This window comes from Sturnira hondurensis, unplaced genomic scaffold (assembly GCF_014824575.4).
Source record: "Sturnira hondurensis isolate 20B ecotype Veracruz unplaced genomic scaffold, ASM1482457v3 Scaffold0022908, whole genome shotgun sequence".
Taxonomy (NCBI): Eukaryota; Metazoa; Chordata; class Mammalia; order Chiroptera; family Phyllostomidae; genus Sturnira; species Sturnira hondurensis.
Genome location: NW_028095539.1, coordinates 4,885,806 through 5,022,353, shown reverse-complemented (window position 1 = coordinate 5,022,353; position 136,548 = coordinate 4,885,806). Strand labels below are relative to the sequence as shown.

The following is a 136,548-nucleotide window of genomic DNA, read 5'->3' as shown; positions in this document are numbered from 1 at the left end:
TGCCCCTTCCCTCCACCCCAGCCCCCTTTCAAAGCTACCCCCTCAAATAACAGCACACTCCCTCAGCCCTTGCGTGGAATTTTTCGTCTTCAAAGCACTTTATAAACATTGGCTCATTAGCAGTGCAGCCCCTTGACACCAGCAGGCTGCTCCCTGGGTGTCTTCTGAGTCATAGCGCCAGAGTTTACCGACAAAAACAAGTTTTTCCCATAGAGCGAATGCAGCACCGCAGCCAAGATCACTGTGTCTCTGAAAAAGGAGGAAGGAAGGAGAGAACGCTGCCTCTAACACCGAGCAAGCGCTGGGCCGGTGTTGGCTCTGAGAACCAGGATCGCTGCGGGAAGGGGGGGTAGGGCCAGGCTCGGAGTGAGGGGATGCCACCAGCAGCTCTGTCCCCTGCCCAGGGCCTAATCCCTCCACAGGGGCTTAAGGTAGGAGCGTGGGGCAGGAGCGTGACCCCTAGCAGCCTGGCCCCTCTTCTTGCACCCCCTGCATCTCCCTCCTGACCCCCTGCCTTTCCTCTCTACCAAGAGGACATTCCCCCACCCCCCTCACCCTCCCTATCCACCCCTTCATAGCCACAGTCCAGGGATCGGGATGAAGGAGCGGTGCAGGGGGACTGGATGACCTGGTTCAAATCCCAGATCTGCCACCTACAAGTGCGGGGACATTGGGGGAGTGACTGAGACTCTGTTCCCCATCTGTAGATGGGGTCCTGCGGGCCTCGCCACCTCTTAGGGAAGGTTATGAGAGGTGTGCGAGACAGTGCTGGAGGAGCTCCTGGCACTTGGGAGCTGACATTGTTCTCAGCGAAAGGGGCGACTCCCAACCTCTCTGGCTCCTGATGCCAAGGCAGGGCAGAGGTCTCAACGTGGGGACTAAGTCCCGTGCTTCACTCAAGCTGCCCACAAATGGCAGGGGCGGCAGCCGAGTCCCTGAGGGAGGGCCTGACCTTAGCCGTCCCCACCTCCACGGCCCACGCCGTCTCACCTACAGAAGGAGCTTTTAATAAAGCCCCAAACGAAAAGGCCAGAGGTCAGCATGTGAACCACTGCAGAAGCCGGCCTGGCTCAGGGAACCCTGAAACACCGCTCCCCAGGAACTCCTCTCCTTCGCCCCAACAAGCCCTAATAAGGCCTCTCCTGTGCACCAGGCACCAAGCTAGGCACAGGACGCCGCCTTCAAGGACAGTAGAAGGGACCCGGGGTCTCCCCAGGGCCCCTCCCAGTTGCTTCCTACTTCGTACCCCACTAAAAAGGTCCAAGCCTACGTGGCCCCAAATGTGAGCTCCTCGAGGGCAGAGACCCTGTTAAGTGGGTGAGAACGCTGTTGGCCAGCTGGGTCTTCCTTCCTAACAGAGCCTTGGTTTGCTCACATAGGCAAATACGCTCAGGTAAAAATATGCGTCTCCCATGCTCTGGCTGGTGTGGCTCAGTGGACTGAGTGCTGGCCTGTGAACCAAAGGGTCACTGGTTCACTTCCCAGTCAGGGCTCGTGCCTGGGTTGCAGGCCAGGTCCCCAGTTGGGGGTGTGCAAGAGGCAACTAATTGATTGCTCTTTTCACACACCAATGTTTCTCTCCCTCTCTTTCTCCTTCCTTTCCCCTCTCTCTAAAAATAAATAAAAATTTTAATAAAAAATGTGCACTTGCTAGACTCCTTTGCAGCTAGCTGGGCCACATGACCCGGTTTGGGCCAATGAGATGGAACTGGGAGTCTCCTACTGGAAATGTCCAAGAAATCAGTTGTTTTCCTGGACAAAACAAGGAAAGCATCCTTCCCTTTTCCCCAATCTTCACATCAAGTTTCCTTCCTGGAATGCTGTCATGACACCTGGAGGTAAAGCAGCCACTTTATGCCATAAGGATGAAAGCCTCAAGCTAGGGATAGTGAAGCCGGAAGCCAAAAGGACCTCTCCAGAGGCTGCTGCAGCTCTGCCTGCCTTGTGCAGGACCACCTGTGTTCTGTGTTTAAGCCGCCATGGTCAGGTTACTGTGACTTGCAGAAATCAGCTCAGTACCTTGCCGTCTCAGAGACCACCAGGGGGCTCAGAACAGAGCACTGCTTAATAAACAAGAATGAAGGGCAGAGTGAATGGATGGGTGAGGCCAGCCAGACCTCTGAGGCACCCTATAGCCCTGAGACCAAGGGACCTGAACTGCAAACTTGACCCCAAAAGGAAAATATTAGACAATTCCATCCGAGTCAGTTCCTGGCCCAGCCCGCCCCTGCCCCCGCCCTGGGCCACACTGTGTGACCCTGAGCAAGGGCCTTTCTCTCTCTGGGCCTGTCTTCCTGTCTGAGAAAGGAGTCTGCAGGATTTGCTGGCCTTTGCGGTGGTCTGTGAGGGGGGCAGCCCGGTTCACCGGCAGTGGCCCCATGAATCTTTCTTTTCTTTCTGCTTGTGGAGGAAGGAGCTCCTCTCACCTCCAAATCCAAATCCCACAGAGGGGACAAGAAAGGAAGAAGCGCCCAGGCCGGGGATTGTCTGGGAAGGGCTGGCCTTGACGAGCTCACTGTCCATGCCAAGCGCTGTGTGTCGGCTCCCCAAATCCGCACATGCCCCGAACTGGCTTGTTCCTATTACCCCTGTGGAACAAATGAGGAAACCAAGGTTCAGGGTTACAGAGCTTGGCCTAATCTACAGGGAGAGCATGAGGCAGGGAGGGCAAGGAGCAGAGAGCTGAAAAGGGATGAAGCCAGGCATGACTGCAATCCCGAGGTATGGGGGGCCTAGTCAGCAGGCCAGACCTCAGTCTTACTGCCTTCAAAGCACTGAATCTCTGTTCCCGAAGGAGCTGGCTGCCGATAAGGGAGAAGCATAGGACAGGTGGCTACCTGTGTGAATCCAGCCCATGGGGTATTTGCTAAGTGGAGATGCTCAAAGACATGGGGACAAAGAGAAGTGAATGGTCCTGGTGGGGACATCAAGAAAGGCTTCCTGGAGGAAGCAGCATTGGAAGGAGACATCCTGAAGACACTGTAGATCACACCTGAAGAACCCACAGGAGGGCTGGGCGCTCGCCCCACTGTGTTCTCTGAGTGTGGGAGGAGGGCTGACGGTGGAGGCAGCGTGCCTGTAACTGTGTTTCCCCCATCAGATCATGTGCCCCTCCAGAGTCTTCCTCAGGACCTTGCACTGACCAGAGCTCAGGGGAGGCTGGAGTCTGGCCACTGCAGGTGTGACGGAAGAGGAGTGAGGTCAGAAGGCTGGATGAGACTCAGCTGGGCCCCAGGGCACCTTGGGTGGGCAGGGAATGAGGGCAGACGCTCTGCAAGTGCCCCGACAGGGCACACAAGGCGCTTCCCCCCGCATGGATGCTCCCCGGTCCTGCCTCTCCCACCTCCGGAACCCGTGACACTCCCACTGGCCCAGGGAATCCCCAGCTGCCCCAGGGAGGCAGGAAGCACTGGCTGACAGGGGAGGCCAGAGGGGAGTCTGGGAGGGCAGGGCGTGACTCACACTAGTCAGTATGACTCCCCCCTGCCAAGAACCTACATGATGAACAAGCCCCTGGGAAGTTCTGAGGTGCAGTCACGTTTGCAAACCCCTGGCTGAACCCATGCAGGCCTCAGTTTCTCTATCTGGAAAATGGGGGAGTAAAAGTCCCACCTCCCCAGAGCATAGCTCTGATGATGGTGAGTTTGTCACAGGGTAAGAGCCCTGCGAAGAAATGATGGTGACCGTTACGCCACACACTGGACCAGTTACCAGCCAGAGCAATGAGGCAACAGCCCAGACCTCATCACAGGCCAGGCGATGGCCTGGAGACAGTGCCAGAAGCTGGAGGGTCATTTTATTTGTGAAAAGTTTGTCGTAACCAAAGAGTCCTTCAGTATCTCCCAGGTCATTTTTTAATGCAAATGTCATCAACAAATTAGACAGCCCCGTGCAATAATTAGCAGTGGGGAAATCAGAAAAGTGAATAAACCAAAAATCAGCCTTCTCCCCCACCAAACACGCCCAGCAGGAGTCCAATATTAACCAAACACTCCTTCCGCCGGACCCCGTCTGCAGGATTCACGCACGTTTGCTATAACCAATGCTGCGGGAGCCAACAAACAGAACCCACCTCCTCAGAAGAGCCCCAAGTCCCTGATGGAGCAGACCCCTGGCTGGGTGGGACCGTGGGCAGTTTTCTCGTAGAACAAAAGCACCCCAGTTTCCAGTTATTTGTATATAATCCCAAGGAACAGAGGCGGGGGTGAGTGGTTCGTTTTGTCTGGACTGCAAGCAGCTGGAACTGTCTAAAACTTGCACTCTGGCGAATAATAAGCCCACGATGCATTTAAATAATGATCGTAGTGTTCAGGTACAAAGACAATTTCAACAAATTCCAAAGTAAAACCCATTCTCAACACTGTAAAATAAAACTTTTAAATGAATAGCTAGAGTTTTGTTTTCTTTTTTTACTCTAACTTGGTGGAAATTTTTAAAACTTCCAAATAACTCAAACTGAAGAGGAAATTCAAAGGAAATTACATACTACTTAGACATTTCATACCATTTGGACATTAAATAAAGTGAGAGCATTGGATACTAAAACTTAGAGGGTGCAACCAAAGCAACACTCAAAGGAAAATTCATATCCATAAATATACCTAAAATGTATTACATTCTTAAGAGATTCTTTTAACAGAAAATCAGCTTACCCATCAAACAGCCTTCAAATAAGGGCAGAAATTTTTGTCTAATTGTCTTACCAAGTTTCCTTATAGCTCATACAACAGAAAGATTGCTAATACATAGTTTTCTTCCTCCAACCTCTCCATCTCCAAGTGTGAGATGTAAAGTGATGAAATTCCAGCAGTAGCAGAGATGTGTGGATACACACTAAGTTTACTATCTCCATTAGACAGATAAAGAAAGCAAGCTAGAGAAAGTCTACAGTGCCTACAGAGAACCCTCCCCCCTGTTCTGTTCTCATTACTGGCTGCCTTTAGCTGAAGCCTTCAGATAAGCACTAGATAGGGTGTATACGGAGGCCAAAATTCTTGGCCCTGGTTCTTCCACTCATTAGCCGTGTGACCCTCCATCAAGTCGTTTAACACTTCTGTAGTAGTCAGCGTTTGCCATAGTGATGCTGTATAACAAACAGCCCCAAACTCTCAGAGACTTCCTATGCAAATATTTCGTCTCATGTCCACTGCTCTCTAAGTTGAGTGCACTTGGCTGGCCTAGACTGGACTCAACTAAGTAGCTCTGTTTCAGGCTGTGGGTCAATTGAACTTGGATCCAGGCTGTGGGTTGGGGTCAATGCACCCCATGTGTCTCCATATTTCTTTTGGATCAGAAGCTAAATGGAATACATTCTGCCACGACAGATCACAAATCTGCAAGAAATTGGACAGAAACATGCACTGTCTCCTAAGGCCTCCTCTTGAGAGGCATCCTGTCTCTTCTACCCACAGCCTATTGGCCAAAGCAAGTCATGTGGCCAAGGCCAAAGCCATGGGGCAGGCAAATTTATTCTGCCCCAAGGATCCGGGGGGGTGAATAATTGCTGAATAGTAATCCAATCTATCCTTTCTTTGCCTCCATTTTCTTGTCTGTAAAATGGGGTTGATGAAAATCCTATGTCATAAGAACAAAAGTAAGCTTTGCTCTAACCTGTCTATACCTGAACCCTGTGCTGGTTGGCTTTGGACTTGGGTTAGGCCCCACGCCTGCCTGGTGCGGGGACGGAGTAGCCAGGCTTACAGCTGGGGGTAGCGCCATGGCCACCCGAACCACAGTCTGCTCCAGGACGGAGAAGAGTTGGACCCTGTGCTGGGAACTTCCGCACGAAGCCCACTACCAGTATTAAACACATCCTTGTTAGCCATCAAATACCATTCCTGAGTTCCCACCAGCCAGGCTCTCCAGTGCTGTGAGCAAGGCTGGCATAACTAATTTCACCAGCTGCCTTTTCAGCTTCATCAGTACCTTGGGTCCCTCTGGGCCAAGACTAGCCCGGTGGCATCTGCATCCAGAACCCTAGGGGACAAGGGGCTCCAACAGACTCACTTTGAGGTTTGAGCTCAGAAAGTTTCCCCAATCAGTCGGCCTCATTTTCAAAACCACGAGGAAGCCCAAGGCAGCAGAGTAGAGTCATGAAACATTTGGGGTTCGGAGACGAAGAGCCAAATTCAAATTGTCGAATTCAAACCCCTGCTCTGCCACTGTCGGAGGCAGGCAAGCTCCGTGAACTGCAGTTCCCTCACCTGAGCAATGGAACTGATGCCTACATCGCAGGGGGGCATCTGCCGTAGGACTGCACCAGGTGGGAACCCCAGGGCTTCCTGTGAGTGCGTCTAGAAAAGCTTTCATCTCCTCATCTGTAAATTGGGGGGTATACAAGTGCCTGATGGGGTGCATAAAACACCGTGCAGTGGGCCACAGAGCGCAGCGCCTAGTTCTTACTCAGTGCTCAGGAATGGATCCTGCCTTTCTCTTCCCTGTGACCCTGAACATACCAGAGGGATTTCCTTCAGCAACACGGGAAGGAACCAGTCACTAATGTGGAAGGGCAGATTATGTTGTGTGATGTGCCTTATAAATGTTATAGTCCAACGGACAAAATACCCGACTTTGTCAAATCTAAGATGTTCTCAATGGCAAGACACAGCCCCACTTCAGAGATGGTAGAAATGGAGAGAGGGAGCGCCTTAGAGTAGATTAAATTCAGTATGTGGTATTACAGGTGGGAAATTCAGATGGGCTTTCGCTGGACTGAATGGTGTCAATTTCACTACCTTGGGATAGCCCTGTCTCCCTGGGCATATCACATGTCATTGGAGAGCGGACTGTCCTCCCCCTCCCTAATGTCCTGTTTAGGACATAGTAGGTGTTCAATGGATATCTGTTGAAAGAATGACCCAATCTATCCTTCCACTCATCAAAGAATCAATGAATGAATCAACAATGAATGTCACTTGTTGATTTAAAAATGGTGCTCACCAGTAGAGGAGGGGCAAGACTGGTTAAAACATATTTTTCTTTTCAAGAGGGACTTCCCTGCTAGATGTATGTTATTATATGTATTATTAATATGTTATAATAAATGTTATATTATATATGCTGTATATGTTGATGTTACAGGTGTAATATGTGTTGATATGTTAATAATGTTATATATCATATTTTGTGTTATAATAATATATATATTAACACCCACCTAGCATGTGTGAGAGAGGAGTGGGCATGACAATAACTGCACCTGAGTCAGCGTTCTATCACGAGGACTCCACCCGGTGATTCGTGTAAAGAACTTAGTGGCTAGTGCACAGTAATGTGTATGTGTATGTATTTAAAGATTTTGTTTATTTATTTTTAGAGAGAGGGGAAGAGAAGGAGACAAAGAGAAACATCAGTGTGAGAGAAACAGTTGCCTCTCTCATGCCCCCACCTGGGCACCTGGCCCACAACCCAGGCATGTACCCTGATTGGGAATCAAACCGGTGACTTTTCGGTTCACAGACTGGTGCTCAATCCACTGAGCCACACGAGCCAGGGCTGAAATATATTTTGTATGTATCAAATACATGCAAAGCTCCAGTCAGGGCACATGCCTGGGTTGCAGGCCAGTTCCCTGCAGGCCAACTCCCAGCAGGGGATGCACAAAAGGCAACCATACATTGATGTTTCTCTCCCTCTCTCCTTCCCCTCTAAAGATAAATAAATAAATAAAATCTTTAAAAAAAAAATACATGCAAAGCTAATTCAGTTGTCCATCAAGACCTTCTCACACACATTTGTTCAGTGAACAGACAGTAGTGGGCATCCATTATCTGCTGGGGTCAAAGAAACTGCCAAGCACAGAGGCTATGGCCCTGCCCTATAAAAACTGTATCTACTGAACCTAGCCATTTGCCTCCTGAGAGCACCTGAGGACTACATTTCCCAGCCTCCCTTGCAGCTAGGTGGTACCATGTGACTTTAGTCTGGCCAATGGAAGGGAAACATGCCTATTCTGGCTTCACCAGAAAACATCTTGCTGCATCATCCATGTACTAGCTCTACTTTCCACACCTGCAAAGCTGGAAGCAAAAAAATTTGGGATGGTGGAAGCAACAATGGGAGGAACCTGGAGGAAAGCTCTCTAACCCACACTGCACCGCTGTGTGAGAAAAAAGAGACTTTTATGGAGTCAAGTCTCTAAGATTTCAGGAATTATTTGTTATTGCAACAGAGCATCACCCAACTCACAGAGCTTTTTATAGAAATCACTGCCATTTTATTATGAATGAGACTGAAGGTGTCCTCACTGACAAGGAGGAAAACCAGGCACTGAGAAGGGACCCCGCCACGAGGAAGGCTGAAGGCCTACGAAGAGGAGAGGAGACTCCAGGCTGGGGCCAGGGCTAGAGGCCAAAGCACCCTCCCGACCCTGAGTGCCAACAGCAGGGCGGTCAGGCTGAAAAGGTAACCCGGAACGGCACTGAAGGTTCCCGGGTCCTCAATGATGGCAGAGGCCACCTGCTCCCCCCACCCCCTCGGCCGTCTGCCTCCACAGGCGCCGGCACTGAAAGCACAGGAAGGCAGAGAAGTCTACACGGCAGTCAGTATGAGGGTTGAGGCCCTCACCGCTCTGGGCCTCAGCCTCCTCGTCTGGGAAGTGGGTGTGACGAGAGCTGCACCCAAGTCAGAGGTCAATCACGAGGACCCAACCAGGCGGCTCATATAAAGAACTTAGTGGCTAGTGCACAGGCAGTGCCCAATGAATGGCTAAGGGGAGGGCACCGGGAGCCACCGCCAAGGACACGACGAGCTGGAGAGACCCACTTTGCTCCATCCTGGGGTCAGTCCCGGAGAAAGGCTCTGCCCACCCCTGCCCCGCCCCAGCACAAACCACTAGGTTGCCTCTCCCGTCAGCCCGACTCATGCCAGCCCCTTTGAGGTCACAGGCCAGGGTCCTGCCTTCCTTTCCATCCCTCCTGAGGCCAGAGCTGCAACTTCAGACAACTCACTTAGCGTGTGTGTGCGCGCGTGTGTGTGTGTGCGTGCGCGCGCGTGTGTGTGTGTGTGTGTGAGAGAGAGAGGGCGGGGGTCGGGCAGGCCATGTGCATAGCAGCGGAGAGAGCTGGCCAGAAAGTCCTAGGTGAACCTTGCCCCGCCCCCCACCCCCACTCGTCGCGGGCAGAGCCTGCGCAGAAGCTTCCTGTTCACATGCCTCAGTTGCTGTGTCTGAATGACAAAGGGGACAGCCCCTGGTCTCCCAAGGGCCTGGGTCAGGCCACTGAGGACAGGGCGTCGAGGGCCCTGCCAGGTGCCCTCCCACCAGCACGCGGTCCAGAACTGGAATTCTCTTTGGCCGCAGTGATTAAAAGATGAGTTGAGGACGATCAGTGCTCACTGGGCTGTCTCTAGCTCATTCTCTCTTCACACACGCACTTAAGACGACTTTTTACTTTTTTTTTTTTTTTTGAGAAATGCTCTCAAAACAAAAGCCAAAACCCTGCTTTGTTCCACGTCAGCAGTATCAAAACTCCGCCAGCGGTGGGAAGCAGGGGATGGCCTGTGAGCAGGACAGACCGCTGGAGAGGCCGGGTTCAGCGAAGCAGGAATGGTCCCCTCCCCCCAGTCCCCTGGTCACTTCCTTTATCGCCCTCCCTGCGGCCTTGTTTGTTTATCTGCTTACTTACTCCTGTTTGTTTCCCATCCAGTCTGGAATGTAAGGTCTGTGGCTCCCCAAGCTGAAGCAGAGCCTGGTACGCAGCGGCACCTGATACTTGCGAAAGCGCAGGAGGGCGAGGGAGTGAGTGAGCGGACAAAAGAGCAGGGACGGGCACAGCTGGTCAACGATGGAGCTTTCCCTCCATCAGACCGGAGGCCGTCCCTGTCCTGCGATCGGGAGATGCGTGACCCCAGAACTTGTCTCCTCGGGGCCTCAGTTTCCTGAACTGTAACGTAGGAATTATATTACTCCCCACCAGTTGGGTGGTTTTGAGCATTAGTGAAAAATCTCTGTGAAACATAATTCTGTGACTGGCACTATGGTCTGTAGTTTTATTCGCTGAGTGGGAAGGTGGGGGAGGCAGGCAGCACACGCATCAGCTACCACCACTCAAATGAGAGAAAAGAATTTCTAAGATTCAGTTCCTAAGATCCAAGGAGCTTCTCCTTAGAAACACCCAGCTGAGCCCAGTGTGAGGACAAAGGTCTGTACTAAGTGAGTTATAAAAACATCTCCCAGCCGGGAAGCACTGAGTTGCCCCCCAGCCACCGACCCACACGCGGGACCCAGGGCAGGCCCAGGGTTAACTCTGGCCTGACCAGCACACTCAGCTTCTGGCAGGATTTGGAGAAAGGAGGAACGAGGGAGGGGAAGTTCCCCATTTCACTTCCATACTAACCCCCTCCGCTCTTCAAAACACTTCAAGTCATACAATACTCACCTTGCCTCCTAAAGAAGGTGTCAAATGAGGAAACTGAGGCCCACAAGAAGGGATGGTTCTCAGCCAGGGAAAACAGGCTGGTAGAGCTAGGGCCCGTTTCTCCTGACGCCCAGACCCCACTCTGACTGCTCGGCCACCCCAGATGTCCAAAGCGCTCAACAGACGCTCCATCCTCATCCCATGGGCACCTACCCAGCAGGTTCGCAGGCTCCTAGGCTCCCAGCTGAGCCCTTGGCAGACATCACTAATCAATTGGGACATGTGCCAAACCCCTTCCAACCCTCGGCTCTAGGCAGACCCTACCAATCAATCAAAATTGGCCTTGGAGATATTTAAAGGGTCCTCAGTCCAACCCTTGGCAGTGCAAACTGCCCAGCGGTCTGCCCAGGGCTCAACATAGCTCCTGCACGTCGGCCAAGCGTTCAGTCGGGGGTGACTGGGTGAATGAGTGAGGGACCAAATGGACCCCAGCCTGGGCAGAGGCCCCTGGTTGAGAGGGCATCTGCCTCCAGGCACATTCCATCCATAAGTACAGGACACAAAAGGAGCCCTGAGGTGGGGGGGCAGGGGGGGCAGCGGGGGTCTCCGTCCCTCTCCTGCTGCTCCTGGTGCTCTGCCCCTACTACCCCCCCAGAGACCTGGGATTGGAGTCACTCTGCTTTCTGCCATGTGGCCCCGGGCAAGTCACCGAAGCTCTCTGTGCCTCAGCTGCCTCATCCCTCAAATGCGGATTACAGCTGAACGTGCCTCAAAGTCGGCATGGGGCTCACACAGACCGCCATGGGAAGGAAGCCTTTGGCCCAGTGGCCGGCACAGAGCAAGAGCTCCGAAAAGCCTCAGGGGCCTCAGTCTCTCTCCTTACGCTTAAGGCCCTTGGAGCCAGGCGCCAGGAGGACTTCCTTGACACTGAGCCTGTTGCCCGGAGCCATGCTGGGCTCACACAGACCCTGGTGGGTCAGTAGCCTCCGCCTGGGGTGGCGACAGGGTACAGGTTCTGTGGGGCAGGTGATGGGGGCTGCCATGGCTCCAGTACCCCAGACGAGCTCCCCTGTGCCCACCGGCCACAGAACAGCCTTGTTGGGTGCAGTGCCACGCTGCCAAGTACCCAAGGCCTCAGAGAAGACTCAATAGCGACCGCTCTGGTCAGCCACACCCCACCGTGTCCTTTTGCAGCCCATCCCCTTCTCTGCCACCTCCCACAGTCCATGTCCCCATGGAGCAACCCCAACTCCAAACCACAAAGACAGAGGCCGGGAACAGCCAAAGGTGGAACCGGGAGGTTCACCTGGGTTCCACCCCGGCTCCAGGCCAGCGCCCTCCGCGCATCCGTCTCTGGCTCTGGACCTCAGTTTAGCCGTCTGGAAATGGAGGGTCGGGGGCAGCCTGATCGCAAGGGCCCTCCCAGTTCTAACAGAATCTTCTGCATACTTACACACCGTGGACTGCTTTTTCCACGAGTACTGAACTCCTACAGCACAGCAGGCCCCGTGCTGGGTGCCTTGCTTTCCTCTCTGCTGGAAGGCAGCTCCTCTTCCTCGGCCTCCAAGGGGCAGCTTCCCAAGGAAGCCTTCCCAGGCCAGCTCTGGGCCCTCCCTGCCTCCCCCCAGCCCCCTCCTTCTTCCCCATGGAGTCATCTGGCTTGTTTATCTGTCTGTGTCCCTCTGAATGTAGTCTCCTGAGGGCAGGGTCATGTCTCATTCCTTCTCCCATTTGCAGGGATTACAGAGGAAGGTTCTGGAAATATCACTTGGGCAAATAGCCAAGTAAATGTGTGAATTTCAAATCTCTCCTCCATCCTCCTGCCCCAACACCACACCCTCGATTAAGCCTTTTGCCTCCCTATTTGCTTCCCCAAACCAATCCCTGGGAGCCCAGCGGGGCAAATCCCATCCGGATGCCCAGCCACGCCCAGCCACGCCTCCCTCTTCCAAGCTGTGTGACCGAAAGATGCCCACAAGGCACATGTGGCATTTTCGAGGTGTCGACGGCTCTGCTAACACTGCCTGGGGTTTGCCCCAGCAGACACTCGTCAGCGTTTGGCCATTAATTAACTTCCTGGGGGAAGCACCAGACGTGATCTCCCAGCTCCAGGAGAATGGTGAGCACCCCGACCACCCAGACAGTCGGGCCGGCGCCACAGGCCAGGAAGCCCTGTCTCCCCTGCAGGTCTGCAGGCCCCTCCTCCCCACACGTGTGCACACGGATCTCATCCACACTCGCACACCTGCTGCCCTACCCAGTCTACAGCACCCTGCTCCCAGCCGCTGTGTGTCCAGAGGCTTGCGTGTGACACACCCAGTCCATAAACACTTGTGAACTCCCCCTGTGCACCCCCCAAGCTTCACTGTTCCCAGGGGCACCGAAGACCTCAGGTGTTCCACTGCCTCCCTCAGCACGCACTCCTCACCACAGCCACGGCAACACCCCCCTCCCAGGCCACCCCCAAAAGGGATCGAGGGTTTGTATGAAGCTCAACAACCGCCCAGCCCTCCCCATTAGCCCACCTCTTGATTCTTCAGGAGGGGAGATCAAGTCAGCCCGGGCCCCAGAGAGAGGGCCCAGAGAATGGGGCCCTTCGCATCGGGCTGACCCTTGTCTGCTGACCCCGAGGAGGGAAGGAGCCTCAGCAGAGCTCAAATGCACCTTGGGGCGGAGGCGAAGCTGGTGGCCTGGGAAGTGCCTGGGGAACTATGCAGGGAGCCAGGGCCTGGCTCCCCTGAACCCAGCCCACAGCTAGAGGATACACTTCCCCCTCTGTCCTGATTCCCCGCCTGGGCCCCCAGAGGCATGGGGTGCAGCCCTGGGGATGGCTGTGAGTGATGAGCTGAGGCTGGGACAGATACTGGCTGCTTCCTGGACTCCCACAGGCCCTGGCCTCAGAGCAGTTGGCAGGAAAGAGGGGGGTATCAACCAAATCAAGGTCACGTTCACCTTGAGCTGAGCCCTGAGGACTGCACTCAAGATTCACCGATGGCAGAAGCAAGCGGCTGATTTTGAAGAACCTAGAAAGAGTTCCAGTCTTGGAGACAGACCTGGGTTCAAACCCTATCTCCACCCTTTCTTGTGTGTGTAACTTACGCAAGACACATAAACTCTTTAAGTCTGCGTTTCCCCCAACAAGTTCTGGGCAAGGACAGAATGAAGGCCAAAGTCAGCGTTACTAATACATTCTTGGACTCTCGCAATGAGCCAGACACCACGGGTCCCAGGCCGGACTGGCGCACAGAGTCCTCACAGCTGTAATGCCAGTAGAGCCTTCTGCTTCCCTCCACGTGCCAGCAATGTCTCCAAAGTGAGCTTCAAAATTAGTTAAATGAGGTCATTGTGTGTCTTTAAGACGGACTCTAGGGGAGTAAGGGGCAGCACTTTTTGTTCCTACAGGTATTGTCCCACGGACAAGTCCCACGCCTGTGTGTCCCTACCCCCAGATCACCAACAGAGTGGAGTTAAGATGCCCTTTGTCGGTAGTCCCCATAGAGCATCCATCCCGGCTTCGCTGGGTGCGGGTGGGAAGAGGCGCTGCTGGTCCGAGGGGCTCGGGCCAGTTTGAGATGGTCCAGACACGGCGTGGGAAGGGCAGCGTGTGGGACCCGCGGCTGCGGGGCCTTGGGCAAGTCCTGTCCACTGCCAGGCCCGTTTCCTCCTCTGAAAAGCAGAGTGCATGCTCTGAAGTTTGCCTAAACCCTGATGCCTGCCTGGCACTGAGTCGATGCTGCAAAAGCTACGAGGAAATAAATCTGGAGAATTCTTAGGGCTGAAGGGAGACCCAGAAACTGCAGGATGGGCTGGCGGGTCTCCACTCCCACCAGGGGACAAGGCTGGTGCAGAGGACAAGGGGCACAAGGAAGGAAGAGACTCAGAAGCAGCCAGAGGAGCAGGCGCACCAGCAGGGCATTTGCTCCCGAACCTCGCCCCCTGTCCCCCCACAGGGCCCACCGAGCTCCCAGGCTCTGTGAAGCACCAACTCAAGGCCTCCCTCCTGAAGCAAACCCCTTGACCACTTCAAGGAGACCCCACCCCGGCACCTTGGACCACCCCCCTCTCAGAACGGCAGCCACTCCCCTTCCAGACAGATCACAACCCTGTCCCTCTGATTGTCTCAGTCCCCATCTGGGGGGAGGTGGCCCATGAATGGTTCAGGACAAGGAAAGCGATCCACAAACGTGAAGTGGGCAAAGCGCCCCAGCCCGCGGTGCTGGCCTCCTGGTCTGGCGTTCACCGTCCAGGCATAAACCCTGCTCTGCCCCTTCAGAGCTGTGCCGTTCCCAAATGGCCCCACTCCTCTGAGACGCAGGTCCTGCTGTGCCAGCAGTCACAGTGAGGGATTCAGGGCAAGGGCCTGTCGCCTACTAGGAACACGGTAATGGGCCCTATTGTCATGATTAGTAGTTAGGAGGGAAAGGTTACAGAACCAGAGATTAGGATACTCGGTGACTTTGGACCTCAGCATGCACCCGTGCACTCACTGGGGCTCGCCTGGGAGCCTCCTCCATCCGGTTCGCGAGGTCTTGTTTTCCCGGTCAGGCAAATGGGTAGAATACTTCCCCGGGTATTCCCTGCGGCACCTGGGCCAGAAAGTCAAGGAATCAAGCCCGGCATTGCGGTTGAGGGTACCTCCAAAACTTTCTCCTATGAGGGCCCCTCAGGGTCAAGAAGCCTGCCCCCGTAGTCTCCTGCAAAGACCTTGGGGTCGCGCGGGGTTAGCCGGGGGCGACAGGGTGAGGAAGGAACTGTAGTTTGGCCAGGAGCCCTGCGCACCTGCCGCAGGTGGGCCCAGCCAGGCGGAAGGGGGAGGAGCCATCGCCGCCGCACGCAAGTGAGCTGACCCCCAGCTCCGAGGACCTAGACCGAGGGCGGCCGTGGGCTCCAACGTGGCTGCTGAGAGGCGAACCCCGTTACAGACAGCGGCCCCAGCGCCTCCGAGTCCCACGCTGCGCGGCGGCCCCAGGAGAACATTCGAGGCAGCTGCAGCGTTAGAAGCCCCGGGTCCATTCGGTATTTGAATAGCACAAAGGAACCGCCTTGGTCTGATTGGCCAACCGAGTAACCCCGGGGCGGGCAGCGTCTGTCACTCGGGAGGCTCTCGGCACCTCTATTGGCTTATCATGTGTGGGGCGGAGCCCCAACGCCCAGCTAAATAGCTGGGGCCGGGGCCGGCCGAAGCTCATTGCTTTGGCGCCGTCTGGGGAGCACGGTACTGCGGGTGGCGCGCAGCGCATGGTGGCGGCTCCTGTCGGAGCGCAGCCGACCCGCTGATCCGGGCTCCGTTTCCCCTGCCCAGCGCGCCCCGGTGGCCGGCTGGAGGCCGAAACAGCAGCAGCATTAACAGCAGCAGCAGCAGCAGCAGCCGCGGCTGCTCTGCCGCCGCCGTCTCTGCGGGAGCATGGAGTGCGCCCTGGACGCCCAGAGCCTGATCAGCATCTCCCTGCGCAAGATCCACAGCTCCCGGACCCAGCGCGGCGGCATCAAGCTGCACAAGAACCTCCTGGTATCCTACGTGCTCCGCAACGCGCGCCAGCTCTACCTGAGCGAGCGCTACGCTGAGCTCTACAGGCGCCAGCAGCAGCAGCAACACCAGCAGCAGCCCCACCAACAGCACCAGCACCAGCACCTCGCGTACGCTGCGCCCGGCATGCCGGCCAGCGCGGCCGACTTCGGCCCGCTCCAACTTGGTAGCTGCGGGGAAACGGAGGCGCGCGAGCCGGCCGCGCGGCACCAGCTGCACCAGCTCCACCAGCTCCACCAGCTGCACCTCCAACAGCAGCTGCACCAGCACCAGCACCCGGCGCCCAGGAGCTGCGCGGCAGCGACGGCCGGGGCGACAGCGGGCGGCACGGGGGCGCTCTCGGAGCTGCCCGGGTGCGCCGCGCTCCAGCCGCCGCACGGCGCGCCCCACCGCGGGCAGCCCTTGGAGCCGCTGCAGCCTGGTCCTGCGCCGCTGCCGCCGCCCGCGCCCGCCGCGCTCTGCCCGCGGGACCCTCGCGCCTCCGGTGCTTGCTCCGCGCCCTCCGTGCCCCCAGGGGTCACCCCTCAGGCCGCTGCCGCCGCCTCACCTCCCGCCTCCCCGGCCCCCGCCTCCTCCCCAGGCTTCTACCGGGTCGCGTACCCGGCCCCCTCGGACTTCGGCGTGCACTGCAGCAGCCAGACCACCGTGCTAGATCTGGACACTCACGTGGTAACCACGGTGGAGAACGGCTACTTGCACCAGGACTGCTGCGCCTCCGCCCACTGCCCCTGCTGTGGCCAGGGCGCCCCGGGACCGGGCCTGGCGTCCGCCGCCGGCTGCAAGCGCAAGTATTACCCTGGCCAAGAGGAGGAGGACGACGACGACGAGGACGGGGGCGACCTGGGAGCCGAGCCCCCCGGGGGTGCCCCGTTCGCTCCCTGCAAGCGCGCCCGCTTCGAGGACTTCTGCCCGGACTCGTCCCCGGACGCGTCCAACATCTCAAACTTGATCTCCATCTTTGGCTCAGGCTTCTCGGGGCTGGTGAGCCGACAGCCGGACTCCTCGGAGCAGCCGCCGCCGCTCAACGGGCAGCTGTGCGCCAAGCAGGCGCTCGCCAGCCTCGGCGCCTGGACTCGAGCCATTGTCGCCTTCTAGGGACCCCCGAGGGCACGGGGACCCGCGGGGCTGGGGCCAGACAAAGACTCGGCCAAGGGGCAAGAGGAGGGAAGGAACCGGCGCCCGGCCACTCGGGGCTGAGCTGGGGGCGAGCAGGGGAAGGCGGCTAATGTTTTATAAATTGTAAAATAAAAAAAAGAAATCTAAGATCTTGGACTTTATTTTTGCAGAGAGAAAAAGCGCCTATTTAAGTATGCTTTGTGTTTCTCCTACTCTTTTTTTTCTTTTTATTGTAGTGATCGCAGTGGTGTTTAGCGAGAAGCCAGCCACGTGAGGGAGGGCTGCTGCCCGGAGGAGGTGCCGGGCAGCCGGGGGCGAGCCCGGGCGCCCGGGCGCGCCGGGGGCGCAGCGCTGGAGGGCGCGGGGCCGGGGACGCCGATCCCAATCAGTTGTCAGACCCAGGAAGCTCGGCGCTCGGTTCTCCGGAGTCCCTCCTTGGGGTGAGGAATGGGTCTTGTGAAATCCTGAGCAAAAACAAAGGCAAACTCTATCTCCGAAAGGGATGTTTGGGTCACATTTCCTCTCTGGGGGCGGCCTCCAAAGTTCGCAAAATGAGAAGGCAGAAATGAAAACACTTCAACTTTTTTTTTTCTTTTCTTCCCGGGCGGGTGTCTCGAACCCCTCCTCTCCCCGCCCCTCTGGCTCCGCTCTCTTCCCCTCCTCCACCCGTCTCCCGGACTCAGGGGTGGTGCCGGACACCCCGACACTCTCGGACACTGTTTGGGGAAGGGGTGGGGGGCGGGCACCGAGGACTACATTTCCCATAATGCCCAGCACTGCGGTCCTCACTAAAAAGGAAGTCGGTTCCTTCACCTGGATCCCCCGCGGCCTGGAGCGCGGGAGGGAGGGGCTGGGGCCACCGCCTGCGCGGAGACTTTCCCCCGAGTTCCCGCTCAGGTGTGGTGTCCGTGCGTATGCTTCTGAGTCGCACTGTTCTGCGTCAGCCTTCGGCTGCGTTTCGTGAAGCCAGCATTGTTCGAGCCTGTGAGAACCCCATCCTGTGTCTTCAGCCCAGTAAATTTTGTTTAATTTAAAGCCTTTTGTTGTAAAAAGGTGGGGTTCCGCAGCCCCTCTGGTTCGCTGCCATCAGCACCGTGTGGACTCCGAAACAAGTTGCCAACCCTTCCTTGGCCCTTCTCCCTCGTTCTCCTGTATTTTTGTGCGCACTGAATTGTACATCACCGGGTAAAACTGTTCACATGATTTGTTTCCATTTATAATCTTAATAAAACGTCGATTACAGAGGATGGTGGTGCTTTATTTTCAGCTCGGCCTGGAGGTGGCGGGGAGGACAGAGGGGGTTGGGGAGAGACCCCTACCTTCCATGCAAATCCCAGTTCTCCTGGGCCTGGACGGACAGGGATCTGCCCACATCCGCAGGGCCGGGAGCTGGAGCAGAATGGGGGGGGGGGGGCGGTGCTGGTTGCTGGAGTAGAAGCCAGTGCCGCGCCCCTAGGGGGGCCCTCCTCTCCAAGCGAGGCCGCCCCCCATGGGCACCGGCCGCCCCAGGGGTCTCCCGCAGGAAGCCCAGCCAGCCTCCAGCACATTTCCTGCCCAGCCAGGAATGCAGGGCCTGCCTGGCCTCGAGTCCGAGCTCTCTGCGGCAGGGAAGAGCAGCCGGGGGACTCCGAGGGTCTTCGGGGCTACGCACCCTCCCTGCCCCGCGCCGCCGCTCGCACGCCTAGGTCTGCAACTTGGGGAAGTTTTTCCGTTTTCCTTTTTTTTTAAGTTGAGTTTGTTATCACTGCTCAGTGCCACTTGGTGGTGTGCTGGCGGCGTCTCCCTCCCTCCTCGTGCCCCTCCCCTCTCTCTCCCTCCTCCCTCCCGCCCGCCTCTCTTCCCTCCCCAGTGGACGGAGGCAGGAAGGCTCCAGGCGCGCTCTCCCCTCTGACCACCTACGGAATGACCTCAGAGTGGGAGAATGTGCCAAGGCCCCGAGGAAGCTCGCGTTCTCCCCACTGGAACCAAATTCACATCTGGAGCCGCTGCTCGGGCCCGGGGGCGCGCGGGGTGGTTCCAGCTTTGCAAACAGGGGAGAGGAAAGAAAGAATGGGGCGGGGGGAAGCAAGCAAGAAGGAAAAAAGCAAAGTGGCTGCTTGCTTTCTGTTCAATTCTCATTCTCCCTCTCTCTCTCCCCCTTCTCCCCCCGCCCCCAGTGCTCTCAGGCTGGCTTTCTCGCTCCTGAACTCCTCCCTGCCCCACCACCCCGCAGGACGACTCACACCCCCCCCCACCCCAGCCTTCACACCTCCCGCAGCGAGAGGCAGACACCGAGAGGCAGACCCAAGCCAGGGGTCGGCCGGCTCTGGATCCCGGTGTCGCGCAAGGCGAAGTTCTTGGGGACACTCCAGAGTGCGGGGGGGGGGGGGCATGAAGGTCTGCGGTGGGGGTGGGGGAAGAGGGAGACTATGTAGGCGCGAGTCACAGGAAAGAAAGGCACCTTCACCCCTCCACCCCCGAGGGCTGTTTTGCCGGCCTCCCGCGGGAAGAGTCGGGAGCTGCGGAGGAGGGGGAACGGCGTGTCTCCCCCCTCCCCATTTTTCCCCTGCTAGTCCTAGGGATCGCGGTTGGATGCAAGGTTTTGATTCAATCCGCCAAGCCAGTTGCCAGAGCTCCCCCTAGCGCCGCCTCCAGGGCGCTGCCGCTGCTGAGGCTGGGAGTGGGCGAGGCAAAGCCGGGGGGCGGCGGTACTGCGGGGGTGCTGCTTGGTGCCCACGTGGGGCGCAGCGCTGAGTCCGGCTCCTGCCGCGACTGGCCACGAGCCTGGGGCCGCGTGCGTTCCTGCTCCGGGGCCGCGTCGAGGAGGGGGGCATGTGGACGGCAGCCTTTGTTGGGTGTGCGGACCTGGGCACAGCAGGGACCAGCTAAGGGGCTTGGGGACTCCCCACCCTCTCCCGATCCCAACGGCAAAGGGCTGTGCGTGCGAAATAAGAGCTCTGAACTCAACCGGACCGCGGGCCGGTTCTCCTCCCCGGTTTTCTGAGCTTCGGCTGCGCCAAGAGACTCAAGCTCACTGGGATCTAGTGAAACGGAGGGATGGATGTGGAGGGATCTGGGAGCGCCCAGAAGAGAGGTGCCCTTCCCCCTTAATCTTTTCGGGGTCCCAGGGATCTTGGGCAGCCACACGATTATGCCCTGAGCATAATCCGCAGGGACCCAACACAACCCACCGCCCACCTGCGTCTCACACTGAGGCACCACATACACGAAACAGTAACCAAGCCCGGCCCAGACGTGGCAACGCGCACCACACGGCGGGCCACACCGGCCAAACGCTCTGTCCGCAACGCACGCTCCAAGTAGCAGCCTCGTTCCACTCAACGTCCCCTTCCTCCGGTCCTGGCACAGCACGCAGTGAGCCCGCCCAGAATACCCAGGGACACCAGTGCTCCTGGGCATAGCACCACTGAAAGGCTGGGTGAGCTGCAGCGGGTTGGGGCGGGGGGCGAAGAGGCAGTGTTAAATGACTGGGAAGAGGGGCACACACCCAGCCATGGAGGTTCTCCAAGAAAGGGGAGGGGTGGGCAGGCTGATGAGCCAGGAGTCCTCAGATCCAGGTCCACAGACAAGCCCCTCTCTAGTGGAAAGACCAAGCCGGACCCCACAAGAGCCCCTAGGTAGGACTCGGAGGTGCTGCTTGGGGAGGTAGGGAGATTGGAAGAGACTGGGGGACCCATGGAGTGATGAGGGGAAGCTTCCAGAAAACAGCAGCTCTGGAAGCCAGAGCTCCAGCAAGCCGCCGGTGCTCCTGTGTTAACCAGCACCCCAGCACCAGCCACACACACAAACCCTTGCTCCAGCTCGGGAACAGCCAACACCGCAGGTCCAGCTGCCCCTGACACAGCGTGTAGGGCTGAGCCAGGCTCCAAGCTGTGCTCCCAGGACAGAGCTGCTGGAACGACAGCCCAGAGATTGGGAAAGCGACAGGATGCCCTCCAGAGAAGTCATGGGCTGGGGGTGCTCTGGGCTCCCAGGGGGGCCACTGCCCGGGCGCTGACACACTGCGTTGTTCCGACGTCTGGTGTTGGCGGGTGCACACCGGAGTGCACACCGGAGCTCTGCCTCGCTGCATCTCCACGCACTGAGCACACACTGACAGGGCGCCCACTCGGTGCCTGGCCTTGCAGAGCACTGAGCGGACCCCCTTGGAAAATAACGGCAACTAAAAGAACAGCAAATCTCTCGGTATGGATTCACTCAATTTTCCCAGGTACCTTCTGAAATAGATGCTATTAGCATCCTTGTTCCGAAATGAGAAAACTCGCCCCAAGTCACACAGTGAGAAGGGGCTGGCCAGTCTTCCTGATGGGGTTCACAGTCTAGTGGGGAAGAAGTTAAAACATTAGAATGAGGGCTGGCAAATGACCTTGGTGTTGTCTAAATAGTAATATTGATCAGTTCCAGTGGAACCTGAACGGGCAGGCTGGGAGCACGCCCCACCCTGCCTAATGCTCTGGGTCCCAGGATCCAGGGATGAAGAGATACATAGGACAGTGGCATCTGTATCCCACCCCACCAGGACAGGGACTGACCATTTCCTGGCATTTGTCAGGACTTTATCGTAGGAGGCAGCAGGAAAACGGGAATCAGCTTGGGCGAAAGGTGAGATTTCTTAGCTCCTGGCTCTAAACTGTGCAGTGGGCAGGGATGTATCTGGCTTCAGGTACAAGTGGATCCAGGCACAAATCTCCAGATTTCTGTCTTTCTCTCTCTCTCTCCCTCCCTCTCTCCTGTGACTTCCTTCCCTGCACTTGAGCTTCCCACTCTGCTCTGTGGGCCCATTTTCACTATAGCTATAGGAGGCAGCTCCTGGCTTCCCATCTCACAGCTCTGCCACTCAAGAGGGACTGTCCTCTTCTCTTATTTTCAACTCAGAAAATCTCTGGGAGCCCTGGGCGGCAGCTCCGTTGGTTAGAGCATCGTCCCGATACACCAATGTTGCTAGTGTGAGCCCTGGTCAAGGCATATCCAACAATGAACCAATGAATGCATAAATAAGTGGGATAACAAATTAATGTTTCTCTCTCTCTCTCTCTATGCCCTTCCTCCCTCCCTTCTTCTTTCTCTAAAAACCAATAAATAAAATTCTTTAAAAAAAAAAAAAGAGCCCTGGCTGGTGTAGCTCAGTGGATTGAGCGCGGGCCTGCAAACCAAAGGATCGCAGTTCGATTCCCAGTCAGGGCACGTGCCTGGGTTGCAGGCCAGTTCCCAGCAGGGGACTCATGAGAGGCAACCATACGTTGATGTTTCTCTCCTTCTCTCCTTCTTTTCCTCTCTAAAGATAAATAAATAAAATCTTTTAAAAAAAAAGAAAAAAGAAAAAAACTCCAGGAAAGACTGCCACGTCCAAACCTGGCGGAGGGTGGCTGGTAGCTCCCAGTAGAAGTTCAAGGGCAGAGAGAGATGTTCTCAGGAAAATGCAGCCGTGGGTGACTGGCCAAAGATGTCCTCCAGAGAGGGGGCTGCTAAAGGAGGCCTTTTTGCGTTGGACTTGGGGAGACCACCATGCAGGCATGGCTGCTTCAGGGCCTGGGGGATTACATGCAACCCACGAAGCACCAAGCACCGGGGAAGGTACATCCCCCCTTGCTCCTCGCCAGGATGACGAGGCTTCAGGGCCATCTGGCGCCTCCCAGGTTTGGCACTCAGGGGTTACCAGGGGAGGGGCAACAGCAGCCCCCCAGGGCAGGGGGCAGGTTCTCCCAGCAGGGTCCCACAGCAGGAACAGTGACAAGGACCACCTTCAGGAGACTTAGGGCAATGCTTATTATCCACAGGAAGCCAAAGTGGAGGGACCCAGCTGGAGCTCACTCGTGGCTCCTCCCACAGACAATGCAAAGGCTTTGAGGAGAGGCAAGGTGCTGACGTGCAGGGTGGAGGGGGAGAGACCACACTGAGGCGGACACGTCCACCTTTACGCTCGCAGCTGGCGGGGCCCGGGGACATCCGGGGAACAGGTAGCATCACCAATTCACGGTGCGTGTGCCAGGCTGAACAGAAGCTCGAGAGTGTTGGATGGTTGAGGGGGTTACTTGTGGTTTATCATTCAAGCCTTCCTGTGTTTTCCAACTTTTCTACAATGAGCATGTATCACTTTTATATTTAGAAGAAAAAGTAACACATATATTTTTCAGGGAAAAACGGTGACGTGACAGGCGCTGTGATGGATGCACAGCCCGCTACAGAGCTGGTGGTGGGAGTGGCGGGGGAAGCAACTAGTCAACCTGTCTGGGGCAGGTTGCACCCCGAGAGACAGAACGCTCAGCCCTAAGCCTCGATCCACCGGAATTCGCCCTCCCGCACTCTGTCTTTGTTTAAAGAAGCGTAAGACAAATGACAAGCTCACCTTGGGTATGTTGTGGATTGGGCGTTCTGGAAGGAGCCATGTTCACTCTCACCTCTGACTCCCGTCCCCACTCCACCCCGTGCTACCCATCAGTCATCTCAGAGTGATTTGCTCAGAGTGTGCTGATCTCCTGGCGAGGAGGGCAGTAAGAGGCAAATGTGCCTGGGAGACGTTTTCGGCAAGTGGTCAAGCTGGGCGGAAAGAGCGCTGGGTCGGGAGTCTGGAAACCCGGGTGCGGGTCCTGGCTCACCTTGGGGCCTGAGACCAGTCCCTTTCCCAGCAGGCCGACGTCCCCTCCTCTGAACAGCTGGAGAAGGGAGGTCCTAGACCAGGGTTGACACGTGAAAAGTCAGAAAGCAGCTGTTGCTGCCAGCCTTCCGATGACAGAAGGCTGGTGTCCCATCGCCGTAAGGAAAGTGCAGGTGGCAATGTCACACTCCACATCTGCCTAGGAGCATGGTCATCTGCGTGTCTCACTCACACAACAAATGCACGCGCTCACTCATTCACTGAAATATACGCCAGGCACTGTGCTAGGTGTCAAGGGCACAGCCATGAACCAGGCCAATGAGGGCCCTGCCTTGTGGAGCTGGCGGTCTGGGTGGAGGACGAGAAGCAATCGAACCAACAAACAGATAAATCTTATGGGAAAATGAAAACAGGGCTAGACAGATTTGGTGATCAGAAAAGGTGGTATTTCATGCCTGAGTCGCGGGCCAGGTCCCCAGTAAGGGCACACACTGACACTTCTCTCCCTCTCTTTCTCCCTCCCTTCCCCTCTGTCTAAAAATAAATAAATAAATAAATATTTTTTAAAAAAATTGTTTAAAAAAAAAGAAAAGGTGATATTTAAGCCGAGATCGGAATGGATCAGCTATATTAGTCAGCACAGTATAGGCTATGCCGCAGTGACATGTTAACCCCCAAATCTCAGAAATTTAAAACAACAAAGATGAGGTTATTCGGTTGGTTCTCTTGACCACACAAAGTCTGACTAAACCGGACAGCTCTCCTGGGAGGCTGTGTTCTGAGTGGTGACTCAGCCATCTAGGAGCCAGAGAGCCCTGCAAGGGAGGTGATTCTCTTCACACTCACAGCCCTTTGGCCAAAAGTTGCCCTATGACCCACCCAACTGCAAGACCCCTGGGAGGGGCAGCATTCCTGGGGGCCTGGGGAAGGGAGCTGAAGCACAGATGGGTGAGCACTAGAAACCGCTGCCGTACCAGCCGGACAAACGGCGGTGGAGGAGCGCACCAGGCAGAAGGCACCAGGCAGAAGGCACCAGGCACAGCAGATGCAAAGGCTAACACAGTAACTACCCTGGTGAGTTCAAGAAATTGGAAGAAGGCTGACGCAGCTGAGAGCAAGGGGGTGAGTGGCAGGAGACAGGGCCCGAAAGGAAGACAGGGACTGTACGAGATGGTGCAGGGACTTCGAACAGTGCCTGTTCAGCGAGGGGAGGTGCCTTGGGGCCAGAAGGAGGGGACAAACCAGTGTAACCACCTTCTGGGACAGCTGCCCCAGCCAGTTCCCTGGTCCTGCTGGGCAGGCTGAGTCTCCTCCTCCAAACCAGGCTCCGTCTTTCTTCCCAACGGACTGATCCCCAGGGACGTGCCACCCAAGGCACCCTCAGGTCTGCTCCAGGGCAGACTTCCCTGTGTGACACCCCTCCCTGGAAGTCATTAGTATGAAATGAATGACTGCGGACTGACAGGCACCAGACCAAGCACCAGAGGGCTTCTGGTGGCCACCCCGACTCCGGGACCCCATCCAAAGCCCAGGCTCATGGCTCCAGGCTCGGCCTCCAGAACCACACAGGCCTGAGCTCACCCTGGGCTCTGCCCCTTTCTAGGTGACGGTGGGCTCTGCACTGCCCCCCTCGGGGTCTTCAGTCCCTTGTCTGTGAAATGAGGATGCGTGTGAGTGCCCACCTGGCATACAGTAGGCGCTCCATAAACGAGAGCGGCCATGTTGTCACCAGTCAGCTCTGCCCAGAGGATAACTTGTCACCGCAAAATGCAGAGCGGCTTTCCTTCTGCCTCCCTGCTGGCAAACAACTGGTGGCCGAAGGAGTAAGCACACGCACCTTTTTCCAGAGACCGATGGAGATTTTTTTACTCCGGGACTGGGGGAGAGCGGAGGACGTGCCCTGTGAACTTGCTTGGGTTTTTTGTCTTCCCACAAATTGGCACTTGTGTTTTCAAAAACGTTCGTCTTCAGGGCCTGGCTGTGCCTGACAGTCAACACTTACCAGTGCGTGTGTCAGAGTTTCTTGGAGCCCGCATGACAGGTGCTCAGTAACCGAGAGAGTGAGTGAGTGACTAGATGGGTGAGTGAATAGACTATTTGTCCATCCCAGGGACTGTTTTAAAGGAGAAACCGTTGGGGAGAGACCGTCTGCCCTCCCCCAAACGGGCCCTTCCCCACCCCCACTGCACCCCAGTCTCTAACTCCTCCTCCCCCTGCTCCCCAACCCAGTCATGTCCTGATGTTTCTGGAACATTCCATGCACCTTCTCACTTTCATTCCCCAGCTCTGTCCACACGCACACACAGCTGCACCCCGACCCCAGAGTGAAACTTGAGGGTCCCCTTTGAAACCACATCAGCCGGCCTGGGGACCGCTGGGAAGGCTAAGGAATAGAGCTTCCCTTTATCCAGAGAAAGCTCTGGAGGGCCCCAAAGACAAAGGGCCTGGCTGTGAACAGGTCAGGTCCACGTGGGGAGGGACAGTTAGAGCTCCAAGTGACCTGTGTGCATTCTGATTGGGGGGACGGTTCCCCGATGCTTTAAGTCAAGAAAGGAAGCGGCTGTCCAGACTCCCAGGCCTTGTTCCTCACTCTGTGGGTCCCGCACTGTCCTGGCCTCGGCTTAAGCAAAGCGGGGACTAACTCACTCAGGACCTGGGAAGTCCACAGGTGCTTTGGCACACCGGACCCAGAGGCTCACAGATGCCATCAGGGCTCACTCGCTGTCCCTTGGCACTTCCTGTTCCTCCTTGGTTTCTCAGGGTTTCTCTGGCCACTGGCCAGGGTCAGCTTCCCGGCCACGCGACCAGTGCAGCCACACAGAGCCCGCCTGCTACGGGGGTTGGTACCCTGCTGTCTTGATGGGGCTGAACCCTTAGGCTGTCTTGAAACCCATACTCATTTCAGCCTGGAATCTGTGTTTTGTAAGGAAAGCCTGGCAGGAGAGTAGAGTTCACACTGAGGGTTTAGGGTTTGATCCACATGCCGTCCTGCCTCCTGCCCCTGCCCGCCTCTCTGGGGCCGGATCTTCACCCCCACCACCCCTGCCCCTGTGCCCCCCGGCACCCCGGTCCTGCCCAGCCTCCCCTTCCCTGTGACTATTGCCCACCTCCACCCTGGGCACACACAGGGAGGGCTGGGGTCAGGCCTGCCCACTAGTGTCACAGGGCACGGTGGCCTGTGTTGGCAGCTCCGCGGCCTGTCTGGCCGCCAAGCAGAGACTGTCTCGGCAGGGGCGAGCGCCTCACCGACTCCTGATCTGAGGCCTGAGACCCTTGCGGATCACGCCTCCGCTGTAGGTTGGGTTGGGGGCTGGTGGGAAGGGGAGGTGCCTGGTCAGCTTCCCCAGGCTCTACCCTGGGCCAGGGCTTAGGACATCAGTCTCCTGCTTGGTGGCAGGAGTCGTTCAGCCACTGTCAAGCCCAAGGGAGAGAGGGAGCATGCACATGGGCATGCATGGCAGGGTCCGCAACACCCCCAAGCCTGCCAGCTTCCCTGGGCAGCTCCACACGTTGGGGTGCCCTGGCCTCTCACCCTCCGGATCCCGGCTGCGCTGGTCTTCTGCGGCCAGTTCAGTGCACCCCCCCAGGACAAGCCACAAAATGTGTCAGTTCTGTGACTACACACCAGTTAGACGCTCTGACATTTGCATTTAAAACTGGTATTGCATGATATAAAAATAAATGATAAAGTGTGTGCTAATCATTTAAAATTTTAATTTTTACTTAGAATGGCATTAAATAGCAAATTAAAAACATCCTAACAAGTTGAGAGCGAGCCTGTAGAAAGAAGGAAAGCGCTCCCTGTAACTTTCATGGCACTTTTTCCTGCTTCTGGAGTACGTGGCCCTGCATTTCCCTTTGCGCTGGGCCGGCCAGCCCCGCCACCAGCACCCCTGGGATAACATCTCACGCTTTAGCAGCCCTGGCCTAGGGGCATCGTCCCAACGGCTCCAACAGGAAGTACTGGGGCCCGCGCTCATTGGTACAGCCTGGTCACATGCTTATCCCTGAACCAATCACATCAGATGAGGAGGCAGGAGCCCTCTGACTGACCAGGTCTGGACATGTGTCCATCCCTAAAACGAGGGGGCTAGCCAGCCCACCACAGCCCCTTCCAGTGGGTTCTCCATAGGACAGAAGGGCTCTATTTCCAGAGCCACCAACCCTCACTGGCCTTCCTCTACAGTCCTCTCAGGCTTCGCCTAAAAAATAAAAGCCAAAGACACCAGCTGGGTAGAGGGCACTTTAGTTCCACTCTTAGGGCTCCTATTTCCCAGCGTCCTTTGCTGGGCCTTCCTCCCCTCCCTCAAACACTGGGTGGGGCCCGGGCTCAAGCCTCGGTCCCCTTCCCCCTTCCTGCCCCCTCTCCTGGAGAAGCCTGTGTGTCCCACCAACCGCTGGCAGCTCCGTCTGCAGCTGGGATTTATTTCTGTGCAGAATGAAGCTCAGGGGTCCTAGCCGCGCTTGGCCTCTTTTGTTGGGGTACCAGGCATCTCAGAGCTCATCTGTCTGAACCCAGATCCCTGAGAGCCACCCCAGCATCTGCCCCAGTCTTTGCCACCCAGCCAAAGGCACCGCCATCCAGCACGTTGCTCGGGCCAAAAACCTTCAGAACGTCCTCACTCTTCTTTTCATAGACCCGTGTCCAGTCCACTGGCAAATCCTGGCGGCTCCGGCCAAAGAGCTTCAAGACCCACCCTCGACTCACTGCCCATGCGCTCGGTCTCCGGCCCAGCCACACCACCTCTCCCCTGCACGATGGCACTGGTCTCCCCGCCCAGGGCCATGCCCTCCTGCCACCCGCGCTCCTGCTCGCGCTCTCCTACACTGGGGAATGCTGAAGTCAGGGCTCAGCCCCCACCAGTCAGGGGATGCCATCCTCCCAGCTTAGCAACTGGACTCACGCCCCGGAGGGCGAGGGCGGAACGTTGAACGAGGGTGAGAGCAGAGTTCAGTTGGAGCACCTGCCAATCTCCATGGTGTACATACTCCCACCGGGCCAGTCTCGGACGGCAGTGAACCTGGAGTGGGACAGAGACCTGCCGAACCGCCACCACAGCGCCAGCCAGAGGGACTCCGGCGCACCGCTGCCGCTGCCGTCCCTCCCAGAGCAAAAGACAGTCTCGATGTGGCCTGTGCAGCTCTGCTCAGCCAAGCCCGGCTGCCTCTCCGCCCTTGCCCTCACTCGCTGGCTCCCAGCGTCCTCCGCTTCGCGTCTGTCCTCCTCCCGTCAAGGCTGTCCCCACCTCAGGGCCTCCGCGTGTGTGGCTCCCTCCCTCCCTCCCTCCCTCAGGGCTCCGCTCAAACACTGCCCCGACGACCCCTTTAAAACAACACCCCTCTATCACATTTGCCCCCATTTCCTGCACCCCTGCCTGACGTCTTACCATGTATTTATTTGTTCATCTGTCCGTCTTCCTCGCTTGGATGCAAACTCCGCAGGGCTCGCTGCTCTGGCCCCCCGCACCCGGAGAAAACAGAGCTGCTCACAGTCGGCGCTCAATAAAACTCGTTGGCTTCGGGAACCCACTTTCTGTGGCCAGGCAGGCCCTGGGAAGATGGCCGTGAAGGAGCCCCGGTGCCTGTCGGTGACCCAGAAGAGGCCCAGGGGGAGGCTGGAGATGTGGAGAGGGCCTAACTGTCCCCAGGAGGGCCTGGAGTGCCAGGGACTCCTTGGACCTTCCCCTGCTCCAGCCGGCGGCATCTCTAACAGAAGCTCCTGCTTGGCCTCCCTCCTTGCTGCCCTGCCTCTCTGCCCAGCAGTGTCGGCAGCCCTCGGGGGGTCCCCGAAACTCAGCTCACTCAGCAACAAGTCCAGGAAGTCTGCCCTGCCGCCATCGAGGATACTGCCCAAGCTTGGGAGTGAATCACCAAACCTCAGAGCTGGGGGCACCGGGAAGGCACCCTGGCGGTGTGACTGACCCCCCAGGGGCCCCGGAGCTCCCGCACTGGAGCGGCGGGAGGAACTACTCGGCACCCAGGGCTCTGTCCACCTCCTGCTGCCCAGCTCCTGCCGGGATAACTCCTGGGACAGGAAGCTTTATTCATTCATCCATTCAGCATTTAGTTATTGGGGACCCATCTACCCTGGGGGCAGCCGCTGCTCCAGGCCCTGGTGGCCACACGGACCTGCCTCCCGCCCTCGACAAGCTCACTTTCTCCTGAGAGTCACCAGGGAAACAAACCAGCAGACGGTAAACCTTCCAACAGTGATGAGTGTCACGAAGACCACTAGGATGGAGAGCAGGATAGAGGACAGCTGCTGTGGCAGAGACGCCCTCAGCCGCAACTCAGAGGAAGCTGGGGAGGACCCTCGGAGGTGGTGACATCTGAGCTGGGACCCAAACAACCAGAGACCCTGGGGCCCAGGCAGTCCAAGCAGGGACAAGAGCAGGTGCAAAGGCCCTGGGGCAGCAGTGAGCTTGGCATCTTAGAGGGCCGGGGAGAGAACACAGAGTTGGGGGCAGTGGAAGGGGTCAGGGGTCAGACCATACTGCATGTTCTGTTGGCAGGGGGCACCTGCTTGAGGGGTGTGGTGGGGCTCACATGGTAGGCAGCTCAGCGTGGCACCCGAGCACAGAGTGGAGTCGGGAGACCAGAGAGGAGGCCGTGCAATGACCCGGGGAGAGGGGACAGAGGCTGAGACCAAGGGGGCCGCAGTGCAGGCAGGGCAGTGGTCAGATCTGGGTTATAACTTGGAGGGAAAACCAAAAGAACCTGCTTGAGAGTTGGAGTTGGGAGGTGGAAAAGAAGAACTTGGGGTGATGCTGGGACTTGGGGCCTGAGGGCCGCTGTCCACCGAATGGGCTGGCTGGGCTGGGGGACCAGCAGGGGCTCACTGGCCGTGAACGATTCCCACCACTGCAGGGCCCCGCTGGAAGTGCCTCGCCTAGCCACACAGGACCCACGCCAGACAAACCCAGCTCCACCTCACTCAGGGGACAGGCGGGAGACCCTGGCGGTCACTAGCCCCTCCAAGCCCCAGCTCCCTCCTCCCTACAACGGAAAAGTGACACCCTTTTCTCAGCTCACAGAGGGGAATCTATGAGAGCACGCAGAAGGTATGTCTTGCAGGCGGACACACTGCTATCAGCCAAAACTGCTTACCGTCCCTGCTGTCCTGCCCCTTCATCTCTGTGGAGACTGGACCTGCCTCCTAGAAGGAAACCAGGCTCTGGGAGGAGGAGTGACTGAGACAGGGCCAGGGTCTTGGACTGTTCCTGCAGAGGGGGACTCCGAAGCAGGAGGAGCAAGCCTCTCAGGCCACCCGAGAGGGGACAACACAAGGCAGCCACAGCTACCCTGAGGCCTTAGATCGGGCCTCAGGGAGAGGCTGTAGGAGGGTCGGTTTCAGCGCTAAAGAGACTCAGCACCTCCTCTGTCCAGCAGGGACTTGGCCCACCTGGGCCTCAGTTTCCCCCTGTGTGAAATGGGGACAGAGCCAGCCCACTGTGAGGAGGAGGAGGTGAGGCATGCTTTTAGCACTTCCCTCAGAGCCAGATGCACAGGCTGGGCTCGGGGGGCCACCAGCTCTGAGGTCTCTGGGGACAGAGGGGAAGCAGCTTTGGGGACCTGGAGCAGCGGTGGCAAAGGAGAACATGGCAGGGCAGGGAGCAGGGAGGAATTGGAAAGGATTGGGGGAGGGGCCACTCTTAAAGGAGCTCATTCAGGCAGGAGGACTCACCAGGCCAGCAAGGTCCAGGCTGGGCTGGCGGCAGCAGCCAGCAACGGGACAATTACCCTGTAGCCTCCCGAGGGATCCATGCTCCTGAAGACCCTCACCCCTGCCCCCCACGGTGCCCAGGGCTCCCTGCAGGCCCCTGCATGCTCTTCTGAAGCCTCCGTAAGGAACTAAAGGCCATTTTTAGCTCGGTGGTTAGAATGTCCATGCTGGCCCTTTCTTCCTAGTATGTCCTCACCTCTCTGTGCCTTGCTCATTGCACACCCACCCACAGGGTGACTGTGCAGGCAAGGCCGTGCACCGAGTGCTTCTCTTCAGGGGGTCACACCATGCCCCCGGAAGGCCGTGACTGTTCACCCCCAATCCACATGTCAGAAAACTGAGGCTCAGGCCGGGCAAGCAGCTTGCTCGCTCATGGTTACACAGTGGCGAGCATGCTGGCTGACCACAGAGCCGCCCCTCGCAGAGGTCTGCCCAGGCAGCACAGCCAACCCAAATGTCCCCAAGCAGAGGGCCGAGCAGGCCTGTCCTCCCACCTGCGGCCAGACGCTGGCTATCTGGGGACGAGGTGCCTGCACCGCGAGGACGCCATAAGCGGCCCTCTGACAAGGCCCACCCAGCCCCGAGTGAATGAGGGGGAATGGAGATCTGCCTACAGTCAGATGTCTGCCTGAGGTCCAGCCAAGGTCCAGCCAGGGAGGCGCTAACGTCCTGCAGTGATGACCACAGGCGGGAGCACTGGGACCAGCACCAGGGACGGTCTCGCCATCCTGCCAGAAGACATGCCTCCCACTTTGTCCTGCTCCTGCAGCTCCGTCTCCGTGTTGGACACCATGGACCCTCCAGCTTAGCATCATGGTCCTGGGCTGCCACCCACACGCACAGGCCAGGGTGCAGAGGCTCAGGGGAGTAAAGCCCCTGGCCCAGGGCACACGGGTCTGCCTGCCTCCCTGGCCCTTTCCACGACCACGTTCCCTACGTCCTTGTGCTGTCCCCAGTAACCCTCGTGCTGGGCACAGTATCCTTAACACCCCTGGACACAGCGCCCAGAGGAGGGGGGTGGGTGAGCGGCCCCAGGGCTCCGCCCTTCCCTGGGGTGTGGGAAGGTGCCCCCTGCAGTACTGCCATCATTGGGGAAAATGGAAACAATTGTCCCTTGGTTTGCCACCACCTGCAACCCAGGCCCTAGGCAGAACCAAGGGCTCTGCACTCTGAGATTTAATTCTGGACCCAGCTGCTGCCTGTGGGGGTCCTGAAAGCAGGGGCTGGGTCCCAGAGGTCGCTGCCAGGCCAGGGAGGCTGTCCATGCCACCTGAGAACTGCTGGTTCTCCTCATCACTGGGTCCCCAGTAGCTCTTACGCCGGGCCACCCACCTGCCTCCTGCTTGGGGAGCCTGAGTCCAACCTGCTGGTGAGAACCCACCTGCCCATCCTCACCCTGATGTACCGGATCGAACCTCCCCACCACAGGCATGCCCGACTCCATGGGGGCAGTTTTTACAGTTTGTGTTTTCTTACTACAAAGTGTGCACACAGAAAGATTTTAAAATCAAACATGAACAACAAAAAGCAAAGTTCAAACTCGCCCGCACTTTGTTCTGCAGTTCAGTGACACTGAACACATCCACCACCACCTTTTGGGAAGGGGGGATGCAAGAAGGGGCTCCCCCAAATCCTCCCATCTCACCACCAAGAGATAACCACATCGCCACCTGGCAAACCTGCCCTCTGGTCTTTGTAGATGGACGGGGAGAGAAACAGACCAAAAATGCAGGGTCTGCTCTCACAGAAGAGGCTGCACCTTCCCTGGTCGCCGTCCTCTCCGTTAACAGCCCATCATGCGCTGGCCCATCTGACAGCCCCCACCGTCGGACCCAGGGTGCTTCGGCCGTCTCCTCAGGGTAAGTCTCACTCACTGGGGCTGGAGGTTGGGGGGGGGGGGGGGGAGGCCTCTGCCTGTTCCCCGCCACATCTCAGCACCAGCACAGGGCTCCAGCCACGACCAGCTGATGAGTGACCTGACGCAGGCCGGAGTCTGGCCTCCAGCTCCACCCCCACCTGGTCTCTCCAGCCCTGTGTCCCCATGAAGAACCCGGGTCCTCGGCCTGCAGCTGCACCCAGGTTCCCCAGGGCCCCGTCGACAGCACTCCTTGGGCTCTGCTCTTTACTCCTGCCCTTTTTCTCTGCACCCTGACCTTCCCCTCATCTCTCCCCAGCCCACTGCACTTCCTCCTCAACCCCAGTGCCTTGGAACTGCCCTCGGAGGCCCCGAGCCCCCGCCCCCCCAACCCCGGCACTGGCCAGCCGACCCACAGGCAGCAGCGGCAGCAGTGACGCACCACACACGGGCCCAGCACGGGCCCAGCGCAGCAGCGTCCCCCTGCCTTTGCCCAGCTGGATGCCGTGGCCCATCTCCTCCTGCAGGGTCCCGGGGACGGGGGTGGTGGGGCCTACTCCTGGGCCACCATCAGCCCTCCAGAGGGAAGGCCCCTGAGCACCCACTGTGAGGGCCATGCTCTGGGGCACACCTTCAGGGAGCAGCAATGCTCATGCTGAGGGCAGAGGGGCAGGCCTCCGCCTTCCACCAAGAAACCCGAGTAGACCTGGCTGGTGTGGCTCAGTGGACTGAGCGTCGTCCTGCAAACCAAAAGGTCAGCGGTTCGGTCGCAGGTCGGGGCTCGTGCCTGGGCTGTGGGCCAGACCCCCAGTCATGTGAGAAGGCACCTGAGTGTGACCAATCCTCTTTCTCTCACACAGGGATGTTGCTCTCCCTGTCTCTAAAAATAAAAAAAAAATTAACAAAAAGACACCCAGACACGTGTGGACAGCCCCCCACCCCGTCCCCCCAGGGTGTGCTGAGTGCCAGGGGAGGGAAGAGTGCAGACACACCCAGGATGCCCACCCTGACCTAGGGGGCCAGGTGAGGCTCGCAGGAAGCGAGGCCTGGGCTGTGCCCTGAAGGGTGGCCGAGGCTTCCAGGGAGAAGGCGGGCCGATAACTGCTCGGTGGCCCAGGGTCTAAGGAACGGAGAGGAGACCAGAGGCCTAGGGGAGGGGAGGGAGCCTATGGCTGGGGTGCCAGCAGGACCCAGGGGTCTTCCCTGGGGCCCGGAATTCTCCGCACCCCCGGGCTTGGGTCCCAGTAGCACCGCCAGCCAGGTCCATCAGCCATCAACCAAGTCCAACTGTTTACCCAACAGAGCTCCAAAAATTCAGCACCCCAGCTGGGTGCAGGTTCTTCCCCTGGGGCCGCCCAGGCACAGTGGGGGCTCCCTCAGGGTGTCAAGAACTCCTCCTCCTTCTTCAGCACAGAGCCCGACCTGGGCCCTGGTCCTCCCGCTGCCCAGCACAGGGCCGCTGCTGCCCTGTGTGGGGACTGCACCTCTTAGCTGGGCCAAAGCCCCGACCCCATCACCCGCACCAGCTTCCAGTCCAGCGGCCAAACAGTCTCAGTTTCCTAAACCCAGGCCGGTGTCTGTCTGTCTGTCTCTCTCTCACGCACTCACACGCATGCAGAGGCACCAAATAACATCTTCCCCCGCCCCGGCCGCACGCCAGTCCCTGACGACACTGGGACGCAGCAGCAGGCGGCCCTGCCTCCTTTGGCCCGTCTGCCAGCGAAGGTGGACACGAACCCCATGCACTGTGCACAATGCCACAGGCCGTCGTGTTACGTGTCGAGGGCTGGTAGTACCACGGGACTGGACTCTCCTCCAGAAGTCACACAGGGCCGCCTGTGGCCCACACCTCCCACCTGTGCGCACAACGGCCCCCACCGGGATGCCCTGCACCTGTGCCTCTCATTCAAGGCCCGGCTCAAATGCTGCCCCCACCAGAGCCTGCCCCCCGCCCCCCGGAGTCCCTCATCCCCTTCCCCCATGGCTGGCCCACGCACAGCTGGCAGTGTCTTGAACACAGGACCCCCTCTTTCATCGCTGTGTCCCCCGCGTCCTGTGTGCAGCATGTTTTTGCCCTGGAGGCTCCCAGGCCTGGGTGTGGTGCTGGGCATACCTGGCCCGCTGCGCCCTCCCCTCCCCATTCCAAGGCCTTCGTGCAGGGTTTCTCCTCCTGGAAGAAGCTCCTCCACTCTCACTCCTGAGAGCGGGGAGTGGCCTGGACCCTGCGAGCCAAGGAACATGGCTGGAGTTCACCTCTGGCCCAGCAGGATGGTGTGAGGCCGACAGCGCCCCTCCAGTTCCAGGGCCCAGGCCCACTGGCAGGTGCCCTTTGGACCCGCTGGCACCCTGGGCAGGACAGCAGTGCAGCCACCCCTCAGAGCAGAGCACGGGCGGTAGGATGTGCTACTCCTCACCGTGTCACCTCCCAGCTCCTCAGCAGGCTTCCCACCCTGCCCTGAAGCCCTTGCCCACGTCCTCAGGGTCCCGCTGTCCCCGCCCTCCCCTGCATCAGGGACAGCATGTGGCCTCACCACACACTCCTCTGAAGTGAACCCAGAACAATGGGTGCCAAATAGGGGCTGAGGGCCGGCCTTCCCTCCTGGACAGGCAGCCTGGCAGCCTCCCCACAGTGGCCCCCAGCCCCCCCTGCTCCCATCAGTCCCCTCACCCGCTCTGGCCCGCAGGGCAGCCTCCCCCCGCCCGCTCTGGATCCCTCCCAGCACACAGAATGCAGCCAGCAAGCGGCTGAACTCCCTTCGAGAGTCTTCCTGACCCCGAGCCCTGACCCACCCTCCCGGTCTGGTCCCTGCTCCCTTTCCAACGCAACTCCTGAAGGGGAAGGGGGCTGCCAGGCTGCCCAGCTCCATGGCTTCTGGACGTGGACGAGGAACCTCTGTGCCCCACCGTGAGCCTTCCCCACCTCTTTGCCATTGTCCTCCCCTCCCTCCCCAGCCCCGCCGGGCACTTGCTATGCTGGCGGCCCTGCAGCTAGCTCTCTCCAGGGCCCTTCTCAGGCCTCAGCTCTCTTCTCCTTAAAGGTGACTTTCCTGACCCTTGCAGCTCAAGTGACCCCCCCACCCCACCCCCGGCCACCCCCCTGATCAGTCGCTGTTCTTTCCTTTATAACACAGGCCACTACCTAGCAGTCTGCTGTGGGCACCTGCTGCATTGGCCGCACTGGAAGGAGGACCACACAACCACCGACTGGGAAATGAGTGAGTCCACAATCTGCGGTCTGTGTGTCACAGGGCCCACCTTGCAGGTCCGGAAGCTGAGGCTCAGAGATGCGGTCAGCTGGCCAAGGGGCGGGCCTGGGCTTGAGCTCAGCCAGCCTGACTCTTGGACTGTGGCTCTCCCAAACCTGTGAGACCTCGAAGGCCAGGAGAAAGGACCAAGGGTTCTCATTTACTGAGACTCGTGTGAGGACAGAAGCACAGGAAGAGGAGAGTTCAAAGAAGTGCCCAAGGCCTCAGGCACAGCAGCCCCTGGGACTCCCGACTCCACCACAACAGAGACCAAGCAGCAGAGGAGGAACGGAGGGCACCCCCTTAAAAACCACAGGGGCATGCTCCCTAGCCGAGCCCAGTGCAAAGGCTCCCCCAGGCAGCGTGGAGCTGACCAGGCCTCCTAAGGGGCTCTTTACCAAGGAGGCCCCAGCGAGCACTGGGCCCGGGGTGAGGACTTCAGACCCTGCGTACCTGGTGCAGACTCAGTCATCTCCTGAGACCCTACAGCTGGGGGCAGCGACAGCCAGGTATTGAACCCAGGTCTCTGCTGGTCTGCCTGGGAAACCATGACACGCCCAGCGGGGTGAGCCTTCCCAAGGCCCAGGAAAGGACTGCCCCCCAGACCCCAGGGAAACAGCTCAAGCCCCAGACTCCATGGCCAGGGGGAAGGGGATTTGATGGGGGAACGAACAGTCCTGTGGAAATGGAATAAGCACGTGGCATGAAAAGACACAGGTGACAGGTGCAAAACAGAGGCTTTAATCCAAACAGCAATAAAGGCGCAAAGGGGCTGAGTGGGGCCTGCAAGAGCAGGGGAAGGGGGGGCGGGGAAGGAGGAGCGGGAAGGCGGTGGTCTGGACTCTGGAAGGGAGGTGGGCCCGACGGAGCCTCTGCCTCTGCTCGGAAAACTCTCTCTGTGACTTGTGCCTCCTGTCCCAGCCTCTGCACAGGCCGCCAGCCCAGATCCAAGGGCTAAGCCCCTGAATTGTGCTTCTCAGGGCTCAACTGCACCGGAGAAAGGTGTGTTCCTTGTGGCTCACCCCTCCCAGAGGGTATGCAGCCCCAGACACGAGGAGGGGCTAGTGGAGAAGGACAGGCCTGGGCTTGGGGCAGGGGAGGGGGGCGGTCTGCAGGAGTCAGGCCAGGAGCAACCCTAGAAGAAAACTCTGGGATCGACACAACGCTGCCAGTAGCCCCTCAGCCCCGGGTGGTCCTGCCCATCCTCAGAGTCAAAGCCCAGGCCTGGGCGGCCCCCGCCACCCCACCCTGGACCCCAACAGGCAAGTTCAGGGAGGTGGGAGGACGAGGGGGCGGGCTTTCTGGACCCGCCCACTAAGAGCCTTGGGAAGGCAGCAGTGAGGAGACAGAGGTGGCCACAGGAGTATACCAAGAGGAACCCAGGCTGTCCCCAACCACGACAGGCCCCAAGCCCCTTCCAGTCTCTGCCTCCTGCTCCCAGCCAGAGACAGCTTTAGAAGGGCAGGCCTGGCCCCGTGAGCCCTGAGCAAGCCCTGCGGGGCCCTTTCAGGTACCCAGCACCTACCCGAAGGGCAGCTTGCAGAGGCTCTTCTGGGGTGGGGACACGTGTGGCCATGGCAGACGACCCAAGGAGCCAAGGCCCAGAGAACAGAGAAGCCAAGATGAGGCACTGAACACAGGTGCTCCGAGGCCCAGGGGCGGCCATGAAGGGGAGCTGGGAGGTCACCAGACAGCCAGCACCTCTCCCCGCCTGCCCTGCCCCAGACTGGCCACCGGCCTCAGCCTTTGGCCCCCAGAACACCCAGACACCCACCCCAACATGGCTTGGGAAACTGACCCACCTGTCAACTGACCCAACCCCAAGAAAGCAACTGAATTGGCCAAACGCCTCCCCTCCCCACAGTGGCCCACGGCAGCCTGGGTCTCAGGACGGGACTGGCCAGAGGGAGGAGACGAAGGCCAGGAGCGGGGTAGGGCCCGGGGACCCTGTCCCAGCCCCTCTCTTCTCTGCCACCCACCATGGCAGAAGTCAGCAAACTGGCCACATTTTGGTCACTTCTCCCAATTTGGGTCCTTCAGCCATATGCCCTGAGCCCTTCCTGACCCCGCATTCACCACCCACCCCAGTAAACAGCCTCTCATCAAACAAAGAACACAGGGAGGGGCGGGAGGGGCCACAGCTGGGGTCAGGAAGGGCAGGCACGGGAACTGCATGCGGCCTGGATGGCACTGGCCGCTCAGCCCCTCCTAGCACAAGGAGACGGGCTGGATGGGCAGCAGGCTTCCAAACTTGAAGTGCTGGATCACGGGAAACTTCTCCAGGCACTGTGAGGGGGGAGAGGAGAAGCAGAGGTGAGGGCCCCACGGCACCTGCCAAGGCCTGCTCAGGCCTCCGAGGGACCCCTGGACACCTCTGGACGCTCGGACCAGTGTGGGTGTAAAGGTGTCCCGGGACCCAGGAGGAAGTCCGGTCTCAGGGCGAGTGAATCCCAGTCTCTGGGGAAGGGCAGGGCTTCCTACCTCTCCATGACCACCCCCTCCCATCCAAAGACCCCCCACTCCATGACAGACCCACCAAATAATGAGAATGAGAGAGAAAGAGAGAGAAGGCAGCCCAACCCCCTGAGCAGAAGTCAGGAAGAGAGGCAGCCAAGGGACATCACTTGGCCCAGAGGGCAAGCTGGGACCAGGGCAAGAAGAACCCTCTAGATCACCGGAGGACGCCTGAGCCCAAGTCCCAGCTCCAAACAAAAGGTGTGAGAACAATGGAACACAAGCCTGAGAAGGGTCCAAGGTCCATTTCTCCAACTTTCAGTTCTTTGGACTGAAAAAGGCATCTTGGCACTTTGGAGAGAGACAATAAGAACCAGCTGACAGCCCCCCACCCCAGGGCAATTCCCAGCAGCTCTGTGTGTGGGGCAGAGAACAAGAGCACTGAGCAGGGGCTGGTCCTGCTCCCCAAACCCAGCCCACCAGGGCCTCAGCCCCAGATTCTGGCATAGGAGGAGAGGTGGAGAGATCGAATGACCTACCACAGAAGCTGGCCTGGTCCACAGGCCTCCGGACCCCAGGCCTGCTCCCCTCTGCCCTCTGGCTGGGGCACTGCTTCAGAACCACAGGGCTAAGAGGGGCCAGGGCCCAGATCCAAGCCACCCTGCGCACAGGCCCTGGACACTAGCTCGCTCTTACAGGCAGCAGCTCCAGGCATATGAGGATCTGCCTCCTCTCACAGAAACCACCAGAATGTGGAACAAAACTTATGGCTTCAGAGTGGGGGAGAGACCCATTCTGTGACCATGGCCTCAACTCCCAACCAAGAGGGACGACGGCATGCTGTGCCACCCCGGCTCCCTCACCTCAGTGACCAGCTGCAGAAACGAGGGGGCCCAGCCGGCTGTCTGTGCTGTGTGGCTGTCTGTGGTGTGTGCGTGTCGGGGTGGGGGGCCACAAGGTCTGAAGCGGGGCTGGGAGGCGAGCAGGAAAAGGGAAATTTTTTGGTGCAGCAGAAGAAGGCCGAGGAACCAAGCTCTGTGGGAACAGCACCCAGGCCGCACCCAGGCTCCCTGGCCTGAGGCAGAGCAAGTGGGGAGCAGCCGCTGGGAGCAGCCCCGCGGGAGCAGCAGCAGCAGCAGATCTGGGCCAGAGGCAAAGCAGCTGCCTCTGTGCTTACGTCAGGGAGGAAGTGGTGGGAGTTTGTAAGGGGGGCAGGGCCCTGGAATTCCAGAAAGGGTCAAAGGTCACCCGGCTTCTAGCTGCAAAGGCCAGAGGCTTGGGGAGGGGGCAGGGCAGAGTCCTTGTCACTCTGCCCTCAGGGACCCACAACAGGCTGCCCCAGACCCCAGGGAAGGTGAGGGGCTGGGCTAAGGCAAGAGGCTGCTTGGGGCCAAGTAAGCCAATGCCCCAGGTGACAGCAAAAGGGAGCCTCGGGCTGGGCCTTCCTCCCAGCTTGTGCCAGGGCCCACTCCACACCCAGCAGAGGGACACCACTGCCCGCCCCGACAGAGAGAAGTTTCCACCTGGAGGCCCTGCTGGGCCTGGAGACTCAAGTGGGAGGAGAGGCTCTCTGGGCCCGGGCCCTCCTGACGGTGTGAGCCGGCCCAGGGGAGGCAGCCCGGGACAGCCAGGCGCCCCCCCCCCGCCCCCAGGACCCTGAAAGCATTTGGCCCTTTGGTTCAAAAAGGCCAGGACAGACAGCTTGGAGATGTAGGCAGCTGGTTCCAAATCATGAAGCCACCCAACGTGGAGCCTCAGTGGCAGCTCAGGGGACAGAACCCCCTTTGGCAGACGACCCTGGCTGGCAGCACTGGCCCCTGCTAACCCCTTCAGATTTCAGGACCAGCAGGCGTCACCACACAGAGAGCACTGGTTTGGAAACCAAGCTCTTCCCTTGGACCCCTGGGAAAGAAGCATGTGATCCTGTGGACTCTCGGGGACCCAAGACCATAGACCACTTGCTCCAGTGCCAACCACCAAAAGACTTGGTGTCCCTAAAGTCACAGAGTCCCAAGGCTGTCCTACAGAGGAGTCTGGCCACCACACCGTGCCTGCATGCACCTGGAGCTGGCCTTCCTCGTGCTCAGGAAGGCGCTTTGTTTTCTGCTCCAGCTCCCTCTACCTGGTCCGGATCTGCAGCTGGGGCTGGTCCCTGTCCTTGTGCCCCACATCCGCAGAAACACTGACAACTGTCACACAGACTGTCCTCACTGCACTATCACCATTTTGAATCAACCAGAGTTCATTTGCCTGCGAAGGAGCAGGTGCAGAGGGTGGCAGGGTCTCCTGTTCTGCCCTTAGGGGCCCAGGTCAAAGTACATTTAGTTACTCAAATCAAAACTGAGGAAGGACAGCATTTGAAGACCCCAAACAGGAAAGGCACCGAGTTCTGCCTGTGGTACAGGAGAGGGGGACGCTGGGGTGGGTAAAGGCCCTTCGCCCCTCCCAGGGCACTGTGCACACCCCACCCCTGCAGTAGGGAGGGCTCCACAGGGTGCCAGGGCTCCCCAGCAGCACCCACTGAGAGCGGCACAGGGGTGTCAGGAACAACAGGACACCCAGAGGGCAGTGACCCAGTGTGCACCACGCCAGAGAGCCGGCGGAAAGAACTGGTGGCTGCCCCCGCCTGGAAGGAGCCTGCGAAGCCCAGCGAGAGCTCCTCTCAGATTAGAGAGGTATGTGGGCTGGAACCTAAACACAGGATGTGAGGTCCAGAGGAAAAGGCCTGGAGGGGGAGGGGCGGAAGGGAAAGAGAGGGCCAGCCCGGCCAGTTCCAGCACCATTAACCCCTTCAGGGCCACGTAGAGCACGGAGGGCAATCGGAAGCACTCGTACCACCCAACCACACTGCCCCGCCAACCCCAGTTCCCCAATCCACCCCCTCTCGCTCCTGGCCTCTGTGGAGGGAACCTGAGGAGCCGGGTGCAATACAGTTGACCTGGAGACCCTTCACTCCAGGGGAGACGGAGGGCCAAGGGCCAGGAGATGGGCCCCACAGACATCTGAGACCCCAGTCTGAGACAAAAAGAGGAGACTTTGGGGACCCATTGTTCCAGGTGAGGGATTTCATTCACATCCAGGCCCCTTTCTGGCCAAGGTCAAGCAAGTCCAGACTGGTCTGCCCAAGATGCGGAAGGAGCTCGTGGGAAGGACAGGGTGGAAAGAAAAGGTCTCCCCCCTACTTGCCAGGGAAAAGCCACCTCCTCAGCTGGGAGAAGGGTGCCAAGGAGGATGAGGAGGGCAGGAGCAGCCACCTCCCAGCAGGGGGCGCTTCAGAAACACTGACTGCGGGGAGGAGGACCGCCTTTAGTGGCCATTCAAAAATGCCAGCTCCTTCCTATCCAGTGATCAGACACCAAAATCTGAGAAGCACCACTTCGGAAAATGCCTCCAGAGGATAAAACCCTTCCCCAAGCATGTCTGCATTTTTGCGCCCCCACAAGGTGGCTGAGCGGCCAGGGACCTCTGCTGCTTGACAAGTGGGAAGGAGGTCCCCTTCTGCCCCAGGCAGCAGCAGGGCCTTGCCTCTCTCCAAGTGCAGAGCTGGGCCTCAGTCCAGGGCGTTTGACAGCCCATCCCACAGATGGAGATTCTGAGGCCAGGGGTCAGAGGGCGGCCCAAGATTCAGGCCAAACAGCAACATGCGGTGGAAGAGCAGCAGCCCCGGGCCGAGGCCCCGCTCACCTCGGCCTTGTACATGCGGATGAGACCTTGGTTCACTTTGGACCAGGTGGGGACCGCACTGATGTTCCACAGCTGGTTGGAGTGTTCTGCAAAGGGGCCCGTCTTCATCTGGAAGAGAGAGTCCACGGCTGGAAGAGTGGGCCACCTGGGAGCCCACGCTCTGCTCCCTGCATCAAGGTCAAGCGTGCGCACACGTACACGGGCATACAACGATGCACACATGCACGCACACCCACACACCTAAATACCAGAGACAGGGTCCCTGTTGGCCTGTAAGACCCACTGGGAAAACATAACCCAGTCACCCTCTTTTTCCACAGCCAAAAAAGGGTGTGACTCCTGCCCCCCAAACCTAGCAGTCTCAGAAAAACCAGTCTTTGCCCAAGCCCTAGTGCAGCTCCCACCAACCCACCAAAGCCCTGACAGCATGGGAACAGCTCCCACTCAGATAAACAGCAGCAGGGGCCTGGACCCCAACCCTCCCAGCCCAGCCCCCCACACAGGGTGGGCTCTGCCATAGGACAATTGGTCTGCACCTGCCACTGGCAGAGCTGAAGAGCCGAGGGCGGGGCCAGTTTGGAGGAGGGCCCAACTGCAGGCGGACTGGGGGCACCTGCAGCAGATTCAGAGGAAGGTCTGTTCAGAAAGCCCCTGGCCTGGCCAGAATTGTAAAAGGGACAGTAACCACACCAGCAAGGGACAGGCAGGCGCAAGGGCAGCTCCGTTCCTGGTCACTCTCTGGCCAAAAACCTGGCCTCTGGGCGGGAAGAAATTCTGCAGTGAGCCCAGTGGGGTCCCCATGACATCAGCAGCCACAGCACCCAGACAGGGAAGTCTGTGTGCCTGACCGTGCCCCTCCTACGGCTCAGGGCCAGCAGGTTGGCACTTAACAAGCGGGCCCCAGTCCCTCTACCGCTCCCTGGCTGATATGCAGCACTGGTGCCAGGAGGACATGGTTCAGCACCCTGAGCCCCAGGCTCCAGAAGAAAGGGTTGGAAAGGCAAAACTAGCTAAGCTGGCAAGGAAGCACAGACTTGGACCCTGAAAATGTGGAAAGTTCCAGAACATACTGTTCGTGACAGTGGGGCTGAGAAAGAGCTCCTCCTGGGAGAAATGAGGGTCCAAAGCCCTCTCTGCATATTGGGCATCACAAAATAAAGGCCCAGGAGCACATCACTACCATAGCCGCCCCCCAGCTGCCCGCCAGCTGTGGCCTCTGCCAGGTGGCCCGTCCCACAGGCCTTCCCACTTCTTCAGAAAGGGCGCTCTTCAAACGTTGCCCTTTTACTGGTCATCTCCTCCTGGCTCAGGTCCCCCCCAGAACCTGTCAACCCCCAGGTTCAGTACAACAGGCTCCCTTCCTCACGCAGTTGAGGCCACGGTCCACGCCACTAGACAGAGACAAACCCACCCTGATGCTCGCAAGGCTTCTCCCGGGCCAGTCCCTTCACCCAGAATTCCTCCCCTCCTCTATCTAAGGCTTCCTTTTCCAGGAGGGCAGCCAGGCACCCCAGGCTACAGGAACCTGACCTTCCTGGAGCTCCCTTCTGAGAGTCCCACTCAAGCAGGCTCCACCCCCAACCTTGAACCCTCCCCCTTGCCCCGCCCCTTCCCCAAGCTCCCTGCCCTAGGGGACAGGGGCCTAGCTCTAACCCTCTCTCACTTGCTTCCAGGCCCTGAGCTCAGGAGCCAGGGAGCCTTATCACCAGCTTCCTTTGGTCAGGGCCCGGGAACACACCACTCAGGAGGACCCTGCCGGCTTCCCCCCACTGCAGCAGCTCCAGAGGCCTGCTCGGCGAGGACGCTGGGAAGCCTCACCCACTAAGGGCCTGGGAGAGGAGCCCCCAAAGGTCTCTCTGAACTGCTGACAGAGCCAGGGGGAGGCCTGAGCTCCAGAGCCCCAGTGGCCCTGCCCCCACCCATGAAAAAGCCAGAGATGCTCTTTCTCTAGGGGAGCCGCCCCCTCCCACCCCCAGGCCTTCAGTGTCCCAAGGTCTCCCCAAGTTGCAAAGGAGACTGCAACTCTGGGAAAGGGAAACAGATGAAGGGGAAAGGAATGGGCATGAGAAGACAAAAAAAAACCAAAAAACTAGCTCACTCTAGCCACAAAGGGAGAAGAGAACCAGCGAGCGAGCTGCAGTCCCGCAGTGACCCCAGGGGAATCGTGTGAGTCAGAGCAGCCATGTTGAGCAGGAAATTACTCACAGACGCTGCGTTCCTGCCTCTCCACTCCCAGGAGAATCGGCCTTTTGTAAATGGTTCCTCTGTCAGTAACTGAGGGGGATGGGAAGGGGGTGGGGGAGGCTCTGCACAGCGCCTTCCTGTCAGCTCCTTCCCTTCCAGCTGAAATCTGATCCCTCCCTTCCCAAAACTCCAAATTTAGAAGCCAGATTGAAACTGAAATTCTTTTCCTGCCTGCCTTGGGCTCTTAAAGGCGCCAGGGCTGCATTTCCTGCGGCAGCAGAAGCTCTTTGAAGTGGGTCCCTCTTCTGGGAGGCCCGGGGCTACCAGGGCAAGTCCCAGGCTGGTTCCCCAGCCCCACAAGAGACCAGCCAGGAGGAGAAGCTCCGTTCCACTTCCAGCTTGCTCTGCTTCACCCAGCCACCCCAGCCCTAGTGATCCCCAGGGCTACAGAGGGAGCCCCGCCCCCTTCCAGGCCACAGCACATACAACTGCACACCTGCCTCCAGGCCTGCCTGCCTGTGTCCAGCCCTGGGCCTCCCGTTGTCGGAGTGGGCCAGGCCAGGACACCCACTCTCCACCAGAGGCTGCAGATCGCTGGTCTCCGGTGGAAGGGGGTAGGGGTTGGGGGTACTCTAGACGCTGCAATCAGCAGCCAGGTCAGGTGGGCAGAAGGGGGCCCTCACTACAGTCACCTGAGCTTTGACACACACCCCTCCTAGTGACAAATGTTTCCCACCGTATGCAAACACCTAGGCCCCAAGTGAAAAGCCTGCCTTGCTGAGAGGGTGTGGAGCAACTGAGAAGTGTAGGGCCTGTCCCCCATTAAATGGTAACCAAAAACCTTCTCCACGTTCAACATGCCTTTACTGCCACCTAGTGGACACTGTGGGATTTTTTTCTCTGGCAGAGGAACTGGATCCCGAACTTTGGGAAAGCTTTTTGGGTTTTTTATACCANCTAGGCCCCAAGTGAAAAGCCTGCCTTGCTGAGAGGGTGTGGAGCAACTGAGAAGTGTAGGGCCTGTCCCCCATTAAATGGTAACCAAAAACCTTCTCCACGTTCAACATGCCTTTACTGCCACCTAGTGGACACTGTGGGATTTTTTTTCTCTGGCAGAGGAACTGGATCCCGAACTTTGGGAAAGCTTTTTGGGTTTTTTATACCAGCATAATCAACCAAACAAACAAAAATATAAAGTTTTAACCAGGAGTCGGCTCCCGTATTCCCCAAGGCCAGACATGGCCCTCCTCCTTGCTAGTTACTGACAGGGACGCAGGCGATTGGCCCGCCACACAGGGGGAGCCAGACGATTCAGCCTTTTACCCTCCAAGGGAGCCAAGCCACAGCTCAGCATAACACGTGCACCCCTTCACCCCTCCCGGCTCCTCCAGCTCTTCCTGGGGTTCCCCGAGGCTCCACAGACCCCTGCATTCCACTCTGGAGTGAGCAGCGGGACTGGCTTTTACAGTGGTGAGCCGGGCTGCCCTGGAGTCCTTCCGACCTTGGGCCCGACACACTGCTGAAGGCAGCGATCTCTGCGAATGAAGTGGTGACCGCTCACCCATCAGTCCCAGGTCCATTTGCTGACTTGGAAAAAAACACGTCATTCCCGTCTGGCCTCTGGAGTCTGGCAGAAGCCTGAGCTGAATGCTGACCAGGAGGAGCCTGGAGCTACAGCTGCTTAACCAGGCTCCACCCACCCCCCATCCCCATCTTTGGTGGACTCAGAATGGACAGGCAGCCGGGGGGGCCCCCCACAGGCAGGGGTGCACGGGTATGCCAGGGATGACACAGAGGCCAGCAGACATGCATGTGGGCATCAGGAAAAAAAACAGGGGACTCTCTCCAGACAGAACCAGGGCACCCTCTGGAAGTTTTCAGGGGACAGGTACTGAGCAGGAAGGATGAAAGGCCGCCTCCTGGCAGAAAAGCCCTGAGAGCAATGGGTCCCTGACCTTCACATGCAGTCACCTGAAACGTGTGATTAAGGACAGGTTTCTGGCTCTCCACCCCCAAGATGCTGATTCAGAAAGCTGGTGCGGGGCCCAAGAATGTGCATTTTAACAGCTCCCCAGATGACCTTGAGGAAGTGGCCCAGAGACCCAGTCAAATGACGGATGCTGGGCAGGCTGGGGTCAGCGCCTGCTTGTTTTCCTCTGTGACCCTTCACCTGGCCTGTGTCCTGAGGCCCTGATAGAAGCGCATCTCTTCACAATCTGTCCTGCCGTCCACTGCAGAGCCCCTCCATCTCCTGAGATGGTCCATCCTCCATGGCCACACACGCACCCTCACGAGTGTGCAGAGCCCCACAGGCCGGGTGGCAGCCCCGCCTGCGGGATGCTGACCCTGCCCACCCTGCACACCTGCTGCATCAGTCGCAGGCCCGCTCGTGAGTGGGCCCGGTCCCTCAGCCCCGGTAGGAATCCCAGACCAGCGATTTGCAGGAGGAGATCCCGAGTGATCAGAGGCTGACTCTACCTTTCAGGGAGGCCTGGTGGGGCTTCCCTTTCACTAACCGGCCTCCTGGGACCGGCCCTGCCATCTTTGGGCAGTAGCTCTGGCCCCTCTGTCCTAAGCCTCAGCTCTCTCAGCCTGGGGCAGCCCCGGGCTCGCCCCCAATCCCTCACCTCGGTGATAAACAGGATGCATTCCAGAAACATGTAGTCCTTGTGGTTTTCATTCACTGCCTTCTCATCCACAAAGTGCCTGGGCTCCAGATACGGGTGATCTGGGAACAGCGGAGAGCAGGGAGCTCAGTGCCAGGTACTCACACCACCGGACGCGTCGGCCCACTCAGCCCACACCCACCAAGGGCCGCAGTCCCACCTGTGCACCCTGAACACTAGACCTCACAGGGGCAATGAAGAGCCTTGTGTACGTGCGTATTCTAGCGTGATAGCCTTCAACCCAGCCCCGCATCTCTGCAGTGGGGTAAGAGCAACACCCTCCTTGCAGGGCTGGTGAGAACCAGCTGACAATCACGAGCATGGACAGGCGCCCGGCATGGCACTTGCCCAGTTAGGAGATGGTTCCGGGGTCACTGAGAAGCTTCAGGGAGGTAGCCCACCCGATGCACTTAGAGCAGCGCTTGGCACAGAGCATGCATTTGACAGTGGTCACTTATGGACATTACCATGTGGTCAGGCACACCTATGTCGGAGAAGACATTGTCCCTCGCTTGTGTCGGCTTGCTCATGGGCAAGTGGGGGAAAGTGGGCCCACTCTAGCAAGCAGCCCACTGCCCAGCACTTGGTGACAGCTCCCGGATTGGCCCCTTGCACACGACTCTATAGTGACAGCAGATGATGGTGGTCACTGAGTCAAAAGAGCCACTGATTTTCAGCATGAAACCCCACAAGCTGCTACCAGGAGCTGGGGTATGTTTCCCGCCAGTCCACCGTGTGTCAGGGGAGAGCCCTTGCTCACTTGCCATCACCTTGGAAGGCCTCTGCCTCTGCCTCCCCCCACCTTTCCTGCAGCAGGTCATCAGCAAGCAGCCTCTGCCTATAGCCAATCCAGTGCCTGCTTCACCAGCTGTTATTGTCTGGGCAGGAGGAGGAGGAAGGAGGGACAGGGGTGGAGGAGGCCCGGGAGCGGGCACACAGAACACACCCTTCGGGTGGAGAGGGGCACGCCCACTTCAGTACCTATCAGCTGCGAGCTGCCCCAGATGAAGGGCAGAAACTGGAAGTCGTCTAGGCCCCACACTCCCTGGCTGCCTGCAGGCTCCATCCTGTACGTTTTCTGGAGTTTCCGCATCACCTCAAGGTACCTGCACAGGAGGGTGGGGAGGAGAGGGGAGGTAGCAAGGTAAAAGGTCAGCCTCGACCCTTCTGACACCGGGAGCCCAGGGAGCCCAGGGAGCCCAGGGAGGCCGGAAATAACCACGTAAGAGCATCGCTGGTCCATTTTGGCGAAGACCCACAGCACAGCCGAGTCAGCTGACGTTCTCTGAACAACGCTGCTGCCTCCCCCACTCAGTCTTCCCTCGGCCCAGGAATGGGGCACAGTGCCTCCTGGGAAGGGGCGTTGGCACCATCGGCCCAACCACGTAAGACCCTGGGCAGGAGCCTCAGCCTCTCTGCCTTGGGCTTCCCAGTGTCATGAAGGGCTGTGTCCAGCCGCCACAGAGCCCCCCTGCCTGGTGGTACTGCAGGGGTGGGTCCCAGAATGGGCACTGTCAATGCGCTGGTGGCAGGAACACACCTGTGCTCCAGGTGGTTTGGGTGGTGAGGGATGCAGGTCAGAGCCTGACCACCGGGGTTCACCGGGCTGTGTGACCTCAGTGAGCAGACCCCACGTCTCTGCCTCAGCATTCCCATCTATAAAATGCAAACGCCAGTTGCTATTTCCTAGGGTTCTGCTGAGAACTGGTCACTCGCTGCTACCAGGACACGTTCTGAGAAATGCGCAGTTGCTGTGTCGCCGTGCGGACGTCACCAAGTGTGCTCAGACGAGCCTGCACATGAGTTGTGGGTACAGGGCTTCACCAGGCCTCCGCTTGGTGAACACCATGGAGGCATCAGCAGTCGTTACGTAACATTTCCTTCACTTGTCAGGCCTCCAACCTGAATCTGTTAGACACGCTCCTGGACAGCCCACCCACAGCCGGAGCCTGATTAGAGCACCCCGTCCCCAGCCTGACTGGCACAAAGAAAGAGACCCCACACTCCTCCCCACCACCCCCACTCACCGATTGAACACCTTAAAGACGATAGCTATCTGGTCGTCCACCCGGAGCACCCCAATCTTGCAGAGACAGCAGAGGAAGGCAGCGAAGGCTGCTTCGTGTCCTGGGGAGTGAACACAGCCGAGGGTGGCAGTCTTCCACAATAGGAGTGGGGCGGTTCTTCGCCTCCCCAGGGTCCAAGTCCCTGACCCCTGCCCCTCCAAGGAGGGGGCAGCACAGGGACCATGGGGGCTCCGCCCTCCCCAGAAAGCCTCCACTCCTTTCAGAGTCCCCAGCACTAGAATTCTACCCCTACCAGGACCATAAGCACGAACGTTTTATTCTGTAGGTCTGACCCACCAAGCCCACCCTGTTCACTGAGCACCTCCTATGGGGCGGTCCCTGTCTGTGTCAGGCCCCAGAGAGATGGCCCCTGCCCGTGTTGAGAGTTCAGGACAGAACTCTCAACTATGTAATCACATCTAGGGTTCCAGCTCTGTGGGAGGCTGGGGTGACAACTGCAGGGTGTCGCGGGGGCGCCCTGACATAAGGGCTCAAGAAGGGTTCCCTTAGGAAATAATATTTAACCTGGAATCTGAAATGTGAATAAGAATCAGCAAGGCACACAGGTGAGGAAAGCGGGAGAAAAGGCACGTGCAGAAGTCGTGAGGCTGGGCAATCGCGCTGTCTGGAGAGCCCTGAGGCCGGCACGGCTGCGGCAGAGCGCAAGGGAGCGGGGCGACAAGACACGGCTGGCTGGGACCTGACAGGCCACAACAGCCACGGGGAAAGGCTCAGCCTCTGTCCTCAGAGCAGTAGGGACCACTGAAGGCTTCTCAGCAGGCCATGTTCTAGGCACAGTCACATCACAGGGTGAAGGTCCTTTCTCCCTCCCCCGGGCATGTCAGATAAGAGTGGTCGGCAGCACAGAAAACACTGACTGGACTTTGGACTGGGTCCATGGTTCAGTGTCACAGAGGGAGGGAGGGGGAGAGTATTTTCAATGACACCCTGTCCCACCTCTGCAGAAGGTCAGTCCCTCCAAGGGCCTGGAAAGCTGGGGACCTGTGACCGTCCCCTGCACAACTCCCATCACGACCAGCCAGAACCCAGGCCCCCCTCATTCAGGGGTAACCACCACTCACACACCTGAGAGAAGCAGAGGGGGGGAACCCACCCCACTAACCGGTGTGCTCTCCTGTCTGGGGTCTTTCCGTTAGTCTTCGTCAGAGCCCACCCGTGGAAGCATCAAAACACTTGGTAAACCTGTTCCCTAGCAACAGGGGGAGCTGACACAAGGCTTTCCCGGGCCCCAGGTCCAAGGGGGCCCTCCGCTTGGCCACCTCTGTAGCCCGGGCTCCTCTGGGGGATCCTGAAACCCAGGCAAGGAGAGGGCCCAACTGAACAAGTGGCAGCTCTCACATTTGCCTGCTTCAGGGCGGGAGGAAGAGGAAGAGAGAGACTTCCAAAACAAGGACCCCCCCCTCAACCACCCCCTGACCCAGGGAACACCCCGTCAAGGTGCCTTTGCTTCCTCGCCACCGTGAGAGCTCAAGAGCACAGGGGGTGTGGCCAAGAGCAAGGGGCACAGGGTGAGGGTGGCCATAATGCTGCCAGAGGCCACCAAGCTCTTTCATTTCTCGAGGCTTCTGTGAGCAATTGCCTTGAGATAAAGAGTAAGTGCTCAGTAAATCATTTCGGGGGTGACGATAAACTCAGACCATCTATGGAAAGAACAGGAATCAGTGCTGCTCGTGGGGCAGTATGCAGGGCATCAGCTCCCCCTGGTGGATGAGGCCAGAGACGCAGGAGCAGCTCTAAGGCTCCCTGCACTGGGCAGCACTGCTCCCCAGCTGGCCCAGACAGGCTGCTGGCTCCAGGCTCCCCCAGAGACAATCTGGAAGCAAGAGGAAGCAGCCTAAGAGAAGGATGCAGTGAAGCCAAGTGCACACCGGGAATGGCAGGTACCTGTGCCATAGTCGATGCGCGTGGAGTTCCCCACTGATTCCTTTAGGTAAACAGCCACCTCAGGCACAGCAGCTGCCAGATGGGTGGGGACCACTGTGGCCACCAAGTTTTCTGCTTCCTGATAACACAAGAGACACAAAGTGGTGGCAGCAGATTATGCAGCATCCCATCCTGGTTGGCGAGCACCTGGAGTGGCACCTGGCTGGGGCCCAGACGGCTGGGCCAGGTGGCCAGGCTCCCTGCTGGGACAGGTCACAGAAGGAAGAGGAGGGAAGGCATTTATTCTCACACAATAGAGACCACCTGGGGTGGCTCTTCATCTGCTGACCCTTCCTCCGGGCGACAAGGTTCTGGGGGCAAGACAGCAGGGACCTGAAGCCAATCACTCTCCCACCCGGTAACTCATTGACACCCCCACAGATGCCATCCTTCTTCACACTACCAGCAGGAGTTTGTGCCACATGTCCACAGAAAGACACACGTGAGGAGGTCCACAGCAGCCAAAACATGGATACAACCCACAACTGAAACGCCCATCAACAGAAGAATGGATGGCCTGTGCTATGTCCACACAGTGAAATATTATGCAGCGATGAAAAAGCCACTGCTATGCACAACCATGTGGATGAATCACCCAGACATAACGTTGAGTAAAAAAAGCCAGATGTTTATATGAAGTTCACAAAAAAAGGCAAAATCTATCTATGGGATAGAAATCAAGAGCTAGGGAGACATCAACTAGGAGGGTGCAACTAGCAGGGAGAGTCCTGCTTAAGTGCCAGAATGTTCTACAGCTTATTATGGGTGGTGGATACAAGGGTAAAAACACATTAAGCTGTATAGCTATAATATGTCACCTTTAAATTGTTACTCAATAAAAACCTTTTAGACGAGATCGGGCGCGTTGAGGGTGGTATGGCCGTAGACTCAATAAAAACCTTTTAAAAAAACAACTCGATGAGCACAGGCCTGCGAACTACATGATCGCGGTTCGATTCCCAGCCAGGGCACATGCCTGGGTTGCAGGCCAGTTCCCAGCAGGGGACTCACGAGAGGCAACCATACATTGATATTTCTCTCCTTCTCTCCTTCCCTTCCCCTCTAAAGATAAATAAATAAAATCTTTAAAAAAAAAAAAACAACTCAAGCCCATGTGCCATCTTAGGAGCCACAGGTGGCCCAGGCCACTCTTAGGGAAAGAAAGCATTTTGTTGGGTCCCTGAACTCCCCTCTGCTCCGTGTGATAACACGAGGCCGGAGAAGGGAGGGCCCCGCCACACTAGGTTCGGTCTAAGGACACGTGGTGTGGGCTCCCCTGGAGACCCGCTGAAAATTGGGATGGGCAGACCCCGCTCTGGGCCTATGGACTCCTCTTTCCTAAGGATGGGGCTGTGGTCCTGCATTTTGTTTCCTTGTCTGTATTGCTTTGAACAGGTACAGCTTTCATGTGATTCAAAAATAAATGCATCACAAAAGGGATGCACTGAGAAGTCCTGCCCCACCCACCCTCCTCTTCCCTGCCCTCAAGAAGAAACCACAGCTTTATTTGCCTTTTGTGTAACCTTCCATTGGCGTTTCTCTATGCACATTAGGCAATACAAACATATCTTTTTATTTCTCCCTCTTTTTAACCAAAAGGCAGCTTGCAACGTGTATCGCAGCTTCTCTTCAACCTGACGGTAAATCGCAGAGCCCCCTCCCCAAGTCCCCTGGTTGGACTCCTGAGTCCTCCTCACAGGGGCAGAGTGCTCCACTCAGGGAGACCCCAGTACCCTCACTAATCTCCTGCAGATGGACACCTGGGCTGTTTGAATGGGCTGCTAACACACACTGCGCTGAAGACTCTACATCCACGCGGCAGTTTCCAGAAGACAGCTAAACGCATTTGTGCTTTGGGTAAATGGAGCTGCCATTTGAACAAGCACCCAGTGCCTCTGACATGCCTGCAAGCTGCCTGCAGCCCAGCCCCCTGGCTTGTCTGTGGCAGCCTCACCTCATCAAGTCTGGCGTACCAGGTCCTGTAGGCCTTGTTCCCAAAGCGAGACGGCTGGTCCACTGGAGGAGTCTCGTCAATCCACCTGTCCAGCGTGTTGAGAAGAGCAACCAGTTTCTCGATGGCCTGCAGGGGCAAAATAGAGGAGGCCAAGCCGGAATGACCAGTGCCTCAAACCAGAGCCACAAAGGCGTGGTGCTAATTGGCATCCCCCTTTCTTCCCAACCATCCTGAATATGAAAAAAACCAGGGAGCACAGTGTGCTTTACAGGAAAGGACCAGCCCTGGGCTGAAGGGACAAGTGTGGCTTGGGCAGCAGGGCCCTGTCACTCGCTTGCCTGGAGGAGGGGTGGGACAAGCGCAAACAGCAGCCCGGACCTTCTGCGGTAGAAGCGGTGGGGCCCTCTGTTTGGTGAACGCCTCCTTACCACAGAGAACAGGCGTGCACGAAGCAGGACATGACAACGACCGGTGACCCTGCCACCCGGAAGTAAACGCTACTGCATTTTAACCTGCTCTTCAGCTTTGTCTTTTTCTAGTGCTTTCCATTGCTTTCCATGGTGACAATTTTGAAGGCAGCTGCACCTGGACTCAAATCCCAGCTAAAACATCATTCAGTTGCTGCAAGACCTTAGGCCAGTAACTTTACCTCTCTGCGCCCACTTCTTCACCCCAAAAATGGCAGACGATACGCGCCTCTCGAGGCTCCATGAGGACTAAATAACAACCCAGGATGGATGCCCAGCGCAGCGCCTGGCACAGGGTGACGGGTCATGGGCACACGCTGCTTTGCAGCCTGCTGTCTCCTCAAGAACCTTGTTGCACACCAACAGGTAAACCGAACTCCACAACAGCCTCCAGTAAGGGACCAGGACTCCACTGCTCCAGTGGACCACACACTTACCGGATCCCTTACTGTTACACGGCTGGGTCGTTCCCAGCTGTCCGCGCCCACAAACCACACTTCTGAAACTACCTGGCGTCTTGTGCTCTGCAGCAATGCTGAGCCAGAGGCACGGATGGGAGGGGCGCTCTGTGGGGCCGCTGGTGTCTGCAATCCCGACCTTTCCCACAGGAGGTGGGGACTGAGTGGAATTGGTGTCACAGGCCAGAACAACATTGGCACACGAAACGCTACTCAATGAGGAAACCAGGTGAAGCTGTCCACACAAGCCACAGGTCTTTGAGGGTGGTCACAGAGAGGGGCCCATGATGGCACTGGGAGGCTCAGGAGGGCCCGGCGCACAGGACACTCAAAGGCAGGGGGCCATGGGAGGAGGGGCCCTGCCAAGAGGTGGATCAGGCCTGTGTCTACTGGGCACAGCTGGTATGAGGGGCACATCCAGGAGCTCCGGGCACTGGCAGGGACTAGCAGGGTGGTACCCACAGGAGAAGCAGTGACAGGGAGTGTAAGGCATGGTCACGGGCCACACACAGCTGCTTCCCGAGAGGGGCGGCAGGGAGGCAGGCTCGAGCTAATGGTGTGCGTGTAGGCCAGTGCCCCCACCACACAGCCCCAGGAGGCACAAGTCACACCGCTGTCCTGTAAGTGGTGCCTCCTGCCACTGTGCGGCATGACAATGGCCTCTCCTCCCATCGCCTACGCTTGGGGCCTGGGAGGAGGGAAAAAAATACCTGTAGAGAAGAAAGCTCCTTTAGATTTAGCTGAAGCAAAGGGTCAGGGCAACATAAACATGTCTTGCTGAAATGTGACAGAAATGACGCCAGAGCCTGTCTTTGTGAAGAACCAGGTCACCAGAGACACTGATGAGGACAGAGCAGACCTGCCCCCACAGAGCAGTTGGGACACAGGAGGATGGTGCAATAATCCCGGCCCCAGGAAGCACCAGCAAGGCCCATCCAGAGATGTCAGCCTTTGGTGACCATGAGATCAAGGTGGTGCTCCTAGCCGCAGTGGCCAGGCCCCAGCTGCTCGCTCAGCAGGGCCGATGAATAATTAAAAGGCTCCTAGCAATCTGTTCTGCAGACGGATTTTTAAATTGGGCGTTGGGGGCAGCCTCTGTTGTCTTGGCTGGTCAGGGAGAGGAGTTAGAGAAGAGGAAACCGTGGGCTGGAACCAAAAGCACAAAGAACACCTTGACCTGCACTCCTCCTCCCGAGTCCACCGCTTCCTTTTTGGACTTCTGGAACAAGTAAAATTTTCTCCAAAATTTTACTTGCCAATTTTTTATTTTGCCTTCGTTTTTAAAATAAAACAGAACAACAACAACAAAAAGCCTCCTATCTTACTATCATCTTTATTCTGCAAAAATTAAAAATTCTAACCCCCAAAGAGAAGGACAGACATAATCTCAAAACAAAGGAGAGTCTTCTAAACATGTGTCTAGGAGGTGCCCCTGCCCCTGGCTGCCCTTTGCTATGGGTGGTCTGGGTGCCGCCACCCGAGGCCACTGCCCCCTCTCCCCAGCTGCAGATGCCACACCTGCAGCAGGAGACCCACACTGCCCCAAGCAGGAGACAGCCCGGTAGGCCAGGTGCTGTGAGCCACGTCCACTGCTGTCCCTGCCAGGTGGGCAGAAGCTGAGAGACCTAGTCCCCCGTCCCCTGAGAAAGGAGCATCCCACTGGCCCAGGGCCAGGACGAACCCCATATCTGGGAGAGCCTCGGCTGAAGTAACAACACTGCTGGGAACTGAAATTGCGGGACAGCTCATCTCACCGATCGCTAACAGTGCTGGCCTGTCCTCTGGTGCACGCCGGGCACAGCGCAAAACACCCGACAAAGTGGGACCCAGCAAATCCTCCCTAGGGGCCGTAAGTAGGTATGTGGCTCTTCCCACTCTACAGATGTGGACACAGAGGGCCACAGGGGACAAGGCCACTCAGGTCAGAAGTGAGAGGCCATCAAAACCCAGTCACCTGACTCCGGAACCCACGCACTTAACCGTGCCTCGACCCTGCCCACAGAGGAGCCCTGGCACTAAAGCACACCCTCTGGGGCAATGAAGAGACCTGCGAGGGATCGGGCAGTGCAGAACCTGCTGGGTACTGATGACACTCCCCTTTCACTAGTTTCCCCACCACACTCCCCAGCCCACTGAGCACAGCTGACTATCCCTTGCCACAGGCTCGAGGAGGAGCCCTCTCTCCCACCGTCTGTACTCGTGGCCAAGCCCCAGAGCATGGGGTGGGTCTGACAGGAACTCAGGGAGTCACTGGTGGACCAGCTCCCAAGAGAAGACTGGCAATCCCCTGCATAGGCCTGGCTTCCTGCAAGTGACAGAAGAGGACCTCGGCCACCCACCAACCAGTCAGGGCTTGGGAATATGAGCCCCAGGACGGCAGAGACTGTGCAAGAGCAGAGCCAGGCCATACGCAAAAGGCCAAGGCTCTGGCTGGACCACCGGGTGAGACAAGGCGTGGAGAGAGGCTCTCAGGCCCTGGTGTCTCAGATAAGAGGCTCAAGGTGGTTCTGGACCAACTGGAGGCTTGGGACCCAGCCTGGGAACCAGCCGAGGGACCACACCTTCCCGTGGGTATCAGGCTCCCACAGCTGGCTCCGCCCTCCCTGCACAGGCAGGCCTGTCTCTGAAACAGAGCCGAAGAGCACCCACCGAGCAGTACGCCCTTCAACTCAGCCTTCCCACTTCCAGGGATGGACCCTTCGGGCACAGCGCCCGCAGATCTAGGTGCAAGGACACTCAGGGCAGCAGTGTTTAGGGCGACAGCCTGACAGTCTAGTTAGGGGGCTATTTAAGGGAATGAGGGCTGGCTCTGGGAGAGAGCCATTCACAGGGCAGGAGGGCAGGGGCTCGAGGGCAGGTTGGGTGGCACCCCCACACTGCTGCCGTCGGGGACACGGGGGAGCAGAGCTAGAGGGCGGCTTTTCTGCTAATGTTACACCCATTTCTACCAGGGGTCTCTGCAGTGAGCATTCTTTTATGACCTTCTTTTGTGATCTCTTTCGATGTAACAACATAAATAAAGACATCAATTAGCAAAAATGCATGCCATTTATACACTATAAGTTGGCATATTTACCTGGACCACAATTTTCTTTTCACAGGTTTTAAAAAAAGATATTAGAAATAGAGACACCAAAATGTCACGTGTGTTTGGGTGATCTCACGTCTGCAGTGGTCCTGCTGTGGGCAATGAGCCCATGTGACTCCAGAGCTCCTTTCAGACAGGCCCCTCCCAGCAGGCTCCCCGGTGAGCCTACCTCAGATACTTTGTACTCCAAGGTCAGCTTCTTCCCCTTCACGCCTTCGTTGAGGGTGAGGATGAATCCGATGTAGTCAGCATACGCCTACCAAACGGGGCGGGGGAGGAAAGGGGGATGTGGAAAGGGCAGTCAGACCCCCGCTCTTTACACCCAGCCAGCCCTCGGCTCCACCCAGTCACCAAATCGCTTCAAGCCGCCGACTCCCACCCTGGGAGCAGGAGCACTGGAAGACGACGCCAAGGACTGCGCCCCAATGCTCCATCCAACTCAAGGGTAAGCCCGTGACACTGGGCCTCCAGCCAGAGCTTGCTGCACGCTCACTGTCCCTACCAGCAGTCTCTGCACAACAACCCCCGAGCCGGACGCTATCCGGTCCCCATCCCACTGAGGAGGAAACAGCGCTGCAGGAGCAGTAACTTGCCCAAAGTCTAAGACCAAGATCTCACCAGATGTGGAGTAGGACCCAGCCAACCACACTCCAAAGCAGAGTGGCCGAGTATGTGACCATTGCACTATGTCACCAGGAGTCCAGGGAACCATGAAGGGTCCCTCCACTGGTCATCTTCCAGATGATTCCCCACTGCCCCGGCCAGGCCATCTGCCTGGGGTGCAGGGGCCTGCTCCCGAGAGAAGGAACTGTTTTCAGCCCACGGCCAGGTGGGAACAAGGGTCACCCGGCAGGCCCGGTGGGTCACCCCACGCAACTCTCCCCACGCAGGGCCATCTGAGCCCTCCTCCTGTCTACAGCCACTGTCCACGGTCACCTGCAAACACACCGGATGCAAAAGGGGAAGCAGCACAGGCAGCGTCACCTCCACAGTCCTGCGTCACCCTCCACAGTCCCTGCTCCCACGTGGGTCCAGGTCTCTCGGTGACTAAAACTCAGGACGTTCCTTTATGAACACGACTGTGTGCAAAGTCACCACTGACGCCATTGCCATCATCATCGTCACCCTCACGGCAGTAAACACACACCGAACGCTCGGTAAGGCTCACTACGCGCCTGCACCGGGCCAGGTGTCTTTTGGGTTTTAATTCACCGAAGCCTCCAAAGGACCCCCCGTTTTACAGTACAGGGAACCGAGGCTTGGCCGGGTTGGACAACTCGCCTGAGTCACAAGAGGAGAAAACGGTGGCCCCGGGCTTCAAGCCCTGTCTCCTCTGCTCCTAACCCCGTGCTCTTGCAGCTGCACTCTGTAGCCTAGTGAGACACGGGGCCACCACAGAGGCCCCTGTCTGGCCACAGCAGGGCCATGCCCTTCCCCGCTGAGCTGCAGGGTGCGGCGAAGGCTCCTAGTGGGTATCGTCCCACACACACATCAGGAGAGAAAGTGACCAGAGCTTCCCCCACGTGCTGGTGTCCAGGGTGTGACCGGCAAACTCTGCCCACGATGGGCCAGACGGTAAGTGCTCAGGCTCCACGGGCCACACAGCCTAGTTCACAAGCTCCCAACTCTGCCCTTAAGAGTGCGGAGGCGGCCACAGACAACAGATAAACAAGAGGGAGTGGCTGGGTCCCAGTAACGCTGAATTTATGAAAACAAGGACAGCCTCCTGAGGCCGGCAAGCAATGCCCGCTGACCTGTGCCCTAGACCAAGGCAAGCACAGCGGACTCCTCACAGAAGGCCGGCCCTGCCTGCCAGGACCCCCGAGCCTGTCCCTCCTTACGGTGACACTCCCCACCACAGCCGACCAGGCCAGGGGTAGGCACCTGGCTAGAGCCGGACCCAAGCCCTTCCCTAGGAATTTGAAATTGGCTCTTTTTCCTGGGACACTCTTTCCACAGCCTGACCACAGCCTGGGAGAGGCAAGCTGCTGTTTTCTGCCCACCATGGGGCCTGACAGCACAGAAAGCTGGTCTACCACCCCCCACCCCCCATGTTCCCGGATCCTTGGTACTTTTAGGCTCAGCCACTTCCCTGGCTGAGGTGTCCACGTGACAACCTCTTCTCCCTTTGATACACTGGGTCCCCAACTTGCTGCTCCCTGTCACCAAGAACCACAGCGATGCTCTCCATCACTTGGGCGCTCGTTTGCAGCCAGCGCGGCACTCCAGGGGCACCAGGCCATGAGGCCAGGAGCGCAGGTCTCCAAGGTTGCCCTGGCTCCAGTGCCCAGGGCCCCTCACACTAGAGCATCTCTGAATGCTGCCCCCGATGGGGAGGGACAATCATCTCCTCTGTCACCTCTCTCTCTAGCTTCTAGGAACTCCAAGGGCAAGAAACATCAGGCGCTCACAGGCCGCCACTCCTAGAAAACCAGTGTCTTTGATAAAACCTGTTTCTCCTCCCAGTTCTGACCCTACCATGTAGACCCCGTTGGTACCTGAGAGCGCTTCCATTTGCCCATGTCTGGGACTGTGTGGATCTCTTTTTTTGGAATGATAAAGTTCTGGGTGGCTGGAGGGGTATCCTCCGAAGAATCTTGACAAAGAAAATGAAAAAGCAAACAGATATCAATAAAATTCCACTCCCCTCGACACACACACACACACACACACACACTTTTAAGACAAGCCCCCGACACCCAAGCCCTAGTGCAAACCCTGCTCGCCCTCCCAGGACAGAGTGTTGGCTTGTCATGCCAGGCCCACTGGCCTCCTGCCCCGCTTCCTCTGCAAGGAGAGTAAGGTTGCGGGGGAAGCGCCAGGAGACTTGTAGACCTGAGGAGTAGGATAGAGAATCTGAGATAAGAGCAAGGCCAACCTCTGCCTAATTCAGAATTCAAACCAGGGCCCCAGAAAGAGACCAGAAACTCTCTTCCTCCTCCCACCTGTTCTGCAAGCCCTGTTCCCAGAACCCCAAAACTGAGACCCTCTACCGTCAGTAAATCGCTACTTCAAATAAGATGCTAAATAAAAAGCTTGGTAGGTCAGGCTGACAACATAACCACATTGGTTTTACCGGAAAATGTGTCCCACGTTCCAAATAATCAACTTGCAAGTGTCCTTTGAACACAACCCTTTTGTAAATTGCAGAGAAGCATTCCCTGCAAGGGGACAGCCCTCCTGCCACTGTGTCACAGAGGAAAACTTCCAGGGCACAGGTCGCCCTCTAGGTAGCAATGGCAATAAATGTTTGATGAAGCACACAGTCACCAGAACGTAAAATCCTCCATTAAAGAAAAGCCTTCAAACTCAGGACTGTGATCAATGAAGTCAGACCCAGACTTTCTAGCATCAGATTCTGCCTCTGACAATGGGGGCACTAGACAACTGGATCCCCTAAAACCTCTCAGTGTAAGATAGAAACATCTCGAGCTTTAGACGTGTTCCTGAAACACCCAGAGAGGCCCTGGCTGGTGTGGCTCAGTGCACTGAGGACCAGCCTGCAAGCCAAAGGGTCGCCAGTTCCATTCCCAGTCAGGGCACATGCCCGGGTTGTGGGCCGGGTCCCCAGTAGGAGGCATGAGAGAGGCAACCACACATTGATGTTTCCCTCTCTTTCTCCCTTCCTCCCCTCTCTCTAAATATAAATAAAATCTTTTTATTTTTTTTAAGATTATTATTTATTTATCTTAGAGGGAAAGGGAAGGAGAGAGAGAGAGAGAGAAATATCAATGTATGGTTGACTCTCGTGTGTCCCCTGCCAGGAACTGGGAACTGGCCTGCAACCCAAGCATGTACCTTGACTGGGAATTGAACCTCAATCTTGTGGTTCGCAAGCCCGCGCTCAATCCACTGAGCTACACCAGCCAGGGCTAAATAAAATCTTTTTTTAAAAACAGAGAGTATAATGTATTTCATGAAATTGTGTTCAACTTGTACCAGCTCTCCAAACTGACAGAGCTGCCGTGTCCCAGGTGTGGCCCCTGTCACCTTCGCAACACACCAACACACACTACAGCTCATTGATGAAGGCTCAGTTAGCCCCATTTTAAGAAAGAAAATAACACGGTAGGAAAGGAAAGAACATGGTCCCAAAGGTTCTTGCCCGGCAGAGCCAGGTCTGCATGACTCCGAAATCCGAGGCCACTACCCTGTGTGAGCTGAGTAGTTCCCTTCACTTGTCCCAAAACGTCTTAACTTCAGACTTCAAAGAAGGACGCACCCACTCACCTACCCACCCACCCACTCAGGGAAGCTGGGCCATAGATACCCTCCCAGCCCTCCTCCCTGTCTGGGCCCAGGCTCTCTGCCCGGAGACCCCGAGCTCCCCACCCTCTGTCAGAGACACACCTCACTGGGAATCCCGGTGGCCTTCTATCTGCTGATGTCATTACCAAACCACTAAGGAAACACGCTTAGAAGTTTTGTATTTAATGAAATAAACACCTGGTTTCGCCCGCCCAGGGATCACCAAATGTGAGACAGGGTAGACGGAAGAGCCAATGTTTTCATGTTTTCTTTCTTTCTTTTTTAAAAGGTTTTATTGTTTATGCCAGTAGAGTTGTCCCAATTTTCCATCGTGGCCCCCCACGCCAATGCTTTCAAAGCCCCGGCTGTGTTTTGCCAACCTAATTTGCTCCTGACATAATCTTTCAAGTTCTGTAACCCAAGCCGGGAAGGGGGGGTCAGCAGCCTCCCTGTTCTCCAGGTCACAGGTCTAAGATCCCTTACCTGGCACCTCCACCCGGGGTAGTTGAGACGAACTACAAACAGGCTACGGTGTAAATAAAAGTTACAAAGGGTGATGCCAGAACCAGGCTCTCTCATCTCCTTGCACAACCGGCCTTTTTAAATTAGGGGTTTGGACGACCAAGGGCAGTTTCTCCCAATTAAGTCTCAACCACCGAAACTGCAGAGGCCGGCCTCGCGAAGCCGGCGGTGCGGCGGAGGGCGGGCAGAGGCCGAGCCCCGCAGAGCGCCCCCCAGCCCATACGCAGGGTCTGAAGAAGAAGGCGACCCCCGTCCTCGGCATCTTTCTCGCTGCATCAAGAGCTGACTCCAGCACGCGCAGCCCAGACGTGGGACAGGCGTCCCCGTCTGGCCAGGGCGCTGCCCACGACCCCTCGGGCAGGCCGGGCTCCCAAGTCCCGGTGCTGCGCCCCACCCACCAGGCCCGGGTTCCTGCCCTCCCCGCAGGACCCCTCAGCCCGTGGCGTTCCTCCATCGCCCGACCCTCCCCTCCCCGCCCCCACTGCTGGCACCGCCCCCGCTCCCCCTACCCCGGCCCTACCGGGCCGGCGCGCCCTACCTGGCGGCGACTGTCGCTCGCCCTCAGCCATCTTCCTATCTCCAGGAGCGCGTCCTGACGCCTGCAGGCCCCTTCACCTTTCACTCCAACAACCACCCCTCTTTTCCCCGCGCTCAGAGCTTTCTAGAAGGAAATGAGCACTGGCCGGCTATAACCGAAAACCAAGAATTAAAGTCACCCCAGCGAAGACAGCCGCCATGTCTGTGCGGGGCACGCAGGGAGCATGCCCAGCAACGGCCCACTCGCGGCGGCAGCGCTCACTGGGAGGCTGCGGCCATGTTGGTGAGGGGCGCCCGAGCGCATGCGCCCCAACGGTCCCCTCGGCACCTGAGCTAACAACTGCCCGCCGGGCACGGGCGGGGGACCGGCCGGCGCGGCGGGCCGGGGCCTTTGCGGCAACCATGCTTTTGCGGGGTGGTTCCCACCTGTCATCTTTGTGCGTGCCTTTGACCCTGTCCCGAGAGACAGTAGGAGACATTCCCCTGTCAACGTGGCTGTGTGTTACTACCACTCTGCGAGTAGTGCTCCAGAACCCCAAACGGACTGAGGAGTGCACGCCAGTGCCTCCAAACCCGTGGACGGCACTTGGAGGTGGGAGAGAACCAGCCGGACGGCGGCCCGCGCGCCTGGCGCCTGGCCCCTGTTCCCAGGTCCCATCAACTCTCGGCGGCCACCGACCGCCAACTGCGCCCCCGCCCCGCGCCGTGACTCCGCCCCGCGCTCGCGACTAGCTCCTTGGGGCTCGCAACTGGCTCGTGACCGCGCCCAGAGTCCTCCTCCCCGGGCCACCAGCGCGCCACCCGCCCGGCCCGGTGGGTGGGCGCGGGGCCGCTTGTACCCATTGGCGGCGGTGACTCGGCGACCTTGGCTAGGTGGCTCTAGCGGGGATCCACCAACGGTGGCGACAGCGGCGCGGACTTTGCCCAGCACGGAGTGCGGAACGGACCGCCTGTCCGCAGGCAGATCGAAGAGATGTTGGCATTCGCGGTCAGGACCGTGGTAGGTGCGGCCGGGAACCCGACCTGGCGGTCCCTAAACCAGGCGGGCGAGCCGGCGGGCCGCGGACTGCAAGCGGGGCCAGACACAGAGCTGCGCCCGAACGGATAAACAGGCTAAGAGGCTGTGAGGCTACACGTCCTGGAGGCCTCTGTACAGCCTGGACTGAAGCTGCTGGGGTGGGGTTGGCAGGTGGGCTTCCCCGGTTTGGCAGAGGAACAGACTGGGGTTCAAGGTCAGAGGCTGGTTCGAACCTGTAGCGCTAAATTTCAAGGACCGGGAATAGTGGCACCCCGACTCAGGCAGCACCCGACCCTTAGACTCGGAGTCAGGGAGCAGGCTGACATGGAGTGTCTCTCTCAGTTAGTCTCTGACTCACACACCCGGAAAGCACACTCAGCCTGAGCGGTTTTTGCCCCAGCCAGAGCCACTTCCCCAACCCCATCCAGTTGGTCAGCCTCCTTGAACTTATCAAATGGTCCCTGGGGAATTAAGTGTAGCCAGAGAAAATCACATGGAGGCATCAAGTTGGGCTGTCCAGAAAGGCCTGAGAACTGGCAGGAGGTGACAGGTGGCAGTCCCAGGGCTTCCCACTCCACCAGGCCCTCCCCCAACCTGTCCATAACACACACACACACACACACACACACACACACACGCCCCTGCAGTCCTCCCCAGAGGGCAGCCTGGAGCAAGAGGTGCTGGTACCCTGATTTGGATTCCTTTACTCTCTACTCCTTTTCTTTGTTTGTATCTCCCTCTGTCTGTGCCAAGAAGAATTTCAAACAGACGTATCAGGCACAGAGAACAGGGGGCTCCTGCCCTTGGGCTTGTAGTGGACAGGCTCTTCCCAGTCTTCTCAAGTCCTAAGGCTCCACCTCACTCTTGTTGCTGCCACCTGAGGTGCGTCTCCATCCCACAAACAGTCTCTAAGTCATCTTCCAGGACCTGCTGGGTAGCCTGGCCTGATCGCTTCACTGCTGGGGAAACTGAGGCAAGGATCGACTTGACCAGAATCTCCTAGATGTGATGACTCAAATCTAGCCCAATCTCAAAGCCAGCATTGCTTGTTTTTTTTTTTAATGCCAAAGTTCTTCCTTCTTGGCTCCCAACTGAATGAGCCACAACTCAAGAGGACCAGGCCTCTGTGGAAGGGTGGCCTAGAAGAGTTCCCAAGAGCTCTGGAGGGAAACGGAGGATGGACAGGGCTCTTGGTGGTCACTGTCCATTTATGTTCTCTCCCAGTGTCTGCCCCTTGTACCATCCCCACTTTTCAAGACTGATCGCAGGGTTGTGGTGAGCTTGGCAGTTCGGCAGTCTCTGCCCTCCAGCCAAGTTTTTCTCCATTAAACAGACCTGTGCAGATTCTAACAGGTGGATTTTTTTAGTGTCTCTTGGCCTCCCTCCCTGGCTGTGGGCCCATCTGGAGAAGAGAGGAGAACGTTTTCCAGGCTTCCTCCTACTCCAGGGCCCACATACTCCAGCCCTCTCACCTGCTCCCCATTCCCCCACTTCTGGAAGCCAGGGCAGGTGGAGCAGCTTCTCCTGCCCCAGCCACCACCTCAGATGCCACTATGGCCACCATAGCCATCACCACTGCCCCCTCTGCCTCCCCCCTGAATCTTGGCTCTTGTCTTCTCTTTCCAGCCGAGGCAAGTGGCTGCCTCTTGCTAGGTTCTACTCGCGCACTTGATAGCACAGTTAGGCTTAGAGATCCAGCCCAAGGCAGACAGACAGGGCTCAGAACCTCAGTCTTGCCATGGAGGACGGGCAGCAGGAGGAGAAGGTATGGAATGGGGCCTCTGCCACTTGCCTGCCTATTGCTGCCAGTAGCCTCGAACTCTCTTTTGTCTCTCCTTCTGGCCGCCTTCAGAGTCTCCCTGCCCCCTCTCACCCTCCTTGCCAGGCCACTCAGCTCTTTCCTGCCTCAGCGCTGCCCCCGTGCCACCCCTATTGCCATCCTGCGGGCAGGAAAAAGTCCTATGGCTTCATCCTCACCCAAAGGTGTTGTAATCATCTGGCTCGCTCTCATTTTCTCTTCTTCCCTCCTGTTTCTCAGCCTGGCAAGGGTGGGAGAAAAGGAGGTGGGGACCTCTGGGAGGGGGCAGTTACCTCACTGCTGGCTGGTTCATAGGCCCAGGGGGAGAAAGGTGGGGCCCTGTGCATTGAGATAGGTGAGAGGTCCCTCTCCACTTGGGAACCCCCACCAGGTGCCCTTCATCCTGACTTGGTTCACCCGAGAGCTCTGCCAAGATCTGTGGCCACACCCGTCCCTCCCCCAGCCCTACCTGCATCATCGGGCCCCGGAGAGGAGGAGACACCTATAGCTTGAGGGCTGGGAAGCCAGGCTTGGCACCACCCCAGAGGCCATCTCTGACCCCAGAGAGGGACATTTAAGGGCCCAGGACTGCAGCTTGGGATTGCCAGGGCCTCCCAGAGCCAGTGAAAGAATGAACAGAATGTTCTACCTGCAGGTGAAGCCCTTGGGCTTCCTCAAGCCTTCTTCCTTGACGAAGGCTGCCAGCCGCTTCAAGGCACACCAGGATGCCCTGCCTCGGCTGCCAGTGCCCCCGCTCCAGCAGTCCCTGGACCACTACCTGAAGGCACTGCAGCCCATCGTGAGCGAAGAAGAGTGGACCCACACCAAGCAGCTGGTGGAAGAGTTTCGGGCTGCAGGGGGTGTAGGAGAGCGCCTGCAGAAGGGGCTGGAGCGCAGGGCCACAAAGACGGAGAACTGGGTGAGCTAGAACTGGGGGTACACCGACCCCCCAGTTCCCATGGAGGGGGAGGGGAACAGGGGCCCTCCCGGAGGCTGTGGGTCATTGTGAGTGTCCCGCAGTGTGGTCTGTCCCTGCTGCAAACAGAATCTTCCAACACCCGCTGCTCTGGTGCATTCATTCATGTGGTTTTGTGAGTGCTACTCTGGACCTGGCATTCGGCAGTGCTGGGAGAACGAGAAAGACACAGCTGACACTCAGTAGGGCAGGGAGAGAAGTGATTAAACAGGACACAGTGAGGGGTTGAGGCCATTTCAGGCAGTGAAGTTCCACAGAAGTAAAAAAGAGCAATGAGAAAGAGGAGTGGAGAGTCACAGCGTCTTTATGCTGAAGGGTCAGGGAAGGCAGGCAGGAGGTAGCTTTGAATCTGCAACTGACACGGGGGGACAACACCAGGAGGCAACAGCCTGGTGAGTTCGGGAACAGACAGGTGGGAGTGGAGTGCAGGGGGGCGGTGCAAGGAGAAGGAACTTGGGCTTGAGTTCAGCAGGCAGGGGCCACAGGCTGGCTTCAGGCAGGGCATTGAGGTTCAGTGACGAGTCGCTCCGGCTCTGTGTGTCAGCCTGCCACACCAGTGCGTTCATTCACCTGGTGCAAGGTATCTACACTGATGCTCCGTGTACGTTTCTGTTTGTGTTTCGTAACTCAACATGAAGTTTACAGTGACCCCTCTGGCCCCTGCAGGGGATGCAAGAGCGGAGGCAGGAGGTGGTCGGGAAAGCTGGTACTTTTGCCTCGAGGGAAACGCTGGCAGGGAGCGGGGAAGTCATTCAGTCCAGAAAACGTTTGGGGGCCAGTGGTACCTGCTGATGGGGGTACTGAGAGGGGGACAGTCCTGACCTAAAGCCACTGTGCAGGGGACTTACAGAGAAGAGGATGGCCTAGGGAGAAGCAGGTTAAGAGGGAACCAAAGCCAGGTCTGGCCTCGTGAGGTAGGAGGTGCTCCAAGGGGGCAGCTGGAAGGTTGGGGCAGGCACAGAGGAGCGGGAGCCATCAGCAGGTGGGTGGCTGCGCTGAGCATGGGCGGCTCAGGGCCTTGGACTCCGGAATCAGGAGCGGGGTCTGGCAGCTTTCTGACTGTTTAGCCTGCAGCCCCTTCGCCCAGGCTGTAGGTCAGCAGACAGCGAGGCACCCACGGGCATGATGTTCAATGTGGGCAAACCACCACCCCACGCCCCTTGCCAAGGGCCCAAGGTTAATGGCCTGTGCCCCAGGCCAGCAGTCTCCCAGGGGGATTGGTGTGGTGAGGAGGCACAGCCCACCCCTCTTTGAGGGCGATGAGGAAGCGCAGCAGGGGCCCGGGTCTCTGGGATTAAAGGACCTACAGAAAGAGGCGTACTGGGCATGTGCTCGGAAGGGGTGCAGGGCAGGCAGTGCTGCAGCCAGGCACATAAGGCTCCAGGGTGACAGTCACCTAGGAGCCTCTTAACATGTCCACGGTAGGTCCCCAGAGAGACAACACTCACCTAGTGGGTCTAGCCCACATCTTGTCACCAGCATGATGACTTATCCTCAGCAAGCTTCCCCTAGATCACCTTGACCTTGAGGCCCCAGTGAGTGTCCACTCCCCAGTCTGACACCAGCAAACCAGGCCACGGGGGACCAGGGTCCCCCAGTTCTGCACGGAGCCCTGGGTCCTGCCTTCCTGGAGAAGGCTCAGCTGGAACAAGCAAACACTCCCTCATAGGAGTTTCTTTTTCTATCTCTTCCTCTACTTTTCCTTTCTATCAGGCAGACCTTTTTATTTCTAAAAGTAATACACAGCACCGACCAAAATCTGTAAGGCGGAGAAACGCAATTCCCGTTTCTGCCCGTTCTCGCCCCGGGTTCCCTGCCAGTGCTGGCCGTGGCATCTGATGCTGCCAATGCCGGCCGGTTCCCTGCTGACTGGCCCCAGCTCTGGGAAGATGGTGGGGCATTGTGGGCGGGTTTAGAGGGAGGGGGTGCTGGGTCTGAGCATTTGCTTTCAGAATCTGTGCTCTGCAGAGGGGGCAGAGGGTCCCCTGGCCCTGTGGGGGGGACCACCAGATCCCCACCCACCCCCTGACAGGCTCTAGCTCTTTCCCCAGCTGTCCGAATGGTGGCTCAAGACGGCCTACCTCCAGTACCGCCAGCCCCTGGTCATCCACTCCAGCCCTGGCCTCATGCTGCCCAGGCAGGACTTTGTGGATCTGCAAGGACAGCTCCGGTGAGTGGCTGAGGCTGGGCGGGCCCCTAGGGTCCACTTCCTCCAGTCGGACTGGAGGTTGGAGGGGCCCAGCCCTGCTCATTATCTTTCATCCCCCCAAATATGAAGCAGGGAGCATCATCCCTATTTTACAGATGGGGAAACTGAGGCTCAGAGCAGTGAGGAGGCCTGCCCAAGATCACCTTTCAGTATTGGCTGAGCTGGGGCAGGGAGCACGTCTTCCTGGCTCCAAAGCTTCATACCTGTTCACCAGCACACTGCGGACTGGGCCCTGCCTCCACCTAGACCCAAGCTTGCCCCCCACGCCAGTCCTGGCACTTCACCCATCCTTCCCTTTCTTCTCTGGTCCCAGGGGTGACCTTTATACACAGTCCCCTTTTCCACTTTCAGCCATGTCACTTGCCCTGGCCTCTGTTCCAGTCCTACCAGGGATAAAAATACCAGAGACAGGGATCTCCTGCCCAAGCACCAGCCACCCACGGTCACCACCTGCTGCTCTTAAAGGCACCAGGGTGCCCTGAGGAAGGTGTTGGGGGTTCAGACCCAGGAACTCCAGCTCGTGGCCCCCATGTTGGGGCCCAGGGACAGCCCGGGTGTCGGACCTAGTTGGTATAGCCCAGACAGTCAAGGGAGGAAGGCCAGGTTGAGAGATGGCCTGGGGGAGACAGAGGCCCAGAAATGGCTAGGGACCTAGTGTAGGGGACACCTCAAGCTACTGCCCTCCCATTCACAAGGCCCTCCCCTGGTGTTCTGGGTCCCTCTGTGACTGATGCCAGAGAGAAGGGCACCATCCTTCCAGACTCCAGACCACGGTGCAGGGGTGGGGGCCCTCTGTGGGTGGGGTCAACCGCACTGACCCATAATCCAGCAGGGCCGAGCTGCCACGCCTTCACACCGAACTCGTGCTGGGCACCCGGCCAGCAGCTTCTCCCTGAGCCCTCCGAGTCTCCCTGTGGGGGTTTTGAGAAAGCAGGCTCAGAAGGGCGAGCTGCCAGCAGTGTGTGTGAGGAGTGAAGCAGTGGGTCACCCCCTCACCCTGCACGTGTCCCTGGCCCAGTGCCCATCCTCAGGGTGCCCACACAGCTTCTGATCTCTCATTGGTCCCTCCAGGTTTGCTGCCAAAGTCATCGAGGGCGTGTTGGATTTCAAGGCCATGGTTGACAAGTGAGCATTTGGCTGCCTCTACCCTGCCTGTCTAATTAACACAGCCTCTCCAGCCTGGCCTAGCCCAACCCCAAGCCCTGGGTGCTGGGCTGGCCCAGAGCTTGGGTACTTTCACTTCCTGTTGGCCCGGCCTATGTTGGGGTTGGGGAGGTAGAGCCTGGGGACTGGGACGCCTCCGTCCTCTGCTCCCGCTGCTGGGACTTCCTTCTAGTGACTCCATCCCAAGGGGCCTCTGGAATTGGCGTCCCAGCCAAAGAGAGTGAGTGGCCGCTTCATCTCCCCTCCCTGCCCCCCCCCGCTCCCCCCCCCCCGGCAAACTGAAGCCCAGAGAGGGGAAGAGAGTTTCCAGGGTGACTCACAGCAGGCCTCCTGACTGTCACCCCGCTCTGTCAGGGCCCTGCTCAGGTGGGGGGAAGCTAGGGGGAAGCAGGGACACAAGGGGCGACAGACACTGTTTGTGTGAGACCTGACTCGGCCGGGCCTGGCCCGCAGCCATGCCCAGCAGCTCCCTCTTCCCTTCTCCCCTCACACCTACCCAGCGGCCCCTCACTGTCCCCTGCCCCACAGTGAGACCCTGCCCGTGGAGTACCTGGGGGGGAAGCCGCTGTGCATGAACCAGTACTATCAGATCCTGTCATCCTGCCGGGTGCCGGGCCCCAAGCAGGACTCGGTCCTCAACTTCAGCAGGACCAAGAAGCCACCCATGCACATCACCGTGGTGCACAACTACCAGGTGGGGCCCCGCACACGCGGGGAAGAGTGGGCACAGCCAGAAGTCCGCCTCCCTGACACATGCACCCGTGTGTCCCCAGGAACTGGTGTGCCCTAGCGTCTCTGCCGGGTGACTGGCTTGGCCCTGGCCTCAGGGAGACCAAGAGGGGCTATGGGCCTGCCCAGCCTGGGGAAAGCAATGCAGGGACACCCTCTCCTGTCTCTCACCCCTGGCCTGACCCTGTCGCCTTGCTGTGACATCTGGGCTGCCAGGGCCAGGAGGAGGCTGGGGTGGGACGAGACTGTGGCCAGACTGAGGTTCTCACCACCACCCGCCTGCCCCGGGCAGTTCTTTGAGTTGGATGTGTACCACAGCGATGGGACCCCCCTCACCTCGGACCAGCTCTTCGTGCAGCTGGAGAAGATCTGGAACTCGTCGCTGCAAACCAACAAAGAGCCCATAGGCATCCTCACCTCCAACCACCGCAATTCCTGGGCCAAGGCATACAACACCCTCATCAAAGGTGCCTCCAGAGGGTGGGGAGGGCAGGGGAGGCCCCCAGCCCGGCCTCTACCCACACCAGGCCCCAGGTTCCCTCTGAACCCTCCAATTTGGAGCAGGTTTGGAAAACCTGGTTGAGTGGAATTTGTTTCCCTCCGTTAAGTAGCAAGTGGGGTGAGAGTCTGAATCTTCTGGCCTCGGAGCCCACCATGGCCCCCGGGTCAGCCAGGGGCACTGTTCCCAAGCCAGACTCCTGCATGGGGCCCCTGACTGCCACCCCAGCTCTCCATGAGACCCTGGGCTTCCACGCCCTCATTTCTCAAGTGGGCCAAGAAGGCCAGGTGTTGGGGGTGCCTCACGGGGTGCTGTGGGGCTGCAGGGCCCTGTTGAGTGTAAAGCCCTAAAGTCCGTCCCACCACTCGGTGAATGTTCTGGAGGCCTCCCAGGGCACCACAGGCCTGATATCCCATTTTGGGCCCCTCCCTGCCGTGTCACCCACAGACAAGGTGAACCGGGACTCGGTGCGCTCCATCCAGAAGAGCATCTTCACCGTGTGCCTGGACAGAGTCATGCCACGGGTCTCGGAAGACAAGCACCGCAGCCAGGTGGCTGGGCAGATGCTGCACGGGGGCGGCAGCGAGCTCAACAGCGGCAACCGCTGGTTCGACAAGACGCTGCAGGTGGGGGCCTGGCCGGGGCTTGGGCTGCACCCCCGTACACACCCACACTTGGCCCCTGCAGCCTCAGGACTTCCTGTCCTTGCATCACCTCTGGTACCCCAGCTTGTAAAGCAGGTGGAAGCCAGCAGGCCGACGCGCTGTAATTACCAGGCAGTCAGCCTGTCTATCCTAGGGCCCAGAAACCGTGGTCACCCCCAACGCAGCCCTTCAGCACATCAGAGGGAGCCCGGGGCGTGGAAAGTAGAGGTTGCGGGGGACTGCCCGGTAGGAGAGCTGCAGGGACGCGGTGAGGAATGCCAGCACGGGGCGTGCTTGGCGTGGCCCACACAGGCCCAAGGCCCCGGTGAGGGGTTGTTGACAACTGTAATAAAGGAGCTAAGCCCTGAGGGGGCTTGAGAGAGGCCTTTCCTGTGGGAGCCACTCTTGGGAGCCGGGGCTGACCCTTCCCCACGCCCCTCCACAGTTCATCGTGGCAGAAGATGGCTCCTTCGGGCTCATTTATGAGCACGCAGCCGCTGAGGGCCCCCCCATTGTCTCCCTCGTGGACCATGTCATTGAGTACACGTGAGTGTGGCCCCCACCCTCCACCCACTTCCCCACTTCTTGGAGACGGGATAGCCTAGCCTGTGAGGGAATGGCGTTTTCACTATGCCTGGGCCTGAAGGGGGCATGGGTTTTTGAGCCAGACAAACCAGGGTTTGAATTCTGTCTCTACCACTTCCCAGCCACATGACCTTGGACAAGTCCCATCCCCACACGAGGCCTCCTCCGTTTGGCTTTTTGAAAGCCGGAGGTAGTTTCAGAAGAATAAACCCAAGAGTCCCCCTGGGCTGGCCCCCTCCAGCTTCGGGGACCCAGCCTCCGCGCCTTCATCCCAGGGATGGACCCAGGCTCCCCCGGCACTGATGTGAGCCTGAGCCCGCATATCTGTTTAGGAAGAAGCCTGAGCTCGTGCGGTCTCCCATGGTGCCCCTGCCCATGCCCAGGAAGCTGCGGTTCAACATCACCCCTGAAGTCAAGAGTGACATCGAGAAGGCCAAGCAGAACCTTAGCATGTGAGTGCCCGACACTGGCGGGGAACCCGGCCCTAGAGTCCAGCCAGCTTCTGTGCCAGGTCTGCCCTCGTGCTCAGCTGGTTCTGAGACCGCCCTCCCTGGAGGTGGCAGGCCCGCCAGGCACCTGCTCCTCACCCGCCACCTCCCCGCCCCCCAGCATGATCCAGGACCTGGACATGATTGCGACAGTATTCCACCACTTTGGGAAAGACTTCCCCAAGTCAGAGAAGCTGAGCCCCGACGCCTTCATCCAGATGGCGCTGCAGCTAGCCTACTACAGGTGTGCACTGCCCTGCCCTGCCCAGTCCTGGGGGGGGGGGGTGAGACCTGGAGGATGCACAGAGGTGGGGATGGCCTGCCAGGCCTGTGCTCAGCCCCATGCCCCGCCCCCCCCCAGGATATATGGGCAGGCCTGTGCCACATACGAAAGCGCCTCACTGCGCATGTTTCACCTGGGCCGTACTGACACCATCCGCTCAGCCTCCATGGACTCGCTGGCCTTTGTCAAAGCCATGGATGACGCCAACGTGACGGTGAGGGTTCGGGGTGAGAGTGGGTGAGCTGGGCTTGAGCCATCGCCCGTCCTGTTCACTCCGTCAGTACACACTGACAGAGTGCCTACTGTATTCCAGCCCTGTGGTGGGCAAAGGAATATAATAGAAGATGCAGCCAGGAATTTAGTTCTGAGCTTCCTGGCAGGCCAAGAGAAAAGGGGACTATTCATTCACTCATTCGTTCATTCACTCAGCACCAGTAAGCGTCTGCCCTAGAGTGATGGTAGTCCCACTTCCTCCTCTCAGAACGTAGCGCTGGGTGGGGGTGGGCGCTGAGGCAGACGGCAAGGGTAGAGAAGACACAGCGCTTCAGCCCCTCTTCCCTCACCCCCATCGGCAGGAGCACCAGAAGGTAGACCTGCTGAAGAGTGCCGTGCAGGCCCACCGAGCCTACACTGACCGGGTGAGCGAGGCCTTTCTGTCCCTGTGTGCTTGGCCCTTGGCATCTCTGTCCATCTGCCTGCCCATCGCTACAGCAAATAGCTGCTCACCCTTAGCTTGAACAACCCCTCCCCCGAGCCTTGGGGTACCTGGAGCAAGGCTAAGCACCCCCATGTTGGAGAAACTGAGGCCAAGCCCAGTGACTGCTGTGGCCCCAGGTCTCAGGGGAGCCTTTGGTCTCTTGCCAGGCTCCCCCCAGTGCCCTGGAGCCCCTGGAGCACCGAGGATGCGCGGCAGGCAGGCAGCCGGGTTCCTGCCACCTGACAGCTCGGGTGCCAGTCAGTGGTGTGGAGATCTGGGTCCCCATCCTGGCTCTGGCTCTGAGAGCCTATGGGCTGCGCTCCCCCCGTGTTACATGCAGATAGCTATTTAGATCCCCCACCGGGGGCGTTCAGTGACTGTCACCATTTTACAAATGAAGACACTGAGGTTCCAAGATGTAAGTGACCTGCCAAGGTCCCACAGCCTGGGTGGGGCTAGGCCACCCAGCTCTTAAATCCTACGCTGTCCTGCCTCTTTGGGCAGGCCCTAGGCCTCAGTTTCCCTATCTGTGACATGAGGGCTCTCCTGCCTGGCTGCTCTGGTCTCATTGGTCTGAGGGGCCCGCGAGGGAAGATGTGTTGCCGCCACATGCTTCTGAGGAGGGTGGCGGCAGCACCCTGCGGTCCCTCGGCCCCTGCCCCTGCCCCTGACCGTGCTCTCTCCTGTAGGCCATCCGCGGGGAAGCCTTCGACCGGCACCTGCTGGGCCTGAAGCTGCAGGCCATTGAGGACCTGGTGAGCATGCCCGACATCTTCATGGACACCTCCTACGCCATTGCCATGCACTTCAACCTTTCCACCAGCCAGGTGGGCCACCGCCCCAGAGCCAGCTGGGGGCCCCCGCCCTCTGGGCCCCTGTCCCGTCCCGGGTGCCCTGGGGTAGCACGGAGCAGAACCCTGGAGCTGGAGTGGGACAGAGGCTGCGCTGGATAGAGCCAAGGCCTACACCACTGTCAGACCTCGGTGGCGGTGTGGCCCATACAAGCCACTACAGGCCACTGCCAAGCGGCTGAGTTCTGGCAGAGGAGACGGGTCGGGGGCTTCCCCACAGCTCAGGGGAGTCGGGGGCCCCCAGGGGAGAATCGGCTTCACGTACTCCCGGTCAGACACGAAGGGACACCTGGTCCGTGCCAGCCTGTGCTGGGTACTGGGACACAGCAGGGACAGCAGCGTCCCTGCTCCGGGGTCTCGGTGCAGGCTGAAAGCACAGGGGCTGAGCTAGTAACGCCCCCCGGAAGTGCTAGGGGGCATCAGAGCCCCAAGGAGGGAGCAGTTAAAGCCCCCAGGAATGTCAGTGAGGCTCTGTGGAAGAGTGACACCAGAACTGTGCCCTGGAGGGCTGGAGAGTCACCTGTCTGATAGAGAGGAGGGGACAGCATCCCAGGCAGAACACAGCAGGGCAGAGATGTGGGAAGGCGGGCTGGTGCCACCCAGGGGCTGGAGGAAACCCATGGGGTAGGGGCGACAGCCTGAGTCTGCCTTTCCCAGGTCCCCTCCAAGACAGATAGCGCCATGTTCTTTGGGCCTGTGGTCCCAGACGGCTACGGCGTTTGCTACAACCCCTTGGAGTCCCACATCAACTACTCAGTGTCGGCCTACAACAGCTGTGCCGAGACCAACGCCGCTCGCCTGGTGCACTACCTGGAGAAGGCGCTCCTGGACATGCGTGCTCTGCTGCAGGGCCACCCCAGGTCCAAGCTCTGAGCCTCCCGTGCTTGGGCCTGCCAGTGCCACAGCCGGGTCACCCACCAGGGCTCCACTCTTTGTTCCCTGTCCCCCTGGGCCCTGCAGATCTGGCTGAGCCAGGGCCAGCACCACACGCTCAGTGGGGCCCGCAAGCCCAAGCCAAGTGCCTTCCATGGGCCATCCCCAGCACCTGCTGGGGCCTCGTCCTGGGCTGTGTTCAGAGACTGAGTAGGACGTAGGCCCAGGTGCCCCATGTGTCCCCCACAGAGGCCTTCCTCTGGGGAAAGGAAGCAGCTGAGTCCACCCCCGACCAGGGTGGGGGATGGGGAGTCATTTTCTCCGCAGTTCACCTCTGGCCAGTCCCCACCATCTGCACAGCCTGGTCAGATCCGTACACTGACCCTCAAATTCCTGAGGACCTAAAGACAGGACTGTCTCGAGTGGGAGGACTCCGGGCAACCCTAAGGCTGAGAGGCCAGGGTGTGAGGTGTCCTGGGGACCGCCCGTCAGCCACCCTGCACCAAGAGGCCATCTCCCACAGGACTGCCACGCTCCTTTGAAGAATGTGGCTCGAGAACCCTGCCTTGTTTGCTCCCACTCGGTTGGATTCCTGAACCACGTTCCTGGTTGTATTGTAGTAACACTCGAGTAACACGCCTATTAATAAAGGGAAAATTTGTTGGTAAAGAGACATGCCAGCTCAGGAGGCAGGCAGGTGGGAGTAGACACCCGGCCTCCTTCCAGCTTTGCCTGCGTCTGGGAGTTGGTGTCCCAGCGGCCAGGACCGCCAGGGCCAGAGGAGACGAGGAGGGCCCCTCAGGTGCAGGCCAGGGAGCCATGGGCCAGTCTGAAACAGCTCCCACCTACGAGTGACGGGCCTTTCCAGTACCTTGGGCTGAGGGTGGTGACAACTCCCCCAGGGGCTTGGGGCCCTATGGACCTGGGTCTGGGGGGCTGTGGAGCTGGCACCAGGGCCCAAGGCCTCATCCTCCAGCCTCCCCACTGAGCCCAATTGGAGTGGTGCCCCGAAACACATGGCCACCTGACCGGAACCCTGAACCTCCCCATCCCCAACCCTAGGCACCTGGCAGAAGCAAGGTGACTCGCCAGTCAGGTGGGCTGCACGTGGAGTCTCTCCCCCCGAAGGACGCTCTAGCCCTAAGACAAGCGAAAACCCAGAGCAGAGGCTGGGGGTGGGAGAGTTCGTCGAGCCTGTGAGAGGTGCTTTGTGACCTGGCTGACCTGTGATGGTCACAGGATGGGGCCTGTGGTTTTTCTCCTTTATGCATGTGAGGAAACCGAGGCCCAGAGAGGTTAAGGTCACCTAGCCCCTAAAGAGCAGAGGAGAAACTCCCAGAGGCCATCCGTCAGGTCAGGGGGCAGGGAGACCCCACAGCCAAGGCCCCAGCACCACCCACTGTGACGACCCAGGGCAGGGGTGAGAAAGGGAGGCCGTGGGCAGGAATGGCCAGGACTCAGGCCTGTGAGCTGGTGGGGAGGGAGGGCAGGGAGCGCTGCCTGGACTAGGGCATGGATCGAGTGGAACTAACCGATATTGGGGACCAGAGCCTGCTGGGCCCTACTGAATCTCCCCCGAGCTGCAAAAGCAGGGGACTCGGTGTCCTCGTTCTCCAGTGAGGGTGAGAGAGGGTGTGCCACTTGCTTAGCGTCTCAGGGAGCAAGCAGTGGAGCCGAGACAGTGGGGCGAGTGGGATCTGCTCTAGGCCTGGCTGTGCCTCGGGCCCCCAGCAAGGCCGGCAGGGCGGGGTAATGCCAGCGGGGTGAGGTGCTGGCGCATGAATGTGCCTTCCCTGGGCCACGTGTGAGAGGACCTGGAAGGACCACCACACACAGCCTGGTGTCATCTCCACAACCACGGAGTGATGCTGCTCCCTCGGGAGCCACAGGGGGTGCCGGGGAAGGGAAGACCAGCAGGCCATGGGCACCACACAGACAGTCACCCAGGACTCCCAAAACTCCGGTCCCCAGGACCGTGCAGGCCTAAATGGGAGGCAGGGTTCCCCACCCGCCACTCTCCTCAGAACCACACAGCAGCTCGGGAAGGCGCAGAGTACCCAGAAGAACCCAGGCAGTGTTAGGTGGAATGCGTACGGGTCCCTAGGGGCACCGTTGGGGGCGGAAGAGGCAAAGGAGCAGATCTGGTAATTACTCCTGAGGGGGTATGACCTGTGCCCTCACACTTGGAAGCCATACAAGCAGGTGCTTTAAAGGTCCCTGCGCACACGACAGACAGGCAGGTGCTGGGGGATGACGCACCTACAGGACTCTAGCCCCACTGCCCCATGTTCTGGCAGTGGGTGCTCATGGCTTGGGATGTGATTTCCAGCACCAGCACCGTGCACGAAATCCGGAAAATGCTGGGGGACCCAGAATTCAGAGAACTGACTCCGGTGGCCTCAGGGGCACCCCGACCCCGATGGCAAAGATGAACTTGATTTTTTAAAAACGAAGAGAAATAATTACATAATTGTACTTTGTGCGATAGCTGTTGGAAATGTGAACACGTAGTAAGTGAATGAATGACTACATGGCAAGCACAGGCCCACAGGCCGAATCGCCCTCCTCCTGGTTTTCTCCAGTCAGCACCTTGTCTCCACCCGGTGGCAGCACCAAGATCCTTGCCTCTGGTTAAGGAGTAACTTATATGTACACAGTCCTAAAGTTACATTCGGCCCTTTGAAGGCGACCGCGAGGCCATTGTGGCCTCCGGTGAAAATGAGTTTGATGCTCATTGGACAAACATTTAGGGCCACAAAGAACCTAAATGTTTGTCCAGGTTAGCATGAACTTGCCTTTGGCTCTCTTCGTGGAGCAAGTGCAGTGGCCAGACACGAGGCAGGCCTGGCGTGGAGCCTGCCAAGGGGGTGAGGGCCAGATGGAGGGAGCCACAGGGGCCACGTTAAAGACTCGGGTGTTCGGGAAGATGCTGAGAAGCTGAAGGGGTCCTGACCGTCGGGAGGCTCTGCTGCCTCTGGACAGGGCCCTGGGGCAGGGCCCAGAGTGGTGGGGGGGNGGGCCCAGAGTGGGGGGGGGGGGGGGGGGGCAGGAGAAAGCAGATATTTCAGACACCTGAGCTAGAGTCAGCAGACTTCGCAGCAGCAACAGAAGTGGGTTGGGGGGTAGGCGGGGGCAGGTTTGTCATTAAGGGCAAAAGCAGAGTTGAGCTGGGACTCAGGACACCCTGGGCTCACCCTGGACAGTTCCTCCTCCGTCGTCTGGTTTTCCTCTTCGTCTGGTTTTCCTCTTCCGCTGTGTCTGACCCACTTCGGAACACACCTTTTGAGCTCGTTTTTCAGCTGCCAGATTTTTCTGGTTTGATTCATTTGAAAATCTTCCACGGTTCACCTACGGTTCCCCTTACCCGCTGACATTTTCAAGTTTGTCTCTTATTTTCATAAAACACAGAACACGCAGCCCGGTCACTGCAGCATCCGAGGGGTCTGCATGTCTGTCTCCCTGACCTGCCTCCCGCTGGTCTGGTTGCGGAGTTGCTCCCTCCTGGGCTTTGTGCTGTTCTGCTCACTGCACTTTAACAACTACTCATACAAATGATTGGCATCTAGGAGGCAGGTTCCCTCCTCCCGAGAATCGTTCGCCTCTGCCTCACGTCTTGGGTAGGTCACCTTTACTGAATGTTAAGGTTCTGGGGGCTGCTGGGGACCCTGACCCACAGCCTTCGAGCTTGTGTGAGGGCAGAATTATTTCTGACCCCCTCACCCTAGAGTGTAGCCAGTCTGCACCTCAGCACAGTGAATCAAGGAAGGATTAGAGGCCTCCAACATCCCAGCTCAGTTTGCAGTTATTTCTTCCACAGCAAGATCCACCAAGCACAAGCTCAAGCCAGACCAAATTCCACAAGGACTGGAGGTCCCGGCAGAGGCCTGGGGAGAGCACACTGGTTGCCCCCGGTCCTCCAGGGCCGTCCTGTGGAGGGGAGACCAGGCTCACTACGAGCAGGTCCAGAGCCAGCCAGGACCACACGGGGAGGCGGACTGAGACAGGAAAGGGGACACTTCCTAACTCTACGTGGCAGTGAGGTCTCCTCTGACTCTGGTGGGAAATGTCACAGGGCCACTCAAACTGTGGCTGTGGGGGCCAGAGGGACCAGATGTCTTGGAGACACTCGGTGCTACGGTTCTAACCGCATCCTCTAGTGAGCTCAAGTCAACGTGTACTCAAGCGGCCAGAGTTCAAGATTTTATTTTAAAACAATAGTAAACAATTTGATTTTTCTTCAACCATCTCACACTTGGCTTGTCTCAGGCAAAACGTACAAAATAAGGAAGAAAGAGGAGGGGAGAAAATGTGGGGACCGACCAGCCTTCCCCAGAAACAGGCCCCTGGTCCTGGCACCTGGAATGGCTTTTGGACACTGTCTTTGACAAATGAAAAAAGAAAGCACCCAAACATTGTGCTTCAGCAGCAGGTTAGGAACCCCCACAAAGAAAGGGAGGGGCAGGGTTCCAACACAGGTCCCCGAGCAACCTGGGTCAGTTCTAGAAACTTCCAAGAGCCCAGAAGCAGGTCCACCCCACAACTCCATTTCAGAGAGACTCGGAGATCAAGTCCCTGTAGGAGAGCCCATCCCGGGGACACCCCACAGACAGCAGGGTCTGTGCACCCCACCCCCAACACAGGCAAGTCTCCAGCCCCACGGAGGGGGTCGGGAAGGACAAGGAATGTTCAGAGTGAGGGGGAAGGGCAGGGTGGGGATGTCGGGCACCCACTGCCTGCCCCTCCCCCAGCTCCCGGTTCCTTTGCATTCTGTCCTTGTGGAGATGAACGCTAACTGCTCCCAGACAGCAGGACCAGAAAGAGCTGTAAACAGCCTGGGCTCGCTCACCCACGTGTGCAGGCTCCTTTGTCAGAAAGGGACCAGAGAAAGCCCTTGTGGTGCAGGGTCGGTTCGAGGCGGGACACAAGGAAAGCAGCCGCCAGAGGCCGCTCTCTCTGGGCCCCGCCGGCCCCCAGTCTAGGAAACACTGAATGAGGCTCCGGAATGGCAATGGCGGTGGGGAGGGCACGGCGCGCTCCCCACCTTGCGGGCCCAGGAAGAGGCAAAGGGCCTGGGCCCCTGGTACTTGGGGCCACAGCAAAGCGGGCTCTTCCAGCCCTGTCTCCGGAATCCTGTCTGCCATCAACAAAACCAAAAATAAATAGTGTGTATTTTTCACGCCACCTGGACCCCCGGCCCCGAGAGCACAGGTGTGAGCCCTCCTCCTCCACCCCACACCCAGCGCCCACACCAAGGGCACCTTCTGCCCGGCCGGGGGCTGGCAGCAGCACATCGAGGATCTCTGGCCACGTGGCCCCCGGCAGCAGGCCCTCCAGGGTCCTGGCTGAGGGGCTGACTCAGCCCTTCGGGCCACCTTGTTCATTAAAATAAAAATAAGAAAAGAAAAGGCTCCACTTGGTGACTTGGGTCTGTAGAGGTCTCTGCTTCTCTGTCATTCCATCCATCCCGCTAAGCGTCATGTAGGCCAGACCTGGAGGCTGGGCCCAGCCTCACTCACCAGTCACTGCAGTTTCGTCCCCAGCTTGCGTTGTCTGTTCCTGCAAAGTGGGGGTGGGAATCTAAAGTGAGGATGCCTGGGGTCAGAGGAGGGGATGCCTGGCATTCAGTGCCCCCTTGGCTATCCCCTCCCCACCCACAGTCCCAGCAAAATAAGTGAGGGCCCACCCCCAGGAGCCCCAGCGTCTGGCTCAGCCAGGCCAGTCAGAGTTCCTGTCCTAGGACCCAGCAGCTAAACATGGCCAATCTCTCTGGCCTGCCTGTATCACAGATGTCTTGGCCTGTTGTCCAGGAACAGAGCCAGGAGATTGGGGCAGGACGAGAGAAAAGAGGCTGAGGGCCAGGGCTGGATTCTAACTATTCACAGGGAGTCCCCCTTCACAGATGAGCCAGCACAAGCAGGGCTATTAAACCCAACTAAGCAGGCTGAAGGCAGCGCGTTCTCTCTCCAAGAGGTACGCAAGCAACGGCAGAACTACTGCTGGAGGTTATAGAGGAGCTCGAAGTGCCTGGTTCGGGGGCGTGGCTACATCCACGACGGGCCCAGGAACCGCAAGGAAGCAGAGGTAATCCCCCATCTTCCAGAGAGCCTGGCTGAGGCTCGGAGAGATTGGGGCCCTCTCTAGCGCCCAGTCACCTCCCAGGAACCTAACTGCACCCTCACTCCTGCAGGACACGGCGCTAGCCTTACCTCCACCCCACCCCTCGCTCCCTGGGCTCCAGCCACGGGGCCTGGCCCCGACGGGCTGGACTCACCAAACGTCCTCCCGCCTCAGAAGCTTTACATACTCTCTTCCCTCTTCTGAGAGCATTTCCTGCCAAAACCCAACTCCAGCAGGCAAAGCTTTCTCTACATTCGGGTCTGTCTCCCCGGAGCAGCAAGCCTAGCCACCTGCCCCCAAGTCGAGTCCCTGTCCAGAGCTCCCAAGCCCAGAGCTCTCATCAAACAGGCAGGCGCCCTAGTCCCTGGCCACTAGGGCTGCCTTGCCCTCTGCCTACTCTCAGCACACAACCTGGCACTGAGCATGCGCCACATCAAAATTTTGGTAAACGAAGGCAGGCATGGCAAGCAAGGTCAGGCAGGGTGGGGCAGGGCCTCTAGGGCAGGACCACTTGGGGAGCCTGGGCCAGCAGGGGCTTCTCCCCCAGTAATGGGATTGCCTGCCCTACCACCTCAAATCCCCTTTCCTCATGGATCCAAGACTTTACACCTTCAGCTCTTTAGGATAATTTGGACCATGATGCACTAGACACAGCCCCAGGCTGCTGGGATGCCCTGCCCTGCCCTGCCCTGCCCTGTGATTTCTCTCACCAGCTCCTAGGGAAACCTCCCAGGCTTGCTCTGGAGACTGACCTCCCTCGGCTCTTGTCTGAGCCCCACGAGGGGCCAGGCCTTCCCCACCCTAGCTGACACTCTACCCGGGACTTGGGATGAGTGGGGAGGAAGAGCTCTATCAGGGGGCTCCAAAGCCCAGCTTTGCACCAACTTGCTGTACAGCTACACCTGGGTTGACCCATCTACAGGGAAAGTGTCTGGACTAACCAGCCTAAGGGGTGTCCACACAAAGGCGCCGAGAATCCCGGCTACCCCGCTCTCTGGTTCTGGGCCACAGGGGTTAAAAGCAGAGCTCTGGGCCAGCTAGCCTGGGTTCCCAGCCCAGCTCCCCCACGCATGGTCCCTAAGTCATCCATCAAGGGGCTACTCATCTTGTCTCTGAGCTGCAGCTTTCTCATCTGCAAATGGAGCCCAGGAGGGGACTCGGTGAGGCAGTGCGAGAAAAGTGCTTAGACAAGGGCCTGGCCCCTGGGGAGCCCTCCAAACAGGGGAGCAGTGGCTTCCTTGGGGCTATGCCCCACTGAGCCAGGACCCAGTGATTGCTGAAGCCCTAACTCACCTGGCTTCAGCCCGGGTCACCGTGTACTCAAACCAGAGCACATTGGGAATGAGGCTTGTGTCTCGGATTAGGAAGAACTCGGAGACGGGCCTGCGGAGACAGACGCCCAGAGCCCCAGCACCACGTCAGGACTATCGTCAAGGCAGAGTCCCCCATCCGTGCCTGGGGCCAGCCACCTACCTCCCCCCAGCTGCTCAGACAGTCCTGCCTAGCCAGTGACCCCAGAGCCACTGAGAGACCCAGACGTGTCACCTGCATCACAGAGGCAGGGCACTCCCTCTCGGTATACACACAGCTCAGCAGGACTCAGGCTGCGTCCTAAGTCCCTGAGAGCCTCAGCGAGGGCAGAGAGTGCCACCCTGACCTCTGGGCCTGAGATGAGAAAACCCCTGGGCAATACAGAAGCCACGAGAGCTTCAGGCCGACCGGAGGCCCGGACACTAGGGCTCTCCCAGGGAGATCAAGGCTGGGGTAGGAACTCCTGGGTCCTCCCACTGATGGCCTCTTCCGAAAGCGGGGACAGGGACCATGATGCCTGGGAAGAGGGGAGGGGCAGCAATAGGGGCCAAAAGCAGTTACCAAGATGCTATCCTGGGGAACAGAGGGGTGAGGACCTCCTGGGTGAAGGCGAACCAAGCGATGGCCATGAGGCTTCCAGCGATGCCCCCATAAAGCACCTGGCTCCAAGTGTGATATAGCAGGTAGACCCTGGGCCAAGGACAAAGGGAAGTTCATGAATAGGCCTGCACAACGTCCCATACCCAAGTCCTAGCCTCCCAGGGACTGTGAATACACACGGGGAGACACACACAGACCGGGTGGACCTCTGTGAACACAGAGCCTCAGGTCAACTCCAGAAGGAGGCAGGGGACTGGGCCCGGACCCGACCCGCGCTGCCCTTTCAACCCGAAGTGAGGAGAGGGCTCAGCTGAGGGTCGACTCCCTTCGCTCTAGCCCTTGAACTCCGAGTTGGTCTGCAAGGGGCTCCCCCAGCATGCTGGGAACAGATGGCTGATCTGTGGAGGTGGCCCAAAGCCTGGGCTCAGCCAGGAGGACAGAGGGAGGACTGGATTATAAGGGGCAGTGGGGCCCTGACCCCACAAAATGAGAGACCAGGGACCTCTTTCCCCACCCTGCCCTACAGGCTCTGGGACTCGGGTCCACAGACAGGTCCAGTCGGGACCGAGAGTCCAGCAGGAGCCAGAGGACAGGGTACGAGGCGGGGTGCCCTGCTCCATACCTGCTGTAGGAGACCAGCAGGGCTGCAGTGAGGAGGCCCAGGGAGAGCACGTGCCTCCAGAGCAAGTCCAGGAACCTGGCGTTGTTCGTCTGGTGCATTCTGGGGAGACAGGCCCATCGGGTGGCCTCGGCCCACAGCCAGAGCCCGGGCCCCCCCCACTGCTCCTGGCCCCACCCACAGGATCCCTGGGAGCCTGCGGTCCTGGCTACAGCTCCTCCCACCTCCATAAGAGGCCAAGCCCCAAGGAGTGTCCAAAGGAGTCTGGCCTGGGCCAGTTCAGGGCCAGTCCAGTGCGGGGAAGCTCACCTTAAATACAGGAAAAGAAAGGAATAGACGGAGAAAAACCACATAAACTGGGAATGACTGGAGGGCATCCCGTACTTGGTGCCCTCTGCCGTGTGGGGGCCTGAGGGAGAGAGAACAGGTCATGGCGGGAGGATGAGGCCTCCCAGTCATGACCCGACCGTGGGGACCCCGGCTCCCCACAGCCTGGGCCCTACCTCCACAGGGCCGAGGCTCCTGGATGACGTGTTTGATCAGCCAGTTGACCCCCTGGTTCAGAGTCAGGCCCCCGAGGAACGAGATCTGCCGGGAAGATGTATGGTCAGCTGGGCCTCTGTGCCTCCCAGCCACTGCCCAGCCCTGCAGGCTGTGGCCTGAGGCTGACCCTCCCAGCCCAGCTGGTGACCAACCTGGAACCAGCCAGGGGGCTCCAACACCTCACCTCAGGAAAGGCAGAGGCATGGAGGGGACAGGGCGGCCCTTGGGGTGGAATGGTGTGACCCCCTTCCTGGGGCAGGGACAGTGGCGGGTACCAACTCACCGTGTGCAGCTCCCGCTTGAATATGATGAGGGTCACGAAACCAACAATGACAAATATGGGGCTGAGGCTCAGGTAGGCAAGGAGGTGGCCAGAGAGATCACCTGGGTGCGACAGGGAGACCGGGATGAGGACAGAGCATGAGGACAGAGATACCAGAAGCAGGGCTGGCCCTTCTTGCAAGTTAAGTAGGACCTGAGCCAGAAAGGAGGTCCCAGCAGGGCCGGTGTGCAGGGCAGGCAGCTGGGGCCATGTGGGGGACTGGCAGCCCAGACACTATATCGCCCACCCTGCCGAGTCAGGGGTTTGAACTTGGCTCCTCTGACCCCCAGGCTGGCCCTGGGCCAGGGGACAGCCCGGCAGGCACACCTACCAGTGCCTCTGGAACACAATCCTGGGTCCGACTGCCTCAGCCAAGCTCTGGGCCTCCGAGGGGACCCAGGACTCTCCGGTCACACAGACTTGGGTCTGTGCTTCAGACCCCATGAGGATCAAGGCCAGGGCTGGGGAGGAGGCCGTGCTGCCCAATAAGGATGCCTGCTGCAGGGACAGCTTCTCACTTGCTCTCTGACTGGCAGGAGGCTGGCTACCTACCAGCTGCCTGCTTTTTTACCATCCTGACGGACCACGGACGGACAGTGTGACGACTGCCAGCCTCTTCTGAGAGATGAGAACTCCACAGCCATGCAATGAGAGCCACTTTCCCCCTCAAGTCCAAAGGCCACCCTCACCATTCCACGCGGGGGCAGCCACATGGCCACTCTCAGGTAAGAGGGCGAGGCTCAGTCCCAGGCCAGCACTGGCTGGCTGTACGACCTCAGGCAAAGATGCCACACCCCTGAGCCTCTGCTCTTGCATCTGTGAAAGGGGAAACTAGTACCAACCCCCTGTGCCTGTGGGACACCCAGCTCGGTCCCTGGCACCAGGACGCTGCCATGCGGGGGGCGCTGCTCACCCAGAGGCTGGGTGAAGGGGACATGGGCAGTGGCCCACACCACCAGCCTGGTCTCTCACACAGGTGGCTGGGGAGGTGCCCACACAGAGAGGAGCCCAGACTCAGCCTGAAGAGATGGGCACACAGCTGGCCTCGCCCACACCCACGCAGGGCAGGGCTGGCTTCGAGTTGGCCTGGGGGACAGGCCACCAAGCTCCCCTCAAGTGCTGGTGCTGCCACAGGTCAGAGGGGTGACACCAGGCGAGGCTCTTCCCATTTCTGGGCCTCTGCCTCCTCACCCACAGGACGCCCTGGCCTCTTACAGTCCTAAGGTCCTGGGTCTCTCAGCTGCCCAGCTGACGGATGGACGCACAGAGCACCTGGCAGTGAGGAAGGGGAGCAGCTTGTGCCCCGAACCTGCGGCCATCTCCATGGCCTGTTCCACACGGTGCTAACCTGGGACCTTCCTGCAGAAGCTATCTGTGACTCTGGCTTTGCCACTCTGCTCCAAGCCTCTCTGTGGTTGCCTCTGCCCTTGGGATAGGTCGCACTTCTGCCCAGCTCATTAGGCAGGCCCAGCTCTGCTCCCCTCCCACCCTGTGCTCCAGTTAGTTCCGGGACCACACTCCAGTTCCCTGCCCTACTTCTGGACCTTCGTGCACACTGCTGCTCACACTTGGGATGCTGCCTGGGTTAACTCAACGTAAAGTAAGTACCCACCATAGTGGCAAAAAAGACATGTTCCTGCTACTGCAGAGCCCTCAGCATGGTGGGGGAATATGCAACTAGGCATCATTCATGATACGCCTGTTAGCGTAGACAGAGGGCTGTGCTGGTCTCTGCCTCTACCCAGCCCATAAGAGCAGGAACAGGGTCTCTTTACACAGCACTCAATGCCCACAGCCCAGCACAGCACCTGGCACTTAACTAGGCTCAAACATAATGGTTGGTGAATGGAGAATGTGTGAAAAAAAAGCAAGCAAGGGGTATGCAGACGTGCACAAGGCCATAGAAGAGTGAGCACGGGATGCCCCCGGCTCAGCCAGGCCTCTCCGTCAGAGAGAGGGTCTGCTAAAGGGTCTCTCGTCACAGCCTGCATCATACTGCTTACAACTGTAAGGTTCCTGATGTTCCTTCTGAGACTGTGAGCACCCGGAGAAGCTACTCCAAGGCCAGGTGGGAGAAGCCATGAAGGTGCTGAGGCCTTGGCCAAGTCCCTTTCCCTCTCCAGGCTTTGGTTTCCCTCCTGTAAAGTGGGGTTTTTCATAGTCCAGGGCTGCAGGGACTTATCAGTCTGTTCACCACTCTAAACCCAGAGCTCGCCCAGGGCCTAGGCAAGCGGCTAGCTAGCAGGAGGTGCTCAATGGATACTGGCTGAATGCATGGATGGATGGATGGACGGTGGGCAGGCAAACTGGCAGGCTCAGCACCTGGCAGGGCCACCCCACCCACACAATAACCCAGAACACCCAGGGTCAAAGTTCTCTGGCAGCCAGCCCTGTGGCCCCCAGCAGGGCCAGGTTCTCCCAACTCCACCCAAAAGAGCAGCATATGAGTAGTCCCTTCCTAGGACAACGAGGGTTCAATGAAGGGCTCATCTGATACCCAACCATCCTACCCAGGGAGGGTGGGGTGGGCTTAAGAGGGTCCTGAGAAGGTGGGATATTAACTGCAGTAATTTTTTAATGCGTCCTGCACATCAGGCACTGCACTCAGCATTTCTTATGCCCATTATTAGATTCTCACGTCACCACTAAGAAGGGAGGCACTGTGGTTAGTCTCACTTTAGAGACGAGGTGACTGGGGCACCTACAGGGGAAGTCACTTGCACAAGACCCAGGCCTGAACTTAAGCCCAGACACCTCTGACCCCAAGGCCCAAGCTCTGCAACACTCTACTAGACCGCCTGTAGAACGGTAGCTGAAGAACGTCCCAGCTGGAAAACCCTGCCCTTTTAGAGACGCGTCTGATGGGAAGCTCCAGAAGTCAAGATCCTAGGGGCTGCTTGCCCGTCACCGGGTTCCCCTCTGTTGTGGAGCTCTTCCCTGCTCAGGGCGTGGCAGGCCAGAAGTACTCAAGCAAGGAACAGCTGCCTGGCCTCGGTCTGCACACTTCCAGCAATGAGAAGCTCTTTCTCTTACAGGCAGCCCAAATTCACTGTTCGAAAGAAACAGACACTCCCTTGACGCCAGGGAGAGAGTCAGGCCTCTCTGGCTCCGGGGTAGGCGGGCAAGAAGGGCCCAGGTCCAGGGCAGTAATCCTTTCCCGTTTCACACGTACCTCTCCCCATTACAGCCCACCCGTGCCCCAGGACCAGGGGGAGCACCCCGTCGCGCAACCGCAGAGTGCGCGAGCGAACCTCACAATTTCGCCCAGCTCATCGCCGCACCACCGCGCCTGCGCGGCGCGCGCCGGCCGAACCCCTCCATGGCTCACTATTTGACAGTTCCTACCCCGATACCCCGGCGCCTCCTTCTCGGGCTTGCGCGAGTCGGAGCGCCCGCGGCTGAAAGGCCAGTCCCAGGAAGGCGTCCTTGGTGCCAGGGCCGCATCCTACCTGCAGGATATTCGACGTGAGTAAGGGTGACCGGCCGCCATGAAGCGGGGAGCGAGCACTGTCCGTCCGCTGCCATCTTACCCGGAGACCGGGCTTCGCTGAGCAGCCAATGGGGTGCCAGGGGGGCGGTGGTCCTGACCTATCATGCCGGGGAGGCTCCGCGCATCCAATTGAAAGATGATACAGGTAGTGGCGCAGCCATTCAGCGTGCAGGCCGTAGGGCTGGCCCTAGTGGCCAATCAGAGAGCGAGGCACCTAAGAGCTTATGAGCCGGCAAAGCCAGCGTCCAATCCTGGGCGAGCTCAGGTAGGTTTCTGGTCAATCAGGGAAGGGGAGGGTTCCAGCCCAGAATAGAGGGCATAACAACCAATCAGAATGTGAATCCGGCTCACAGCGTGGGCGGGGCGGGCCAATCAGGCCCTAGTTTGGGGGGGTGTGTTGAACTTTGGTGGGAGCTTTGGTTTGTCTGGGAGCTGAGCGGAGTGGAGGCTTCCCCAGCACCTGGAGCCCTCCCTGAGTCGGGGGACCCGGGCGCTGTTGGGCGCTTGCTCGAAGTGTGGAGGCCACCTTGGCACGATGGGGTCAGAGTCCACACACTTTTAGTTACGAGGAAACTGAAGTCAAAGACCCAGAAGGCATATATTTTTTCTTACGTGACGCGCAGAGTGGAAGTTAAGAAAGATTCCTTCCTTCTTTTCTTTGATTAACAAAGACTTGTTGTTTCACTCATATTTATACTATTTAATGAGGCAGCTTGGGATCTTAAACAGGAAGCCGGTTTTCTATCTACCTCAGTTTCCCCAAAGCATTCCACATAGTAGGAAACAAGGCCCTGCATAAACAGCTACAACTTGCCACCCACCTGTCCCTCTCCTATCCTCACTGTCTCAGAATAGGTTGACTTACTCATAGTCCAGGCAAAGTGCCGACCCCTCTTGTCCCCTAGCCTTTGCACATGCTATTCCACTGCCTGGAATGCATCCCTGCCCCCACTTTGCCTGGCCAAATCTGGGTGTCAGGGTGTCAGTTCTCACGTAGAGGTTTCTGTGGTCCCTTGAGGAGCCTCCACTGGGCCCCTCCCCTATCCAGCGTTGACCACACTGGACAGTTTCTCGTCTGTCTCTCCCAGTACACAGTAGTTCTCTGACTTCACGTTCACTAAGACCAACTTGTAGGAAAAGCAGATTCCTCAGTCCAACTAGGGCCTTGGAGCCTGCATTCTTACATGCCCTGTTTTGTTTTTTTTTAGATTTTATTTATTTATTTTTAGAGAGAGGGGAAGGGAAGGAGAAAAACGGAGAGAAAAATCAATGTGTGGTTGCCTCTCAAGCACTCCCTACTGGGGACCTGGCTGGCAACCCAGGCATGTGCCCTGACTGGGAATTGAACTGGTGACCCACTGGTTCGCAGCCTACGCTCAATCCACTGAGCAACACCACCCAGAGCCCTGGGGTTCTGATACAAGTGGTTCCAATACAAGTGTTTCCAGCCACTCCTGGAGAAACCCAGGGCACCCTTAAGACAGGGCCTGTTATGTATTTGGGCCTGGCCCAGGCCAGACCTAGAACAAGAAGCTGTTAAATGATATAAATGCTTGTGAGAAGTGAAAATAAACAAGGGAATCCCACCGACTAGAGTGGGTGGCTCTTCGAGGGCACAGGACAGCTGGATCTGGGACCGTGGGCTCAGCTGAGAGGGCTGGGGGTCATGCTGACTTGGAGCCCATCAGGGAGCTGGAAGGGCCCCCTGGCTCCCCTCAGCTGTGCTCAACTCCCCACACAGCCCCGCCTCGGCTTCTCTGGGTCAGCTGGCCCCATTTCCCTGTCACCTGTCGTCAGCTACCTCAGGCACTGCCATTATTAGCTTCCGAGAAGCAGGAGGTACGAGAAGAGTGGGCTGTGAATTTCCCAGAATAGCCAGCCCCTGGGACGGGGCAGCCATCCTGGTCTGGCTGCATTGCCCCTCCCTGGTTAGTGGCCGTTTCACCAGTGAGCAAACAGGCCTAGGGAGGCAAAGCCCCTGAAGCTCAGGCCTGTGTGATTGCAGAGTGCACTTGTCAGGGGAAGCATTCCAAGGCCGCAGTGAAGATGAAGAACTATAGAGAGAGAGGGAGTTATCCAGTGCGGGGTTTTCCTGGCACAGGGGACAGCAGAACCAAGGGTCCTGAGGCAAGAGTGTGGCTGGGTGAAATGGGCAAGAGAGAGTGAGGGGTGAGGGGCTGGGAGAGTGGGGACGTGGCAGGGGCTTGGCCCCTCAAAACTTTAAGGGCCACTATTAGTGGTGAGGACAGATGGGAGCCGGGACAGATGGGAGTGTCGTTTGGTCTGGTTTTCCTTTTTAAAAAAATTAAAATATAGCCCTGGCCAGGTATCTTACTTGTTAGAGTGCTGTCCCAATAGGCCAAGGTTGCGGGTTCAGGTCACACACAAGAAGTGACTGACAAACGCATAAATAAGTGGGGTAGCGAATCCACGTTTCTCCCTCCCTCTCACGAATTAATAATAAATTAAATTAAAACATAACACTTATACAAGAAATCCCAGAAATTGAATGTGATGATGTTTCAGAAACAAAGCAAACCTGTGTGAGCAGTCCCCAGATCAAGAGCCGGGGCCCCAGTAGCCCCTGACACTCCATTTGCTCACCCCGGGGTGGCTACCACCCAGGCCTCTGACACCAGGCATGAGTTTGGGCTGGTTTTCTGCTTTCTATACACACCCTCCAGTACAGGGAGGGTTAAAAGTGGGTTTACAGTTCTGAGCATGCGAAACACTTTATACTTGCACGATATTCGCACTTATTGATTTTCCATACAAGCAACTGTAAACCCACTTTTGTCCCCCCTCTAAGTACTGTTCATGTGTGGCTTCTTTCACAATTGTGTTTGCGAGATTTATCCTCACTGTGCTCTCTAGTTGTAATTTGTTCTCTCAACGCCGTGTGGTATTGAGTTCACCAGTTTATTTTCCATTTGACTTTTTCTTTGAAGATTTTACTCATTTATTTTGAGAGAGAAGGAGAGGGAGGGAAAAAGAGGGAGAGAAACCTTGATGCGCAAGAAGATCCATGGATCAGTTGCCTCTCGCATGCCCCCAAGTGGGGACCTGGCCCGCAACCCAGGCACATGCGCTGGCTGGGAATGGAACCGACGACCTTTCAGTCATCAGGACAGCATCCAGTCCAAGGAACCACACCAGCCAGGGCTCACATTTGACTTTTAATGGGCATCTGGGGTGTGTCCAGGTGTGGGGTGTTACAAACAGCACTGCTAGGTATCTAGCAGTGTGCGTATCTTTGGGGAACTTACGGATGCATTTCTGACAGGGACGTGCCGAGGAGCCACTGCAGGGTCCCATGAGACCATGAGATGGTGGAAGTGACAAGTCAGACGGGGCATGTGGACCAGGGGCTCGGCAGTGTGGGTGTGAATGCTGCACAGGACCCACAGGAGCCTGTGGAAGTCACCGGCCTGCTCCCTAGGCGTCCTCGGACAAGCCCCAAGAACCAGGCTTTTCCAGAGTCCCCAGCTGTCCCAAGTAGGACCGGCCTTGCCCTGTGGCCTCTCCTCTGGCAGAGGTCAGACGGGGCAGCCCTGAAATCAATGGTGCAAGGTCTAACAGTGCTTTGCACTCCAACACTTTCGCTCCCTGGGCCTATTTGCCCAAACTGTGTCAGCCGCTGCCCTCTAAATTAGAGGTTTCTTCGTTCACCTCGGGAATCTCTGTGTTTGGATTCCTAAGCAGTCCCCTGTCTGCCACAGAAGTGGGCCAGGGTTCCCTCAGGGCCTTCCCAGCTCTGGTCTCCGGGGCTGGGCAGGGACATCATGTTACTCTAGAAAGGGAGTGAGTGCTCAGAGACTGATGGGGACGAGGCGGGGGTGTCCAGAGGACCCAGGAGGCAGCTCAAATGGGTTATCACTGGCCAAATTTGCGGCCATTTGAGCACCAGAAAAGAGATTATAACTGCCCATATCACATAAAAAACCGCAAGTTTACAGCAGTATTCGAAAAACGGAAAAACTCACTGCATTGTGGAATGCTAGTCAGCAACAGAGAAATTAATTGGTACATGCCATAAAACGGACAAACCACAAAACGTCATTCGAAGCCAAGCATGAAGACCACCCACGGCAGGATTCCATTTGCAGAAATGTCTAAAAGGCAAACCAAGAAAGCAGCGGCCTGGGGGCTGGGGGGCTCACTGCAGATGGGCGCAAGGGGCTTCCTGTGCAGGTGAGAATGAGTGCTGTGGCAACAGCTGCACTCCGTAAAATTACTGAGGAAAAGCATTCGAACGAATCACTTTACGGCATCCAGATACCTTAACAAAGCTGTTTCAGTCAAACCAACCCACTTGCCGGCATCGGAGGCAACCGTATCAGCCAACGTCTCTAAAACTGGCAAAGGGAGTCACACATTCTCCTTTTCAGGTGGAACTTGAGTCCGTTAGTCGATCGGAAACTTCTTTTCTGAGTCCCAGCAGATACCAGAGGATGACTGACACATTTTCGAGGCATAATTACAGTATTTGGGTCGTGCCAGAGAACCACCTTATCTTTAAGATCTGTTTTGTTTGTTCAGAAACTGCTTGTTCAGAAACATGTCTGAAACTTCTCTAAATCATATTTTTAAAAGAAATGGCAAGATGTTAATTACTGACGACGTGTTGATTTTATGGGTAGGCTTTACATGGTTTTCTTTTTAACTTTTCAGTACCTTTGAACATGTCCCAAGTTTTTTTCTTCCTTTTTTTAAGCACCCTTCAAATGAAGCTTTGTGGTGACGGCCTGTGAACACAGCTGAAGGTCAGGTGGGCTCCCACCTGTTGCTCCCACCTGTCCCAGCCCCGCCCCTGGCTCTCACCAGCTCAGGCAGTGAGTGACTGCACTCCTGGTCTCCTCCAACACCCGAATCCTGCAGATGTGGGCACGGGCTCAGGAGGAGCCCCCCGCACCAAGATCTGCCTGAGCTAGTCCATACCCAGGCTGCCCACCCACATCTGTGCCCCCAAGCACTTCACTGGCCACTCCTCCTCCCCCATCACGAGCCCTTCCGGCCTGCGGACGTGTGGACCCTGCCAGGCTTAGTGGCGCCAGGACTCGCAGCCTCCACCAGGCTTCCCTTGACCCTTGCCCTCCTGGAACCCCTACCAACTGCACCCCAAACCGGGTCCCCAGCCCTGGCCCAGGGAGTAAAGGGCCACATGTGCACCCAGAGGCACAGCAACTTGGAGAGAAATCCCTTAAATTGTTTATTCGACAAAGTTGATGCACAGATGCTCCACTGTACAAAAGTCGGAAGCCGCGACAGACCGAGTGCCAGGGGCAGTGCATGGATGTGTAAACAGACAAAATGAAAATGCCACCTCTGTGTGATTTGGGAGCAAATCAGCGTGGGCCGGGCCCAGGCCTGAGATTACATTCACAGCGCAGGTTAAGTGCAAATGAACGGAATGTTGGGGTGGAGGAGCACCACCCCGGCCTCCCCTCCCAGGAAGCTGCTGGGTTCGGAGCCAGACCGAGGTCAGTGTGCAGCAGCCCCCCAGTCTTGGGAGTACGGGACAGCGGGGGCAGATGCGGGCATGTGGGGGGCAGATTCTAGGAGGAAAGCGGGCTCGCCGAGGGCAGACCATGGCCAACATCTCCCTCCCCCATCTCCCCTCCCTCTGGAACTAAATGGGCAAGATCACCCCCCTTGGGGCCCCTTTGCCATTCAGGGGAGAAGGGAGCCGGTCCCCCAAATCCGGAGAAGGGTATTTCTCTTGCATGCCTTTCAACCTGGACAGGGGCAGAACCTCAAAATAAAGTGTTAAGGCAATAAATAAAACATCCCAGCTCAGGTGACAACACCCCAACAGAAGTGAGTCTGCAGGGCGGAGAGAAAGTGGGGACAGATGACGTGGGAACACGTGCTGACCACCTCCCTCTGAAGGCCAGCAGGGAGGCGGGCCCCACACCGCTGCCTGACTGGAGAGCACTTGCACATCCGGCTGAAGGCTAGGTGCCGTGCAGTTTCTTGTCCTAGGGAGGGTGTGAGCTGGCCCAGCTCTGCACACCCCAACTGCCCCCAGTGTGGTCCCTGGGCCCCTGGCTCCTCAGGCCACCGCCAATGGCAGCATAGGTGATGGGCTGGGTCAGAACCTCCAGCTCTATGCCTGGCACCACCCAGGGAGTCTGGGGCTCCCCGAAGGAGGTGGGTAGGGGCGGGGCGGGGCGGGAGGACCAGCCCCACCTCCTGTCTTTGGTGGTGGCAGAAGTGCGACCAGAAATGACAGGCTTTGGCAGGCAGAAGGAGTGTCAGAGGACAGTGTCCTGGTCTGGTGCTTGGATCTGTTCAGGACCCGCTCCCTGCCCAGATGTGAGCACAAGGCGGCAGGCCCCGCCCTGTCCCCCTCCTGATGCTCCAAGCATGTTGCTCCCTAGGTGCCCACGTCCTACTCTCCCAGTCTGAGACCCCCCACCCCCCAAGCTGCAAACTCTAGTGCGGCAGCGTGGTCATTGTGGATGGCCAGCCATGCCCCTGGATTCTGAAACTTTCAGCCTAGGTTCCTGCTGGTGAAGACACCAGCAAACTTGACCACAGGGCCCTGCCGTGCCCACCCTTCTCCATCACCCTTCCAGCTCATGTGTCGGTAGCCCTGGGTGGGGGGAGCTCTTGGGGGTCCCACACCCAGGGCACCCCAGCTCTGCCTGCCCCAATTCTCCTCGCAACACCTTCCTCTCTCTCTACCTTTTTCTCCCACAGCCCCACTGGCCGCTGGTCCAGCCTCTGCTTCCCCAGGGACAGCCACGGGCAGTCAATGGGGCCTCTAGGGGCTCCATCCCTCTCCAAAGGAAGTCTGCCCCCAGGCCTTAGGGATTCCCAGGTGATGGGAGCAGGGAAAGGTCAGGGGCAACTGCCCATGGTCACCACAGCCAGGGCTCTGCCGCTGCCGACAGCCATAGAAGGCAGGCCCCGGTGCCAACCCGAAGGACGAAGGAGACACCTTCTCTGCCATCACCCATGTGGACAAGGCTCCGGCAGCCACCCCTCCCCAGCCTGCTCCGGCCATTACTGCAGCTCTTCCAGAAGACCGTTGTCTCGGGGTAGCACACCATTCAGGCCAACGCTGCTGGTCACCGACGTCCCCAGGTAGCCGAGCAGGATCTCGCTGCGGCGCCGGGACAGCTGCAGGATGTCGTGAGCCAGCGCCGGTACCGAGGTGTAGCGCACGTTGTCCAGGTCGAACATGTCCCGCAGGTACCGCACGATCTGGTCCTGGGGGCAGGGCTGGTGTGAGGCCTAGGCTGGCGCCCCTGCCTTCCACCAACGGCCTCCAGACCCCCAAAGCTCTCCTGGGCTTCCTCAGACCGCCCCCCGCCCCCGCCCCGGCCAGGCTCTCCGTGGAAGGAGCAGCAAGTGCTCTCTGCAGGTGCCCAGGGGCCCTTTTGGGAGTGGGGGGAACAGGCCAGGCTCTCATTCCACTCCTGGTACCTTCCAGGGCTCTGATTCCAGGGGCCATGGCAGGCAGGGCCCCAGCAGGGGCAGCAGCCACCACACTCCCCACTTACCTTGAAGAAAGCACAGACCTCGGCCAGCTGGGGCTTGGGCCCAAGGAAGCCGAAGGCCAAGACTGGGCTAACATGCTCCGATACGGAGTAGAAATGGGAGATGAAGCCATCAGGCACCTGTTGGGGCAACAAGGCTGAGGTCGGGACCCTGGCGTCCTCTTCAGAGCTGGGCTTTAGAGGGAGACCTGGGGCATTCACATCCTCCCTGGTTGACCCCGGACAAGCAACTAGGGAAGACCACGTTCTCACCTCTACAGAATCAGGGGGACCTTGGGGCTGCCATGAGGGCTGCCGGGGCAGGGGGGTGGGGGCAGGGCTGGGGAGGGCTCGGCACAGGAAGTGCCCGGTATGTGGTGGCAACAGCTGGTATCAGCTGTGCAGCAGAGCCTGGCTGGCAGAGAGGCACAAAGGACCGCAGGCCCGACAGTGCAGCCGGCATCGCCTGGGGGTGCAGTAACTGCAGCCCAGTGGCGGGCAGGGCCACTGCCTACTCCCAGGTGTCCTGCCTCCACCCAGATGCCTCTGTCTGTGCCCTTCCTCCCTCCAAGGATGCCCTTTCCCTCTTCTGATTCCCTCAGCATTCCCCAGTGTCCTACTCTGCTGGGCCTTGCAGGGTGAGGTGAAGGTGCTCTTGGCCAGGGGAGGGCACTGGAGGACAGGTGGCCAGTGCTATAACAGAGACCAAAAGGTATAGCCAAGCCTGAGTGAGGGCTCAGCAAGGCCTTCCTGCACCTGCCCCATTCTTCTGCCCATCCTGCCCTGTCCTGCCCCAGCTAGGGGCCAGCATGACCCGAATGGGGGGGCAACTGAGTGGGTGCTACCCCCAGAGCACCCCACAGAACTCACCAAGGGCCCTGTCAGGTCACTCACCATCAGCAGCCTCCTCTTGGCTTTGAGGACGGACCAGCAAGCAGTGGCCAGGGCCTAAATGAAAGATGGGACCCACTGGGTGCCAGAGTAGTAGGCTGGGCCACAGCCCCTGCCCATTGCCCAGCCTGGCACCAAGCCCTCGGTCCCAGCAGGAAGATGGGGCTTGTGCCTGAGCTCTGCCACCTCCCTCCCCTCAATTACGAAGCAGATACAACTAAACCTGAAGCTTGACGCTAATGCCAGCCCCCGGGGGCCCTGGGAGCAGCCACCGAACATCTCGAGGCCTCCATTTCCTGATTTCTAAAAGGGCCGTGAGCTGGCACCTCATCCCATCCAGGGGGTGTGGGATGCACAGCGACCACCCGGAAACTGCCTGTGAAGACCAGCCCCTGCCACCCACCTGAGCTTCCTGAGTGGCACACGTGCCCAGCAGGGGCCCTGAGCACAGGGCTCTCCTGCTATTCCTCTTCCATATTTTAACTTAGTATAACGCATTAAAATTGAATAGCATGAACGCCAGCACAGAATGAGCAGAATTAAGTGAGTGAAACCATTGCAGGGGAAGACAATGCACAGGCCACTAGCTTTACCATGTTGCCGGGGAGAGTGACAGGGTCCCTGCGACAGGGCTCTTCTAAGGCAGATGAGCTGGGAGCTGGGCCAGAGGGGCGGCCGCTGACTGGTGCGGGGGAGCCCAGCCTCAGTACCCACAGCCAAGGATGGAGGGAATCAGGGTCCAGGCCAACACGTGGGTTCCTGAGAGTGCGTGTTGGGAGTAGGGGCCGCTACCCACCGTCTCCTTGAAGCTGTCCGACAGCCAGCGGTTCCTCAGGACGGCGAGCACTGAGGACGGGGGGTTCTCCAGGTCCTCGAAGGCGTCCATTAGGATGAAGTCCAGCACGATGTCAAAGAAGCTCATGCACACCACCTGTGAGAGGCAGGCTGCTCTACGGCCAGGACCATGGTCCAGAGGGGAGCTGGGGGGCCGGAGGCCCGAGGGGGCAAGGGCGCGCAGGGCCACAGACGCATCTCTGCTCTGTGCCCAGGTGCAGCTGGGGCCATCTCTCTCATGGCCTGGGCCTGGGGCAGGCCAGAAACTCGGGGCTTATGGCAGTGATGGAACCACTTGAGCCCCTCAGAATCAAGGCAGAGCTCAGCAAGAGCGGTCCCCACCCCTGTTCAGGGTCTCGGGTGCTAAGCACAAACTGACTCACCCCTCGGCCCTCCAGCTCCAGCCGAGTGGTAGCCCAGGTCTCCGGGCGCAGGGCGTAGTTCAGCATTTCCTCGTAGCTCTCCAGGAAGCCTTTGGGGCTCTGTGGGGAGAGGCCCCAGACCCATCTAGACCAGATCTGTGGGGACGGGCTGGCCCGTGATGGCAGACGTGCCAAGGCAGGGCCAGGGCCAATCGCCGAGCAGCAGCCATGGAGGAAAAGAGGCAAGGAGGGTCCCCTGCCCACCTCAACGTGCCTCTGTGAAGACCCAGGCGTCTCCAGAACAGATCCAACGGCAGGTGCCCAGCGGCGTCTCACACCAGCCCATTACTGAGCACCCGCCGTCTTCCAGGGGGAGCACACACCCTATGGCAGGAGCTCACTTTGAAAGGATGGGTGAGGTGTGAGGCTGAGTCAGGCAGCCAGAGAGCAAAACTGCTACGACCTCGAGCCTCGCTGGTGAAATGGGAGAAGCTACAGCTCCACACTTGCAGGGCTTTCCCGGGGGAGCCGATAAGCTCGTGCACGTAACACAGTCGGCCTGGTGCCTGGACCTCGGCAGTGAATGGTGCAGGAGCTGTGGGCACACAGGCAGGCCCCTTGCTTTCTGGCACCACGGAGCTCGGCTGAAGCATGACCTGCAGGCGCAGGTGGGCACTTATGGACATGGGAAGCTAGTACGTGCTGGGACTAATCTAATGTGGATCAACGCACCTAGTTTGTACCGCCCTAAGAGGGACACCCTGGTATTATACCCACTTTACAGACAAGAATACTGAGGTTTCAAGACATCAAGGATGTGTCCAAGAGCCAGGCAGGGTGGAGCTGACACCAAAGAGCATGGACAGGTTGACGCCGTTTACAGATCCCAGGCAGAGGCGGCACCGGAATGGTGTTCACAACAGGAACAGGACGGGGATGGAGCTCACTGGGCGAGATCGACAGCCCATGAGTGGGATGTGGAGTGAGGGGCCATGCTGGGCCCTCAATGGGAAGAGCCAGGTGAAGACATCCTAGGGAAAGAGCTGCCTGGTGGGGACTTAGAAGACAGGTGACCAAGGAAGAGGAGCGCGAGGGGGGTGGGGAGCTTCCAGACACCAGTATCACTGCACTTCCGAGCCGAGGTGCCGGATGCACAGGGGTCCCTCTCTTCTCTCGCTAACCCCACAGATGCACCTTTACACTCTCCCAAGCCCACCTCACAAAGACGTTAACAAACAAAGGACAGAGAGAGAGTGGGCCAGGCACGGAGGAACCGGCGCAGGCAAAGGCCCCAGTCAGGGAGAAAGTCGGCATGGACCAGAAGCCAAGGACCGGCTGTCTGCACAGGGCAAAGTGCGCAACGCGGCAGGCCACCGTAGGAAGCCTGCCATTGACACCGAGAGCAGCAGCAGCGTGGGGGACGAGGTCACGGGTGGGTTTTGGAACCATTGCTCTGGCATGTGAGGAGAAGGACTGAGGGGGAAAAGGCACCTTCAAGAGCTTTATTCAGACCCATCAAAGAAAAGAGACGCAGGTGACCAACGGACACGGAAATCGATGACTAATGATGAAAGAAACACCAAGCGTGAATAAAACAAAGATTAAAAAGACTGTTAACACCCAGCACTGGCCAGGATGTAAGGAGACGCACCGCACACTGCTGATGAGGACCTAAGCTGTTAAGGGGTTTGGGAGGGCACATCGGCCTGCCCGTCCGCCAGCCCTTTCAATGCCGGCGCCCAGGGTTGCTACGGTGCTGTCCCACAGCCAGCCTCACCCCACAGAGAGAACTGCAGGGACTGGTTGTGACAGTGGTGTCCACGCCCCTGAAACACAAGGCCCAGGCCAAACGCCCATCCCCAGAAGGACTGGACAAGCCACAGGCAGCCACCCACGAGGAAGCAACACAACTGGTCAACGTCACTGGGGGACACATGAACGAGACACACTCACACACAGCACAGCAAGGCTGCACAGAAGCCATGGGCACAGCCCGAGCCTTGGAAATTAAATAACAAGTTCAAGGGATAAAGTCCACGAAAGTGGGCAGGACAGACGGGTCATGGTTTCCCCTGGCTGGTGGGTTCAGGGAGACTCCCTGGGGTTTGCATTTCATGGTGAATTCTGTAGAACTGTACTGCACTGCAATCAGGAATAAGAAGCAATACAGATGCACATTTTTAAAAATTAGCACAGGAAAAAGCTCCAAGCCTTTCCTAGCCCTCCTATAGAATAAAGTCAAAGTGGCCCTGCTTGATCTCAGGTAGGGCTTTTCATTTCTCTTCATATAACGAAATAAAAGTTAAAAACTGAAACAGAAGAAGCCGAGGGGGTAAGAAAACCTGAGAGAAGAGCCCCCAACAACTACCTTCTCAGCCTTCGTCATCAGGCCCGTCACCATCTGCCGGCCGACCTCCCCGAAGAAAAGCTGGTTACTCTGGTCTTCCAGAAGGCCCTGAGGGACGGGGGCAGGGGCGGGGCAGAGTGAGCCACGGGCTACAGTCCCCCACAGCCAAGAAGAGCGAGGTCCAATGTGCTGAGCAGGCGACCCACCCACTCACTGAGACCTGCCTGCCCGGCCCGACGCCACCCTCCCAGGAGCCTCACCCCACACCGACCTTGAACGCCTGCCTCACACAATGCAGCTTGGCCAGAAAGTCCTGGTCACTGTAGCAGCCCAGCAGCTCCGTCCTGCGGGGAACCACAGTCAGTCACGCCACTTGGGCCCCATCCAGTGAAGCCCCCATGGGGTTCTGGGTAGGGCCCCAGGTGGCCCTGCCTTGGCCTGGCAATGTGACCTAAGGCAAGTGTCTGCCCCACTGTGCGCCTTGGTCTCCCCCAAACCAAAGAAAGAGGCTGACTGGATGCTCTCTGAGGACACGTCAGCCTCAATAAGCCTGGGTACAGCCAGCAGGTCTAGTCACTGGGAGTTGGGCTGACCTTGGCCTCTTTTCAGCCCCAATTAGCTAAGGACAGAAATGGCCAATGGCTCCCCATGGGCAGAACGCCAGGGCAGGGGGCTGCCACCCAGCTGGGTCTGGCTGCCCTTTAGCCAGATCACCAGGGCTTCGACTGGAGCTTTCAACTATTTCAGTCCGTGAAACACACAGATCTTAAATTTGGACCCATGCCCAAAAGTTATGATTTTCATGTCGTACAGAAAAATTAATTTAAAATGAATTAGGAAATCTAAATATACCACAGAAAGGGTTGTATCAGGACACAGGGCCAAGGAACGAGGCCCACTGAGTTTCCATGGCTAGGTCCCTCTGAGAACTCAGAACAAGCACGAAATAGTGTTAGTTTATTAATTGTATTAATTTGTCATTGTTAATTCCAGACATGCCTGTCTCAATGCTCGAAGCCATCCCAGGCCCTCCTCAGTGGGGCAGGAGCGGGTGCCAGCCAATCACAGGCCTTGGTGAGCCTGGCCCAGCCGAGTCCTCACCAAAGACTGCTGGTTTCTCTGGCCTCCTCCCAGGGGGCCGGCACCTGCCCCACCTGCTCCAATTGCCCTGCACTCACCTGAGGGTCCGACAGAGCACCTTCCCCTCCTTCACCAGCTGCAGGGCCTCCTCATAGGCGGCAGCAGGCCTGGAGAGTGGGACCAGGTAATCACCAGCCTGCAGGGACTCAAAGAGCTGGGGAGGGGGCAGAGGAAGAGGGAGGGCACGTCAAAGCCCATGTCAACAGCATCCGGGGGCTGAGCGCCCATGCCCAGCAGATACCTGAGGGGCCAACCTCTCAGAAGGGATGTCTGAAGGAGCACTGGTCTAAGAGGCAGAGGCCTGGGTTCAAGTCCATCTCTGGCCCTCATGTCCCCGTCTCCAGGGACTCTTCCTGAAGGAACCTGAGCCCATGTCCTCCCACTGCAGGCCAGGACAGCAGGAGCTGACACACAGGCCATGGCAGGGGACTACCACCAAGCATCGGGCACGTGGCAGAGAGAAGGGAGAGGTCAGCATGGGCCGGAGCTGTTGGGGGCAGAGAGCCCTGTCCTCACCCCCAGGACCTACGAGCCCTGGGTTCTCAGGCCTCCTGGTCCCCAGAAACTTCATGGAGCCCCCAGGGAGCAGCACTGGTGACTGCCAAATTCTGCTTGCATCGGAGCAAACGGCTGCGCTTTCCCACGACCACAGTCACCCAGGGTCACACAGAGGCCAGGCCTCCATTCCACCCACCCCTGTGTCCATCCGCCTCCCCGTATCACCTCGGTGGCAGAGAAGAAGGAGTCCTCCGAGGTCAGGCTGTCCTCATCGTCTGCCCGCAGGCACAGCGAGCCCTCAGTCAGGGGCAGCATGAGGGTCCGCTCTGCAAAGAGTGGGGAGAGGAGGGCTGAGCCGAGACTCCCGAGTTCCCTGGCAGGATGCACACACTCAGTGCCCAGGACGCTGGGCCCCAGCGGAGGACACTGAGCACGTGTGGGTGAGGACCCAGGGCCCCTCACCATAGACCCTGAGATAACCCGGTGGGGGGCACAGCTAGGCGTGGAAATGAGGCTGCCGAGGGGACCAGCCTACGGCCACACAGCTGCACCCTGACTCCTGGTGGCCCCGAGCTCCTCAGAGGCAGGCCCCAGTGTGCTGTGTGGCCCCAGACAGGTTGCTTCCCCTCTCTGACAAACCGAAACTTGGCTATCGATACCGAAGGGCTTGTGGGGGCCCACAGGCCACTCACTTGGTGTTCTCATCCTCACCCACCCGAGGGCTGAGGGGGCCTGGACCTTCGTGGGCACCTTGGAAAGGCCCGGGAAACTGATCAGCAGAGTTCACCCCCTGGTAGCCCCACCGGCCTTCTCTGCCACGTGGGAGGCTGGAGGAAGTGGGACCTGGGACAGGGGAAGACACTCAGGGCGGGGCGGTGGGAAAGCACATGGCCCTGACCAGCCAGTGCTGGGCCTGTGTCGCCATGGGTAGAGTGAAGAAGCCAGACACTCAGGAGCCCACCGTTTCCCTCGGTGCTGACGGCACACACGGGCAGGCTCTGGGGGCTGTCAAATTCACTGTGCTGGGTTTGGCACCCAGCAGCCACTAGGACGACATTGGCTGTTGGCTGCATAACTTCACCTCCCACTGATGCCACGCCCCTTCTGCCCAGAGGGACAGGGTAATGGCGGGCGCAGGTTCTTGGCCCTGCGGCCAGCTCTAGCTGGGCTAACCCTGGGAGCCATCCCTTCCACCCACCCAGGAAAAGACTCAAACCAAAGGCCTGAATAAGCCCAAGGCCTACTCCCAAGGGCACAATCTCTTGGAACCTCTGGTTCCCCATCTGTGCACTAGATCAGAGGTGGCCTGAGGGCCCTGGGGATTCTGGTTTGCTTAATGCACTGAGGGAGCCAGCTCTCATGCTCCGGCTCTCTCGCTGCCTCCCCACCCCCACCCTGCACCCACCCCAGTGCAGCCCGAGAGGGGCCCGGCTCACCCAGGTCCAGCAGAACGCTATCGGACGGGAAGGCGGGCCCAAACTCCTCCTGCAGGTGGTAGGCTCGGTGCAGCAGGGACTCCAGCTTCTCTGCAAACTCCCTCCGCTGCGATTCCGGCTGTGGTTGAAAGGGTGGCCGTCAACCCAGGCCCTCCAAGCTCCCATGCCGACGGCCCCTCCCCTCACCAAGAATGGGGGGCCCAGCCCCTGCAGGGAGAGGAGCAGGCTCTGAGGCCCTGCAGTGCGAGTCCTGGGGCTGCCCAACACAGGAGCCCAATGTGGCCAGCGGGCTCCTGACAGGCGGTCGGCTGCGACTGAGATGTGCCAGGAGCATAAATACACACCGGGTCGCAAACACTTGGCACCAAACGCACAAATACACACTCAATCTGGGCCACTGTCTGTGCGGACTACCTGTTGAAATGACGGCATTCTGGATACACTAGCTTACATCAGCTACCGTGGTTACTGAAATGAACTCATCTGTTTCCTTTTGCTTTTTGACGTGGCCTCTAGACACCTTTCAGCGAGACGTGTGGCTCCCTACCGGCAGTGCATCCTGACCTGAGCCGCCCGGGGTACAGACCTTGCTTGGCCCACCAGTTCCAAGCTGTGTGACCTGGAGCAAAAATCATCCCCGTTCTGAGCCTCAGTTTCCTCAGTTTCCCTATCTGTCAGCTGAGTGAGGAGTGCCTACTTCCTGGGACCCTAGAGAAAGCATGCAAGGGACAAGCCAGTGAGCGTTAGCCACGGGAACACTCGCTGCACCCGCTACCACTGTTCTGGGAGAGCGGTTGGGAGCCCAGAAAGAGCTGTGGGCAGCGCGTGGGAAGGCACAGCGCCTGGGAAGGCTCAGCACCCGAGCAGGCACAGTGCCCGAGACTGGCAGCCTGTGGCCCCAGTGACCTCCTCACTGCCTCTCCCCTCCTGGCCAGGGCACAGGGAAGAAGGGGCCCCTGCTCCTCGGACCCCAGGCTCTTCTGGGCCAAGAGGCCGGGCCCGGCAGGCCCCGCTCTATTTCCACAGAGGCTGCCAGGTCCTGCGCTTGCATGTAACCAGACCCTGGGGAGCAGACAGGGGCTGACTTGGGCCTGAGGCCACTGGGGAGAAAAAGCTGGAAGACCTCAGCGGGGACGTGATGACGTGAACAGCTGCCTTTCACGGAGCGCCCACCCTGGACCAGGCACCTGGTCTCCCTCAAAGGCAGGCATTACTATGACCCCACTTCACAGAGAAATCTCAAAGCGGTTCAGTGGCCCAGCCCGCTGTCGAGAGCCTGGAAGAGCCAGGATGTGAGCCCAGGCCCGAGGACCCCAGACCCACGGGCCGCTTTGCTCAGCTCCACCACAGGGCCAGACCCTGCTCCACGTGGCTCGAGACCCGTAGCTTTGGCTGACATCTGCCGGCTCTGCCTCTGTGACGTGACCTTGCGTTAGGGAATGGCTTCTTAGCTATGACATCAGAAGCACCAGTGACAAAAGAGAAAAATAGAGATACTGAATTTCATCGTAATTAAAAGACTTTTGTGCTTCAAGGTCACCACTGAGAAAGTGAAAAGACCACCCACCAAATCAGAGGGGTGTTTGCAAATCATCTCTCTGACAACAGACTGGCATCTAGACCACCCACAAGACTCTCACACTTGTGAGCAAAAACACAAATAACTGACTTAAAAGCAAAGGATCTGAGTACAGATTTCTCCAAATAAGATACACAAATGGACAATAAACAGGGGAAAAGCTGCTCAACATCGTTAGCTATCAGGGAAATGCAAACCAAAACCACAATGAGATACCACTTCACACTCACGAAGACGGCTGGAATCAGAAAGTCAGACAGTAACAAGTGTTGGCGAGGATGTGGGGAGTCAGAGCCTCGTCCGCTGCTGGTGAGCCCGCGGACTGGTGCGGCTGCCTTGGAAACAGCCTGGCTGTGTCTCAACATGTCCAACAGAGTCCCCATTTGACAGAGCCGTTCCGCTCCTGAGTACATTCCCGAGAGAATTCAAAATAGACGTTTATGTGGAAGCGGATACACAAACATCCACGGCAGCGTTGTTCGTAAAAGCCACAAAATGGAAAGCACACAAATGCCCACCTAGCAGTGGATGGACAAATGAAACGTGGTCTCTCCGCACAGCAGAGCATCAGCCTGTGATAAACAGAGACGAAGCAGTGACCTACGTACGTTACAAGCAGAGCTCACCTCGAAAGCACCGCTATGTGAAAGGAGCCAGGCATGAAAGGCCGCATGCCGTGTAATCTGAAGGAACACCCAGAACAGGCCAAGCCACAGAGACAGAGTGGACCAGTGGTTGCCCAGGGATGGGGGGACGCCGCAGGAGGACTGGGGGCGCTGACTGCTAGGAACACGGGAGCTTTTCCAGGCAATGAAATGCCCTGCAGTTGCGACCGTGTGGTATATCCCTACGATGCTATGAATGCGCTGAAAGCCACTGAAGTCTACAACTTAAACTGGTGAATTTTATGGTAGGAGGATTGTATTTCAATAGCCTTATTAAAAAATGTTCACACAGAAAAATGCCTACAAAGATACTACGCGGTTCCGCCTGGATGATCGGTTCTGGGTGTCAGTCATACCGACATTGAAGACCATTTATTGAGCAACTACTATGGGCCAGGCTCAGAGAGCAGGCCCTGCTGTCTCACCAGGGGCACCAGCTCTCATTGAGGCCTCTGTCCACGTCACACAGATCACAGCCTGAGCTCTATTCCCCCCACTCCTTTCTACTTCCGTAGTTCTCACCATTTTGTCAGGACTATTTCATTGTTTTCGCAATAAGGAAAACAATGAAAGTGCTGTAACGTTAAGATGCAGTATTAGCCCTGACTGGTGTGGCTCAGTGGGTTGGACCTGATCCTGCGAATAGCAAGGTTGCCAGTTCGATTCCTGGTCAGAACACACACTTGAGTTGTGGGCTCGGTCCCCTGTTGGGGGTGCGCAGGAGGCAACTGATGGATGTTTCTCTCCCTCTCCCTCTCTTCTCCTCTCTAAAAGTAAATAAACAAAATCGTTAAAAAGAAAAGACGCAGTACCGGCAATAAACACACCTCTTCCTGTGCAACCATGCCCTGGACTAACCGCCCTCCGCCATCACAACCGAAGGCGTCCCCATCTCCGGGGGACCCACAACCGACTAGCCAGACACTGTCACACTGGCATCCCAAAGAGATGCCCCCCATTTGACCTCACTCCAGGAGAGCCCAGGAGCTCGTAGGGCTTTGTTTTTGTTTTCCATTTTTATGTATTCATTTTACAGAGAGGAAGGAGGTGGAGAGAAACACCGATTCGCTCTTGCACCGATTTATGTTGATCCCTGGTTGATCCTAGTACGCGCTCCGAGCAGGGATCAAACCCACCACCTGTCCTTTCGGGACGACACTAGCCAACAGAGCCACCTGGCTAGGGCCTTTCGTTTCTAAGACAGAAAAAGCCCACAGCCCCACCACTTCCCCAAACCCCACCCACAGGCAAGTGTGCAAAGTGAGAGAAGTCAAGCAGTAAAGAAAGGTCCTGAAAAGGACAGGAAGGCACCAGGAACGCCATTTTGCACCTTGCCCCGCAGCCCCTCCCCTCGCAGACCACTTCGGACAGTGTCCTGCGCATGTCGGAGGAAAGTGAGAAGACACACGCACACTAGCAGCTACCGAGAGATGCACAGGCGAGTGGCTGTGTCTTCACAACACACCCATGGCCACACGACTACACACACGCTGCATCCTGCTGTTACCCCTTGACGCACTGTGCAGACAGCATCCTGTCAGCCCGCGGAATGTCCCTCGGCCTTTTAATGTCTGCATAGAGCTCCAGACCCCTGCTGCTGGGCAATTAGAGAGTTTCCAGTTTCTCAGCTATTACAGAGCAATGCCTCAATGACCATCCATCCCAGGACACGCATTTGCTGTGCTTTTCACAAAAATGCTTTATTTTAGCTCTTTCACTTTTTCATTCCTGATGTTGAAATAAAGGTTCATTATAGAAAACTTAGACGATGTCCCCAAAAAAGTACAAAGAAAAGACAGAGGTGGTGTCATGCAATCTCCTATGCACACAGGCTACCTGCCCTAGTCCCACAGAAACGTGTGGCTGGGGTCAGGGTGAGCATCGCTGTGATTTCCTGTGTAATTACCACATGCCAGGCACGCGCGCTCAGCCCATTGCGTGAATGTTTTACTTGGTGGAACCAACATACTCGCCCAAGGGGAAACCTCCCGCCCAAGGGGAGGAGTGGCCGGTCCATGGCCAGGGGTGAGGACCACCTACCTCGGACAGTGCCTCTGAAGCGGTCTCAGGGTTCCGGAGGCTGTCCCCCGGTGTGGGGGTGCTGCCGTTGTCCCCCCGCTGCCCCACGCTCAGCGCCTGCTCCCATTTCTGCAGAGCCTCCTCGAACAGCTCCATGCCTGAGAGAAGGGAGGGTCAGGCCCCCGGCGGAGGGAGAGCCGCTCCGCCCCATGCCCCTTGAGAGGGCCCCGAAGGACAAAAATGGCAGGACTTTGTGGGCTGGGTCCTGATGACCTTTTTTAACAAATTCTCACCCAAGGATGTGTTTATTGGTTTTAGGGAAAGAGAAGGGAGGGAAGGGCAGGGAAGGGGAGGGAAGACGAGGGGACGGGGAGGGAAGAAGGGGAAGGGGAGAGGGAAGAAGGGGGGAGGGAGAAAGAGAAACATGATCAGCTGCCTCTCGCACAGGCCCTTACTGGGGATCAAACCTGCAACCCAGGCACGTGCCCTGCCCGGGAATCCAACCCACCACCTTTGTGTGTGCAGGGCATGCTTCACCGCACTTGGCCACCCAGCCAGGGCCCTGATCAGTTTTTTGATCGGTTTACAGGCCCTTCATTCTGATCAGATTTGTTCCTAGCAGCTGTTCCCTGTCCAGAGGTGGATGGAAACCACTGAATGGGGGTTTGGGCATGGGGAGGGGGAGGGGGAGAGGGTACAGGTACAAAGCAGCAGGTGGAGAAGTGTCCTGGGAAGCCATTTCCCGCCACCCACCCTGGGAGAGCCCAAGGCCCCCACCTGGCCTGTACCTTGCATGTAGAGACTCTCGGCGTTGCCGTCGCTGGTGGTCACAGACTCCTCCACCCTCCTGGCATCCCATGGTCCCGAGCACGCAGCCGTGGGGCTGGATGAGTTCACTACCACCATCTGGGCACCAGGCGGTGCAAAGACCCAAAAGAGAGGGGTGAGGCCTTTCCAGACCCTGTAGGACCTGAGGCTCCCCCACTGCCTGACCGTGTGCCACACCTACTCTCTCCAGACACACCTGGAGCCGGCCTGAGTACAGAGGTCACATCCTCAGCAAGACCTGGTCCACCAACTCCATGCACCTGAGTACCCCTCACAGAAACTGCTGGAGCCAACATCCAACCCAGGATCCTGCAGCCTCGTACCAAACCCGCCCGGGGCCCACCCCCTGCTCTGGGGCTCCACTACCAGTCAGACTAGGAAGACGAGGAAGCAGCCAGCACGTGTGGGTTGGCCAGGGCCCAATGTCACCCGCACTGCTCTCCTGCGTGAGCAGCCACCTGCCCTGACAGGCTGTGGGTTCCTCCAAGACAAGAGCCAGCTCTTACTTGCCTGCAGGCCCAGCTCTGAGCTGGGGCTTGGTGCTGACTGAACGAGTGAATGAATGAATGACTAGAGGAGTGAATGAACCAAAGTCACTCCCCAGAGGAAATAGCCTCTCTCAGTTATTGATCTCTGCATCCTCAGCACCTGGCAGAGTCCCTGGCATGAAGCAGATGCTTGCTCAACATCTAACGAATGAATGAACGAACAAACAAATGAACGAACATTCACAGATAAGTTTTCCCTGAGAGGCCATAAGCTTCTCTTCTGCAGCGACCCCCGCTTTCCTCACCAATGACTGGCACTCGGTGACCACCTCACAGCCTACTGGACGGATGCTGGTGAGTGACTGAACGTGTGCATGAACGAACAAATGCACAAACGACTGCATAAAATCTCTACTCCCGTCTTCCCACCAGTCCACAAGCCCCCTGAGAGCAGAGACTGAACCCAACCTGACAGCAAGGGACAGAGCCCTGAGGCCCTGGCCGGGCCCCTCTCCCCCGCCCCCGCCCTCACCGAGGCCAAGCTGTGGGAGGAGCCCGAGTGCTTGCTGGGCTCGATGGAGGAGATGCCGCTCAGGGTGTCGTTGCTCTTGCTGCTGGGGCTCTGCACCCTCCGGCTGGAGTAGCCTGTGAGGAACAGGAGAGTAGGGGTCGCGCAGGCTTCCCACCCAGCCTTTGTGCAGGCTGGGCCGGTCCCCCTTCCAAGCTGCCCACTTCTCCGCATCTGGAACCTGTCCTGACCTCCGCAGTCAGGGTGGTGGCAGGGCTCCCTGAGCCGGGCACTTAACAGAAAGGCATTAGGCCAGTGCCACTCGCTGCCATATCTCGGTCACTGGCACAGGGCCTGAGGTCCAGCTACTTCCCGCCTTCTTTTTTTTTAATTTATTTTTTATTAAATTGATTTTAGAGAGAGGAAAGGAGAAAGAGAAACCCTGACCTGCTGCTCCACCCACCCATGCACTCACAGGTGGAACCCTGCACGTGCCCCAACCAGGTACCAAACCCACAACACTGGCGTTGTTGGGACGACACTCCAACCCACCGAACTACCTGGCTAGGGCCTCCCTAGCCTCCTTCTTCCTCAAGTTGCCCTGTGCTGCTGGTTGACTGACTGATTAGGAATTCTCCTCCTTCCAAAAAGGATTCAAGGCAACAACTTTTGTAAGACACACCAAAAACTTTTTTTTAAGTGAGAGAAGTAAAGAAAGGAAAATCAGGTGAAACCAGACATGGGGGGCGGGGCGAGTATATGGGGGGGGGGCAAGCAAGAGGCTCGTGCTAAAGCCCCTCCAGGTTTCCCAGGGGTTGATGCAAAGTGGAAACCCAGAGAATCAGCAATTCTCAGGTGCTGTTCTGGACAAACCTAGAAACTTCTTGTTTACTGTTGTGAAGCTAAAACTTCCCTTTTGTGATGATCATTCACAATGGAAACTCAGTTTCACACAAGGACTCAGGTGCTCCCAAGGGCCCTGGATGATGAGAACCACCGCCACCTACTGGACACGTGCTGGGCCGCATCGCCCACCAAATTCTTACGAGGATGCAAGGCAGGAGGTTCTACTGTCAACACCACTTCCCAGATGACAGGAACTTGTAGACAGGATGTCACTAGCCCACAGTTAACTGGGCCCAGCTGGGACTTGACCCTGGGCAGCCCTTGCCCCCCACCGCACACCTACCTTTCTTTACCGATGGGACCTTCCTGGCCATGAGGATGGGGAGGGGCACGGTGCCCAGATGCTCGCCTCCCACCTCAGGGCCGACCTGCTTCTTCCTCCGCCTTCGCCTCTTCAGCTGGTGGGCGGCCAGGGCCAAGGCCACGGTCCCCAGGGCCGTGGCAAAAAGGACCTTCCGCAGGCCTGGTGTCAACCGCAGCTGCGAGAACGCAGACTGTAGGAGAAGAGGGAGACAGCCAGTCACATCTCCGCGGGAGAGCCCCAGGCAGGCAGGGCCACCCCGGGAGCACAAACGAACCGGGAACACCTCGGGCACCTGGGGGCTATCTGCTCACCAGAAAGTAAGAGGCGGCCACCTCAAGAGGGGGACCTGGCTAGCTCCTCTAAAATGTGGACCACAGAGGTGCAGAGAGAGGGCTGGGGTTGGCAAAATGATGACCCCAAGGAGACTGCATCTGGGGTCCAGCCAGCGCCACAAACACCGGCCACGATTCTAACGCTGAAGTGACTGAGCGCCTGTGCTCTGGCCGCTGCACTAGGCCTCCACCTGCACTTCCTGTCTGAGTGCCCGTCCTCCTCCAGGTGAGGCATCCAAGGCTCACACCGGTTAAGACACATGCTCAAGGTGACAGAGAAACAGAAAACAAACCCAGCCCGCCAGCTCCACTTTTTGATAACTTCCGGAAGACGAAGACATTCAGTCTGTCCAGCTATCCTGCCTGCACACATGCCTGCCCCGCCCCCACTCTCTGCCTGCTGGCCTGGGAGCCGCCTCCTTGGGCCGCATCCCACTGGGCAGAGCCTTTGAAAGTATCAAGAGGCCTGGTCGGCACAGGCATTTGAGGATGGCAAAGACCAGGTAGGCACCCCAGACCCCCATCCCAGTCCTTCATATTCCACGCAAAGAAGAGACCCTAGACCCCTGGACCAAAATAACAAGGGCCCAGCTTTCCTAACGCTGAGTGGCTCAGTGTTTCCGGGTCCAGAGTGGTTAAAGGGCAGGACCGCAACCCAGCCAACCTCTACCTGCCCAAACGTCGTGTACAGGAACACAGGGATCTCAGCCACTGTCATGGCCAGGGCCTGGATCACAGACATGCCCTCCGTCCTTCGGAACGCCATGGCAGGAACAACGCCCCGGGCAAGAGCCCCTGGGGCTGAGTGTTCCCAAGGAGAATGTCTTCAGCTGGTTGCTGGCTGGGTCCCAGTCACCATCCACAGCTGGGGAAAACACGCTTGCGCATACCAGAGGGTCTCTCCGCAGAGCTGAGAGGCAGAAAACAAAGTCAGACACAAGGACATGTGCACGGGAGCGGAGAAATGCACGCGAGAGTGCCCGGGGCGTGAGGCGGGAGCATGGCCTCCATTTGGAATGCCAGGCCTAGAACCAGCCTTCTGCGTCCACCAGCAGGGAGGCAGCCAAATGCCCCGTGGACCCCTGCCCGCCATGAGCCCCGGGAGCAGAAGACAGTGCCTCTGGCACGCTGGCCCAAGGGCAGACCTGGGGACTGAGAGATGGATAGGTCCCTCTCAAACACGATGGCCTTTTTTTCCTAAGCACAAACCTCAGGCCTCTAAAGGGTCTGGCCCTGACTGAGAATCATTCCAGTTTTTTCACCTCCCACAAAGCCAAGAATGTTTTACTTCCTGTGGCCTGCGTTATCAAAACAGCAGGGTATTTCCTCAGATAATAATGGCCCCTACACATTGTGTCTATTTCCTGCTGAGTTCTTCACGTACATTATGTCACTGAATGATACATTATGTCACTGAATGATTATAATTACGTGAAGTATAGGCTCTCTGCCTGCCCCGCCCACCCTTGCCAATTTCCAATGGGGAAACCGAGGCTCAGGGAGGCTATCTGCCAAGTTACACAGCTGGTAGGAGGTAAGAGTCAGAACTTGGACCCAGGTCTCTGGGACCTCGGGCTCCGTGCTCGGCACAACCCTTTCGCTTAATAGGACGGGGAGCGAGAAGTGGCAAGCCCCAGAGGAACCACAGGCTTTGAGGACACCCTTCCCCTGGGAAAGGCCCCTGAGACCCTGCGGGGGTCGCCTGCTGCCCATTCCAAGGCTTCGAAGAAGTGGCTCAACCGCGGACAGCCTGTCCCCAGGGTCCTGCAGGGTGCTCTTCAGCCGCCACCACCAGCACCAACACCCAGGATGCCTTCAAGGTCTCCGGGGAGCTCAACAGAAGGAGCACGCAGGCCAGGCCAGGCCAGGCCATGTCTGTCTACTCGGGATGGTGGCCAAAGTCACTGGACCGGCACAAGAAACAGCTTATCCCCAGTGAGTGGGACGGAAGGAGGATGCTATCAGTCTGGCCCTAGGGCTGGGCCCTGTGTGTGGGGGTGGGGCATTGGCAGAACATTCTGGAGCTGAGGAAACTGTTGTGTCAAGGGTGGGGAAACTGTTGTGTCAAGACACCCCGTCAGGAGGCTGCAAACTGAGCTGTGTGACTGCCAGTGGCCAGGGCCAGGGTTAACATCTAAGGTACCCCCTTCCCCGTCTCCGGCGCTGTTTCTGGAGCACTTACTCCAGGCCAGGAGTGCGACCAGCTCTCCACAGAGGGCTGTGAGTCTAGTCACTCACAGAACTCTCACAACCACCACTGTATACATCAAGGAAACTGACGCTCCAAGAGGTAAGTGAACCAACTGAGGTCACTGAGGAAATAGCCAGCCTGGAATGTGGCCTCAGTTCTAGGGGATCCCAAGGCTACGGGTCTCCCCGGAGCTGCCTGCTACACGGCCACCTCTCCCTCCACGCTGCACCCGAAGGACCCCTGGGTCCCCGAGTAAGAAGCTCACGTGGAGCAGTAAAGATGAGCCTGAACACATGCTCCAGGGGTGAGACAGGGCTGAGGGGCCTGGCGTGTGTCCGCAGGCAAGTCAAGAGCAGCCTCTGCTGCCCCAACTTGAGGGAAAGAGCACCAGTTACAAGGCGCCAACACCTACTAGGGACGGGTCCAGATCCGGACAGACGTGCCCTATTCCACCCCGGGCACCACCTGGAGAGAGGCCTCCATAATGATAAGCCTATGGCAATGTCCCCACCCCACGGACACTTCTAATGCCATCCCCCCCACCTGGGCAGTCACCTCTCTCACCCTGTAACCTTGGGCGGGAACCTACTCCTTCCACCCAAACCGTGGCACTTACACCCTCAGGCTGGATGCCCACATTCGCCACCTGAGAGTGGGGATGTTACTGGATGTCACCTCCTCCCTTGCCCTGGACGATCCCATTAAGGACTCTGGCCTTTACAGTCCTCCTTTCCGCCGTAACCTCAGCAACGACCCCAACCCAGGCACTCCCTTGAACTTTGCCCAGTCTAGTTCATTCCAGCCGGGAACTGGGCACTACCACACGGGGCCCCAGCAATATTCCCACCTTCAGAATCTGCTCACTCCACCCCAGACATCTCCTAGAGCAGCCTTCATCGCTTGCCCCGACCCCGGGAATATCCTTGGGAGTCCCTCACGTGCCGACTGCCGCCACCCACGGCCGGCGCACCTGCTCTTTCCATCCCGGGTACTTCCCCAGGCCTGCTCTGATCCCCATAACGTTCCAGGCCTGGGCATCTCCTAGCTGACCCGGTACCTTTCGTTCCACCTCTCGCGCCGCCCAGGACCAGATACCTGCTCATTCCAACCAGGGCGCTCCTAGTCCGGCTCAGCCCGGACACCGACGCCCCTACCCAGTCCCCCGCGCAGGCCCGGCTCCCGCCCGCCGCAAGCCTCGGTCCCGGGCCCGCCCGACCGTCCCACGGGCTCAGCCCCAGCCGCCACTCACCCGAGATCCCATAGCTGCGGAAGGGCAGCGTCTCCTTCCCCGGCGTCCGCGCAACCAACCCGTGGGTCGCTCGGGGGCGTGGCCAACTCCCACTTTGGCCAATGAGTGTCTCTGAACGGTTCCCCGCGGCTCCGAGGGGGTGTGTCACATGACCAATTTAATCTAAACTCTTCCTCTGCCCCGCCCTCTAAGTGCGGTTGAGGCCCGAAAGCGACCTTTTCTCTCCTGTGATTGGCCAGAGAGATTACATCCACCCGGGGGCTGGTTGAGTGAGGCGGAGCTGCTCTTAAAGGGGCTGAGGAAAATCCATGAGGTTTTGAAGGGGCTTTGATGAAGGAAGCCGCGGCAATCGGAACCCCCGTGTTTGGCTCTCCTACCTCTTTGAGGCCCCACAGCAAATCCTTCCTGCACTTGAAACGCCCGTTTTCAAATGCGCCCGCCTCAGACTCCCTACAGTATCCTCTCAAACACTTGGCGCTTTCCACCTTCTTCTGGAGCCGTTCTCAAAAGTGCTGCGTCTCCCCTACTGGACAGTGTCTCCCTGAGAGACGGGAGTCAAGGGCTTCTATTCTGACCATCCGGAGCTGCGCCTTGTATTCAACACTGGGTTTGGAATCAGGCCGACCTGAGTTGGAATCAAGTTTTACCCCGTCAGCTCTCTGGACTTCACTCAGTGTACCCCTCTGTAAATATGGGGGTGGACTCCCCGCCTTGCCAGAGTCACAGGGCTTGGGTGGGCATTGGAAGAAAACTGCGTGGCAGCCCTTTTATAACTGTGAAGAGCTGGGCACGTCTAAGTTTTTAAACTATAACGATCAGTGAGGTCATATTCTTTCATTCACTCAACTACTAATACTTCTGCGCGCCAGCCCTTTGGCTGGACATGGGAGCACAGGGGGGCAAGATACACGTAATGAAAATACATATGATCTTGTGTGGTATTGCTGGAATTCGGAAAACTCAGGAATGTGGGGAATACCAGGGGAGACCGGGGCGGTCATGCAGTGGTGAGAGACTCCAGAAAGAAAGAAATCGACACCCAAAGGGAGACCTGAAGAATAAGTAGGAATTAGCTGGACAAGAAGGAGAAGACGGAGTTCCAGAAACAGCATGGGATCTGCCCCAGAGGCAAGACAGAACCTGGCATCTCTGATTCCAGGTGGCAGAGAGACGGGCAGCCAAGGAGCCAGGAAGAGGGGCCAGAGCAGAGGAGAGCAGGCTACACCACTGGGCTGCTGGGGTTCTGGGCTAAAATCCACCACTTCCTTCCCTGTGACCTTGGGCAAATCACTTAACTTCGCTAAACCTCAGCTTCCTCATCCTTAAAATGAGGAGGATGGTGGTTTCTGAGCTGTTCTGAGAATCTTAGGGGATTATTCACTTGAAAGTTCTTAGTGCTGGGCCTGGCATGGGCTCAGGACACTTTGGCCATTGCTACTAGAAAAATGGCAATTGTCAAGTGGAGAGCTAGAAGAATCAGTGAAACAATTAGATCGGGACAGCTCTGAGACCAGCAATAACCGGCACCTACTATCTCACCCTCTCCCCTTTACTCCACTGTGTTTCTCTTCCTAGGACTTGTCACCTGCCGTGTTATAAATTTGTTTTCCCAAGAGGAGAGGGGCACTGCTTTGTTTACCGCGGCCTCCCCGTGGTCTAGAACAGTGCCTGGCACACAACAGGTGCTGAAAGTACCTCCTCTTTGACCAAACCTGAGTTAGCTCCTCTGAGCCCACTGCTCAACTAGGCTCAGCCTTGGGCTTCCATCTCCATCCTGGTTGGAATGTTCTAGCCAGAAGCCAGAATCCTGCTGAGTCAGCTTATCAGAAAATCCCCCGCCGCTGGTATCTGATCATCCTCTGTATTCGATGGAGTTCCTCATTCTCCACCCTCCACATCTTATCACCCTGGCTTGCCTCTGGCAAGAATCTCACTAGCCTTGATGCTTCTTCTTAGTCATTTTCCATCCACTGCCCCCTTGCTCCTTGGCTATAAATCTCCACTTGACCTTGTATTTGGAGTTGAGCCTGATCTGTCTCCCTTATTGCAAACCCCCACCATGCTAGCCTCTCTCTCTCTCTCTTTTTTAAATATTTTATTTATTTATCTTTAGAGGGGAAGGGAAGGAGAGAGGAAGGAAACATCAATGCATGGTTGCTTCTCGTGCATCCCCTGCAGAGTGGCCCCTGCCGGAAACTGGCCTGCAACCCAAGCATGTGCCCTGACTGGGAACTGAACCTCGATAGTCTGGTTCGCAGGCCCGCGCTCAATCCACTGAGCTACACCAGCCAGGGCTAGCCTCTCTTGAATAAAATCTTCTCTTAAATAAAACCATCTTAATAAGTATCACAAATGCCTTTTTTCCTTTAACAGTGCTCAATGTGAGTTATTGAGTGAATGAATATGTAACGATATTGATAGATGCCTGTTGAAAGATGATACTGAGGCAGGAACAGCATAGGGTGAACTCTGAGACTGCGCTGCTCCTACTAGCCAGCTTCTCACATCCTGCATGCTGGGAAACACCTTTTAGCACTTAGGCAGAGTGAATAGTAAACCAAGGCAGCGAGGAGGAGGGAGACCTGTCTCACCCGCTAACTCAGCAGTCCCGAGCCTGGTCCAATAATATTGCCAGGTGTCCCAATATCACAAGAAACACTGTTAGCACAGCACCGGGGAAGTCCTCAAAATTCTAGGTAGCATTTCTACTGTCTGGAACAGAAGGCCTTGAAATGTGCTTTCATCCCCAGGCTGGGGCCCACAGTGCCCAAGGAAAGCAGCCCATAAGACAACTTTGGTTAACTGCCTACCTGTGGTCACTACCTGTGGTTTTATGAGGGAGTCACTAATGCTTACAGAAAGAGCTCGTAAATAACTTTGGGTAACTAGCCCAACTTTAATTAATTGCCTCGTGGCATGTATCTGATTCACAATAGGACGAATAAACAGAGCCCTGGCTGGTGTAGCTCAGCGGACTGAGCACCGGCCTATGAACCGGGAGGTCACTGGTTCTATTCCCAGTCAGGGCACATGCCTGGGTTGCCTGCCAAGTCCCCAGTTGGGGGTGAGTGAGAGGCAACCGATTGATGTTTCTTTCCCTCTCTTTCTCCCTCCCTTCCCCTCTTTCTAGAAATATGTAAATACAATATTTTATTTTTTAAAGATGAACAAATGGAATCTGGAGCAAGGTAAGGGTTTGGGCTAACAGACCCTACCCCCACCCCACATACCTAAGTTTGGGTAGTCATGTTCTCCCAGGGAAAGCTAGTACCACCTTCACCCGTCAATCAATATGTAACTTTTTCACCCCCATCCCACCAGCTCTATAAGTCCTGAGAATAAAGGACTCCCTCTCTTGGCTCTCTGGCCACCGGCCTCAGGCCACCTGGGGCTTGCCACCCCAGCCTTCTCCGATGCCCTTCCTTTCACGGCCCTGCATTGCCCTGAACCTGTGCCTCTCACCCCCTCACCTTAGCTAGATCCTTTCCCTTACATGGGAACAGATCACTGATGAACTCTGACTGCATGCTAATAGATTTGCTGATATGCAATTCTTTACATGTGTTAGCAAGAAGAACCAGGTCTTTCCTGTTGACAATATGGCTGGATGCTGGGTAAATAAATGATAGGGTCAACTATAGGCAGATACTGGTAAATAAATCAAGGAGCAATACAGATGAGTAGAAACACATAGCGAACGCAGAAATAGACAAAGAAACATACAGATGCCCTGAAAGTGTGTAAGAGATAGGAAGCCGATGGTGATTCCACACACGTAATAATTCAGATCAGTGGTTTTGAACCTGGAATGCACACTTAAAGCACCTGGAAGCATTCGAACCCCCACCCCCCACAAGGAACCAGCGCTGGGAGTGGGGCCAGGCTCTGGGTTATCAACAAACCGTCAGGTGACCCAAGGCTCCTGTGCACAGACAGGCTGGCGTAGGTGATGGGGAACTGGAGTAAGTGTAGGGAAATAAAGCCAGGCATCCAAGGGACAGAAGCAGGGAGGAGAGCACACCAGTTCAGGAACAGCCCTCTCCACAAGTTTAAAAAGACGAATCCTACAGGTTGAGAGGTGGACACGGGTAATTAGTCCCATCTCAAGCCTCATCGGAGGGGGCACATATGAGCAGACCATCCTCTTGCCTGTCTGGGGCTGTGAGGAACTAGGTTCAAAGTCAGCGCATATCCACTCTCCACTCTTTCCTTCAAGTGGACAGAATGGAAGCGCCCCCTCTTCTCTTCCCTTCCTGTAACCCTTCGTTACACCCTGCCCCAACTTTGGGGACCTAAGGGGTTGGGGGGTGGGGGACAAACAGCCTTTTTCCAGCTGTGGTCCCCAGCCGGTCTGTCCCCTGGCTCAGTTGTTCTTAGTGTCACCAAGGTCAAGGGTAGAAGAGGAAAGGGTTCTGGAGAGAGCTCAAGGTGGTGATGGTGGCAGTGAGCAGCGCAGAGAGACCCAGGGCAAAAGAGGTCCAGCAGTAGGGAGACGGAGGGCCAAGCGGAGGAGCGGTTGCCAATGGACAAAGGGAGATGAAGAGGCACCAATGGGCGAGGGGCCAAGAGGTGAAGAAGCAAGAGAAGCCCGCCAGGCGGCGTGACAAGGCCGCAAGAGGCAGCAGCCAGCAGCTCGAGCCAGGCCGCCGCGCCCCGCCCCGCCGGGTCCGGGAGGCTCCGCCCCCGCACCCCGCGCCCCGCCCCGCGCTCTCCTGCTGGCTCGGCTGCGGCGGCCGCGGGCGGGAGGGCTCGCGGAGGGCGGGCGCACCGGCAGCAGGTGGGCGGGGTGCGGGCCGGCGAAGGCGGGAGGGGGGCGGCAGGCTGCGCTGGGGCCGGGTGCGGCCCGCGGTGCGGTGCGCCATGGACTTCAACATGAAGAAACTGGCGTCGGACGCAGGCATCTTCTTCACTCGGGCGGTGCAGGTGAGGCCGTGCGTCCTGGGCCCCGCGCGGCCGGTTCTCGGGGCCCGGATGTGGGGCGGACCCGGGGCACCCCTGCAACAGAGCTCGGGGCGCTCAAGAGAAGCCCCTTGAATCTGCTGCCCCCTTCCCCACTGCGCGGACACCTTAGCACCCCCATGTCTCCTCCTTCTGCGCTGCCCAAGAGAGAGAAAGAGCGCCAGGAGGCCGGCCACTCTGGCCGCACCCTAGGCGTGGCGCGGGTCCGGGACCGAGTCGGGCCTCGGCCTTGTTGCCTGCGAGGGAAGTATCAGTGTTCATCGTTTCAACCGGCGGAGTCACCCCGCTGCCCTGGCGCCTGCCCAGGGCTCGGTGGGGGCTCCGCTGAGGAGGGGATAGGGCACCAAGCGGTGCCTGTCGCCCTGCCCTTGTCCAACAGTGACTCTGGCTCCAGGCAGGCCTTTGGAGGCCTGAGATCCAGGCCCGAGGAGGACTCAGGCAACCCCTGCGGTCCCTTCTATGAGCCTCAGTCTGTGCCCCTGTGCAATGGGCTAGTACGAGGATTTTCACAGGTCCCTTCTTTACACACTTGGATAGTCAGTCCGGAAGCCAGAGAGCTGGGATCATTTCCTTTCTGCTCCCTGGGAGGCCTGTTTCCTCTATTTCCCCAGGCATGGGGGTTGGGGTCTGGCTGGGTACCTTGGGAAGCTGTCCAGGCCAGTAATGCTGGGATTGGAACAGGTCCTATTCCCTGCGAGGCAGAGAAGGAAACTGAGGCAGACGAATGCAGTGGTGAAGACCCAGAGTCAGCTATGGGCGTGGATGAGCCCTCTTGTGAACCTGTGTGTCAGTTTCTCCATCTGAAAAATGGGATAAGTGGCCACCCCCTTACCAGGGTGGATGTGCGGGCTCCCTGGCACTTTGCACGTGTGTGCTCCATCAAGGCCAGCTCACTGTTGGTGTGAATGTGGTGGATACTGCACTTGTGCTGCATGTGACCTTGGGCAAGTCACTTCTCCCGAAGCCTTCATGTCCCCATAGGTCGGTCAGTGCACACCAGTCTCCCCCCAGGGCTTTCTGTCCTCCCAGTGCCCTGGGAACGGGTCTGGTGTTTGTCCTTCCTGTGTTTGTTCTCTGGAGGAGCCCAGCCCGAGAGAACAGTCCCTGGGAAGCCCATGTGGCCATGTTTACTAGAAAGTAGTGTCCCGTTGAGGGTTTGCTGCTCAGCGTTCCAAGCCCTGAGGGTGAATCCAGCCCTAGTGGGGATGCCAGGACCCCAGAGTCCCTGGGACAGCCCCAGTAGCATCTGAAAGGCAGGGAACCCTCCCCAGAGTTGGTGTAGCGACTGTGTTATCTCACACATCTGGGAAGAACCAGATCTGGTTTCCTGCTCAGTGGGGCCCCAGCACCTGACCCGGCCAGGACTTGCAGAGCCTGGGCATGGGAGGCCTGGGCCCTGTGGCCTTGCTTTGCCCAGAGTGGGCAGGCCCAGTGGGCGGCCCCTATCGGAGTGGGAGCCACCGCCCAGGCCCCAGCCTCCAGGGTGGAGGAGGGAGCTGGGAGCTTTATAAATAGAGGCTTTCTCTGGCTCTGTACGCCCACCCCCTGCTGCTGCCGAGTTGCAGGCAGCAGCCTTGGCCTGCAGGCCTTAGCTTCTGAAGCACCGAGTTCTTCCCCTTGATGGGGATGGGCATGCAGGGGTAGCAGGCCAGAGGAGCAAGGGGCCTGAAATGGGAAGTGAGCTGGACAGGACACTCAGAGGACCCGCCGAGGCCTGTCTGTCCCGGGATGGGGTCAGCCGGGAGGCCTGGGAGGGGTGCTTAGGCATTAAGGCTCGGGCAGCTGGTCTGTGCAGGTCCCAGGACGTGCTGGGTAATGGCCCAGCCCTTCCACGTGCCAGGGACACCTTTAAGAGCCTCATCCCACTCCGTCTGGTAGGGAACTGGACCTGGGCTCTTGGGGGGAGAGCCCGGGTAATCCTGGGATGGCTTTCTAGTCCCCGAACTGTGCTCGAAAGTCAGGTGGGGTTTGTGAAGTTGGGGCAGGCGGTGGGAAGGGCCCAGGTACAGGTGCGCCTGCAGGAAAGCCTGAGGCGCGTCGTGTAAGAGGCCAGTGAGGGTGGGAGTGGGCCGTGGGAGTAGTCGTACTAACACTGTCAGGTGTAATTAGAGTAATAGTCGTAGCAGTGGTAGGAGCAATAATAAGAAAAGTCGGGGAGGTGCTGGCCTTGTCATCGTCTGAGCCAGACAGCCGTGGACGTGGGATGGATGCCCAAGAAGCTGGGAAAGCCTGGTAGGACTTTGAACCTGAGTGGACATGCGGTGTGAGGGATGGGTGGCCCCGAAGCTCTGTGGTGAGGGCTGCTGTTAACTTTGGTGGGGCAGGTGTGTGTCACCTAGACCCAGGTGACTGGTACCGTTGGCGTTAGGAGGGTCCTAGGTAGCTCCTGAGAGCCAAGGAGGGGCCTGAGGGAGGAGGCCTTCTACTGATGACGATGCTGACACCCCAGCTGACATTCATCGGAGCTGCACTGTGTGCCTGCCTCTGAGCTAAGCACCTTCCAGATATTCTGAGTTAGGTCCTGTTATCCCCATCCTCCAGGTGGGAGACTAAGGCCCAGAGAGGTGCCTCGCTGAGCCTCGGTTTCCTCATCTGGGAAATGGGGCTAATGCCACAGCCTCAATGGACTGGGTGACGTGGGACTGTTTGGGGCCTGGCTCTGGGAGGCCATAGTTTGGTGAAGGCGAGGAAAATGAGGAGTCTTGGGAGGCCAGAGGAGGCCAGGAGCAGCCGGTCCCTGGTGGGATCTCAGGCTGTGAACATGGCCGCCCGCCCTGCAGGAAGAAACCCAAGCCCTGTTGCATAATTGATGGCCACCCGCGGCCTGATCAGCCACAGGACTATCGGTGGCTGCCTCTCGTTCCCTTCAGCTAGAGCTGTCCTTGGGCTCTGGATCATTTATCTTGCCGAATAGTCTGGGAAGGGCCTCCCGGCCATGATGATCCTGACTTCAGCACGGTCTGCCCCTTGCTCAGCCTCGGCGGCAACATCTGTGAAATGGGAAACTTGGCCCGACCTGCCTCGAAGGGCCCGTGAAGCTGTGGATGGGTCAGCAGCATAGAGCCCTCGGCCCAGGGTTTGGCCACAGAGGTGGTCAGCTGTATCTGTTGTTATTACCAGTCCTGCTCTTGTGATGGTCACCCGTTTGCTGCTTGGCCTTGACCTTGAGCAGGCTCTTTACCCTGGCCAGAGAAGGCCTTCGTGTTCCTGTTTGGAAGACAGACATTTGTCCAAGGGCCCTTCCAAAGCAGAGGGGCCAGGACTCAGGCTGTTCCTGGTTGTTTCTCAGTGGCCCACAGCTTTCATGGGGAAACGGTGTGACCTCCTGGTCCCTGCCTGGCCCTGGTGTGGGGCTGCCGAGCCTTCTGGACCCTGAGTGTGCTCCAAGTTGGCTCTCACGGGCTGGCGGTGTTCCCCGCCCAGCACACCCGCGTGTGGCCTCCTCCCACGCAGTCCTTGCTTCCCGGCCATCTCTCCTCCCATTCGCTCCTCCCAGCAGCTGTAGCACCTCACTTCCAACACGACTCCTGCCGGAGGACCCCGGCCTGCGTGTCTCACCCACGTCTTCCTTCTTTCCGGCTCACAGCCTGTAAAGGGGATGCTGTTACTTATTATCCTCATTTTTCAGCTCAGGAGACTGAGGTCAGGGAGGCAGAGCCACTTGCCCAAGGTCACATGGCTCATCAGTAGCAGAACTGAGACTTGAATCGGGACCCTCTGGTCCTGACACCACTCACTCCCCTGGCACCCTCCTCCAGGAGCTCCCAGTCCCCCCACTGAGCCACCCGGTAACCCCAGAAATTGCTTGGTACCCTGTTTATTCCGTGAGCACTTTCTACCGAATTTTTTCCTGCAGAGTCAGGTTCAGAGGACCCTTTGCAGTGGGTTCGCAGTGGTTTCTTACCCCTTTAAGTGGTACGCCAAGTTTTTTTACATTTTAAAAAAATTGCTCACCTGAGGACATTCTTTAATTACGTTTAGTGAGCAAGAGGAAGGGAGGGGGAAGAGAGAGAAACATCAGTCAGTTGCTTTCTTATATGCTCCCCAACTGGGGATCGAACCCAGAATGTGTGTGTATGTGTCCTGACTGGGAATTGAACCTGTGACCTTGTGGTCTGTGGGATGTGCTCCAACCAGCTGAGCCACACAAGCCAGGGCTGTGTGCCAGATTTCGTACAAATGTGCTTTTGGTGGGGAAGAGGTCCAGTCTTCGATTGGATTTCCGAAAGAAGCCACGATCCCCCAGCTCTGGTCCAGCTGCCCCATTTCAAGTTAGGACCCTGCTCTCGGCTGCGGTTTGCCCCTCTGTGTGATCAAGGTTACAGAGCAACTTTCTTGACTTTGGGGCCTGGCTTCCAACTAACGGAGAGGGGTAGGTGGGTGGGGCGGGGCAGTCCTCCCTTCTTCCCTCTGGGCCCTCCCTGGACCTGGACCCTCCCCACCCCACAGTTCACGGAGGAGAAACTTGGCCAGGCTGAGAGGACCGAGCTCGATGCCCACTTTGAGAACCTCCTGGCCCGGGCAGACAGCACCAAGAACTGGACGGAGAAGATCCTGAGGCAGACGGAGGTGCTTCTGCAGCCCAACCCCAGTGAGTGGGCTGGGGCTGGGCCTGGGGCGAGGGCGGGAGGCCGGTGGCCCCTGCTTGCAGGTGGGCGTGGCTGGTGGGTGAGATCTGAATGAGACTTTGGGGGCTTCTGGCTGCTGTGGGGGGCGGTCCCAGTTAAAGGACACAGAGGTTGAGTTGGTGCTGGGCTCTAAGGTGCGCTCTCGGGACAGTGGAAAGGCCAAGTTCTGCGCAGAGGACTTGAAATGCCTGGAAACTGAAACAGACTTGAGAGGAGAGTTGGGAAGAACACCAGCCAGGTCATCTGAGAGGGCGGTGGGGCTGGAGGTGGCCCAGAGTCACGCCTGAGCACAGAGCAAGCAGCAGCAGCCTGTGAGAGAGCCTGGCTCAGGGCTGTCGGGGGCGGGGGGAATGCGGGGCTGCCCGTGAGCCCACTCACTGTGTGCAGGCCCAGGGTGGTCCAGCCGTGTGCTGGGCTCTGGAAATCCACAGTGTGATGAAGGAGATGGTGTGGGCCTGGACCTCCGGCCGTCACTGTCCACTGTGGGACCCGGGGCAGGCGTTTTGTGTCTCTGAGCTGTGGCTTCCTCCTCTCGAGAGTGAAGGATTCTACGGGGTTGAGGGCCAGTCTCATAGGAGTGGGCATCAGCAAAAGAATATTCTGGAAGTCACCAGGCTGCTACAGGCAGACCCCGCTCTGGGTCTGTTTCTGTCAGCTTGGCTTTCATTGCCGGGTTGGACCAAAGAGCCCTGTGACTTGGCGTCTGTCTCCCTGCAGGTGCCCGAGTGGAGGAGTTCCTGTACGAGAAGCTGGACAGGAAGGTGCCCTCGAGGGTCACCAATGGGGAGCTGCTGGCTCAGTACATGGCAGAGGCGGCCAGCGAGCTGGGGCCCAGCACTCCCTACGGTGAGCCAGGCCCCGCAGCTGCTGGGCGGTGGGCAGGGGGGGCACGGTCTCTCCCTCTCTGATTCCCCCGCCCACCCCACTCCCTTCTCTGGTCATTTTAACGACACAGATAATACCTGAATGATGCATTCTGATTGTACAAACCTCCAACACTGGAGATGAAGGTAGAGAACGGAGTGAGGCCTCTCTTCACCAGTCTGGATGGTGTGCAGTTGTAATGGGATCATAGTGTGTCCGCTCTGCAACTGACTCTTAAACTTGGCATTGGGTGACAGCCATCTGTGCACTTACAGATGCCCCTCAGTGTTTATTTATTGAATTTGTGAAAAGTTTTATTGAGGTGTAACTTACACATCCTAGAGTGCACCTGTTTTGAGTGTGAAGTTCAATGATTTTTAGTAAATCGAGAGTTGCACAAACATCCCCCCGATCCAGTTTAAAGAACATTTTCATCATCTGCCAAAGAATCCCTGGTGTCTATGTACATCCATTCTCCCCTCCCGGCGCCAGCCAGCCACTAATGCGCTTTGGGGCTCTGCCAATTTGCCTGGTGTCAATATTTCATATAAATGGAGTCATGTGATGTGTGGGTTTTGGTATCTGGCTTCTTCACTTGGCATAACGTCTTTGAAGTTCATCCCTGTTATAGCATGATTGGGGATTTTATTCCTCTTTATTGCTGAAGAGCGTTTCAGGACGTGAATGAACCACAATTGCTATATCCACTCACCACCTCGTAGACATTTGGGTTATTTCCGCATAAACACTTGCATACAAACCTCTGTGAGGACAAATGTTTTCGCTTCTCTGGGTATATACCTAGAAATGCAATTGCTGGATCATTTGGTAAATTTAAGTTTTTAAGAAAATTACCAACTTCTTTTCCAAAGTGGCTGTGATTTTTATATTTCCACCAGCAGGTGGTGTTCAATTTCCAGATATTTGTGGATTCTCTAAGCTTCCTTCTGTTGTTGATTTCTAATTTAATTATACTTTGGTCAGAAAACATACTTTGTATGATTTTAATACTTTTAAACTTATTTAAGCTGCTCCCCCAGTGCTGGAGCTCAGAGGGAGGGAGTCTGAGTAAGTCCGTGTGTGGGTTCTTTAAGAGGAATAGCTTGGGACTCCAGTGGTTTCTTCCACCAACTCAATCCCTCCTGGCTTTTGCAGCCAGACGTTATGGGCACTTACCTTCCTGGCACTGGAACCCTGGGCTGGGGGCCTGGTGTGGCGCTGGGACTCCTCGCTCCTGAGATATCCCTCCTGAATTTTTATCCACCACACGTGGATATGGGACCAGCCCGTTCTTCATGAGCCCCCTCCTACCAGTCTGGATGGGTGTGGTTTCTGTAATTCATGGTTGTCAGACGTTCATTCAACTCGATTTCTGACAGTTCTGAGTGATGGTAGTTCTATAATTTAGTTGTAATTTTGATGTGGTTGTGCAAGGAGGTGAGCCGTGGTTTACTAATGCCGCCATCTTGATTGGAAGTCTCCCTCTTAAACTTATTAATACTTGTTTATGGCTTACAATATGGTCTCTCCTGGAGAATGTTCCATGGTCACTTGAGAAGGTTGTATGTTATATTGTCGTTGGGTAGTGTTGTAGAGATGTTGACGAGGACAGATTGGTTGATAGTGCTATTCAGGTTTTCTGAATCCTTGATGATTTTGTCTTGTTCTGTCCATTATTGGGCAGTCTCCAACTGTTTCTATTCAGCTGTCTGCTCCTGTCTTCAATTTGTTGGTGTTTGCTTAATATATTTTGGAGCTGTGTTGTGAGGTCTGTATGTTTATAATTATGTATTTTCCTGATGAATTGACTCATTTTTGTGTCACACTGCTCTGTCTCAAGTAACTTGGTTTTTTTTGTTGGTCTTCAGGTCCATTTCATCTGATAGCAGTATAGCCACTCTTGTTCTCTGTGGTTATTGTTGCATGGTACACCATTTTCAGCCCATTTACGTCTCTGAAGTTGGAAGCATGTCTCGTATATAGCATATATTTGGGTCTTTATTAAAAATCCAATCTGACGGTCTTTGTCTTTTGATTGTAGTGTTTAATCCTCTTCCATTTAATGTCGACATGGTTGGACTTCCATGTGTGCTTTTGTATTGTTTTCCCTGAGTCTCAGGTCATTTTTGTTCATCTGTCCTCCTTTACTGCCTTCTTTTGTGTTAAATACTTTCTAAAGTTTTAATTTTTGTTGCTTTCCTTAACATTTTTTCTAAGTGGTTTTATGTGAATTACAAGTTGCGTTTGAACCGATCACAATATGCTTCAGAGTAATGCTGACTTAGCGTGAGTGAAACAGAACCTTTGCTCCAGAACAGCTGCATCCCCTGCCCCTCCTCTGGGCTGTCATTATGCTGCATGTTACATCCTCATACCGTGTAAGCCCAATAACGCAATTTTACAGTTATTGTTTCATGCGTCTTTTAAATCAGTTAAGAAAAGAGAAAAATTACATTATCTTTTATAGTTGTCTGTATAATTACCTTTAATGTACTCTTTATTGCTTTCCTTTTTTTTTTAAATTGAGAGAGAGAGAGAGAGAGATGTTGATATGTTGTCCACTATTTTACACACTCATTGGCTGAGTCTGGTACGTGCCCTGACAGGGGACTGAACCCACAGCCTTGGCGTATCAGGATGACACACTAAGCAACTGAGCTATCCGGCTAGGGTCTCGTTAGTTTTCTTTACAACATTTTTTTCTTATTTTGTTATTTTATTTTATTTATTTTTAGAGAGAGGGGAAGGGAAGGGGAAAGACAGGGAGAGAAACATTGATCTGCAAGAGATGCATTGATCAGTGATTGGTTACCTCACACACCCCCAACTGGGGACCTGGCCCACAGCCCAGTCCAGTGCCCTGACTGGGAATTGAACCTGTAACCTTTTGGTTCACAGGCCAGTGCTCAGTCCACTGAGCCACACCAGCCAGGGCAGTTTCCTTTATGACATTTGTAATAGCTGCTTAGTCATCTTTCTTTGTCTGCTAAGGCTAACATATGGGCCTCCTTGGAGACAGTGTCTGTCGATTGCTATTGTTTCCTGTGTGTTGACTACACTTACCTCTTTCCTGGCATGTTTCTTAATATCTTGTTGAATCTGGACGTCTTAGATATGTAGCAGCTCTGGATTCTGACCTCCCTGGGGGACGTTCCTACCGTTTGTTTGCTGAGAGACTTGCCTGAACTCATTGTTCGGAGTCTGTGTCCCCCGCACTATGCAGCTACTGATGCCTCTGCCTTTTTTTACTGTTTAAGGCTCGCTTCCCAGGAGTTGCTTCTGGGTCAGCATATGTCTGTAGTGGTCGGGCGGTGATTGGCTGGTCAGAGGTCGTGCCTACTACTGCACCGTGAAGGCTTTGCTGATGCATTTGCCAGCGGGGTGGGGAGCCCATTCAAAGCACTCCACCTGTCTGCCCGCCGTTCACTGGGTGGGTGTGCGAAGCGCCCTGAGTGAGCCGCAGGCGTGCATCGCCTTCCAGACCTCAGGCGGCGTCCGGGAGTTTACCAGGACCCGCTGTGACGGCCTCGTTTCCCAGATCTGCCGTTACATCTCTGGCAGGTCTGTTCCTGTTTCAACCAGCTTTCGGCCTCACGGTGGCCCGGCTGCTGGCCTTTCCTGACTGTTTGCCACTGAGATGGCCGTTGCTTTTGACAGCGTGGAGGGTTTTTCTGGGCCCCAGCGGCCCAGTTGACAGCCCCAGGGCTTGTCTCTCCCTGGCAGAGCTCCAGCATCACAGAGCTCGAGGACGTGGGGGCGCCCCCAGGGCTCCAAGGCACAGGCTCCACATACCAAGGTCCAGTAGTTCTGGGATGAATGCGTCTCAATTTGTTGCCTGCCTTTTGTCAGTTTCTAGAGCCCAGAAATGGTTGTTTCTGACAACTCTGTCCAGTTTTCTTTACTGCTCTTTGGGGAGAGGATTCGTTTGCTCCTTTCTCTGTCATTCCAAAAGTTGCCCCCGTCCCCCATCCTTTTAAGGGCAGCGTGCCGTTCTGTGTTTTGAGTGTCCCGCTATTTATTTGTCAGTCCCCAGTGGGTGGACATGTAGATTGTGTCCACGTTGTTCCAGGCCAGCCACTCTGCACCTAGCCTCTTTGGGTGTGCCTCTTCCGCACATCCCTTTCTGAGCTCCCCGCTGCTTCCTGGGGTCGGATCAGCCTCAGCCTGCCCCCCCCTTCTCACCTTTGACTCTGTGCCCTCAGGGAAGACGCTGATCAAGGTGGCAGAAGCCGAAAAGCGCCTGGGAGCTGCAGAGCGAGATTTTATCCACACAGCCTCCATCAACTTCCTCACGCCGCTGCGCAACTTCCTGGAAGGGGACTGGAAGACGATCACGGTGAGGGACCTGGGACCGCCCCGCCTCCTTGTCTCCTCCCCTGTTGGGAACTAAGTATCCCTGGGGCCTCCCCAGCTGTGGCTCTTGTGGACTGAGCTCCTTAGAGTGGACGACCTTCCTTCTCTGGGCCTCAGTTTCACTGTCTTGACCAGCTGGCCCAGGGTCCCCCAGGGCAGCCCAGCGTCTCACTGCTCCCTGTTTTCTGTCCACAGAAGGAGAGGCGGCTCCTCCAAAACCGGCGTCTAGACTTGGATGCCTGCAAAGCACGACTGAAGAAGGCCAAGGCCGCAGAAGCCAAAGCCACGGTGGGTGTCCCTGTTGGCCTCCACCCCCAGCCATGGGGGGGTGCTGCAGGGACCTGGTGTTGGCATGACCCTTTTCCCCTGTTCTTGCCTGGAGAGGCCTGGCTGGGGGTGCTGGTCTGGGCCAGCCAGTTCAGGACGCGCCTCTAAGGGAGCCCTGACAGCCCAGAGCTCTGGGTCCCAGGGACGACACTGATGGGGTGGGCCAGCCAGCAGTGCCCCGACCTGGGTGCAGGGCACCCTGCAGCCTCTGCGGACAGACACAGTTGGAGTTCCTCGCGTGCCCTTGCCCACCCTCCCTGGATGCTCGGCTCTGTTCCCGGCTCTGCCAGGGCATGGCTCCTCCTTACTACAACTCCCGCTGCCGTGGTGCTGGTCCCAGGGTGCCCTCACTCAGGTCCCCTGCCATGGTATGAGAACCCCGAAGCTGGACTGCCTGCCTGCTCGGGAGCATGTCCGAGGGGCCCCTTCAGGTGGCCGCAGGAGCCTGGATAGGGGCTGCCCCTTCGTGCTTTGCCCTCTGAGGCCTGTGTGGCCTGGCTGGGCCAGTGGGATGCAGGGTGGCACAGTTCGATCAGGGCTAGGCCAGGGGTGGCAGAACTGGGCCCGAGGCCAAGCACACTCTCAGCATGCCAGGCTGCTTGTGGGCGTGGGGGCCTAAAGGTGCCCTCAAGCCCCAAGGGGGGAATCTCTTCCCTCGTCCAGGGCAGGCCGGGAAACCCCTGCCTGCTGAGGAAGGCCAGGCCGGCCCAGGCACCTAGCAGCTGCTTGTGGGAGTCCTGGCCCCAAACCCTGTGTGCATCCCGGCTCTCACAGTGTGGGCCTCCACCAAGAGCTGGGGACGGGGTCTCAGCTCATCTGGGTGTGTGGGGTCCAGGTCGGAGGCAGGGGCTCAGCCACTGGAGTCTTGTTCGGGTTGGGTAGATGACCTTTGGCTATTGGGATGACCTAACTAAGTCACCTGCACAGGACAACTTCCCTGTCACTCTGGAAAAGCTTGGCCAAAACAAGCTTTTCCTCCATCAGCCAGGCCAGGGGAGCCCTCTGTTAGTCCCTGGAGTGGCACGACCTCTCCTCCAGTTGGTTGGCCTGGATGACCTGAGGCCTCTGGGTTAGTCCGGGATGCCCTCCCCAGAGCTGGGACCCAGGCAGCCCAGGTGCAGAGTCCCGGAGGACCAGGGATTCACTGCCTCGTCCCCACCCCTTCTAAACACACACACGTACGAACCAGGACGCTTTCCAGAGGGCGGGTTGTGTGTATCCACCTGCCCGTCTGAGTCACATCCCCTCCTGCGGGGGCCCGGGGGGGCCTGCTCCCGCCTGCACTGTGGACTCACTAACTCTTTGTTTTTGTTCCTTTCCGTCCTGCTTTGGGTAACTTGGCTCAGTGTGAGGGAGATGTGAGTATACCTGTCCCACGTGCTGTGCTGCTTCTGGTTTGCCCATCTGGCCTGGGGCCACAGTGTCGTGGCCGGCCCGGGGCACGTCCCCAGGGCCTTTTGCAAGCAGCTGGTCTCCCCATCAGAGCCTCTACCATGAGTAGCCTCTGTTTTGGGGGGATGCCAGGCATTGGAGCCTGTGAGTCAGCTTTTTGCAAATGTTGAAAGCCTGTCACTTTGTCCATCCATGCATCCATCTGTCCACCTTCGTTGTGGGGGAGGGGCCTGGTCCTTGCTGCAGGAGTGAGAGATGTGTGCAGAGATTCTGGGATGGAGAAGGCTGTGGGGGGCGGGGTTTGTCTGGAAGACTGGGTCTAACTGGGGTGTCTCAGTGAGGCTGGGGTCCAGGGAGCAGTGGGCCCTGGCCTCTGAGCCAGGGGCTGGACCCAGCCTGTGGCTTGCCCAGCGGCCAGGGCTGTGACAGCAGCCACAGGCTGTCTCCTTGTGGCATCTCATTTCCTGGCCTCCCCAGTGTGTCTACCCTCACTTGGTCTTGTCTTCACTCTCTGGGTCTCTAAGCCCACCTCCTCTCCAGGTGGTGGATGTGGGAAGAGGGTCCGAGCTGTATTTGTCTGTAGCCTCCTGGCCCCAGCCAAGCTCCGGCCCACCGTGACCCCTCTCCCCCCATGAACTCTGTTCCCACTAGACGGTGCCTGACTTTCAGGAGACTAGACCTCGTAATTACATTCTCTCGGCCAGCGCCTCCGCGGTAAGCGCCCCCACCCCACCCTCCCCCGGGCCTCCCCCGACCCCTCCTATACCTCGGGGGCTGCTGTACCAGCAGACAGGAGCCAGAGGTTTCTGAGGCAGTGGGGCTGCCCTTTTGGTCGGCCAGGCCCAGGAGCGCCGTCTGCCTGCCTGGCCCTGTGCCCTGTGCCCGTGCCGTTGGCCTCGCTTCTCCCTGCAAAGGCAGAGACCTCTCTACTGAAGGTGGAGACCAGACCAGCTGCCCTGAGCAGCGTGTGAACTTAGGATGGCAGCTGCCCCATCTCCAGTGGATCGGAGAGTCTGCATGCCCCCCCCCACAGCCCTGACCCCCACCCCACCCAAAGCAGGCACTACCCACCACCCCCACTCACCATCCATGACTGCCGGGCCCTTGCTTGCAGCCCTGAGGAGAGGCCAGGGCCTGGCCTGCCACACATTCACAGACCCCTACAGACAGGTGACAAGGATGGCATGGGTCATCCGGCTGTGTGGATGTCACCCGTGCTAGGTGTCATGGGGGCAAGAAGGCCTTGAGACGGAGCGGGGAGAATGCACGGAGCAGCCTGTGCCAGGGCCCAGGGGGCTGGGCGCAGGGTGTGCCCTGAAGAGGCCTGCAGCCCACAGCGGGGCCGGGTGGGCGGGGCGGGGTCGGAACTCTGAATGGCTTGGTGTCTTCTCGTTCTCCAGCGCCACTGAGATATTTGGCGTTTACTGTTTAGTTTGGGAAATCAGCCAATCAGACGTATCCCATCAGTCGTGTTGGTCACAACCACCGCTGTGCCTCCCTCTGCCTTTCTCTGTCCACCCACGGGTGACGTCCTCTGGCTCTTCCTCACCTCTGTCACAAGCATGTTGCTGTGTGCATTCGTGCAGCCGCTCAGTGGCTGGGCCATCACCCCTCGGGGGCGTCCACCGCCGTTTAGTCCAGCGGGCCCCACTGCTGGGCACGCACCCTCCATCTGGGCTGGTGGAGGCGGCTTCCCGCGATGCAACACCCTAAGCAGCAGTGTCGGGGGACGCCTCCCTTGGGGCAGGTCTCGTCTCCGATAGCACCCGCACAGCGGGACAGACGAAAGGGTCTCCTGAGTCCTGGTGGGAGGAGGGGTCTTTCTTCTCTCGACTCTGGATCACACGTCCATCCCCCTTCTGGGCCGAGTGGCAGGGGGAATGTCCTGGAGGGTGGTGACTGCCTTGTTTGTTTCTTTACTCTTGAACCCCAGTGTGACTCAGGCGCGAGGCTGCCTTCCTCTGCTGAAGCATGGAAAGGTTCAGTGACTGACCCAGGGTCGTCACACAGTCCTGCCTCCCGGCCCAGTAGACTTAGCCTTGTGTTGGGGTGGGGCTGGGGGACGCTCGGTCTCCTCTGAGCCCTAGTCCAGGCCCTGGGGCTTGCATAGTAGGAGCAACCCAAGCAGGACTTTCCAGCTGGCTGTCCCCTCCCTGCATGTGGCATGTTGGACTGGACTATGATTGGAAGTGCCCCTCTTGCCAGGCCTCAGCCCAGCCTCAGCTCTGGGTTGGGTTGGGGGAGGGCAGGGGTGCAGAGAGGTTGGGGGTCTCAAGGAGCTGGGGCAGGGCACAGGCTCTGGGGTTTGGCTGTCCACCCTGCCTGCTGCCCGGTGCTGACCAGTGCCCCCCTCCCACTCCTGCTCACCGGCCCTGCTGTGGCGCCCGCAGCTCTGGAATGATGAGGTGGACAAGGTGAGTGGGGCTGGGGAGCTTGGGGTAGACACTTGGAGCAGGTGGGAAGCGGGAGGCTGGGCACGGCTGCTGCTGCGGGGCTCAGGTCTGTTTCTAGTGCTGGGTCTGCGCCCCCTGCCCACTGGGGCTACTGTGAGGTTGTCACTTCTCCTGGTGGGTAGTGTCAGCCGGGGGAGTCTGGGAACAGCCCCTGAGGGTCTGTCTCTGTGACTGCTCTCAGGGGACTGGGTCTCAGGAGTCAGAAGGGCTCCAGGCCTGAAGTTGGGTGGGAGGTGCAACCCTGCCACCCAGATGTCCATCTGCATCCCCATGGGGAAGAGACCTGCCAGGGAGGGGAGGAGCAAGCTACTGTCGGGTGGGCCTTGGCCTGGGAGGTGGTGACGGGAGGAAAGCTGGGGGCCATTGTCACTCTCACACTGTCACCCCACTCTTTGCAGTCTGAGCAGGAGCTCCGAGTAGCCCAGACAGAGTTTGACCGGCAGGCAGAGGTGACCCGTCTCCTGCTGGAGGGAATCAGTAGCACTCATGTAAGTCCTGTTCCCACTTTCTCCATCATCCACTTTGTCACCCCTCATGTCCCCACTGCAATCATCCACGATGAGGTGTGAGTGAACCTGGGTCTCGGAAGCAGGAGGGGAAGGGAATGCTTGAGCCTGTGGTCGTAAGAAGGTGAATTAGTCCTGAAAGAGCAAGTCCCAAAGGGTGGGAACCCCTCTCCTCCCCGCCAGGAGTAAGAGGTGGGGGCAGAAGCCCCCGGAAGGCTGCAACAGGGTGGGAGTGGAATGTGTCACCCTGATACCCCTCCCGGCCCCTGGCCTCTTGCCCACACAGGTGAATCACCTTCGCTGCCTGCATGAGTTCGTTGAGTCTCAGACAACTTACTATGCGCAGTGCTACCGCCACATGCTGGACTTACAGAAACAGCTGGGCAGGTGCCCACTGGGGTCCCCCGGCTCCCAGGCCCATTGAGCAGCCCCACCTCCCTTGGGCGAGAGCCTTCTCCCGAGCCAGAACACCCCACAGCGCACAGGGCGGGTTGGAGGGCTGCCCCCGGAGGCCCTGCCCAGAGCCCTCTCTGGTGGGCCATCACAGCCCTCACTGGATGACAGCGAGGGCCCTGGCCTGGGGGACCTCTGAGCGGGTTCCCAAGTGCGGGGCGGGAGGTGTCAGGGACAGGGCCTGGAACCTCTCACTTTCCCCTTGCTTCACTTTTCCCTTCATGCTGCCAGCTCCCAGGGAGCCATGTAAGTAGCTGGGGTCTCCTGGCCTCTTCCGGTGGGCTTCCCTGGTGTTCTGGGCGCACATGGGACTGAATATGGCTCCTGGCTACTGAGATGTGCCCTCTGCTCTCCAGATTTCCAGGCACCTTCGTGGGCACCACAGAGCCCGCCTCCCCGCCCCTCAGCAGCACCTCGCCCACCACTACTGCAGCCACCATGCCTATGGAGCCCTCCGTGGCAGGCCTAGCCCCTCCAGGAGAGGCCGCGCTCTGCCTGGAGGAGGTGGCGCCACCCGCCAGCGGAACCCGCAAGGCCCGGGTCCTCTACGACTACGAGGCAGCTGACAGCAGTGAGCTGGCCCTGCTGGCTGATGAGGTGGGTCTGGGTATGCAAGGATGGTATGCATTGGGCCTGCGCACCCCACACCACTGCCTTTGTTTCTGAGGGGCCCTTGGGGTGGGGCTGAGGCCAGGGGGTTCCTGGGGGTGCTGTAGAACCGAGGTGAACACCCACCTCTGGAGTGTAGGTGCCCATGTGTCACAGTGGGGTCGCCGCCCTGTCCCTGTTTCTGGGCAAGTTCCACCCCAACCAGCCAGAGTGTGACCTTCCCTTTTTCCTCTTCAGCTCATCACTGTCTACAGCCTGCCTGGCATGGACCCCGACTGGCTCATCGGCGAGAGGGGCAACAAGAAGGGCAAAGTCCCTGTCACCTATTTGGAACTGCTCAGCTAAGCAGGACCTCCCGGCCCCTGCTTGTCCCGTCCTGGGCAGGACAGGATGGGTGCAGCCCTGCCATTTGTCTTGTCTGCTGGTGACCTAGCTGCTCAGGGTGGGGAGACCAACCCCATTCTGTCCCTGCCTGGTCACCAGCTGTGAGGGGGGGACTCAGAGGTTGAATGTTCCTGCCCCTCCCCCATCCCTGCTTCTGGAGCCCCCATCCTGCCTGCGTCCCCTGAGCCCTCCAGCCCTCCTGGCTCCTGAGGAGGGAGACGCTGGCTGCAGCCTCCGCACTCAGCACCTCAGCCTGTGGGGGGTCAGCGTCGAGGGCCTGAGGAAGCCCTGGGGTTCATCCTTGGCAAAGAGAGCACCTGCCTTTTAGTTGCCAAAAGCAGCAAAGGGGGAAGGGCAGGCGGGTCTGTGGCAGGTCCCTGGGACTGGACGCTGTCACCTCTGGGCAAACTGGAGCAGAGGGGAGCCTGGCCAGAGAGGCAGGGCCAGGCCACCGAGCAGCAGCATCTCCCCGGTGCTAACCTCCCCCTTGTACCCTAGAGCTCAAGCCAAGTATGGCGGCTGCAGCCTGCACCTCTCCACATTCACTTTTTAACTGATCTTTTTACTCTGCCTGTGCTTTGCTCTCCAGCCAGTGACGAATAAACCACCCTTGGTGTGCATGTTGCCTGCCTGCAGTCGCGGACCTCCCGGGCGGGACCAAGAATGGGAAAGGGGAGACTTCAAATTTGCTCCCTTCCTCCTCTGGGTGCAGGGTGGTGTACGCAGTGCCCAGAAGCAGTAGGGCAGAGGGAAAGGAGAGTTCTGTAGAGCACCGTTCACGCCACCCCCTTTCTCCCCAGGCCCCGTGCACTCAGATGGGAGTGAGTGCAGTTCCTGTGCTGAAGCTGGGTGACAGTCACTGTGTCATTCCCAAGGGCTTCGCTGACCGGGCAGTGCAGTGGACTGTCAAAGTTCGTGGTTAGACTCACTGATGGACAGCTGTCAGTGTTCCCTGTGGGCCTGGCACCAAGCCATGGGTCCTCCTGTCCTCACAGACAAAGGAATATCACAGAGATGGTCACCTCCCCAAAGGTTCCGTAACTGGCCAAGTGGCC

The 136,548-nt window shown here is 58.1% G+C and overlaps 6 protein-coding genes across 14 annotated transcripts; 3 read left to right on the top strand and 3 right to left on the bottom strand.

Moving 5' to 3' along the window:
- Nucleotides 1–15,557: 15,557 nt before the first annotated feature.
- On the top strand, nt 15,558–18,239 carry IER5L (immediate early response 5 like). The gene has a single exon (XM_037036759.1). It carries the CDS (start codon nt 15,760–15,762, stop codon nt 16,975–16,977), a length of 1,218 nt encoding a protein of 405 aa, XP_036892654.1. The 5' UTR covers nt 15,558–15,759; the 3' UTR covers nt 16,978–18,239.
- An 18,895-nt stretch (nt 18,240–37,134) lies between these two features.
- PTPA (protein phosphatase 2 phosphatase activator) lies at nt 37,135–64,392 on the bottom strand. Of its 2 annotated transcripts, none has more exons than XM_037036421.1 (10): nt 64,200–64,392; nt 59,880–59,977; nt 57,551–57,637; nt 53,369–53,494; nt 51,376–51,493; nt 49,432–49,531; nt 48,386–48,510; nt 47,366–47,466; nt 42,555–42,662; nt 37,135–38,702 (listed from the first exon to the last, which is right to left on the bottom strand). In XM_037036421.1, the coding sequence occupies exons 1-10, from the start codon at nt 64,306–64,308 to the stop codon at nt 38,625–38,627; spliced, it is 1,050 nt and encodes a 349-aa protein (XP_036892316.1). In that variant the 5' UTR covers nt 64,309–64,392; the 3' UTR covers nt 37,135–38,624. The 2 variants fall into 2 exon arrangements, with proteins under 2 accessions (XP_036892316.1, XP_036892317.1); XM_037036422.1 differs by lacking the exon at nt 64,200–64,392 and adding an exon at nt 62,690–62,984.
- CRAT (carnitine O-acetyltransferase) lies at nt 63,064–76,171 on the top strand. Of its 2 annotated transcripts, XM_037036419.1 has the most exons (15): nt 63,064–63,688; nt 65,333–65,471; nt 66,160–66,423; nt 68,532–68,650; nt 69,761–69,814; nt 70,382–70,547; nt 70,875–71,049; nt 71,529–71,707; nt 72,171–72,271; nt 72,643–72,762; nt 72,920–73,042; nt 73,160–73,295; nt 73,657–73,719; nt 74,468–74,605; nt 75,287–76,171. In XM_037036419.1, the coding sequence occupies exons 2-15, from the start codon at nt 65,445–65,447 to the stop codon at nt 75,500–75,502; spliced, it is 1,881 nt and encodes a 626-aa protein (XP_036892314.1). In that variant the 5' UTR covers nt 63,064–63,688; nt 65,333–65,444; the 3' UTR covers nt 75,503–76,171. The 2 variants fall into 2 exon arrangements, with proteins under 2 accessions (XP_036892314.1, XP_036892313.1); XM_037036418.1 differs by lacking the exon at nt 65,333–65,471.
- Nucleotides 76,172–79,689: 3,518 nt separating this feature from the next.
- DOLPP1 (dolichyldiphosphatase 1) lies at nt 79,690–88,699 on the bottom strand. Of its 3 annotated transcripts, XR_005065046.1 has the most exons (9): nt 88,464–88,690; nt 84,976–85,076; nt 84,653–84,737; nt 84,459–84,558; nt 84,153–84,251; nt 83,492–83,620; nt 82,913–83,002; nt 80,761–81,058; nt 79,690–80,636 (listed from the first exon to the last, which is right to left on the bottom strand). XR_005065046.1 is itself a non-coding variant. In XM_037036424.1 (8 exons), exons 1-8 carry the CDS (start codon nt 88,537–88,539, stop codon nt 81,022–81,024), a joined length of 717 nt encoding a protein of 238 aa, XP_036892319.1. In that variant the 5' UTR covers nt 88,540–88,690; the 3' UTR covers nt 79,690–81,021. The 3 variants fall into 3 exon arrangements, 2 of the variants coding, with proteins under 2 accessions (XP_036892319.1, XP_036892318.1); XM_037036424.1 differs by having other exon boundaries at nt 79,690–81,058; XM_037036423.1 differs by lacking the exons at nt 79,690–80,636; nt 80,761–81,058 and adding an exon at nt 81,065–81,607 and having other exon boundaries at nt 88,464–88,699.
- A 4,509-nt stretch (nt 88,700–93,208) lies between these two features.
- MIGA2 (mitoguardin 2) lies at nt 93,209–114,620 on the bottom strand. Its single transcript, XM_037036420.1, has 16 exons — nt 114,566–114,620; nt 111,796–112,035; nt 110,773–110,983; nt 109,608–109,720; nt 108,548–108,665; nt 107,781–107,917; nt 103,497–103,614; nt 102,286–102,386; nt 101,601–101,716; nt 100,694–100,766; nt 100,444–100,530; nt 98,097–98,195; nt 97,676–97,810; nt 96,883–96,936; nt 96,013–96,129; nt 93,209–95,719 (listed from the first exon to the last, which is right to left on the bottom strand). Exons 2-16 carry the CDS (start codon nt 111,889–111,891, stop codon nt 95,513–95,515), a joined length of 1,782 nt encoding a protein of 593 aa, XP_036892315.1. The 5' UTR covers nt 111,892–112,035; nt 114,566–114,620; the 3' UTR covers nt 93,209–95,512.
- Nucleotides 114,621–119,344: 4,724 nt separating this feature from the next.
- SH3GLB2 (SH3 domain containing GRB2 like, endophilin B2) lies at nt 119,345–136,113 on the top strand. 5 transcript variants are annotated; one of them, XM_037036780.1, is made up of 13 exons: nt 119,345–119,488; nt 123,974–124,115; nt 124,870–124,998; nt 129,219–129,352; nt 129,565–129,657; nt 131,043–131,054; nt 131,740–131,802; nt 133,479–133,502; nt 133,940–134,029; nt 134,334–134,434; nt 134,732–134,746; nt 134,857–135,097; nt 135,347–136,113. In XM_037036780.1, exons 1-13 carry the CDS (start codon nt 119,426–119,428, stop codon nt 135,452–135,454), a joined length of 1,215 nt encoding a protein of 404 aa, XP_036892675.1. In that variant the 5' UTR covers nt 119,345–119,425; the 3' UTR covers nt 135,455–136,113. The 5 variants fall into 5 exon arrangements, with proteins under 5 accessions (XP_036892675.1, XP_036892679.1, XP_036892676.1 ...); XM_037036781.1 differs by lacking the exon at nt 131,043–131,054 and having other exon boundaries at nt 119,346–119,488; XM_037036782.1 differs by lacking the exon at nt 134,732–134,746 and having other exon boundaries at nt 119,346–119,488.
- Nucleotides 136,114–136,548: the final 435 nt, after the last annotated feature.

Excerpts from the sequence above, each read along its gene's own strand:
- IER5L (XM_037036759.1), top strand. The coding sequence starts at position 15,760 with ATGGAGTGCGCCCTGGACGCCCAGAGCCTGATCAGCATCTCCCTGCGC.
- CRAT (XM_037036418.1), top strand. The coding sequence starts at position 63,662 with ATGTTGGCATTCGCGGTCAGGACCGTG. Across the intron at positions 68,651-69,760 it reads GATCTGCAAGGACAGCTCCG|GTTTGCTGCCAAAGTCATCG; the intron begins GTGAGTGGCTGA and ends TGGTCCCTCCAG. Across the intron at positions 72,763-72,919 it reads GCCAAGCAGAACCTTAGCAT|CATGATCCAGGACCTGGACA; the intron begins GTGAGTGCCCGA and ends CCCGCCCCCCAG.
- PTPA (XM_037036421.1), bottom strand. The coding sequence starts at position 64,308 with ATGGACAGGTTGGGGGAGGGCCTGGTGGAGTGGGAAGCCCTGGGACTG. Across the intron at positions 51,494-53,368 it reads GGTACGCCAGACTTGATGAG|GAAGCAGAAAACTTGGTGGC; the intron begins GTGAGGCTGCCA and ends TTGTGTTATCAG. Across the intron at positions 48,511-49,431 it reads GTCTTTAAGGTGTTCAATCG|GTACCTTGAGGTGATGCGGA; the intron begins GTGAGTGGGGGT and ends CCTCCTGTGCAG.
- DOLPP1 (XM_037036423.1), bottom strand. The coding sequence starts at position 88,539 with ATGGCAGCGGACGGACAGTGCTCGCTCCCCGCTTCATGGCGGCCGGTC. Across the intron at positions 85,077-88,463 it reads TCACGTCGAATATCCTGCAG|GTGATCTCTCTGGCCACCTC; the intron begins GTAGGATGCGGC and ends TGTCGCACCCAG. Across the intron at positions 84,559-84,652 it reads GGAGCCTCGGCCCTGTGGAG|GCCCCCACACGGCAGAGGGC; the intron begins GTAGGGCCCAGG and ends TCTCTCCCTCAG.
- MIGA2 (XM_037036420.1), bottom strand. The coding sequence starts at position 111,891 with ATGGCGTTCCGAAGGACGGAGGGCATGTCTGTGATCCAGGCCCTGGCC. Across the intron at positions 109,721-110,772 it reads GGTCCCATCGGTAAAGAAAG|GCTACTCCAGCCGGAGGGTG; the intron begins GTAGGTGTGCGG and ends TGTTCCTCACAG. Across the intron at positions 95,720-96,012 it reads AGGTCTGTGCTTTCTTCAAG|GACCAGATCGTGCGGTACCT; the intron begins GTAAGTGGGGAG and ends CCCTGCCCCCAG.
- SH3GLB2 (XM_037036780.1), top strand. The coding sequence starts at position 119,426 with ATGGACTTCAACATGAAGAAACTGGCGTCGGACGCAGGCATCTTCTTC. Across the intron at positions 133,503-133,939 it reads GGAATGATGAGGTGGACAAG|TCTGAGCAGGAGCTCCGAGT; the intron begins GTGAGTGGGGCT and ends CACTCTTTGCAG. Across the intron at positions 134,030-134,333 it reads AGGGAATCAGTAGCACTCAT|GTGAATCACCTTCGCTGCCT; the intron begins GTAAGTCCTGTT and ends TTGCCCACACAG.